At 43.7% G+C, this 144,179-nt stretch overlaps 7 protein-coding genes across 21 annotated transcripts in view; 3 read left to right on the forward strand and 4 right to left on the reverse strand.

Annotated features, from left to right (window-relative positions):
* Nucleotides 1-1,083: 1,083 nt before the first annotated feature.
* On the forward strand, nt 1,084-23,941 carry LOC106603119 (zinc finger protein ubi-d4). Of its 3 annotated transcripts, XM_014196376.2 has the most exons (12): nt 13,335-13,414; nt 14,972-15,132; nt 18,579-18,686; nt 18,827-19,005; nt 19,115-19,207; nt 19,343-19,427; nt 19,686-19,727; nt 21,472-21,609; nt 22,173-22,304; nt 22,524-22,636; nt 22,758-22,839; nt 23,292-23,941. In XM_014196376.2, exons 1-12 carry the CDS (start codon nt 13,383-13,385, stop codon nt 23,372-23,374), a joined length of 1,248 nt encoding a protein of 415 aa, XP_014051851.1. In that variant the 5' UTR covers nt 13,335-13,382; the 3' UTR covers nt 23,375-23,941. The 3 variants fall into 3 exon arrangements, with proteins under 3 accessions (XP_014051853.1, XP_014051851.1, XP_014051854.1); XM_014196378.2 differs by lacking the exons at nt 13,335-13,414; nt 19,686-19,727 and adding an exon at nt 1,084-1,355; XM_014196379.2 differs by lacking the exon at nt 19,686-19,727 and having other exon boundaries at nt 23,292-23,939.
* LOC106603120 (cdc42 effector protein 2) lies at nt 1,109-8,684 on the forward strand. The gene is made up of 2 exons (XM_014196380.2): nt 1,109-1,355; nt 6,010-8,684. Exon 2 carries the CDS (start codon nt 6,348-6,350, stop codon nt 7,116-7,118), a length of 771 nt encoding a protein of 256 aa, XP_014051855.1. The 5' UTR covers nt 1,109-1,355; nt 6,010-6,347; the 3' UTR covers nt 7,119-8,684.
* A 3,869-nt stretch (nt 23,942-27,810) lies between the features above and the next one.
* On the reverse strand, nt 27,811-36,501 carry LOC106603122 (muscarinic acetylcholine receptor M1-like). The gene is made up of 2 exons (XM_014196384.2): nt 36,146-36,501; nt 27,811-30,428 (listed from the first exon to the last, which is right to left on the reverse strand). Exon 2 carries the CDS (start codon nt 30,318-30,320, stop codon nt 28,809-28,811), a length of 1,512 nt encoding a protein of 503 aa, XP_014051859.1. The 5' UTR covers nt 30,321-30,428; nt 36,146-36,501; the 3' UTR covers nt 27,811-28,808.
* Nucleotides 36,502-46,840: 10,339 nt separating this feature from the next.
* On the reverse strand, nt 46,841-73,156 carry LOC106603121 (sodium/potassium/calcium exchanger 3). The gene is made up of 18 exons (XM_014196383.2): nt 72,694-73,156; nt 72,338-72,511; nt 64,468-64,584; nt 52,679-52,755; nt 52,331-52,405; nt 52,030-52,114; nt 51,620-51,723; nt 51,377-51,451; nt 51,207-51,232; nt 50,997-51,050; nt 50,743-50,885; nt 50,210-50,376; nt 49,901-50,135; nt 49,561-49,727; nt 48,801-48,915; nt 48,578-48,690; nt 48,165-48,230; nt 46,841-47,672 (listed from the first exon to the last, which is right to left on the reverse strand). The coding sequence occupies exons 2-18, from the start codon at nt 72,444-72,446 to the stop codon at nt 47,562-47,564; spliced, it is 1,839 nt and encodes a 612-aa protein (XP_014051858.1). The 5' UTR covers nt 72,447-72,511; nt 72,694-73,156; the 3' UTR covers nt 46,841-47,561.
* A 1,076-nt stretch (nt 73,157-74,232) lies between these two features.
* On the reverse strand, nt 74,233-115,730 carry LOC106603123 (signal-induced proliferation-associated 1-like protein 2). Of its 10 annotated transcripts, XM_045716946.1 has the most exons (17): nt 115,339-115,730; nt 111,302-111,406; nt 95,673-97,108; nt 95,432-95,556; nt 95,079-95,267; nt 94,645-94,819; nt 92,729-92,832; nt 91,931-92,088; nt 90,754-91,363; nt 90,373-90,647; nt 88,219-88,599; nt 85,838-85,964; nt 85,566-85,698; nt 84,283-84,381; nt 84,001-84,073; nt 82,569-82,647; nt 74,233-78,577 (listed from the first exon to the last, which is right to left on the reverse strand). In XM_045716946.1, exons 3-17 carry the CDS (start codon nt 96,811-96,813, stop codon nt 78,302-78,304), a joined length of 3,945 nt encoding a protein of 1,314 aa, XP_045572902.1. In that variant the 5' UTR covers nt 96,814-97,108; nt 111,302-111,406; nt 115,339-115,730; the 3' UTR covers nt 74,233-78,301. The 10 variants fall into 10 exon arrangements, with proteins under 10 accessions (XP_045572902.1, XP_014051861.1, XP_014051865.1 ...); XM_014196386.2 differs by lacking the exon at nt 111,302-111,406 and having other exon boundaries at nt 95,673-97,105; XM_014196390.2 differs by lacking the exon at nt 111,302-111,406 and having other exon boundaries at nt 74,233-76,793.
* Nucleotides 115,731-129,992: 14,262 nt separating this feature from the next.
* On the forward strand, nt 129,993-131,840 carry LOC106603028 (insulinoma-associated protein 1a). The gene has a single exon (XM_045716948.1). It carries the CDS (start codon nt 130,174-130,176, stop codon nt 131,404-131,406), a length of 1,233 nt encoding a protein of 410 aa, XP_045572904.1. The 5' UTR covers nt 129,993-130,173; the 3' UTR covers nt 131,407-131,840.
* An 8,730-nt stretch (nt 131,841-140,570) lies between these two features.
* Nucleotides 140,571-144,179, reverse strand: part of kat5b (K(lysine) acetyltransferase 5b) — an 8,860-nt gene continuing 5,251 nt past the window's right edge. For all 4 annotated transcript variants that reach the window (XM_014196394.2, XM_014196393.2, XM_014196392.2 and 1 more), the window contains 7 exons: nt 143,705-143,953; nt 143,472-143,561; nt 143,234-143,374; nt 142,987-143,080; nt 141,971-142,130; nt 141,790-141,871; nt 140,571-141,680 (listed from right to left, as the gene is read on the reverse strand). In XM_014196394.2, coding sequence (XP_014051869.1) covers nt 141,546-141,680; nt 141,790-141,871; nt 141,971-142,130; nt 142,987-143,080; nt 143,234-143,374; nt 143,472-143,561; nt 143,705-143,953 — 951 coding nt within the window. In that variant the 3' untranslated portion in view covers nt 140,571-141,545. The remainder of the gene's footprint in view (nt 141,681-141,789; nt 141,872-141,970; nt 142,131-142,986; nt 143,081-143,233; nt 143,375-143,471; nt 143,562-143,704; nt 143,954-144,179) is intronic.

Raw genomic sequence — 144,179 nt, forward strand, 5'->3', positions numbered from 1 at the left:
CCACAGCCAAGAGGGGTGCCACTAAAATGTTTTGCCCACGAGGTGAGGGGGGGCCCCCCAACCAAATCTCCCTTAGGGACCGGTCCCCAAAAAAGCTAGAAACGGCCCTGGGGACAAATATGTGTTAATTAATAGCTCTCCAAAGCCAACTCCCCTCTGCCAGAAAGGGGTGTGATGTTCCATAGATAATAACAGGGTGTAACCGCAAGTCAGTGTGCACGCTGCTGTGCTTGTACATGTGAACGGTGACGGAATGCTCATATGATGTGTTTGAATTTGCAGCAACAAAGTAGCCATATAATCCACCAGAGAAGTATAAACACTGTCTGGAGTACAGCTCTTTCGGGGATTGTTCTCTAAGAGTTTTCGCTTTTCTAATCATCGGCCGTTTGGTAAGGTGATATGCGCATGGTGTGCCCTGCGCCATCCCTTAACCCAAAGGCCAGCAGATAGCGATATTCAGTCGTTTCCATTTTACCGTCCAAACGCATTGTTTGCAGCTGGCAATACACTCCTTTCCCGTGGACCGGTTCATACCTAAAACATTCTCCATTCAGGCTGCAAAGGCATCAATTTAATCCTTAACTAGATTTAATGGTGAGAAGGCAGAAAAAAACTTGGAAAATATGCATACTTTGTTAATGAAACACCATTTTCAACCACCATGCTAAAGTGGCTAATGCCTAGGAATTCTAGTCCCAGATGTTGGGTATAGTCTTCAGCCAATCAGGTTGCAGCAGTCTTGTTTACCCCTGGCTGCATGCAGGGCACAACACCAGTTAGTAGAATAAGCTGCTGTTGGTGGTGGGAAATAAGGTTTCATACAAAAAAGTACACATTTTCACCGTTTTTTTCCGCCTTTTCGCTGTTAAATTTAGTTAATGAGGAAATCGAGGCATGGTAGCCTGAATGGAGAGTTGTTTATGTACGAACCGGTCCACGGGGGTTAGGAGTGTATTGCTTGCTGCATACAATGTGTTTGGACGGTAAGATGAAACCATCAATACCAGATCAATATCGCCATCTGCCCGCCTTTGGACTAGCTATACCTCAAAATTGTAATACGCGAAATCCAGTGCCGGAGTTTCCGGTATGAGGACGAGAAAGACAAGGGGTGTAGCGCATCTCTCGGATTCTACCATATCTACCACATCGTCGCTGTCGCAGCCTATGGAACACGCGATCAAGTGAAGTGGTTACGTTTTGTGATGCAGGCACCTACGCATCGCCAAGCGGTGGGACTTTTTAGGCTATTTACGCAACCTTGAATAGCCGACCCCCTGCTCTGGGCAGATGATGAGACATATTTGTGGTGAAAGTCAGGGCTGTCATAACGGATATCGGGAAGCTGGGAGGTAAGCGGGTCTTTGGATCTAATCTACCTTCTTGAATGTTGCGCACAGCGCCTATGATAAACCGACATGTATCCAGTAGAAATTATATAAAAGGTAGCCTAAGTTATCATAGAAGGTGAATAGGAGGGGTACTGCGGAAAGATTGTCGGGCGACGGTTATGTCATCTTGCCTGGAAACCAGACGTTGAATTGCATAGATTCTATGTCGGGCAAAAATTTGCGTTTGAATCAGATACATTTCCTCTACATGCCATAATGTTGAATACAATTATATTTCAACATATTTTACCGGTTGTCAATGCGGTTTGTCCTTTTGGCGGTATTAATGTGATACAATATCAACAGGTAAGTATAACTAGGCTACATCAACTTTTCATAGCACTGGTTACATTCCGATTTGTATCACCTACAACATGCGCACAAGATGAAAAATACATGCACGCATACTTGCCTAGCTCGTGTACATGTTTACTTGGTTCTGCCTCAGGTGATATAAATCTAAATGCACTAAGAGTGCTTTTAAAATTGTATGTAATTATACTTTCCTGTGGATATATTGTCTCATATTCCTACCGCCAAGAGGACCAACTGCATGGACAACCGGTAAAATAACTTTTTAAAATATCATTTTATGCAACATTGGTTTGTTGAGGTCATGAGAGGAAACTTTCCTGACTCAAACGCGCATTTAAATTTCTAAGTGGCCTACTTTCTAAGAAACTAAATGGCCTACTTTCAGTTTTACTGACACTGTTGAATCTGACCAAATGGGACTCGTATCTTATTATGAGGATTCCACATTTCTGTTAGCGCATTAGTCATCCCTTTTGGGAGTGTGTTTTGTCATACTGCAGCATATCTCTATTCTAGCTAGATTAGTGGACATTTCTAACAATATAGGCAATTATTAATGTGTTGGGGGGATGAAACATTGAGAATCTCGATCCTGTTCCCTTTGCTCTCTCTTCCTGGGACAGAGGTGGATTTTGGGTAATGTGCTACGATCCTCAAATCAATTAGTGTGTATATGTTTATGCAAATTCTGCTTCTCTATTGTTTACCAAACCTCACACTTTCACACTACTTTCGAGCGCTAGAGGAGTATTCCCTAATTTTTCCTTAATAGGTGAGGATTTTTAAATAATTGTCGGCAGGGTTCTGTTTATATCATGAGAAAGGAATCTAAAAATGTTACGATCCAAAAATCCTTCAGCTCCACTTTTCTTGAAAGGCTCGTGAAAGCAGATGTTTTTCACTAACGCCTTCATCACACCGACCGTGAAATTGCGTTTTGGTACACCAGAAGTACATTCGTTTCCAATGGAACGCTGCGTTTGCCTTGCAGCATTGCGTTCTGTGTGGTCCATACATCGAACGTCTGCGTCAAACTGTATGTGTAGACGGCTTGACAGAAATGGTAGCAGAAGGTGAACGTTGAACTTTTGTTGCACACATATCCAGATGACGCTTTCGGTGGGATCAAGACATAACACCTGACTTCTTTCAAGCATACCACAATTCTCCAGCCCCGCAGCAGTGAAATAATTTTAAACGCAGAATGAAGTTATCATCCCTTCAACTGTTGAGGCCTGTTGTCTTTCACTGGCCTCCCGTGACAGAACAGTTTGAATGCTGACACTGTGAGCATTGTTCCAAAAAGCGCTTGGTTGCAGTTAACAGTATGTGCTGGGTGAACAATGTCCTTCTTCGACCTCTGACTGTGCTCTTTATGTGAACTTGCAATGGCAGCCTGGGCCAAAAACGTTGTGACAGTATGTTCCATGCATTATCTAACCAATGAACAAGCTTTTCAAGGGCTTCACAAGTGCTGTGCAATCTCAGCTGTGGCAGTTAAAAACTGTCTGATAAAGCCTGGTAATTGTATGGATTAAGCTCACCTCTTGTGTGTGGAGGAAACAAGTTGAGACTCAAGAAGCTACACTTTTGGACAATATGAAAGGGGCGTGTCAAAACAGACCCTTCAGATTCCTGTGTTTTATTTTTCCTGTGTATTTTTGAACCAGCTTGAAAGTGATTATTCCGTTTCTGAACCGGAACTGAACTTGAGGAGAATACAATGCATGATAAAATGGCAGGAAACAAAGATTGATGTGTCAACATATTGTATAACACGTGTCAAACTCATTCCACAGAGCGCCGAGTGTCTGGGGGTTTTCCCTCCTCCCTTGTACTTGATTGAATTAAGGTCACTAATTAGTAAGGAACTCCCCTCACCTGGTTGTCTAGGTCTTAATTGAAAAGAGAAACAGGAAGTCACTAGGCACTCCGTAGAACGAGTTTAACACCCATGTTGTACAATGACCCAGCTTCTGACACATACTTTTTACACTGACCCCCCCCAACAAGCAACTCTGGCTGCTTTTTTTTTGGGAGATATCCGAGACATGTCACAAGATTGTCTCCACAACCTTGGCTCCTATCAACTTGATAAGTGGCATCTCTCACAACTCAGATGGCCAGTGTGTGTGAAGTAATGGCTCAGGGAAGCTGTCCCTTAGCTTTGACCATAGCTGTGCCAGTTGCTGTATCTGTGGTTGGGCTTTATAATGGCCAACCTGCCCTCCGGACGGTTGCAGTTCAGCAGAACCGGAGCAAAATGACCTCATTAATATCATGTGACCAGAATCTTTAAACCCAGGGGTCTACCAAGATCTTGGCCCCTTTGTTATGTAGGCAAAGCATTCTTTAAAATATGTTTAACACCAGTTTGGGGAAGGACAGGCCTTGGAAACTGCTTACAATGTGCAAGAGCTCTCTCTCTCTCGGTGAATGTGCTGTGTGTTTGAGTGAATAGGCCTATATGAAAGGGGAAGAGCAAATGTGTTTTTGAGGATGTTAAATGTACATTAAGTTTAAATGCAGTATGTGTAAGTCATAACCTGCTGGGACCAGGGTTAAATACTTTTGACCTGCGATAATGGTGATCTGTTAACTCTGACAAATGGATTTTATGGAGGCAAAGGTTTTTCATTAGTCTGGTAGGCGTATGTATAGCTGTTCCATACGAACACAACAGAGGATCTGAGGTAAGGCTAGAATCTCATTACAATGTTTTGTCCAAACCTTTTTAAGTGATTAGATAGTATCCTACTACATTATTACATTCTCATTGTCCTGATGCTTCTTTTACCCTTCTCATTTTAATGAACTAGATTGATCGTGTGCTTTAGACCGTTGTAAAGTATTCACGTACACAGTCTGGGTCCACAATGGTGCCCCTGAGAGAGAGGCTTCCTCACTATGGCCAAATAGAGCAGAGCTCAGCTCTCTCCCTCTCTTTCTCTCTGTCAGTCATTATCTCCACAGACCAGTCATTCAGTTGGCACTGCTACCCCTTTCTCTCTTTCTCTCTCCCCTCCTCTCTCATTCCTTTCCTCTTCTGTCTCTCTCTCTCTCTCTCTGTCTCTCTCTCTGTCTGTCTCTGTCTCTGTCTCTCTCTCTCTCTCTCTCTCTCTCTGTCTCTCTGTGTGTGTGTTAGTTAACAATGTGTGTCTGTGCTATTGTGAGAGGCATCTGTCACCACCCAGAATGCACTCTGTTCATGCTCAGCAGAGCCCCGATCAAGTTGGTTGGACTAGCTCATCTCGCTCTGCAACCCTGACATCATGTGACATTATATTGTTCCCACTGGTGCCTTTCGTGGCTTCAATTCACTATTACTCTACCATTGTATACTTTGTATACACGTTGAGGTCAGTTATTGTGTTCCGTATGCTAGGCAGAAGGGAGGCGTTGTTTTGTTTTTGTTGCAGAGTAATCTTTGCACAGTAGCTGACAGCAAACGTTAATGGAAATCCTCTGTGAGTGACTGATGCTTAGGCTCCTCGTGTGCACGCGGTGGTGCCACTGTATAGCTGTGTCATAACTAAAACCTAAGAAGCTTGAGTTAATGTCAGCGGCATGCAAGTCATCCCATCTCTCTCATACCCAGGTTCTCCTGCTCTGCTTGGCCTTGGCCCTGTCTATCTCCTGTGCCCCCAGGGCCAAGGCCCTTACTGAGCAGCTGCACTTTAATCTGCCTCCATCAGACACCAGCCTGACACACACACACACACACACACACACCTGCTTCACTAAAGCTCCCTAAATCTGTTTAAACCAGGTTAACCTCTCTCTCGTCCTCTAGACAGGCTACTAAAAATGTCCTCCCTTATTCACACCCTCACACATCTCCCTATCATTCCTCCGCCGTGGATCAGGATGAATTCATTCCAGGATTCATCAAAACTAGAAAAGCCTTTTTCCCACGCTGTGTTGCCAGCAACAATAGACTGAGTCATTATTTTATGTCCTGTCCTAAAATGATACGATGGAAATATGGGTTTATTTTATCTCAACTTATTAAACTCAGTGTGTTTGGTCAGTGTAAATAACGTTTTCAGAGATGCTAATCAAATTAGGCTTAAGGGGTCCCTGGGTTTGTACGTGTCACGGTTGTTTCATGCTAGAGGTTTCCCCTCCTGTATCAACGCTTGAGTGTTTATTTTCCCTATAAATGATGTTTCAGAACATAAGAAGTGAAGTTCTCTCATGGCAGAGGATTATTCCTGCATGTTTATAAAGCATGCATTTTATAACACGGGTTTTGTAATAGTTTTCTATTCTAATGGCTTTCTTCTGCTTCTTTCTGCAGTTGATTAAAACTGTGGACATAATCATTTTACCTCACCAAGAAACCTCCTCCGCAGCCAAAGTGTCAACCCTACATCCTGCTCACTGAAGCTCTATTCCAAGAGAGTGATGTGGACTTTGTTTGGTACTATTCATCATTTAAAACTGACTGCAGAAGTAGCAGTCCTCCCTGATCACTAGACCTGATTTGACCGTTAATAGTTTAGCTCAGCCAGCCAGCCCGATTCCTTCTCCCTGTGTCTGATTCAGAGAGGAGCACTGCCCGGCCTCTTCTCCCCACCACCTCCCCTCACGTTGTTGCAGGAGCTGAGTCTCTGCTGCCCAGGGAGGGCTCCCGACATGTCCACCAAGGCGCCCATCTATCTGAAGCGGCGGAGCAGGAAGGGGAAGAAGGAGAAGCTGCGGGACATCCTTTCATCTGACATGATCAGTCCTCCGCTGGGGGACTTCCGCCACACCATCCATATCGGCAGCGGCGGGGGGGACGACGACCTGTTTGGGGACCTGTCCTTCCTGCAGGGGAAGTTCCACCTTCTCCCTGGGCAGCAGGGCCACAACCTGTCTCAGTGCTCCTCCATGTACGCAGAGCCCTTCCAGTTCAGCCGTACTGCCAGCGACAGCGGACACACACCCTCCTCAGAGAGCTCCCCCCTGCTGAAGAACGCCCTCTCGCTGCCCGTCATCGAAGGGGTGCAGGCCATCACCCTACCAGTCACCTCTGCACCCTCCTCCGCCCGCCCCCATCTGCCTCAGAACGCGCCCCCTCCCCCCAAGCCTCCCCGACTGCACCTGGATGATGAGATCCTGACGCCCCGTCACCCAGGCCTGGACTCGTCTTCTCCTTCAGCACAGGCTCCCAGCAAGACGTTCCAGTTCTGCCCGCCCTCCCCCAGGTTGTCATCAGGCGAGGATGTGTGTATCCAGGACCCTTATCTGGATGATGGGGGCCAGGAGCGCCCCTACCTGTCCCATGCAGGCTCCCTGCTCTCCCTGCACCTGGACCTGGGCCCCTCCATCCTGGACGACGTGCTGCAGATTATGGATAGCCAGCGCCTCAGTGGCCTCAACGGAACCTGTCTGCAGGGAGGGCGGCAGGAGCTCTACACCTGACCATGAGAAGCTCTCGGCCCTCTGTCCTCTTACTGACCTCCTTAGTGTATAAGAGGAGGTTCTGACCTCAACCAAGCCTTGCTGGATTACAGGGCTGGATTTGTACAGTAGTACGCTCATATATAGTGCTTTTTTCTGGAACTTAACTTCAGTTGCTGTTAGTGTTTTAAATTGATGTTGAATATCTTTCTACACTTTTCCATGTGAATTACTTAATTTAGTAAGTACGAAATGAAGTGACAATGAGCCAAAAGCTGACACTGTTAAATCTCCTCTACCCTTCCTCCAAAGAGGATATGAAGAATCCGGTGAAAGAATATACTGCTGGTCAGGAACTGAGGTCAGCATGTATCTGACTGGGATCATATTTGTCAGTGGGAGTGAAATGGTATTGTAAAACCTGAAGGTCACAGTTTGAACTGCACCTGAGCTGTAGACTACTGTCCGTGCTCCTGAGATCACAGTTTGAACTGCACCTGAGCTGTAGACTACTGTCCGTGCTCCTGAGATCACAGTTTGAACTGCACCTGAGCTGTAGACTACTGTCCGTGCTCCTGAGATCACAGTTTGAACTGCACCTGAGCTGTAGACTACTGCCCGTGCTCCTGAGATCACAGTTTGAACTGCACCTGAGCTGTAGACTACTGCCCGTGCTCCTGAGATCACAGTTTGAACTGCACCTGAGCTGTAGACTACTGTCCGTGCTCCTGAGATCACAGTTTGAACTGCACCTGAGCTGTAGACTACTGTCCGTGCTCCTGAGATCACAGTTTGAACTGCAAGTAGCGCAAAATTTCAGTCACTGATTAACATTTGCCCTTGTATTTCAAGATAGAAAAATATAATAACATAATGTTGTGGACCGAGCTAACCATTAACATCCCTTAACGCTCAAAGACAGATTGAATGGCTGTAGCATAGCGTATTCTACTGAATGATTAGCTAAGATCACAGTTTGGTGTCTGTCACACAGATTTATCCAGCTTACAAAACTATTCTGGAACTGACATTCTATTCATGGTTGGATATATATATTATCAAAGACACTCTTATTGAAAGATGAACTGTACTACAGGGAGGGTGTCTGCCGAGTGGCGCAGCGGTCTAAGGCACTGCATCTCAGTGCAAGAGGCATCACTACAGACCCTGGTTCGATTCCAGGTTGTATCACAACCGGCCGTGATTGGGAGTCCCATAAAGGTTACATTCATTTAATTTTTTTATGTCTGCAAGGACAAAGATCCAGAGTGGTAGAGAAGGTCACCTCCCTGAGTCAGATGTGTCATTTTCCAGCTTTTGTTATTTTTGATGCAAGAATATGAAAGCTGTAACTTTGTATCAGGAGAGACAATGAGTGTTAGAGAGCTCAGTTCCACATCTTTTGACTTTTCAGCAGATCTACAGATAGCCGCTTAAACTGGCCCTCATGCTCTGGTAATTGAGATGTTGGACACGTTTGGAGATTATCTCACCGCTGTAGCCCTCCAAGTGCTTGTGTGCTCTGTACCAACACAGAGAAGTTCCGAATCAGACTTTTACCAATGTTATTTGGAATTCTTGTTACAAGATACAGAGAGAGGATTTTAATTTGAGACAGTTTGCTACAGCAGGAAAATAATACTGTAGCAACAGGACATGTGAATGATTATATGGATCATAATTAATGGACATTCTTGTAAGGGTTGATACATTTTTCAAGTCTGAAATTTGTGGAAGTTACAAACTAATACAGTACAGGGTAGAGTTGCCAGATCACCATTTGCTTCATGGGGTATACAGTACCAGTCAAAAGTTTGGACACAACTACTCATTCAAGGGGTTTTCTTTATTTTGACTATTTTATACATTGTAGAATAATAGTGAAGACATCAAAACTATGAAATAACACAGAATCATGTAGAAACCAAAAAATACATGAGATTCTTCTAAGTAACCACCCTTTGTCTTGATGACAGCTTTGCACACTCTTGGCATTCTCTTAACCAGCTTCATGAGGTAGTCACCTGGAATGCATTTCAAAAAACAGGTGTGCCTTGTTAAGTTCATTTGTGGAATTTCTTTCCTTAATGGGTTTGAGCCAATCAGTTGTGGTGTGACAAGGTAGGGGTGGTATACAGAAGATAGCCGTATTTGGTAAAAGACCAAGTCCATATTATGGCAAGAGCAGCTCAAATAAGCAAAGAGAAACGACAGTCCATCATTACTTTGAGACATGAAGGTCAGTCAATCTATAAGATTTCAAGAACGTAGAAAGTTTCTTCAAGTGCAGTTGTAAAAACCATCAAGCGCCATGATGAAACTGGCTCTCATGAGGACCGCCACAGGAAAGGAAGACCCAGAGTTACCTCTGCTGCAGAGGATAAGTTCATTAGAGTTACCAGCCTCAGATTGCAGCCCAAATAAATGCTTCAGAGAGTTCAAGTAACAGACACATCTCAACATCAACTGTTCAGAGGAGACTGCATGAATCAGGACTTCATGGTCGAATTGTTGCAAAGAAACCACTACTAAAGGACACCAATAATAAGAAGAGACTTGCTTGGGTCAAGAAACATGAGCAATGGACATTAGACCGGTGGAAATATGTCCTTTGGTCTGATGAGTCCAAATGTGAGATTTTTGGTTCAACCGTCGTGTCTTTGTGAGACGCAGAGTAGGTGAACGGATGATCTCTGCATGTGTGGTTCCCACCGTGAAGCATGGAGGTGTGGGGGTGCTTTGCTTGTGACACTGTCTGTGATTTATTTAGGCACACTTAACCAGCATGTCTTCCACAGCATTCTGCAGCGATACGCCATCCCATCTGGTTTGCGCTTAGTGGGACTATCATTTGTTTCTCAACAGGACAATGACCCAACACACTTCCAGGCTGTGTAAGGGCTATTTGACCAAGAAGGAGAGTGATGGAGTGCTGCATCAGATGACCTGGCTTCCACAATCACCAACCTCAACCCGTTTGGGATGAGTTGGACTGCAGAGTGAAGAAAAAGCAGCCAAAAGTGCTCAGCATATTTGGGAACTCCTTCAAGTCTGTTGGAAAAGCTTGTGAAGCTAGTTGAGAGAATGCCAAGAGTGTGCAAAGCTGTCGTCAAGGCAAAGGGTGGCTATTTTGAAGAATCTCAAATATATTTTTGGGTTAATCTCAAATATAAAATATATTTTGATTTGTTTTAACACTTGTTTGGTTACTACATGATTACATATGTGTTATTTCATATTTTTTAATTCCTCACTATTATTCTGCAATGTAGAAAATAGTCAAAATAAAGGAAAATCCTTGAATGAGTAGGTGTGTCAACTTTTGATTGGTACTGTATATTATTTTTCAATATTATTTTAATTAGAATGTAGCAGTCAACTGGAAAATGATAACGGGATATTGATTCTTCACAAACCCAATAACATATGCATGATTATTTGCACCCAGAGGTGCACGGATTCACTTGAACATTGTAGAAAATATTTTGGATGTGAGATGATAGATAATTTAATATAGAACATACATTGGTTCTTTGATAACGGTGGACCAATGATGGTTAGGTTTACCTTGAGGATGGACCAATGGCACAACATGTTGGATTTCCCGTTAACACATTATACCAAGATATACCATATTGTAGGAAAACAGACTACGTTTGTGCGTAACGCTTAACAATGTCATTATAGTCTCATATTAGATTACATTTCTTTATACTTTACTTTGACAAACTCACTGAAGTACAATAAACCCTTTCCTGCACAATAAAATGTTAACATTTACAACAAACCTGTTGGCAAGCATTGTAACAGCATAGTTCCATGAATTACAGCTTTTAAACTGCTCTAATGTCTATGTTTACTTTTGTATATCAACTCATCAGGCCATATCTATCAACATATAATGGTCTCATTCCATAAAATCCACCCTGTGCATGCTTTATGTGATTTCTAAATCAGCTGGAAAAGCCCTTGGACTCCATAGCTGACATTTTGGGAAGAGGACTGTATTAGTAGACATATGCTTCAACTCCGAGAGAGAGAGAGAGAGAGAGAGAGGATGTGATAAGATGTACTGCAGCACAGTCTGATCCGTAGCCCAAGCCTGGTCCAGATACTGGAGCTGTCCTGCTGACCGTGGCCAGGCCAGGATGGTGTTACGTAAGACTGTGTCTGTTTACTCTGGAGCTCCTCAGTACAGTACACCAGCCTCTCCTGCATCGTGGAGGACTGTTGTTGGACTAATGTTGACACTAATAACCTTCACTGGCTTTTACAATCTAGTTAAAGTCGTTATGTACAGTATACGACTATGTGAACATACTTTGGTCTTCCTTTTTTTTAAAGCTGTGAAATATGCTATGCCACCTACGATAATTGAACTCAAGTTATTTTGGCATGTTTCACATTGTATCTATCTACTTGTCCTGACCTTCAAGTAGCTGTTGGTTCTTTTAGAAAGGGATTGCAGCATACAGAACCAAACACATATCGGAATCACCAGATATGAGGCTACACGCAGGGAACTATAGGCACCAAACTTATCAAAGTTTTGTAGATGTCTCTTACATCATAACCTTTGCTGATCTTCCATTTTTGCACAATAATTATGTGTTTGATGATGACTTATCATGCTGCTATCAATTGGCGTATTTTACGTGCTGGGACAAATTATTTACTGGCATCACAAAATTGATTACAAGCTGTAAATGAATAAATGCAATAATATGGTTACAAGAAAAACAACGTCCTTGTTTTGTCTTTTCTGTTGTGTGTTTGCCATGGCCCATCCAGTTTTTTAATAGCTCTGGGAACACCACTGAGACGGGCCCTGCAGGAGGAGGATCTCCGAAGGAGACGGGGGTGAAACCGCTGGGGCAGATGAGGAGAGGGAGAGAACAAAGATATTTATTTGTAACCTTTTCTCTCATGGTGTATTTCTGATCAGAGCAAATAGTTGCAGCAAACAAGTTAAAAACAACGTAAATTTGTTTTCATCTTGATATTTTTTTCTGCCCCTTTGAGCTTGAGTCTTCAAGGAACTTCAGAGATGGAAAGATATTGGGCTCCCGAGTGGCGCAGCGGTCTAAGGCACTGCATCTCAGTGCTTGAGGCGTCACTACAGACACCCTGGTTAGATTCCAGGCTGTATCACAACCGGCCGTGATTGGGAGTTCCATAGGGCGGTGCACAGTTGGCCCAGCGTTGTCCAGGTTTGGCCGGTGTAGGCCGTCATTGTAAATAAGAATTTGTTCTTAACTGACTTGCCTACTTAAATAAAGGTTACATTTAAAAAAATTATTATATTCTAGTGCAGGCGTCACATTTTATTTGACCTTCGTTATACTGGAATAGTTTTGAAAATTAAAACCATGAGAGGAGTTGGGTTTGATGCAGTGGCGGAAACAAGACGCTTTTGTGCCATTCTGGGAATGCCTGGAAGTCCCTATATGCACCGATTCAGATCTTCTACACAAGCTCTTGTGTTTCTCTGCAGAGAAAGCGAAACACAGCGATTGGTGCATTAGCAATGACATGCCAGGAGATTTCTAAGGTGACCTCCAGAATATACTTGTTGATTCTTGAACCACACAATCTATTCCTCTCTAAATTAATCATACTCAAAACCTCACGCTACAGTATAAGTGGAATGTGTCCCCACTGGCCTGGATAAATGATGTAACTGCAAAACAAAAACACCAGTGGCATTCGAAGAAGACCCCTGGTAAGTTTCACAATCAAAAAAGTGTTGTTTTTCACCGTCTCCCTCATTGGCTAGGAACAAGAGCTGTGTGTCTAGAAGCATGGTATACACAGATGTGTTGAGGGGATAAGGATGATGGAAAGGCCTGCCGTGTGCCGATGCCAGCCTCTTTCTCCCTGGCCTGAGTTTAGACCTCCGCTGGGGTGGTATAGCAGGATGAGGTTGTCATGAATAGAGGAAAGGGTTTAACATGAAAGATGCAATACAGGGGCACGGACAGGTCTGAAATTGGGTAGCATTCAGTAAGTTTGACAGTTTACATGTCAGAAGAGCTACCTGAAATCTTTGGCCAGAATGATCCTTTCCTTCCACTTGGTTACATCTCCATCTGCTGGACATTTTAGTATATCACTAGAAGTAGTACATTAATCAGTTATAATAGTAACACTGAAGTCTAAATTACATTACACAAGACATGATTTAATCATGTTGTCTGAAATTTCATAGTGCCTAAAACCCATAGCTGGCTATTGTAACACCCCCCCCCGCGCAGGCGCAAACTATCCACGACAAAGCAAACCAAGATGGCGGCTGTTGTTGAGAATGTTGTCAAACTGTAAGTACTGTTCTTTTCCACCTAGTTAAAGTACGCAAATGTGTTTTACGTTTAAATATAATAAAGGTCGGTGGTAACATATACATGTTTCTGCTATGGTAAATTGCCGAACATGTTCGTTAAAGGAACCGAGTAACTCAGTTATCAAACTGAGTAGTTGAGCTTTGCGGACTGTAGGAAATGGCTAGCCTGTGGTGTAATACGCCGATTATCTTGCAAAACGTTTTGTCTGTTGCAACAGAAACCGTTTACTCCAAACGGAAAACGCAAACGAGAGTTTATATTGGACAAATATAGGTAGGTCCCTCCCCGTTTCGTTTTTAAATGGCAAACGTTATCCGTAATGAATAAACCCCAGCTAGTTAGCCATCTGTGTCAGCACAGAGTCAACACTCAGCAGGTCAGCTAGCTAACGTTTTGTCAATAGTTGTGGTTAATGAACACATCGAAAGGAACCAAATCTCATTATTTAACCAAACGTCGGGCACAAGTTAGCAAATGTACATGAAGAAGTGCAGTCATTGTGGTAGCGATCTAATGTTGCTAGCTAACTAGCAAGTCACTGACCCGCTTTACTCTCACCGTGTGTGTTTTCAAACTCCCCTTTTGAATTAGTAGGATTACGGATAGAGAGTTGCGGATATCCCGTTGGCAACTTGGTTGTTACGTTTAGCTTCTTAGAGTGCATAGAGACTGTTGTTGTAGTATGTAAGGTTAGGCCTACTAGTTAGAAATTAGTCCAGGTCTTGTACAATATGTGTTCTGAATTTATCTGCTGACACTGTCTGCAGATGTTGTCCTGGCATGCTTTTATGTGGAATGCATGTTTTGTTGCGCTTTACAACAGGAAGTCCATGTGTCACCACAATGCATTAGTCACTATAAAAGTAATGTCTTTGGGGCAGTGTTAAAGATAACTTTTGCCGAAGGAGTTCGGTGATATGAATCAGATGTGGTTTTCATCAAGACAATACAACCAAGTTATTACAACCAGTTATTACGCTTATTTCCCAAAAGCTTTCGTATCATTTTGCATAAAATAGATTTAAAATGATAGTATTACGAAGCTTTCAGGACACCCCACAGAGCATTTAGGTAAGTAAAAAAATGTGTTTCACTCATGCGGATTCGTGTTGAAAATCTGAACCAGCAGAGGCTGTGCTTCATACCAGGCAGACGCCGTTGCCAAGCCAACAAAAGAGCACCTGCTGACACATTCTCACCAGTTACTAAGTCCAGGGACACAATTACATAGTTTGCTTGCCTGCTGCTCCGAGGTGCCAGCATAAAAGGGACAATAAGGGTTTTAGCTGAGGCTGTGATAAAGGCTTTGAAGTTTTAATTATTTTGAGCCTATTTTACGGCATAGTAGAGAGGTAGCCTAGAATTCAGATAGCATGAGGTGGTAGGACCACATACCACACCTACCCCTATGGTAGAGAAACGAACCAGGTACTGTCAGTGCATGAATGTATACTTCTTATCACAGTATACACAGGCAGTCTGTTTCATAGTGCTAACTTGTCCCTGGCTGCTCCTCTCTGTGTGAGGGTGCAGGCTTGGAGAGCAGTACTACAGAGATGCCATGGAGCAGTGCCATAACTACAACGCCCGGCTATGTGCGGAGAGGAGTGTTCGAATGCCCTTCCTGGACTCTCAGACTGGAGTGGCGCAGAGCAACTGCTACATTTGGATGGAGAAGAGACACAGGGGACCAGGTTAGAAATACAGTACGCATACACACTAACTGTAAGTCGCGTAGGAGTTTTCTTTCAGAACTACTGAGTTCACAGATTCGAGTAGTAGGCTATGTCATTCACCACCTTCTCATGATCTGGAGATGAGAACAAGAGAGAGCACTGTAGTTCAAGCCCTCTGGAGAACTTGGGTTGAGCTATGTAAGCTGAAACATTAAACCAAGTCTTTTAGATATGTCACAGTAAATGCCTTTTGATGGGTCCACATAAGTCTAGAATGTATTTAGTTGTAGGTACACTTCAAATGTTTTATTTTCACATGCTTCGTAAACAACAGTTGTAGACTAACACCGTACCCAAACCGTCCGCGCCATCGTGCGCACATTTATTTTGTCCCCCCACACCAAACGCGATCATGACACGCAGGTTAAAATATCAAAGCAAACTCTGAACCAATAAAATTAATTTGGGGACAGGTCGAAAAGCATTAAACATTTATGTCAATTTAGCTAGCTAGCTTGCAGTTGCTAGCTAATTTGTCCTATTTAGCTAGCTTGCTGTTGCTAGCTAATTTGTCCTGGGATATAAACGTTGAGTTATTTTACCTGAAATGCACAAGGTCCTCTACTCCGACAATTAATCCAAATACAAAACGGTCAACCAAATCGTTTCTAGTCATTTCTCCTCCTTCCAGGCTTTTTCTTCTTTGGACTTTATATGGCGATTGGCATCTAATAGTATTACCACGACCGACCTCAGTTTGTCTTTCATTCACCCATGTGGGTATAACCAGTTACCAAGTTTCTTGGGGTAAGTCTCTATGACCTTGGCACATCTAGCCACCATTCTTCAAGGCAAAACTGCTCCAGCTTCTTCAAGTTGGATGGGTTCCGTTGATGTACAGCAATCTTTAAGTCATACCACAGATTCTCAATTAGATTGAGGTCTGGGTTTTGACTAGGCCATTCCAAGACATTTAAATGTTTCCCTTTAAACCACTCGAGTGTTGCTTTAGCAGTATACTTAGGGTCATTGTCCTGCTGGAAGGTGAACCTCCATCCCAGTCTCAAATCTCTGGAAGACTGAAACAGGTTTCCCTCAAGAATTTCCCTGTATTTAGCACCATCCATCATTCCATCAATTCTGACCAGTTTCCCTTTCCCTGCCGATGAAAAACATCCCCACAGCATGATGCTGCCACCACCATGCTTCACTGTGGGGATGGTGTTCTCGGGGTGATAAGAGGTGCTGGGTTTGCGCCAGACATAACTATTTGTCAATATATCAAACTCAACGTGTAATATCCTGAACTTGACAATACATCAAGTATGTTTCCTTAAAAGTGACTTAAACCACAAACACAGCTTTTACCAGCCAAAGTACCTGAACACAAAGTACACACAATCTCACATACTGACACACATACAGTGCATTCGGAAAGTATTCAGACCCCTTCACTTTTTCCACTTTTTGTTACGTTACAGCCTTATTCTAAAATTGATTAAAAAAATACATTTTCCTCATCAATCTACACTCAATACCCCATAATGACAATGCAAAAGGTTTTTAGACATTTTTGCAAATTTTGTAAAAAAAAACACACAACTGAAATACCTTATTTACATAAGTATTCAGACCCTTTGCTATGAGACTTGAAATTGAGCTCAGGTGCATCCTGTTTCCATTTATCATCCTTGAGATGTTTCTACAACTTGATTGGAGTCCACCTGTGGTAAATTCAATTGATTGGACATGATTTGGAAAGGCGCACACCTGTCTGTATAAGGTCCCACAGTTGACAGTGCATGTCAGAGCAAAAACCAAGCCATGAGGTCGAAGGAATTGTCCATAGAGCTTTGAGACAGGATTTACCTTGATGGCCAAAAAGCTCAATTTTAGTCTCATCTGACCAGAGTACCTTCTTCCATATGTTTGGGGAGTCTCCCACATGTCTTTTGGTGACACCAAACGTGTTTGCTTATTTTTTTTCTTTAAGCAATGGCATTTTTCTGGCCACTCTTCCATAAAGCCCAGCTCTGTGGAGAATACGGCTTAAAGTGGTCCTATGGACAGATACTCCAATCTCCGCTGTGGAGCTTTGCAGCTCCTTCATGGTTATCTTTGGTCTCTTTGTTGCCTGTCTGATTAATGCCCTCCTTGCCTGGTCTGTGAGTTTTGGTGGATGGACCTCTTTTGGCAGGTTTGTTGTGGTGCCATATTCTTTCAATTTTTTAATAATGGATTTAATGGTGCTCTGTGGGATGTTCAAAGTTTCTGATATTTTTTTTTATAACCCAACCCTGATCTGTACTTCTCCACAACTTTGTCCCTGACCTGTTTGGAGAGCTCCTTGGTCTTCATGATGCCGCTTGCTTGGTGTATATATAGGGCACCACCAAGGGATCATGTGACACTTAGATTGCACACAGGTGGACTTTATTTAACTAATTATGTGACTTCTGAAGGTAATTTGTTTGCACCAGATCTTATTTAGGGGCTTCATAGCAAAGGGGGTGAATACATATGTACGCACCACTTTTCCGTTTTTTATCTTTTAAAATTAGTAATTTTAAGTAATTTTTTTTGCTTCACACAAAATAGTCCAAATTGGTATGTCCATTACATGAAATCCAAATAAAAATCAATTTCAATTACAGGTTGTAATGCAACAAAATAGGAAAAACGCCAAGGGGGATGAATACTTTAGCAAGGCACTGTATTTTAACGCTTGGCAGCGCAGACTCTTGTTGGTGCGCGCGAGCAGTGTGGGTGCAATAATTCAATAACTTGTATTTTAAGTTTATTTTGCGACGCGAGCGGTGTGGTCAGCATGTAAGAGTGAAATGCTTACTTACGGCCCTTCCCAACAATGCAGAAAGAAAAATATAGAAAAACAATAACACAAGTAGTAAATACATAATGAGTAACGATAACATGGCTATATACAGTGCATTCGGAAAAGTATTCATACCCCTTGACTTTTTCCACATTTTATTTACGTTACAGCCTTATTCTAAAATGGATTAAATCGTTTTCCACCTCATCAATCTACACACAATACCCCATTAAAAAAAATGTTTTTTAGAAATGTTTGCAAATGTATTAAAAATAAAAACAGATCACATTTATATAAGTATTTAGACCCTTTACTCAGTACTTTGTTGAAGCACCTTTGGCAGCGATTACAGCCTCGAGTCTTCTTGGGTATGACGCTACAAGCTTGGCACACCTGTATTTGGGGAGTTTCTCCCATTCTCTGCAGATCCTCTCAAGCTCTGTCATATGGTGTATTGTCTGTAGATTGACCAAGATTTTTTTATTTAATCCATTTTAGAACACAGCTGTAACGTAACAAAATGTGGGGAAAGTCAAGGGGTCTGAATACTTTCCGAAGGCACTGTATGCATGTGCTGTCACTGTGGGGACATAGGGTGCTCACTAACATGCAACTATCTGTCCTCTCTCAGGCATGGCCCCAGGACAGTTGTACACCTACCCATCCCGCAGGTGGAGGAAGAAAAGACGAGCCCACCCCCCAGAGGATCCCCGGCTCGTCTTCCCTCCTCTAAAGTCAGGTACGTCCTTATCATGACATACTGCGCTGCTTAATAATACTAAAGCTGTGTTGACATGTTTGTGTGCCCCTCTGTGCATCATTTTCCTGTTTGTTCTTTACTCATGTGTAAAGGTTGTTTGTGGTTCTCCCTGTCTGTAGAGCTGGACTTGGGGTTAAAGAAGGATTCCCTGTCCTCTGATGGCAGCAGTCTGGAGGCCCTGCTGAAGGGAGAACCCCTGGACAAACGGGTTCCTCCGGAGCTCCGAGGGCCTGAGGAGGAGTCCAGTCTGACAGACTACACTGGTGGGGCGGTCACCCCTGCAGCACGCATCAGAAAGGTAACGTAGCCTGCTGTGGTTGGATGGACCGTGTGTGATACCTAGCTTGTTTACTACTCCTCCAGTGACACTAGCTACTACAGCTACATGCATTCCTCTGTCAACACAGAGAGTCCTGGAGCCAGATGACTTCCTGGATGACTTGGAGGATGAGGACTATGAGGAGGACACCCCAAAAAGAAGAGGCAAAGGAAAGGGAAAGGTGAGCGAAGCTATTCTAAACCAATAATTGTTAGTGATGTTAAGGGCATGTCATCTGAAATGGTGTCCAGTGCGGCAACATGACTGTACCTATGATATTGGGGATGGTGTGTTATGACGGTGTGTTTGTCCACAGGGTCGTGGAGTAAGCAGTGCCAAGAAGAAGCTGGACGCTGCGGCGGCTGCGCTGGAGGACAAGGACAAGCCCTACTCCTGTGACAGTGAGTCCCAGGGGGGTGCAGCAGAGCCTGGGTGGGGAACAGTGGGAGTACAGATGGGCCTTTGCAGAGGGGGCTACTCTCTAGGAACTCTCATCCTGGGAAGCAGTCAGTCTGTTGTTTTTAGCTCCTGAAATTGTCATCTCTTGCAGCTGAAACTCAGACACTCGGGCGCATTGTTGATGCCTTTCTGATTCTCTCTGTCTGTGACTGTACTTCTGAGTCTTTCTGTCTATGCTCTCTCTCTCTCCTCTCTTTCAGACACTTTCAAACAAAAGCATATTTCAAAACCTTCTGAAAGAGGTATATTTCTCTCGCATTTCTTTTTCCTCTGCCTCCAGTCCAGTCTGCTTAATGCATGTTTGTTTTTCTCTCTCTGTGTGTGTTGGCTAAATGTAGAACACTGAGATTAGTTGAACCCATAGACTAGGCTAAATGTAGAACACTTTGAGATTAGTTGAACCCATAGACCATGCTAAATGTAGAACACTTTGAGATTAGTTGAACCCATAGACCATGCTAAATGTAGAACACTTTGAGATTAGTTGAACCCATAGACCATGCTAAATGTCGCTGCCTCCCCTCATCCACTAAATGGCTCTCATTTAAGGTAAAATTCAATTGACTTGAAGTCAAAGTTAACTTGATATGCTTGAGAGTGGATTGTAAATGTGTAGTGTGGAGATGCCTTCTCTGTGCTTGGTTTCCACCACAGTTTAAGTAGCAGTGTAAATTGGTATTATTTTATCCTAATTTACATTTAGGCTACTCCAACAGTAGTTTGTCTTCAGGACTGTCTTGGCTCTGTATTGCACACTTATTACACACACTACAGCCAATCAACTGTTGGCTATATGTTTGTCATAATCTGGCTTTGTGTCTCTTAATTTAGTATGTCTCATTTGCATTTCTTTAAAAAATAAAGGAGAGCCGCACACTCATTTTGCATTTCTTAACTCAATTACTTTTTTCTTAACTCATCTACGTCCTGTCCTGTCTCGTCCTCCTCACCTGTTTCTTAGAGTGAAGTAGTGCCTCTGCGTTTGTTTTGAACCACCAGCTTGGGGCTGTGTGGGTCCTGGTGTGAGAGTGCCTATGCAATGCCTGTGGGTGGGAGGAATGTTGTTAAGAGCCTTGTCCATTCAGAAGAATACTAACCTGGGTTCTGCACCATGGCCTTTGACTGGCAGGCTGGGAAAGGGACAGGGGGCTGGGAGCTGACCTAGTCAGTAATCTTGCCCCTCTAGAAATCAGATGAAGAAATGAGAGGGTGATTGAGTGAGTGGAGGGATTAAGAGAGCATGGGAGGGCGAGCGAGAGGAAGGGAGGGAGGAAGTGTTTGGTCTGCTGGTACATCTTATGCTAGACCTGAGGCTGGGGCAAAACACTGACATCTTTGTTTCCACGACTCAGACAGTCCCACCACAAATCCATCTATTTATAACCCTGAGTATTAGTCTAGTCTAGACTCCTCATGCCATTACCAAAGCACCAGAGTTCTAGTCTGGCACAGGAAGAGTAATCTTCATTCAAGTTATTAGTACTAATCTAAGCTGTTTGGTCCATTCATTAAAACAGACTCCATCAGGCTAAATTCTAGAAGCTAGATTGAGATCTCTCCAATGGTTTTGTCTGCTGAAAAGATTCATTCCCACGAACGGATCTCGCCTTCTCCGCTCCTGTTGAAATTGAATTGCGCAATTGTCATTCAGGGCCACAGATGGTCCCTCGCCTCCAGCTATTGAGTGCAAATTGAAACGTCTGGAAATGTAATATCACTCTTCCAAGATGAGCCAGTGCAGACTGGAGGGTAGCAGAGTTATGGACGTGCTGAAACTGTTTGACTAAGTGGGAGGATAGGCAAAACAGCAGGCCATTGCAGAGGACAGGAGTGCATGGATATGATTTTTAGCATCAGTAAATGCCACGGCAAGGTCAGATCCGAGCGATTAGGAAACAATGTACTCTGACCTCGTATGAAGGCTACTTAATTGTTTACGTATGTTTTTGTTTTCACACGTGTTGTGTTTGGGGGTTTCTCTGGCAGTCTGTGGGAAGCGTTACAAGAATCGTCCGGGCCTGAGTTACCACTACACCCACTCCCACCTGGCTGAGGAGGAGGGAGAGGACAAGGAGGAGCCTGAGGTCCACACCCCCACTCCGCCCCAGCCTGAGGAGCCTAAGAGTAAGTGACCAGTCATTGGTGGGGTCATTTATAGATCATTGATTGGCCATGTCCAAAATCGGTCTTGCCTACTACTTACTAAAAATAAATACTGTGTATAATCGTACTACATACTATTTAGAACGTACTGTTTAGTACAACATAATGCAGTTAGCAACAAATATCAACATCCTAGGCTTTCCAATCCTGAGAATACATAATCTAATACGCAATTGTGTTGATTCCCGCCATTCGTTCATTTGGGTACAGTGCGTCCCGTTATCTCATTATCAGCTGTAGTCAAACACACGCGAGTCTGGAAAGACGATTCTCTTCCTCAAAAGTGTGGAGCAAATTTTACTAGATGAAAAGCCGAAATTAGTATGAATGACATCCTGGCATTTAAAGCATACAATATTTTCCAAATTTCACATACTATAAAATGTTCGTTTTTCATATAGCGAAAATGCGTTCTATTTAGAACACAAGTATAGATATTCGGACACGGTCAATGACACTGGATCCTTGTTAATCAATAACCTTTAAATGCATACATTGTTTTATTCTGTGTCTCTCCCTCACAGCACCCAAGAAAGGTCCCGATGGTTTGGCGATACCCAATAACTACTGTGACTTCTGCCTGGGAGACTCTGCCCTCAACCAGAAGACGGGCCAGTCAGAGGAGCTGCAGTCCTGCTCAGACTGTGGGCGTTCGGGTAACCACACCACCCCTGGCCTTTACACTGAGAAACAGGGATAACCTCGGCATTTGAGACCATTTTGTATGGGCGTGTGTGAGTGGTAGTCTTTACTTTAGGATCCGTATTGAGTGTGTTCAGAGTCAGACGCGCGATGGCATAATTACAAAGACCAGCAGTAATGACAGTGGCAGACAGGGTTTGTCCTGTGAGACCCATTCTCTGTGTCCAACCCAGGCCACCCATCCTGCCTGCAGTTCACCCCCGTGATGATGGCTGCAGTGAAGACCTACCGCTGGCAGTGCATTGAGTGCAAGTGCTGCAACATCTGTGGCACCTCAGAGAACGACGTGAGTTCACCTGCAGGCGTCATGCTTATTACCGTTGGATAAATGAAGTGCACTGTATATTTAAAATGAAGTGGTGCGCTGTGAACTGCGTTGTATAATGAGCCTGTGGTCTTTCGTCCAGGACCAGCTTCTGTTCTGTGATGACTGTGATAGAGGCTATCACATGTACTGTCTCAGCCCCCCTATGGCTGAACCTCCAGAAGGTAAGAGCAGGATGTGAACAACATGTCTGTTCCACAATGTTGGCTGAAATGGGCTTTTTCACAGCCACTGCCCCATTTGCCTGTCTAATAAGGGAGATTTGAGTCAACAGCTCTTTTGGTAACGAGTGTTGTGGGTTTCCTCTCCGTAGGGAGACAGATTTATCTCAGTAAATTTGGCAGAGCCGAGTGTCCAAGTAGAGCCCTCAGGCAGCGTAGCCAGACAACCATAGCATGGCCAGGTTATTTACTGATGAATCACCTCTTTCAGCTCTTAGCTAGCGTTGAAATGCTTCATCAGTGCAAAGTATTAGATCACAAAATAGCCTCTACCTTGAGACCCACTGACTTCAACTGGGCTAATGACATGAGGTAGGTCCATGGAAGAAAGAGGATATTTATAGGACTAAACGTCTGAGTCATTCACTTCTGTTTCCTTGTGTCCTCTTTAACAGGGAGCTGGAGCTGCCATCTGTGTCTGGACCTATTGAAAGACAAGGCATCAATATACCAGACCCGTAATGTCCCTCCGTCGTGATGGACCCCCATCCTCACATATAACCCTCCCTCCACAGTGAGGTTCTCTCTCCGTGGTCAGTAGAGCAGAGGGGGGTGGGACAGATGACTTGTGAAAAGGGAAGTGTACCTTACCAGCCCCCCCCCCCCGCTGAAACACGCTTAGGTTTGGTTGTTCTATGACTGTTACACAGTTCCAAGCTCAAGTGACCCATGTAGGCTTTTGTTTTCAACTATTTGTCAATCTATCAAACTCAACGTGTAATATCCTGAACTTGACAATACATCAACTATGTTTCCTTAAAAGTGGCTTAAACCACAAACACAGCTTTTACCAGCCAAAGTACCTGAACACAAAGTACACACAATCTCACATACAGACACACATACAGTGCATTCGGAAAGTATTCAGACCCCTTCACCTTTTCCACATTTTGTTACGTTACAGCCTTATTCTAAAATTGATTAAAAAAATACATTTTCCTCATCAATCTACACTCAATACCCCATAATGACAATGCAAAAGGTTTTTAGACATGTTTGCAAATTTTGTAAAAAAAAAACTACTGAAATACCTTATTTACATAAGTATTCAGACCCTTTGCTATGAGACTCGAAATTGAGCTCAGGTGAATCCTGTTTCCATTGATCATCCTTGAGATGTTTTTACAACTTCATTGGAGTCCACCTGTGGTAAATTCAATTGATTGGACATGATTTGGAAAGGCACACAGTTGACAGTGCATGTCAGAGCAAAAACCAAGCCATGAGGTCAAAGGAATTGTCCATAGAGCTTTGTGACAGGATTGTGTCGAGGCACAGATCTGGGGAAGGGTACCACAAAATGTCTGCAGCATTGAAGGTCCCCAAGAACACAGTGGTCTTCATCATTCTTAAATGGAAGAAGTTTGGAACCACCAAGACTCTTATTTTTGCCCGGCAATACTGAGAAATTGGGGGAGAAGGGTCTTGGTCAGGGAGGTGACCAGGAACCCGATGGTCACTCTGACAGAGCGCCTCTGTGGAGATGGGAGAAGCTTCCAGAAGGACAACCATCTCTGCAGCACTCCACCAACAAGGCCTTTATGGTAGAGTGGCCAGACGGAAGCCACTCCTCAGTAAAAGGCACATGACAGCCTGCTTGGAGTTTGCCAAAAGGCACCTAAAGGACTCGGACCATGAGAAACAAAATACTCTGGTCTGATGAAACCAAGATTGAACTCTTTGGTCTGAATGCCAAGCATCACGTTTGGAAGAAACCAGGCAACTCTCATCACCTGGCCAATACCATCCCAACGGTGAAGCATGGTGGTAGGAGCATCATGCTGTGGGGAAGTTTTTCAGCGACAGGGACTCTGAGACTAGTTAGGATCGAGGGAAAGATGAACGGAGCAAAGATCCTTGATGACAAACTGTTCCAGAGCACTCAGGACCTCAGATTGGGGCGACGGTTCACCTTGCAACAGAACAAGTCTCTGAATGTCCTTGAATGGCTCAGCCAGAGCCTGGACTTGAACCCGATCTAACATATCTGGAAAGACCTGTAAATAGCTGTGACTCGAGGCTGTAATCGCTGCCAACAAAGTACTGAGTAAAGGGTCTGAATACTTATGTAAATGTGATATTTCAGTTTTTTATTTTTAATACATTTGCAAACATTTCTAATAACCTGTTTTTGCTTTGTCATTATGGTGTATTTGGTTGTAGATTGGTGGGGGGGGACAATACATTTTAGAATAAGGCTGTAACGTAACAAAATGTGGAATGGTCTGAATAATCCAAAGGCACTGCCCATGCACACAACTGCTCCGAATGATCCTACTTTTATTCTGCAAAATATCTGTTTTGCGTGTAGAGAGAAATAGTTGAAATCAATTAGCATGCCAATGCTTGTTCATAATAAGAAAATGTTTAAGGTTTTGTATATTTATATATTTGTATAGCATATTAAAGGTGTGAAATGATTTAAAAGCTGCAATAATAGGTTGGTTCTGTAATCTTTCTGTAGTGCCCATCTTCAATATTAATGAATAATCCTCCAGTTCCTGATGTGGAGGCAACACAGAGTTGGGAAAGCGTAGAGAGGGCCTTACCATTACTTAGTACCCATCCATCTCTATACCACAGAGAGAGGAACAGGACCTTGGCGTAACACTTTTAAGGAATTGATATTGAGTGTTTGCTGCATTGAAGGAAAGTGAGTCCGTGGTTGCTGGTTGGCGTGATTAAGTGAATTTTTGCGTATTTTACAGTCGTGGCCAAAAGTTTTGAGAATGACACAAATATTAATTTCCACAAAGTTTGCTGCTTCAGTGTCATTAGATATTTTTGTCAAATGTTACTATGGAATACTGAAGTATAATTACAAGCAATTCATAAGTGTCAAAGGCTTTTATTGACATTTACATGAAGTTGATGCAAAGAGTCAATATTTGCAGTGTTGACCCTTCTTTTTCAAGACCTCTGCAATCCGCCCTGGCATGCTGTCAATTAACTTCTGGGCCATATCCTGACTGATGGCAGCCCATTCTTGCATTATCAATGCTTGGAGTATGTCAGAATTTGGGGTTTTTTGTTTGTCCACCCGCCTCTTAAGGCTTGAGCACAAGTTCTCAATGGGATTAAGGTCTGGGGAGTTTCCTGGCCATGGACCCAAAATATTGATGTTTTGTTCCCCGAGCTACTTAGTTATCACTTTTGCCTTATGGCAAGGTGCTCTATCATGCAGGAAAAGGCATTGTTCGTCACCCAACTGTTCCTGGGTGGTTGGGAGAAGTTGCTCTCGGAGGATGTGTTGGTACCATTCTTTATTCATGGCTGTGTTCTTAGGCAAAATTGTGAGTGAGCCCACTCCCTTGGCTGAGAAGCAACCCCACACATGAATGGTCTCAGGATGATTTACTGTTGGCATGACACAGGACTGATGGTAGCGCTCACCTTGTCTTCTCCGGACAAGCTTTTTTTCCGGATTCCCCAAACAATCGGAAAGGGGATTCATCAGAGAAAATGACTTTACCCCAGTCCTAACCCTGTACCTTTTGCAGAATATCAGTCTGTCCCTGATGTTTTTCCTGGAGAGAAGTGGCTTCTTTGCTGCCCTTCTTGACACTAGGCCATCCTCCAAAAGTCTTCGCCTCACTGTGCGTGCAGATGCACTCACACCTGCCTACTGCCATTCTTGAGCAAGCTCTGTACTGGTGGTGCCTCGATCCCGCAGCTGAATCAACTTTAGGAGACGGTCCTGGTGCTTGCTGGACTTCCTTGGGCACCCTGAAGCCTTCTTCACAACAATTGAACCGCTCTCCTTGAAGTTCTTGATCATCCGATAAATGGTTGATTTAGGTGCAATCTTACTGGCAGCAATATCCTTGCCTGTGAAGCCCTTTTTGTGCAAAGTAATAATGACGGCACATGTTTCCTTGCAGGTAACCATGGTTGACAGAGGAAGAACAATGATTCCAAGCACCACCCTCCTTTTGAAGCTTCCAGTCTGTTATTCGAACTCAATCAGTATGACAGAGTGATCTCCAGCCTTGTCCTCGTCAACACTCACACCTGTGTTAATGAGAGAATCACTGACATGATGTCAGCTGGTCCTTTTGTGGCAGGGCTGAAATACAATGGAAATGTTTTTTGGGGATTCAGTTCATTTGCATGGCAAAGAGGGACTTTGCAATTAATTACAATTCATCTGATCACTCTTCATAACATTCTGGAGTATATGCAAATTGCCATCATACAAACTGAGGCAGCAGACTTTGAAAATTTATATTTGTGTCATTCTGAAAACTTTTGGCCACGACTGTATACCTACAGCCAGCATTTTACCAACAATAGTTACATATTCCATTGGTAGGCAACACTGGTCCTAGAGAGCTGCAGTAGTCCTGAACTCGATCCCATGTTATGTGTTGGGAAATAGCTACCGAGCACAGGACTTTGTTTCCCTTCACATACCGGCTCGGAAGTCTCATCCCACCCTGCTCTAACCTGCTCCACTGTGGCCTCACGTGACTGTCATGATCTACACCCCTTCAGTTATAGCCACAGGAGGGCAGTAATGAGCAATACAAGTGCTACTGGGACTGTCAGGGGGATAATGTTATTGGAATGATGGGGAGCCATCAGAGGATCTAGTCAGACAGTGGTGTGTTAACACAAACTGCAGACTGGTGTGTCCACCTGCATTTGCTATACTGTAGCATTTTCCTTAGAGGAAAAATGTATTGACATTGTCATATATAGGTCTACATTTATATAATTCGCAAGATGGGCACAAAGGGATTCTAAGGTGAACCTTAAAGGCACATTTCTGAATCAATTGCATGTCTGAGTTCTTTGTCTCATAGAAAGGGAACACCTGTTTTTTTCCCCCTTGTATTTTCTCTATGCGCTTCTCCATCAAAGCTGGGCACAATGCTCTCCACAGGTCTGGCACACAAATTACACAACTTACAATTAGCTCAAATGTCTTTACCTTAACTAGTGACAGTAAAAAACACAGGATACATTGACAGACATGGTAAAAAGGCAAAACAGTCAAGCAAGTGCATGATAATGTGTGCTAATGGTATGCTCAGATTTGAATTGATCAAAGTGTAAGGAAGTTGTGTAATATAATTTAGCTATACTATCATGTTATATCAATAGCCAACTAACAAATACTAAAGCATTAAACAAGTATTTCTCATGACATTTTTGGGGTGTTTGTTTAGAGGCAGTTTCCAGTTGGAACATTACGGTTTTTGTTTTGCCTTCATATTCAGCAATGATATTGATTCAGTTGATGTAGAACAGTTTTGGGACTTTGAGTTGTGAATGAATAGTTCCTTTATGGTAGAAGGTTTTGTCTTTTTTTTTTCAGGAAAATAAAATATTTGGCACTGACTGTATTTGGTACCGTGTCCTCTTTTCTCTATTGCAGCAGTGTGATTTCAGGATCACTGAAACACTATTGTATCACTGATGGAATCTTTGTGTCTGTTATATTTGTACCTTTTGTGTTGCTGGTGATGATTTAACATTAAGGCATATGGACCAATTCATAACGCTGTTCAAATAAACATGTCATAAACAGAAGCCATTTCCTCATGGCTCTGGACCGAAGTCAAAACGGGCAGACCAACTGCTCCATGGAGAGGAACTAAAGGGGAGGGTGAGGAAGGAAAGTTTGAAGACAGTCATGGGCAAAAACAGACTGCATGATTATCATAGATGTATGCGATGTAATGTTCTTAAGAAAGACTACTTTGAGGCAATGCCCTGCGTAGGTTTTCTGCTATTGACTGTTATGGATGTCAATGCCCATCATACTTAGCATGTCTGTTTCTTTTTAGTTTTTATCTTAACAGTCAAAAAGCAATTCTTCAAAAATCATCCCCCTGTATGGATTGTCTTTTACTAGGGCAGGTCTGACTCTTCTTAAGCTAGAGGGTAGTGTCTAGCTTTGAAAAAATTCAGACAGTACTGCTGGTCTTGTGTGTCCTGAAGGAGGCATGGTTGGCGTTATAAGCCATTCCCCAGTTCCTCTGTCCCGGCCTGCAGAGCAGCAGCGTCTTAAAGGTGACTCTGAAGTGCTCGTTGCAGAGGGCGTAGCAGACTGGGTTGACGGTGCTGTTGATGTAGCAGAGCCAGTAGCCCAGCTGCCACAGCTTCTCGGGCACGCAGTAGGAGACAGACACCAGTACCATGATGTTGTACGGCGTCCAGGTCAGGATGAAAGCCAGCAGGATGGCACACAGGGTCCTGGCTGCCTTCTTCTCCCTGACAATCCTGTTCCTCCTCCTCTTGGCTTTGGGCTGCTTGTGGCGTCTGGAGTCTGATGTGGAGCCCCTTAGGGGGGGCTGCCTGCCCTGTGGACCTGCTGTACTGTCCTCTGCCCTGGATGTCAGGGTTTTGGTGGCCCCTACGGTGTCTCTGCTCTGGGCGTCTCTGAGTGGGATCATGGCTTTAGGGCTTGTCTTAGCGCTTGCCCCCTGCTGCGTCTGCTCTGGTTCTTCCTCTGAGGAGGAGCGGGAGACCGTAGGCTCTTCCTCATCTATGTTACAGGTGCTGTCTCTGCAGCCCTCCCTGTAGGCCCCCTTGGTGGGAGACAATGACAGTGTTGCTATTCTCCTCCCACTGCTCTGTTTAGGCTCCTCTCTCACAGGGAAGCACCCCTGGGACACCTCACTGCTCTGCTCCCTGCCCACAGGCACCTCTCTGGAGCTGCTCACACTGCTCTTGGTGCTGCTGGAGTAGACATCCCTTCGCCCAGACACCTGGGAGGCCCCTCCACTGCTCCCAGACCCCATTAGCCCCTCCAGACCCTGGGCTCGCTTCTCGATCTCCCAGTAGATCTTCCAGTACAGGATTCCCATGATGGTGACAGGAAGGTAGAAAGCAGCGATGGCCGTGCCGAATATGAGAGCAGGCTCGGTCAGGAACGGGATAGAGCATTGACCCGCGTCCCTGCCCACTACATGGGGCCAGAACAGGATGACTGGCCCCCACAGGATGAAGGACACGGCCCAGGCCAGGCTGATGGCTGCGGCTGCCCGACGTGTGGTGCGCTTGGCCCGGTAGGTGAGAGGTCTGGTGATGGAGTAGAAGCGGTCGAAGCTGATGACCAGCAGGTTCATGACGGAGGCGTTGCTGGCCACATAATCCACAGTCAGCCAGACGTCACAGGCCAGGTTGCCCAGGGTCCAGCGTCCCATGATAATATAAACAGCATAGAGGTTCATAGAGACTGCTCCCAGGATCAGGTCCGCCACCGCCAGGCTCAGCAGAAAGTAATTGCTGAAGGTGCGCAACTGCCTGTTGACCCGGAAGGAGATCACCACCAGCAGGTTACCTATGATAGTGACCAGCGAGAGAGGCCCTGTGATGAGTACGATCACCACCACCTCCCATATCTCATGGCCCCCCAGTGGATCTGCTGTCACATTGGTGGTGTCATTGGTCTGTGAGACACAGGAGTGGTTCATCGTCCACAGAGCGATGCAGAGTGAAGCGGTGGAGCAAAAGTCATTCTTCTTCACAACAGGGAATCGCTGATGTTGACATCTGGCATGGAGTTACCATCTCAGGGCCAACTGCAGAACAAGAGAACAGTCATGAGATGGAGCACGTTGCTAACAACCATGACCTTTATACACATATTTTGTCAATAATTTAGAGAATTTGTTTAACTGGTCCATTGATATAATTAGAAAAACGTCATCCCGGTAAATCACATTGTCATATCTCCAGTAAAGGCAGTTCTGAGAAACTCATTAAGTTTACCCACCTTGTTCAGTTTACCCACCATGTTTGATATCCTGCCTTTCTGTTGACTTACAGACTAGGTGACATGCTGTAACTATGATACATTTTTCATAACTTTTGGTGCTTAATGAGTTTACTGCTGAATGCAAACAAGAGGATATACTGAACAAAAATATAAATGCAACAATTTCAAAGATTTTACTAAGTTACAGTTCATATTAGGAAATCAGTCAATTTAAATAAATAAATTAGGCCCTAATCTATGACTGGGAATACAGATATGGGAATACAGATATGCATCTGTTGGTCATAGATTCCTTTAAAAACAAAAAGGTAGAGAAAACCAGTCAGTATCTACTGTGACCACCATTTCCCTCATGCAATGTGACACATCTCCTTCGCATAGAGTTGACCAGGCTGTTGATTGTGGCCTGTGGAATGTTGTCCCACTCCTCTTCAATGGCTGTGTGAAGTTGCTGGATATTGGTGGGAACTGGAATTCTCTGTCGTACACTTCGATCCAGTCTCCCAAACATGATCAATGGGTGACATGTCTGGTGAGTATGCAGATCATGGAAGAGCTGGGACATTTTCAGCTTACAGGAATTGTGTACAGATCCTTGTGACATGGGGCTGTGCATTATCATGCTGAAACATGAGGTGATGACGGCGGATGAATGACACGACAATGGGCCTCAGAATCTCGTTACAGTATCTCTGTGCATTCAAAATAGGCCATGGATAAAATACAATTGTGTTCGTTGTCCGTAGCTTATGCCTGCCCATACCATAACCCCACCGCCACCATGGGGCACTCTGGTCACAACGCTGACATCAGCAAACCGCTTGCCCACATGTGGTCAGCGGTTGTGAGGCGGGTTAGACATACTGCCAAATTCTCGAAAACAACGTTCAAGGTGGCTTATGGTCGAGAAATTAACCTTCAATTCTCTGGTACCAGCTCTGGTGGTCATTCCTGCAGTCAGCATGCCAATTGCATGCCCCCTCAACTTGAGACATCTGTGGCCATTGTGTTGTGTGACAAAACTGCACATTTTAGAGTGGCCTTTTATTGTCCCCAGCACAAGGTGCACCTGTGTAATGACCATGCTGTTTAATCAGCTTCTTGATAGGCCACACCTGTCAGGTGGATGGATTATCTTGGCAAAGAAGAAATGCTCACTAACAGGGATGTGAACTAATTTGTGCACAATATTTGAGAGAAATAAGCTTTTTGTTGATAGAACATTTCTGGGATGTTTTATTTCAGGTCATGAAACATGGGACCAACACTTTACATGTTGTGTTTATATTTTTGTTTATTGTAGATTCAAAGGGAGAGAAATGTGTTGAAATTGAAAATCAGTTTACATCATTTTTGTAAATAGTGCAGGTATGGTGGCAGTTGTCATAGTTTTAACTACTTTGAGTTGCATTGATTGTAGGTAGGGCTACTTCAACTCTCGTAGTAAAATCGATAGTGTGAAATCTCCCAGTAAGCAAAATGACGTTGAAAAGACTTTAGACGTCTTTTCCAGACAACATCATGTGCATTTCAGGTGCTGAATGAAAAGTTAGAAGACGTCTTTTCCGGATGTGAAAAATAGATCTTATACGAAAAATATGTATTTTCCAGACGTTGAACATACAGTACCAGTCGAAAGTTTGGACACACCTACTCATTCAAGGGTTTCTCATTATTTTTTACTATTTTCTGCATTGTAGAATAATAGTGAAGACATCAAAACTATGAAATAACATACATTTACATTTTACATTTACGTCATTTAGCAGACGCTCTTATCTAGAGCGACTTACAAATTGGTGCATTCACCTTACAACCACTTTACAATAGTACATCTATATTTTGGGGGGGGGGGTTAGAAGGATTACTTTATCCTATCCCAGGTATTCCTTAAAGAGGTGGGGTTTCAGGTTTCTCCAGAAGGTGGTGATTGACTCCGCTGTCCTGGCGTCGTGAGGGAGCTTGTTCCACCATTGGGGTACCAGAGCAGCGAACAGTTTTGACTGGGCTGAGCGGGAACTGTGCTTCCGCAGAGGTAGGGGGGCCAGCAGGCCAGAGGTGGATGAACGCAGTGCCCTTGTTTGGGTGTAGGGACTGATCAGAGCCTGAAGGTATGGAGGTGCCGTTCCCCTCACAGCTCCGTAGGTAAGCACCATGGTCTTGTAGCAGATGCGAGCTTCAACTGGAAGCCAGTGGAGTGTGCGGAGGAGCGGGGTGACGTGAGAGAACTTGGGAAGGTTGAACACCAGACGGGCTGCGGTTCTGGATGAGTTGTAGGGGTTTAATGGCACAGGCAGGGAGCCCAGCCAACAGCGAGTTGCAGTAATCCAGATGGGAGATGACAAGTGCCTGGATTAGGACCTGCCCTGCTTCCTGTGTAAGGCAGGGTTGTACTCACTTTTTTTGTAGTAACCAAAAAAGTGTTAAACCTATCAAAATATATTTTATATTTGAGATTCTTCAAAGTAGCGACCCTTTGCCTTGATGATAGCTTTGTACACTCATGGCATTCTCTCAACCAGCTTCACCTGGAATGCTTTTCCAACAGTCTTGAAGGAGTTCCCACATATGCTGAGCACTCGTTGGCTGCTTTTCCTTCACTCTGTGGTCCAACTCATCCCAAACCATCTCGATTCGGTTTAGGTCGGGTGATTGTGGAGGCCAGGTTATCTGATGCAGCACTGCATCACTCTCGTTCTTGGTCAAACAGCCCTTACACAGCCTGGAGGTCTGTTGGGTCATTGTCCTGTTGATAAACAAATGATAGTCCCACTAAGCGCAAACCAGAATGCTGTGGTAGCCATGCTGGTTAAGTGTGCCTTGAATTGTAAATAAATCACAGTCGGTGTCCCCAGCAAAGCACCCCCACACCATCCCACCTCCTCCTCCATGCATCATGGTGGGAACCACATGCAGAGATCATCCGTTCACCTACACTGCGTCTCACAAAGACATGCCGGTTGGACCCAAAAATCGCACATTTGGACTCATCAGACCAATGGACAGATTTCCACTGGTCTAATGTCCATTGCTCGAGGTTCTTGCCCACAGCAAGTCTCTTCTTATTGGTGTCCTTTTGTAGGGGTTTCTTTGCAGCAATTCGACCATGAAAGCCTGATTCATGCAGTCTCCTCTGTACCGTTGAGGAGTCTGTTACTTGAACTCTGTGAAGCATTTATTTGGGCTGCAATTTCTGAGGCTGGTAACTCTAATGAAGTTATCCTCTGCAGCAGAGGTAACTCTGGGTCTTCCTTTCCTGTGGCGGTCCTCATGAGAGCCAGTTTCGTTTTTGATGGTTTTTGGTTTTTGCGACTGCATTTGAAAAACTTTAAACGTTTTTGAAATTTTCCGTATTGACTGACCTTCATGTCTTAAAGTAATGATGGACTGTCATTTCTCTTTGCTTATTTGAGCTGTTCTTGCAATAATATGGACTTGGTCTTTTACCAAATAGGGCTATCTTCTGTATACCATCCCTACCTTGTCACGATACAACTGATTGGCTCAAACGTATTTAGAAGGAAAGAAATTGCTCACATTAACTTTTAACAAGGCACACCTGTTTTAATTGAAATGCATTCCAGGTGACTACCTCATGAAGATGGTTGAGAGAATGGAATGTGTGTGCAAAGCTGTCAAGGCAAAGGGTGGCTACTTTGAAGAATCTAAAATCTAAAATATATTTTGATTTGTTGGCGAAATTTCAACTGCTTCTCAATTAAGAAAGCATTATATCACAATAATAATTTGTCACGCCTCTTAATAGGAAAGAGGAGCCAACAGACATGGTCGCCCTGTTCCTAGTAGACTGCAGAATTTGTTTTTATTTGTAATTTCTTACATTATTTGCTCTTAATTCCTTTTTATTTTGGGGATTTGTGTGTATTGTTAGGTATTACTGCACTGTTGGAGCTAGAAACAAGCATTTCACTGCACCTGCAATAACATCTGTAAAATATATGTACGCGACCAATACCATTTTGATTTTAGATTACAACAAAATATGTATTATTGCTCCCGTCTATCACATTGACTTATGTTAGCTTTTTCAAAAGCTTTAACACTGGCAGTGATGATTTTTTAAGTAGTCCAACATACAGAATAAACCAATAGTCCACAACTACAATAACATTCTGAGTAACTGTTACAGATATTTTTTTCTTGCTATGACTGTGATATGCTGTTGTTTATCTACCTACATTGAATGCAGTGGCTGTAAGTCACTCTGGATAACAGTAGAACACAGAAGAGTGCAGTACAATACGGTAAGGTGTGGTACAGTACAGTAGAGTTTTATTCAGTAGAGTACAGTACATGACAGTACAATAGTTTAATTCAGTGGAGTACAGTCAGTAGAGTACACTACGGCACAGTAGTTTAATTCAGTAGAGTACACTACAGTACAGTAGAGTTTAATTCAGTAGAGTACAGTGCAGTAGAGTACAGTACAGTACAGTAGAGTTTAATTCAATAGAGTACAGTGCAGTAGAGTACACTACGGCACAGTAGAGTTTAATTCAGTAGAGTACAGTCAGTAGAGTACACTACAGTACAGTAGAGTTTAATTCAGTAGAGTACAGTGCAGTAGAGTACACTGCAGCACAGTAGAGTTTAATTCAGTAGAGTACAGTGCAGTAGAGTACACTGCAGCACAGTAGTTTAATTCAGTAGAGTACAGTAGTTTAATTCAGTAGAGTACAGTAGAGTTTAATTCAGTAGAGTACAGTCAGTAGAGTACAGTATGGTACAGTAGAGTTTAATTCAGTAGAGTACAGTGCAGTAGAGTACACTACGGCACAGTAGAGTTTAATTCAGTAGAGTACAGTCAGTAGAGTACACTACGGCACAGTAGAGTTTAATTCAGTAGAGTACAGTAGAGTTTAATTCAGTAGAGTAGTCAGTAGAGTTTAATTCAGTAGAGTAGTCAGTAGAGTACACTACGGCACAGTAGAGTTTAATTCAGTAGAGTACAGTAGAGTTTAATTCAGTAGAGTAGTCAGTAGAGTACAGTATGGTACAGTAAAATGTAATTTATTAGAGTACAGTACATTAGACTACAGTAAAGTACAGTACAGTTTAGTTCCGTAGGGTATAGTACATTAGAGTAAAGTAGAGTACAGTACACTACTCTACTTTTCTTTTCTTTACTGCACTGTGTACTGTATTGTACTGTACTCTACTGTCCTCTATTGTGCTGTACTGTGATATCCAAACTTGGGAAACATAGATGTCTATGATTGGTTCAGATTTGGGCTGGTCCGCACCAAAAATCAACGCCTGTGGAAGTTGAAATCAAGGCCGGTCCGCAAAAAAAAAGACAACAAAAAAAAGAAGTCCAAAAGATGTCGCCTGACGTCAAATACATCGTGGGCTGATGCTCAATTGCATACATTAATCTAACCCTTTATTCAACACACCTTGTAAAGAAACTATTTATGGTCACGATTGCTGCCACAATAATGAATAACATTTACGACACTGCTTGAAACAACTGTTTATAATACATGCTTCAGCACTTACCAACTTGTCTTGGATGCTGTCCATATGCCCACAATAAAACAACAGGTTTCCCCATCCTTAACGGTACATTCTTGTGGCAATGAAAAGTTCATGCGATGGTCCATCCATGTAGCTGAAGTCGTAAAGTTAACGGTAAGAAAAATTGTTACTCATCATTGGCCATCCAATGAGAGAAACTTCGCCGCTTGTGTCTCTTTTGTTCAAACTTATTATAGTGTCCGCTGTTCGTGCGTGTAGTTTAATTTATTATGCACATGAATTATTTATCCTCATATAGCTTGGTCATAAGGTGCGACATGGTGTGTTCTTCGAAGAGAAAAACGCAATAGGAGGACAGAAACAAATGAAACCAGGGCTCCTGCCATAACTGGTGTAAATAATGTGTCAGGCAGACTACTGTACAAACTCAAGCAGCTACCACCTCCCCAATCATTTCCTTCAACTTATTTCCTGTCCTATACTCCAGTAATTGAACACATTTAGATAAACATTTCTCAATGTTTACAGATGGCAATAAGGCGTTAATAAAGCTGAAGGGCAAGGTAATCACCCAGGACATCTTGATTGGGTTCGCACACTGACACACAACATGAGAACAAACAGAGCATTATATTTAGAATATTTAGTATATTTGGGATAAACTGTAGGTCTACATAGTTATGTTCGCCCTCACACACAAGCACACACACTCTCTGCCTGTCCACCTGCCTGAGTATCAGTCATTCAGAATTTCATTCCAAACCACCTATTTCTCCTTGTCTTTTGCAGTGTGGTTTGCAACACCATATTCTTACAGTTGTTATACCGTATTTTGTTGAGAGCTGTGAGTGCTGGCACAGTGGGCACTGATTGACTGTTATATAACTGAGCCACAGCAGGGACTGGCCCTTATGACAGAGATGGAATGACTTTTACAACACTTTCAGCTACTGTTTCGTGCCTGCATGAGATTGTTTGGTCTTGTACTTTGATAACATTGAACAATGAGTTGTATTGTTGTACAGTAGGCCTGTCCTACAATAGATTTACACAATTTATTCTCACCTTTCTCTTCAGACTTAGGAAATCTATGCTTTTCCTATTCAGGCTAACACAATATATACAAAAGTATGTGGACACCCCTTCAAATTAGTGGATTCGGCTATTTCAGCCACGCTCATTGCTGACAGGTGTATAAAATCGAGCACACAGCCATGCACTCTCCATAAATCAAATCAAATCAAATTTATTTTTATATAGCCCTTCGTACATCAGCTGATATCTCAAAGTGCTGTACAGAAACCCAGCCTAAAACCCCAAACAGCAAGCAAAGCATGTGAAAGAAGCACGGTGGCTAGGAAAAACTCCCTAGAAAGGCCAAAAACCTAGGAAGAAACCTAGAGAGGAACCAGGCTATGAGGGGTGGCCAGTCCTCTTCTGGCTGTGCAGGGTGGATATTATAACAGAACATGGTCAAGATGTTAAAATGTTCATAAATGACCAGCATGGTCAAATAATAATAATCATAGTAGTTGTCGAGGGTGCAACAAGCACGTCCGGTGAACAGGTCAGGGTTCCATAGCCGCAGGCAGAACAGTTGAAACTGGAGCAGCAGCACGGCCAGGTGGACTGGGGACAGCAAGGAGTCATCATACCAGGTAGTCCTGAGGCATGGTCCTAGGGCTCAGGTCCTCCGAGAGAAAGACAGAAAGAGAGAAAGAGAGAATTAGAGAGAGCATATTTAAATTCACACAGGACACCGGATAAGACAAGAGAAATACTCCAGATGACAAACACTGGCGGTAGAATGGCCTTACTGAAGAGCCCAGTGACTTTCAATGTGGCACTGTCACAGAATGCCACCTTTCCAACAAGTCAGTTCGTCAAATGTCTGCCCTGCTAGAGCTGCCCCAGTCAACTGTAACTGCTGTTATTGTGAAGTGGAAACATCTAGGAACAACATGCTATTGTGAAGTGGAAACGTCTAGGAGCAACAACGGCTCAGCTGCGAAGTGGTAGGCCACACAAGTTCACAGAATGGGACAGCTTCTGTCCTTGATTGCAACACTCCCTATCGAGTTTCAAACTGCCTCTGGAAGCAACATCAGCACAATAACTGTTTGTCGGAAGCTTCATGAAATTAGTTTCCATGGCCGAGCAGCCGCACAAAATCCTAAGATCACCATGCCAGTCGTCGGCTGGGGTGGTGTAAATCTCGCTGCCATTGGACTCTGGAGCAGTTGAAATGCGTTGTCTGGAGTGATTAATCACCCTTCACCGTCTGGCAGTCCGATGGACAAATCTGGGTTTGGCAGATGCCCCAATGCATAAGGCCAACTGTAAAGTTTGGTGGAGGAGGAATAATGGTCTGGGGCTGTTTTTCATGGTTTGGGCTAGGCTAAATGGAAGCAAGTCCCTGCAGCAATGTTCCAGTATCTAGAGGAAAGCCTTCCCAGAAGAGTGGAGGCTGTTATAGCAGCAAAGGCAGGACCAACTCCACATTAATGCCCATGAGCAGGTGTCAACATACTTTTGGTCATGTAGTGTACCTTATGCTAGTGCATTACGGGCTTTGCAGACGTGGTTCCCTTGCATGCTCTGAATAAATTGAATTCAACCACTGAAAACCCTCCCATTTGCTGGCCAACATAATTTCTCGTGGAGTTTTCATTCAATAGTGTTTTCAGTACATTTATCTAAAGCCATAATTTGGTGTACCTTTAATTAGTAATTTCTCGACAGACTAAAATATATAAAAATAATGTTCTTAATATTAGGGATCAGTGAAAGAAGCCATGTAAATACACATATATTTGTCTCCTTTTCAGCACCAACTGGTGGAATTAAAAAACTTTGATCTTGTATATTATTTAGGGTTAGGAAAGTACAGTGCCTTTAGAAGGTATTCATCCCCTTGATTTTTTCTACATTTTGTTGTGCTACAGCCTGAATTCAAGATAGATCACCCATCTACAGACAATACCCTATAATGACAAAGTGAAAACATGTTTTTAGAAATGTTTGCACATGTATTGAAAATTAAATACAGAAATAGAAACATTTACATAAGTATTCACACCCCTGAGTAAATGCTTTGTAGAATCACCTTTGGCAGCGATTAAATCTGTGAGTCTTTCTGGGTAAGTCTCTAAGTGCTTTCCACACCTGGATTGTGCAACATTTGTCCTTTATTCTTTTCAAAATTCTTCAAGCTCTGTCAAATTGGTTGATGATCATTGCTAGACATCTATTTTCAGGTCATGCCATAGACTTTCAAGTAGATTTATTAAGTAAAAACTGTAACTCGACCACTGAGGAACGTTCACTGTCTTCTTGGTAAGCAACTCCAGCGTAGATTTGGCCTTGTGTTTTAGGTTATTGTCCTGCTGAAAGGTGAATTCCTCTCCCGGTGTCTGGTGAATAGAATCTGGTTTTTCTCTAGGATTTTGCCTGTGCTTAGTTCCATTGCGTTTATTTTTTATCCTTAAAAACTCCCCAGTCCTTAACGATTACAAGCATACCCATAACATGATGCAGCCACCACTATGCTTGGAAATACTGTATGTAGGACAAAAAATTAATTCCTTTGCCACATTTTTTGTAAATACATTTAAACTCAGTTTTTCACAATTCCTGACATTTACTCCTAGTAACAATTCCCTGTCTTAGGTCAGTTAGGATCACCACTTTATTTTAAGAATGTGAAATGTCAGAATAATAGTAGAGAGAATGATTTATTTCAGCTTTTATTTCTTTCATCACATTCCCAGTGGGTCAGAAGTTTACATACACTCAATTAGTATTTGGTAGCATTCCCTTTAAATTGTTTAAATTGGGTCAATCATTTCGGGTAGCCTTCCACAAGATTCCCACAATAAGTTGGGTGAATTTTGGCCCATTCCTCCTGACAGAGCTGGTGTAACTGAGTCAGGTTTGTAGGCCTCCTTGCTCACACACGCTTTTTCAGTTCTGCCCACACATTTTCTATAGGATTGAGGTCAAGATTTGTGATGGCTACTTCAATACCTTGACTTTGTTGTCCTTAAGCCATTTTGCCACAACTTTGGAAGTATGCTTGCGGTCATTGTCCATTTGGAAGCCCCATTTGTGACCAAGCTTTAACTTCCTGACTGATGTCTTGAGATGTTGCTTCAATAGATTCACATAATTTTCCTTCCTCATAATGCCATCTATTTTGTGAAGTGCACCAGGCCCTCCTGCAGCAAAGCACCCCCACAACATGATGCTGCCACCCCCGTGCTTCACGTTTGGGATGGTGTTCTTCGGCTTGCAAGCGTCCCCCTTTTTCCTCCAAACATAATGATGGTCATTATGGCCAAACAGTTCTATTTTTGTTTCATCAGACCAGAGGACATTTCTCCAAAAAGTACGATCTTTGTCCCCATGTGCAGCTGCAAACCGTAGTCTGGCTTTTTATGGCGGTTTTTGGAGAAGTGGCTTCTTCCTTGCTGAGCGGCCTTTCAGGTTATGTCGATATATGACTCGTTTTACTATGGATATAGATACTTTTGTACCTGTTTCCTCCAGCATCTTCACAAGGTCCTTTGCTGTTGTTCTGGGATTGATTTGCACTTTCGCACCAAAGTACGTTCATCTCTAGGAGACAGAACGCGTCTCCTTCCTGAGCGGTGTGACGGCTGTGTGGTCCAATGGTGTTTATACTTGCGTATTATTGTTTGTACAGATGAACGTGGAACCTTCAGGCATTTGGAAATTCATCCCAAGGATGAACCAAACTTGTGGAGTGTAAGGGAGTGCGTAACTGGCGGCAGGGAAGTGAGGCGCAGGAGAGCAAAACTGGGTAATCAACGGAGCAGTTTTATTCATAAAACCACCGGTAACCAGAACCACAAACAAATTGGTAGAAAACCCGTCGCACACCAAAGAAAACGTGCACATGCACTTACAATAAACAATTCCGCACAAAGACATGGGGGGAACATAGGGTTAAATACACAACATGTAATGAGAGAAATTTAGACCAGGTGTGTGAGAAGACAAGACAAAAGAAATGGAAAATGAAAAGTGGATCGATGATGGCTAGAAAACCGGCGACGCCGAGCGCCGCCCGAACAAGGAGAGGAACCGACTTCGGTGGAAGTCGTGACATGGAGGTCTACAATTTTTTTTCTGAGGTCTTGTTTGATTTCCCCATGATGTCAAGCAAAGAGGCACTGAGTTTGAAGGTAGGCCTTGAAATACATCCACAGGTACACCTACAATTGACTCAAATTATGTCAATTAGCCTATCAGAAGCTTCTAAAGCCATGACATAATTTTCTGGAATTTTCCAAGCTGTTTAAAGGCACTGTCAACTTAGTGTATGTAAACTTCTGACCCACTGGAATTGTGATACAGTGAATTATAAGTGAAATAATCTGTCTGTAAACAATTGTTGGAAAATGACTTGTGTCATGCACAAAGTAGATGTCCTAACCGACTTGCCAAAACTATAGTTTGTTAACAAGACATTTGTGGAGTGGTTGAAAAACGAGTTTTAATGACTCCAACCTAAGTGTATGTAAACTTCCGACTTCAACTGTAGCAACTTAACTAAACAATGGAAGGTGCACTATCCATAGCTGGCTAGTTAGCTATAGCTTCTTAACTAAACAATGGAAGGTGCACTATCCATAGCTGGCTAGTTAGCTATAGCTACTTAACTAAACAATGGAAGGTGCACTATCCATAGCTGGCTCGTTAGCTATAGCTACTTAACTAAACAATGGAAGGTGCACTATCCATAGCTGGCTAGTTAGCTATAGCTACTTAACTTAACAATGGAAGGTGCACTATCCATAGCTGGCTAGTTAGCTATAGCTACTTAACTAAACAATGGAAGGTGCACTATCCATAGCTGGCTAGTTAGCTATAGCTACTTAACTAAACAATGGAAGGTGCACTATCCATAGCTGGCTCGTTAGCTATAGCTACTTAACTAAACAATGGAAGGTGCACTATCCATAGCTGGCTCGTTAGCTATAGCTACACTGTAAACTAGCTTGACGTAATAGAAAGTAATATAAACAAGTTGAGAAAAAGTGACAATGCCCTTAAAACAATTCCTTTAGCTATGGGAAAATGATTCCTTAAGGGAAAGACTTAAGATGCTTTATGCGATCGGGTCCGGGTTTAAACTGCTGCAAATAGTCTGCGTTCCATAATGATTCAAATAGGTTACATGTTAAAAATTATTGCACATTTTGCAAAATGTTAGTCAAATATGATACACTAAAGTGACAGTTATTAATGTATGTTAATAGGGTACTAGATGGTAACTGTCCCCCCTTTTTGGGGTATTTTACCCCCTTTAACATGATATCCAATTTCGATCTTGTCTCATCACTGCAACTCCCCAGTGGGCTCGGGAGGGGCGAAGGTCAAGCCATGCATCCTCCGAAACATGACCCACCAAACCTTAACACCCGCCTGCTTAACCCGGAAGCCAGCTGCATCAACTTGTTGGAGGAAACACCGTTCAACTCACGACCGAAGTCAGCCTGCAGGTGCCCGGCCGCCACAAGGATTTGCTAGAGCGCAATGAGCCAAGTAAAGCCCCCTATAGCTTTGGTCTGCACATTTCATATCTGCAAGGCCAGCATTTCATAAACTTCACTGGGGAAAAGGTGATATGTTGATATGCTTCAGTTTGTTGCCATGTGACTGGTTTCACATTTGTCTCCAGGGATTATAAGGTAATATATATATATATATATATATATATATATAAAACACAATCCCCTTATCCAAATGACTTACTCATTTACCTAGCTCTTACATAGCCTCGGGAAGTTGTGGAGCTGAGGGTGATAAATCGAAATTAAAAATAATAAAATATATATATATATACGGTATATAACTAGGCCGTTATTGTTCCGGTATCAGCGGCCAAAAATATTCCTCAGCAGTTCAAGATCAGAATATGCGTAGAGAGAAATGGCGCATAGAGAATTACGTTCCATTTACACATGCTTAACTCGGGTCGGAATTCCCCCTTATTGAAAATGTTTTCCCCTGCATGATTCTATTAAATGCATCTCTGTCGACTGTTGAGTATTTGTAATGTACACAGTCATTTAGGAAATGGCCACAAAAAACTGACAGCAGCAGGCAGGAACACTGTAACATATTGGATGATGCCATATCACACTGGACATGCTGTTAAACTATTGTTATACAAGGGATAACTTCATTAACTCCTTATTTTCAATTTCCTTTGTCTACCCATGGCCTCTCATCTGTAGATCCGAATTAAGATAAAGAAATGGGGGTTTTAGTCCCCGCTATGCTCATCATTAGGACTGTGACGGGAAATTGCAGTGTGTAGGATATGGTAAGCAGAGATGGGTTGTTGTCTGCATGGCTCCCTCTGGACTCTAATCAGAAGGACGTGCTTGCTTTGAGAGGCTCAGATCCCAAGCCTCCTAGTGGATATACACTACAGAAGGCGGACTTCCTCTCTGGGTGGAACGCAACGAAAAGTCCACTGGCCCCCCAAAAAAACGACTCCACCGATGTACACGCACGCATGTAGATCAACGGAGTGGAGCGGCCTTAAAAGCTTCCTGCAGCTCTTCACGGGTTAATGAGTAAACGACAGGTCTGGAGTCAGCAAAGGAGACAGAGACCCATTGACAGACAGAGAGAGAATGGGAGAGGTATAACCGATCGGTGGTTCAACTATGCAATTCTGGACAAGATCAGTGAGTGTCTGTGTAGCTTCTCCTAGAGCCATTTTTTTGTTGCCTCGTAGACAGACTTGGCTCTCATTTCCCTTTCGAGTGTTTTTACATTTCCACTGTGAGACTACAATCCCTTTGATGAGGAAAAAAAACACTGGGACTGTTTCCCCTGTCCTCATCCACCCATCATTTCTCAGAACTTTACAGCTGTACTTACTTTAAGGACTTAAGGAGAGCGACATGGATTGTTATTGCACAAATTGTATTTATTGCATTCAACAACATACAAAAGTTCTCAATGATCAGAGGTCATCTGTAAAGAAACTAATCTCAGTGCTAGAATATCTGGTGGCTCCAACCTAACAGAACAAAACATTGAGGAAGAACACACTTCAAACACAGCTGCTTCATGACAGAACTAAATCAGGTTTCTATTTGGTGCTCTGACCTGCTCTGTTAACAGAGTCAGGATTTATGAGTGGTTGGTTGGTAGTGGGGACTCCTTGGTGGTCTTCCTATCTAAGTAGGTACTTAAAGGCCTACACTGAAAATACGACAGGTAACTACACCTGGGATACTTAGCAGCTCCAGCAACCAGTGTGTACAACACTCAACAGTCTGCCCACTCCTCTTAAACATACAGTACCAGTCAAAAGTTTGGACACACCTACTCATTCAAGGGTTTTTCTTTAGTTTGACTATTTTCTACATTGTATAATTATAGTGAAGACATCAAAACTATGAAATAACACTTATGGAATCATGTAGTAGCCAAAAAAGTGTTAAACAAATCAAAATATATTTTATATTTGAGATTCTCCAAAGTAGCCACTCTGCTTTGATGACAGCTTTGCACACTCTTGGCATTCTCTCAACCAGCTTCACCTGGAATGGCTGCTTTTGGCTGCTTTTCCTTCACTCTGCGGTCCAACTCATCCCAAACCATCTTAATTGGGTTGAGGTCAGGTGATTGTGGAGGCCAGGTCATCTGATGCAGCACTCCATCACTCTCCTTCTTGGTCAAATAGCCCTTACACAGCCTGGAGGTGTGTTGGATCATTGCATGTTGAAAAACGAATTATAGTCCCTCTAAGCGCAAACCAGATCGGATGGCGTATCGCTGCAGAATGCTGTGGTAGCCATGCTTGTTAAGTGTGCCTTGAATCCAAATTAAATCACATGACAGTGTCATCAGCAAAGCACCCCCACACCATCACACCTCCTCTCCATGCGTCACGGTGGGAACCACACATGCGGAGATCATCCGTTCACCTACTGAGTCTCACAAAGACACGGCAGGTGGAACCAAAAATCTCAAGTTTGGACTCATCAGACCAAAGGACAAATTTTCACTGGTCTAATGTCCATTGCTCGTGTTTCTTGGCCCAAGCAAGTCTCTTCTTCTTATTGGTGTCCTTTGGTAGTGGATTCTTTGCAGCAATTCGACCATGAAGCCCCAATTCACAGGTGGCAGCGTAGCCTAGTGGTTAGAGTGTTAGAGTTGTAACCGAAAGGTTGCAAGTTCAAATCCCCGAGCTGACAAGGTACAAATCTGTTGTTCTGCCCCTGAACAAGGCAGTTAACCCACTGTTCCTAGGCTGTCGTTGAAAATAAGAATTTGTTTTTAACTGACATGCCTGGTTAAAAAAATATTCATGCAGTTGCCTCTGAACAGTTGATGTTAAGATGTCTTGAAATTGATTCACCTTCATGTCTTAAAGAAATTATAGACTGTTGTTTCTCTTTGCTTATTTGAGCTGTTCTTAATATGGACTTGGCCTTTTACCAAATAGGGTTATCTTCTGTATACCACCCCTACCTTGTCACATCACAACTGATTGGCTGAAACACATTAAGAAGGAAAGAAATTCCACAAATTAAATTTGAACTTTTAATTGAAATGCATTCCAAGTGATTACCTCATGATGCTGGTTGAGAGAATGCCAAGAGTGCGCAAAGCTGTCATCAAGGCAAAGGGTGGCGACTTTGAAGAATCTCAAATATAAATATATTTTGATTTGTTTACCACTTTTTTGGTTACTACACGATTCCATATGTGTTATTTCATAGTTTCGATGTCTTCGCTGCTATTCTACAATGTAGACAATAGCAAAAATAAAGATGAGTAGGTGTGTCCAAACTTGACTGGTTCTGTGTGAGCCTCTTTTAAAATGCTAAAATGCTTATGAGTGGCTGAGAGCAAACAGCAGAACTAATAGATCTATGACACACAGAGTACTTTCTTCAGTCCTTTCATTTGGCAAAAAGTTTGAGTCATTTGATCTGATCTGAAATCTAAATTATATTTAATAGAAGTTACCATTGTGGTACTGAAAGAAACCATTTTCAAAATAAATAACACGTTTTGAGAATATACTATTTTGAGGAGCAAACCATTGCTTATTGTAATCACAAGCACTTGACAAAGGAAATATGCAAAATCTCAGAAATAATAAATAACGATAGTAAATCAAGGGGTTCAGGTGCTGAAAAAGGATCTAATCTGTGTTAAATAACCTAATAGTGGAATAGAAAGTGACATTCAATATAACCTTATTCTCCTTTCATCAAATCTAGGTGGAGTGTGCTGATCTGACGCATCAGTCTTCTTTAGCATCACTTTACTAAGTGACCAAAAATATACATAGTCTTTCAGTTACAATATATGGTATTCTCACAAATATCATAGGAAGAATGTTATCTAGTTCTTACAAATATCAAAAACATCACAAATCTAGTCTCTGTCTGGCATTCATTTTTTGTAAAACTATGTAAAATATTTAGTAAACATTTAGAAACAGTAAAAAGTATGGTCTTGTTGACTTAATAATTGTTATACAGTAATACTGAAAAACAAAAATGTACAGAAAGATTTTTTACAAATATTGATCATACTTTAACATAGTGAACTATTACAACAGACCCGTACGTATTTAATCAAAGGTTGTGACACTCATAGAAACATGTCGTCAATAGTAATAACACTTCTAAAAAAAACGCTACAAATCATAGATTTCACGTTAGCCTATTATTTACTTAGTTTGTAACAATACTTGTTTAAAAGCAGTGAGGCAACAACAACAAAAAATTATTCATAAATCCTCTTCGGGAGGAACTCGGTCAGTTATAGTCACAATAATCTGCATCTCTTATTAACATTTTCCCCATTACAAGTCTATGCTGTCCATTTGTGCTATTGCTACGTTCTTAGTACCTTACTGACTGGTCTATGCTCCACTGTACCCCAGCACAAAATGTACATACTGAATCCCCACTCAACAAGGTAACATCAGCTAGGGCGTACATTCAAAACAAACACGGGTGTTCCAAACTTAAGGTTAAGAAACAAGAGTACTAGTCTATTGTATTATTTCTCCATGGTGACAGCTGGACATTATGTGTTGCTGTGTATTAAAACACTACACTCCGGATTAAAAAGGGTTGTACCACTGAAAAAGACTACTGTGTGTGTGTGTGTGTGTGTGTGTGTGTGTGTGTGTGTGTGTGTGTGTGTGTGTGTGTGTGTGTGTGTGTGTGTGTGTGTGTGTGTGTGTGTGTGTGTGTGTGTGTGTGTGTGTGTGTGTCTGTGCTACATCACGTTAACTTTTAGCACAATGTAGCTGAGACTGTTGTTTGGTTTTAGGAGAGAGGATCTCTGGGAGACAGAGGACTCCTGGACGCGGCAGCTTAAAGGAAAGCGAGTCAGGGTTGACCTTTGACCCCCAGTGTCAGCCTCACATCTGCCCAAAGAAGATGGAGCAGAGCAGGAAGATGGCATAGAGGAATATCAGCCCCAGGCCCAGCCGGCGGTCCAGCTTCCAGTGGTTCAGATGGACACTCATCACCTGGAGGGAGAGGAGGTGAGAAGGGGCAGAAATGGAGGCGGAGAGAGAACGGGATGGGCAGATGGAGAAGGGGTTCAGTGGAAAGGGAACGAGGGGGTGCAAGAGGTAAAAAGGAATAGCTTTGCTATGACTGGATGGTTGGTGGAACCGCACAATTAAACGTGTCTCGAACCGAAACCGTAGATGGACCCACACCCTTCTCCAGAAAGACTGTACTATACTTGCCCTGCCTTCTGCCACCCTGCTTATGGTCCATAACAAATGTATTGTAAAAAGTTCAATACCAATAAAACTATAATCGCCCTGTGTGTTTGTGGTCCGTAACAAAAGACTTGTAAAAAGTGAAACGACAATAAAATTGTAATATGTATACAGCAAGGCCTGTTATGTGCTTGAATGATGCTCGGAACCAGATGTGTAGCACAACAGTCACTCATGGTGAACTCCATTGTGGCACGACACATGCATGCAGGCACGCACACACACACTTACTGTGAGGAAGACGGAGGCCAGCAGCAGGACAACAGAATACACCAGGCCCTTGTTGTTAATGTAGACCTGTGAGGAAGAAGAGGTTGGGGTGGTCAGATGCTGGGCTTATATTTTATTTCACGTGGCTATTATGTATTAACAGGCATGTGTGAATTGGAAATTGTTTTTTTGTTGTTGTTTTTTTTGCATATCCCAACTCTCCTTGAGATGCCCTCTGAGAGTGGGGTCACGGCCAGGGTCTGCCATTATCCACGGCGACCCTGAGAGCAATTTAGGGTTAAGTGCCTTGCTCAAGGACAAATCGACAGATTTTCAGTTACTGGCCCAACGCTCTAACCTGCTAGGCTGCCTTAATAATATGCTGATGGTTGTTAAAATGTCCATAGGGATAGTTGTAATAAATAAGTGCCCACCGACGATCCGTTGTCCACCACCAGAGTGCGCAGAGCCCAGGGGAAACCCAGCCCCAACAGGATGTCAAAGATATTACTGCCAATGGAGTTAGACACAGCCATGTCCCCCATACCTGAGGAGAGAGGGAGAGTAAAGTCAAACTAAAACAGTCTACACTACACCACCAGGACGTTGAAAGGCTGGTCAGGAGTCAGCAGTCTGAGGAGAGAGGGTGACGGGTACCTTGCCGAGCTACAATGAGGCTGGCCATGCAGTCTGGCACGCTGGTGCCCGCTGCCAGGAAGGTGATACCCATGATGTAGTCTGGGATGTCTAGTGTGTAGCTGACGATGGTGACCTGGTGGGGACACACAGCTAGTTCAGAGACAGAGACACCACACACACACACACACACACACACACACACACACACACACACACACACACACACACACACACACACACACACACACACACACACACACACACACACACACACACACACACACACACACACACACACACCTTCTTAAAGCTGCAACATGTCACTTTTTTGGGCGACCCGACCAAATGCACATAGAAATGTGGGTTATAGATCTGCCAGTTACATTGAACGCAAGTCTAAGAAGCAGTAGATCTGTTCTATGTGCGCTATTTCTAGGCTTCCCGTTCTTAAGATTCATTTTTGTGTCTTTTACTTTCGGTTTTGTACACCAGCTTCAAACATCTGAAAATACAATATTTTTGGTTATGGAAAATACATTTCACAGCGGTTTAGATGGTACAATGATTCTCTACACTATACTTGCTTATTTTGTCCCATAAAAGGAAATTAGGCGAACTATTAGAATTTTAGCAACCAGGAAATGGAGGAGCGATTTCTGCATAGTGCATCTTTAAATGCCATCCTATCACCCCTGGAAGGCAACAGACATTACAGCGTTGTAGAAAGCCTGGCTTTGCAGTTCCGATATGGCTTTATGGCTCTGCTGTTAGTCCTTACCATCCACACCATGAGGTAGGAGAAGATGGCTATCCACAGGGTGGAGGCCAAGAAGGTGACCATGAACCAGCGGTGCCAGCGGGGGAACACACAGTTAGGCACAGTGCAGTACAGCAGCAGGCCCAGGGGCCACGAGATCAGCCACTTGACCCGCGCACAGCAACCATCTGCCACACACACAATAACAAGAATATACCAGAGTTGACATGCAGTGTTTCCCTCGAATGCAATTTCAGCGAAAATTGCCTTTAAAGGTCAAGTGCAGTGCGATGTTTGTACAATGTGTTTTTTTAAATCCCGACCTCAGTCAGGCACATAGCAACAAAAAAAACATCCTCACCTGGCCAGTGCAGAGGCCTGAACGGCCCATCATCATCCTCCTCCTCTTCCTCAGCCTGACAACCCTCCGCCCCTGGCTTCTCCCCTGCGTCCCCTAGCCCTGCCCCCTCAGGGGTCTGTCTCTCCACACTGCCCCCATTCTCCAGACCTCCAGAACCCTTCAGAGGGGTGCCCCCTGCCCCTGCGCTGGTCTCTCCATCCAGCTGGGTGTTGGGACTCCTGATCAACCTCTGTCTCTGTGTGGGAGAAAAGAAATGAGTGCCTCATAGTGGCTAACGTTGCTGATGTTCCTCCAGCCTGAGTCGACTACCTCACTGATGAGCATGCGGCCCGCCATTCTGAGCCTGGTGCGAGGGGAGAAGTGGGGGGTAATCATGATGCGCAGCCCAGCCTCGGAGAAGGACAACTGGTGGGGGTTGAGGATGAGGAGCTCGTCCACCATCATCACCGGAGGAGACTCCTGACCCTGGGGTTGGCCTGCAGGGTGAGCGAGTGATAGAAATAGGGGTAACACTTTACCTAAAGCCGGCATGCAGGTATAATGCATTATGATGCGGTTATAATTAACTGTGAGACTTTTGATGAGCTAAAAAAAATCTAGAACGGTCACAGCTTCTAACACTCAGACCGCCACAGGACACAGACAGACAGACAGACAGACAGACAGACAGACAGACAGACAGACAGACAGACAGACAGACAGACAGACAGACAGACAGACAGACAGACAGACAGACAGACAGACAGACAGACAGACAGACAGACAGACAGACAGACAGACAGACAGACAGACAGACAGACAGACAGACAGACAGTGAGAGCTGTAATGAGCTCCAGACAGACCTTTCCTGAGCAGAACCATGTTGGTGTTGCAGGTGGGTCCGTCCTCTGCCATCTCCTCATCGCGGTGTCCCTCACTACCCAGGCAACACTGACCCGGGCCACCAAAACGACGAGTCACACACCCCAAGAGCTGGGAGTTGAACCTGAAACCACAAAACAGCTTTCACATGAGGAACACAAGCACAATCAGACACTGCTGTACATGCTCTGTGGATTGAGGACTCCTGTGAGAGGGGACTAAGCAGAATACTCACTTCATGATAACAATGTAAACTCCATACATAGTCATTAGAAGCACGGCCTCCCACCTACAGTCAGAGAAATACACTGGTCAACTACCATCTAAAACCACTAAACTGCTATTTGACTCTACTTTTACAATTCTGACAGAAGTAACATTGAGATTGTTGTCACAAAAAGTAAAGGATGTGTAGGTGCATTCAAATAACTGTGATAAAACTCACCAGACAACTTTCGCATCAAAGATAACCTACGAAGAGAAAGTTAACGCGTTAAACTAGTCATAGCGGCTTGCAGTTTATTCAGCACTGTAACCGTAGAGCACAAGTAAGCGACTGGATTTAAAAGCATTTGATTGTATGGTCTTCATTTCCCCTCCTCTTGTCTGCCTCACCAGGATGAGAGCCAGCACAGAGAAGATGTAGTAGGTGGAGTCCCTGAACAGAGACCACCACGTCAGAACCACCGTCTGCAGAGGGGAGAGAAGAGAGAGACTACTAATAGACAACCAACACATAGCTACCTCCTCATATGCACTCAGCCAGTGCGTGTGTAGGAAAATATGTTTCCATGTGTTCATGAGGTCTTCAGCCACACTGTTGAGGCCATAAAGGTGTGTAGTGTCAGAGGTCTGTACCTGGCCCGCAAAGATGCCACACACACCAATGATGACCAGGATGTTGAAGACCGCTGATCCCACGATGGTGCCGACCCCCACGTCTCCTTTAGTGATGAACACACCTGCGCGAGGCAGAGAGGCGGGGGAGGAGTTGTAGTGATGAAGAGGATGAAACCTATGGCTATGCCAATTGCGTTCCTATACATTTGATGTAGACTTAAAGACCATTCATATTGACTCTGCTGACATCTGATGGATATTTGTGGCATTACATGATACGCAAACATGGTCATTGGGATGGATTGCAAGATCCATCGCAAGATGGTGAAAGACATGCGTCACATGTATAGCGTTCACTGACCCAATTTATTGGCCACTGCTAACACTACTGTTAAGAGAAGGGAAATACAGAGGGATTAAGAACTGACCAATGAGAGAGGTGAAGAGCTCTGGGGCTGAGCTTCCTGCAGCCATGAAGGTTGCCCCAGCCACATCCTCACTGAGCTGCAGGTTCTGAGAGGGCCAGAGCAAAGAGGGAACCTTCTCACACAATCACAATGCATGATCAAGAAGCACTACATCTTTGTAGAAATACGTGATACAGGAACAGGAAACAGCGTTTATATTTGAAACGACTCAACTAAAAATAGTAATAGAGTGTTAAAAAGCAGCATACGGCGCCTCCGTCTTCCTGTATTTAAAGTGAATTGGTGCTGCTGGTTCTCTCACCTCTGATATTTTCTCCAGGGAAGGAACAAAGTAGTCATCACAGACAATAGCAAGAGCGTAGAACATGTAGATCGCCTAAGAGGTACAGTGAGAGACGACAATAGAGACAGTCCGTAAAGGATTTGATAAGGAGGTGTTTAAGTAATTCAGATGTCATTCAGGCAGGCGTACATTAATGCGAGAGTGTGATTAGCAGATCAATTCTGTTATGAAGTCTAATCGCATCTGAACAGATGGTATTGCACGAAGAATGCGGCTGCAAAACTGCGGAATCGGGGTATCGCGGCTGTTTTTGTGAGGTGTGTTAAACAGGTGTGTTTTCTGCGGGGTGTGTTGCAGGACACTCACACACAGCACATGTAACAGCACTGCTCCTCTTTTCAGCTCCTCCTTGGTGAAGATATCTTCTGGAAACTCATGGATGGCTGAGGGAGAGAGAACAGTAAAACATCACAGTTCGACACAGATCATACCTCTGTCTACAGAGAGAGAGAGAGTGAGAGATGGAGGTGGAAAAGGATATTCAACAACAGCAGAGAGGGAAGGAAGTCGGAGTCTTGCACTAATGCTGCCCAAGATCAGAACTAGAAAAGTAAAGCACAAACATCAAACTGCCACAATGGTTTGGACACAAGCAGTCTATCACTGGGCAACAAACAGACGCCATATTCCTCACACTGGGAGGAATACCATTTCTTTCCTGTCTCCATCTCATCATCCTCTGTATATTAAAGGACAGATGCAAAACACAGAAATGGCATAGTAGGCCTTCTGAAAGAATATATATATATATATATATATATATATATATATATATATATATATAAAGGAGGCACCTTGAGAGTTTTTCAGATTTTTTCCCCCGATTTGACTCCCATAAATCTCACTTCTCCACCTGACACACCACAGCTTAATAACTATGATCTCCTATTGAACTGCTTCCTCCAAGCAGCCACACACCTGTACAGGCTAGCAGATTCTGGCCCCCTGGGCCGGGTAGAGAGAGAGGAGCAGAGGAGCACTGAGGAGGAGGTGTGTGGAACAGCTGCTTCCTGCTCCTCTGGTCCTCAGGTGTGAATGAGAGTGTTAATGAGAGCCCGGCTTCCCCTCGTTTCCCCCGGCGTGATGAGAAGAGGAGAGGAGGCTGCAGCCTGGAGAGCACAAGGCAGCGCTGCTAAATCAGTACTCAGACGCAGGGGAAAATGAACTTTAACGACTGGGGAGTTCAACCCTATTAATAGCGCTCTTGCTCTGAGGCAGCGCTGGGTAGCCTGCACAGTCAGTCCCACAATGCAGACTGTCTGACGCCGCACAACACATGCTGCACGACTTATTCCACACCACACACGCTTTCTATAATGCACATGTTACACGTCACGTGGTGGATGACACACGCTCCCAAACACAGGCTTCATGACACATTCTACACAACACAGTACGCACACTACATGCCATGTACTGCGCTGTAAGTCTACGGCAGCATTCTGAACCGTCTCCCTGTGGATGAAGAGAGCACGGCTCCCATGTGATCAAGGATATTCGATTTTGACCCTTGAATCTGTAGTGTGGACCGGAGAGGACAGGGGGCCATATGGTCTACTCTAGATGGCTGGAAGTTGACAGTATGCTTGGCCATGCCCTTCTATACTGTGTAATCAACATCCTGAATCTGAGACTTAGAGGGTGAGGGTCTCTGGTCGTCTAATATTCCCGCCTCCCAGAGAACTGTGGAGAAAGGAGCTTATTTTCTTTTCTGGCCAGCTGTTGCAGGACCTGTTCACTAAACCATCTCGGTTTAGCACGTAAACTTTCTGTCAGATTATCATAAGGAAGAGTGAGGCAGAATCTCACTAAAGAAGGTGGGTAGACATCTGCATCCTATCAGTGTCAGGACATCTGTGCTCTAGATGTGGTAGTTCTATTATTTCCTGTTTTCGTTATCCTATAGCTGTGCTTTGGAAAGCAGGCCAGATCCGGAACCTGCCCCAGGTCCCCGAGACATTTAGCCCCAATACAAAATGCCCCAGTTTCTATGTACAGTGCCTTCAGAAAGAATTCACATCCCTTGACTTTTCCACATTTTGTTGTGTTACAGCCTGAATTTAAAATGGATTAAATTTAGATTTTGTGTCACTGGCCTACACACACTCCCCCATAATGTCAAAGTGGAATTATGTTTTTAGAAATGTTTATAAATTAATAAAAACTGAAAATCTGAAATGTCTTGAGTCAATAAGTATTCAACCCCGTTGTTATGGCAAGCCTAAATAAGTTCAGGAGTAAAATGTTGCTTACAAGTCACATAATAAGTTGCATGGACTCACTCTGTGTGCAATAATAGTGTTAAACATGATTTTTAAATGACTACTTCATCTCTGTACCACACACATACATATAATTGTAAGGTCCCGCAGTCGAGCAGTGACTTTCAAGCACATATTCAACCACAAAGACCAGGGAGGTTTTCCAATGCCTTGCAAAGAAGGGCACCTATTGGTAGATGGGTACAAAAACATAACAGACATTGAATATCCCTTTGAGCATGGTGAAGTTATTAATTACACTTTGGATGGTGTATCAATACACCCAGTCACTACAAAGATACAGGCGTCCTTCCTAACTTAGCTGCCGGAGAGGAAGGAAAACACCCAGGGATTTCACCAAGAGGCCAATGGTGACTTTAAAACAGTTACAGAGTTTAATGGCTGTGATAGGAGAAAAACATTGTCGTTTTTCCAAAACATGCATCCTGTTTGGAACAAAGCACTAAAGTAAAACTGCAAAAAAATGTGGCAAAGAAATTCACTTTATGTCCTGAATACAAAGCGTTGTTTGGGACAAATCCAACAAAACACATCACTGAGTACCACTCTTCATATTTTCAAGCATGGTTGTGGCTGCATCATGTTACTGGTATGCTTGTCATCGGCAAGGACTAGGGAGGCTTTTTTTCTTTTTTAGAAAGAAGCACAGGCAAAAACCTGGTTCAGGGCTGCTTTCCACCAGACAATGGGAGACAAAAATCTACGGAAAATAATTTAAAAAAGAATAGTGTGCAAATATTCTACAATCCAGGTGTGCGAAGCTCTTAGAGACTTACCCAGAAAGACTAGCAGTTGTAACCACTACCATAGGTGATTGTAACATGTATTGACTCAGGGGTGTGAATACTTTGAAAAGAGATATTTTTGTGTTTCATTTTCAATAAACTTGCAAACATTTCTAAAAACATGTTTTCACTTTGTCACTATGGGGTATTGAGTGTAGGTGTAGGTGTGTGAGAAAAAATATATACTTAATCCATGTTGAATTCAGGCCTTAACACAACCAAATGTGGAATAAGTCAAGGGGTATGAATACTTTCTGAAGGCACTGTAAATGCAGTCCTGAACACATGGCTCAGATGAACCTATTGACAAGTTGCTTCGGTGAAAGCAGTTGCCACGGAAACCCTCTCCCTGGGGGCAGCGGTTTGTTGACAGGCGGCAGTGGGAAGCCAATGACGGCTGCGTGAATGGTGAGAAAGGGGGAGGGGAATGTGTGTTTCCCATGGTCTTGGCTTATGAAATATGAAAAAAGAGAAATGACAAGCAGCTCTGGAGCGAAAGTTCTAAAAATATTTATCTTTCCTTGCCAAAGCTCAGGAGAGGTTCTTTGAGAGAAAGCCCGAGAGAGAGCATACAAGAGGGTGTTGGCCGGGAATTTTCTTTGTGAGGATGCCCTTCCTCTGTTCCCATATAACAGGCTTTTGTCACTGCATGCAGCATGGGTCTGCTGATAGACTAGACCAGCTGTAAGCTGATTTACATATCGGAGGTTGGCTTCCAATTCTGGACAGGACACGGGACAGCTCTCATGAAGTTGACAGCATTCTGATCCCAGATTCAGTGTGTGCCCTTAGCAGTGACAGTGAGTGTTCACGTCAGCCTCAGCCTGCCTGGGGACTGAGTGACTCCATCCACTCTAGCCTTGGGGGAGGCTACAGCAGCATTCATGTGTTGCTCCTCTGGCATCACAGGCTGCCCCAGCCAGCCAGGCACATCTCCCTGCTCTAATTCCATCTATTGCCTGGTCTCCTATAGATCTCTCTCAGATACAGTAGATCTCCTTTTATATTCACACTGTCTGAGGCTTGATCTAATTTCATTTCACCGCTGATCCCATTAAGAATCTGGAGAAGGGGTCAAAATGAACATGTGATGTAATCACTCTGTGTGTGTGTGTGCGTGTACACCAATGAGTGTAACCGATGTGAAATGGCTAGTTAGTTAGCGGTGGTGCGCGCTAATAGCGATTCAAATCGGGTGACGTCACTCGCACTGCGACCTTAAGTAGTTGTTCCCGTTGCGCTGCAAGGGCCGCGGCTTTCGTGGCGCGATGGGTAATGATGCTTCGTGGGGTGTCAGTTGTTGATGTGCGCAAAGGGTCCCTGGTTCGAGCCCAGGTTGGGGCGAGGAGAGGGACGGAAGCTATACTGTTGCATGAGCATGCTTGAGTGTGTGTTGAATGCCATATCAGTCCTGATTAAAAGTGAAACCCCTACTAAATGAAACCACTAAAGCTGTGAACAGCTGAGATATCCATTTGAGTCACTCTGCTGCAGGGGACTCAAATGGACTGCAATTGTGACCAAATGGCTGGCAGAGTGAAGGGGAGAAAGATATGTTATTGATTCTGCAGGGTATCTTGGAGTCAAGCTAAGGTATTGAGAGAAACACAGAAAACGACAGCACACGTCAACAGAAACAGCACCACTACATAGAATAAACCACTGAAACAACCTTGCATTTTTTTTATGAAGAATCCAAACATTTTGTTTCATCCATCCTCCATATTTTTCATTCTTTGATTTTATGAGATAGTCAGTCATCTCTTAGAAAGGCAGATAAGAGCAACCCAAAGGTGGCAATACAGGTTCGAAACGGGTGTGGCAAAATGTGTACGTGCCTTTTCTGGGGCCTGTAGTTTTACCTGATCTCATTACCTGGTCAGGTAAAACTCTGAGTCCAACATCAACTTTTTTTCTCACTTGCCTGACCAGACTCAGCTGGCCAAAAATCGACTGGCCTGAACGAAAATTCTACTGGTCCGGACATGGTGTAGTTTTTAAATGCATTGGGGTTATGCAGGGACTATAGGTTGGCAGGCTTTCTCTCTATATGCAGTTATTAATAAGTTATATTTGGTTATTATGATATTTATTACAAAGCTTTTTAATATAAATTAGCAAAGTAAGTCATTACTCTATTCTTTAGAAATTGCATTGTATTAATAGCTTTAATGTTTGTTTCTAAATAGGAAGCTGCCCATAATGGCTACATAACGGCTTCAAAAGAGATATCAACATGGCTACTGCAGGCTAGCCAAGGAATGCTAAAGCAGGGCTTGACATTACTGCTTGTTCTCTTGTCCTGGACAAGTAAAAAAAAACAGAAATCACAAAACAGAAAATCACACAAAAATCACAATTACTCTGATCAGAATTGGATCAGAGAGGCCAACATTGGAATAATATTCAAATCTATATTAATGTACATACAAAGCCTACAGGACAAAGAATCAAGCCTTTAGAGCTTCATGTTGATTATCATACATTATATTTGTCAAACATGACTGGCGTTTAGCCCATATTTATGAAATTAAAAGTCTCATTAAAGTTTGGCAGCATTTTATGGCGCGTCTATCATGTCAGCATCGGTCTGGACATGAGGCTGTAGCCAATATGCATGTCATCTATAATGTAGGATAATCAACATTAACCTCTAAAGGATTGATTCTGTCAACATACTCAAAGCACAAATGGCCACAAGACCGGAGAGCAAAGGAGTGTCTGTTGCGCACCGCATTTTGAAACGAATTGTTTAACCCAATGAGTACCACCGTATCACCGGCGTGTTTTGGAATTCTAACCCCTTTCAAACATTATGTGTTTGAGTTACAGACTTCTTGTCCCATTGGATTTGTCTATTAGTCTGTGTGATCAGTGAGGGCTGAGCTAGAGTGGTCCCGGTCGTTTATACAAAAACATCAGAATAGTTTCAGCTACAAACTATTAAATGCTATCTATGAAAAGCTGAGACTCTCACGAACACACATGACACTCACAAGCGACACAAGAGTTGTTAGCAGTCTGATGTGGATTCTTCTACATAGAATACCATTTGAAATCCCAGGACATAGAGTCAATAATACTGTAATAAGCTCACATAGTTGCTGTCACGAACTCCACACAGTTGTCACTGACTAGTTGGATATTCATTTCCCAGTGAGCAAACAATTAATGTACAGGATTCATATAAATTCATTTTTATCAGGTTTTTGCGTTGGCGGAATGTAACTGTTTATGTCAAATTGTTTTGTGTTCTACTTTTAGCCCTGGTTGTCCTGGAAATAAAATGGTAAAAATGTTTTATTGGGGCTAAATATAAAGGGACATGCAGATCAAGTCAGATAAATGAAAAGTAGATTTTTTGCTGGGATCTCGGGACTGATAGTTAAAACCTGGACGTTTTATGTCATTTTATGAAAGGGAAAGAAAAGGGAAAGAGGATACCTAGTCAGTTGTACAACTGAATGCCTTCAACTGAAATGTGACTTCGGCATTTAACCCAACCCCTCTGGGGGGGGGGGCGCTGCCATAACCGACATCCACGTCTTCGGCGCCCGGGGAACAGTGGGTTAACTTGCCTTGTTTCAAAGTAGCCTAGCCAAAATATGACCATATAAATGTTGAGGGAATGGGACATCCTTCATTTCGAGCCCTGGAGGGAATTATTTTATAAAGATATACAAAGTAGTTTGTTGTCATTTATTGTAATGTTGTAATATTTTATAGGCTACCAAGGGTGGTCAACCATCCTCCAGGAGAGTGTTGTATTTTGAAACAGACTTGAATATGCAAAGAGTGTAGCCTTCATTTTTGTCTGATTCTCTATGGTAAAAGAGATAATAATATATCTTATGTTGTAAAGTGGTTCCTTACAATGATGTCAAAATTATTACAGACCATTTTTTCGTGGGCGACAAGTAGAAATAAAAGTGAATGTCAAGCCCTGTAAAGTGTATTTTTGTAGCTTTCTTTTTGCAGACTATTAACATTAGCCAGCATATTGCTAGTATGTTCACTATTGAACGTTTACTTTTGTTAATTACTATCCCTAAAATAAATAAGCTCTGCGCTTCTTTTTGCTCCGGACAGCTCGCGTGTACCGTGTGAACGTAGCTTGGTGGCGCTTGAATAAACAGCCAATCATATTGCTCAAAAACAAACAGCGCATCTTTTCTGCGTCTAGTCTTCAATGGTTTTCAATGGTAGACTGCAACAGAGCAGATACATGTCTAACTGGAACGCAAAAATACTGTCCCGGTTCTGAATAGACAAAGCCAATCCAGCCATACAAATCCCACCAACACTCAATAACCATCCTTCATCCAACAAAACAGTGGCTGTAATAATTTGAGAAATCCTCAGAAGACCTACAGTGGGAGTGCAATCGATAAACTTCACTCTCTCCCAGGAGATTACTCCACCTCTTCAGACAGTCATATGGTACCATCCATCATCTTAAAGAGTCAGTCTCAATGTCATGTTGGTGGGCTGGGAAACACAGGACGCTACTGAAGTAAAACAATTAGGCACCACTAATATCCTATCTGAAATCAAATCAATCAAATATAATGTTATTCCTCACATGCTTTGTAAACAACATGTGTAAAATAACTTTGACATGCTTACTTACGGGGCTTTCCCAAAAATGCAGAAAGAAAAGAGAGAAATAATTGAAAAGTAATAACACGTTATAATAAAAGTAAGCAAGGGAGGAATCTGAGGGTCCGTGCCATATATTTTCAGCCTCCTGAGGGGGAAGAGGCGTTGTTGTGCCCTCTTGACCTGTTGGTGTGTATGGACCATGATAGATCCTTAGTCATGTGGACACCGAGGAACTTTAAGCTCTCGACCCGCTCCACTACAGCCCCGTCGATGTGAATGGGGGCGTGCTTGGCCCTTCGTTTCCTGTAGATAGCGATCAGCTCCATTATCTTGCTGACGTTGAGGGAGAGGTTGTTGTCCTGGCACCACACTGCCAGGTCTCTGACCTCCTCCCTATAGGCTGTGTCATCGTCATCAGTGATCAGGCCTACCACCGCAGTGTCATCAGCAAACTTAATGATGGAGTTGTGCACGGCTAAGCAATTATGGGTGAACAGGGAGTACAGGAGGGGACAAAGCACACACCCCTGAGGGGGCCCCCGTGTTGAGGGTCAGTGTTGCAAATGTGTTGTTGCCTAACCTCACCACCAGGGGGTGGCCCATCAGGAAGTCCAGGATCCAGTTGCAAAGGGAAGGGAAGTGTTCAGTCCCAGGGTCCTTATCTTAGTGATGGGCTTGGAGGGCACTATGGTGTTGAACACTGAGATGTAGTCAATGAACAGCATTCTCACATAGGTTTTCCTCTTGTCCAGGTGGGAGAGGGCAGTGTGGAGTGCAATAGAGATTGCGTTATCTGTGGACTGCATCATCTGTTAGGGCGTTAAGGCAAATCCGAGTGGGTCCAGGGTGTCTAGGATGATGGTGTTGATGTGTGCCATGACCATGGCTTCTGGTTAGGATATGTACGTATGGTCACTGTGGAGACATCATTGTTAATGAAGCTGGTGACTGATGTGGTAAACTCCTCAACGTCATCAGATGAAAACCGGAACATATTCCAGTCTGTGTTAATGAAACAGTCCAGTAGCTTAGCATCCGCTTCATCGGACCACTTCCGTATTAAGCGTGTCACTGGTACTTCCTGTTTGAGTTTTTGCTTGTAAGCAGGAATCGGGAGGATAGTTTTGGTGAGATCTGCCAAATGGAGGGTGAGGGAGAGCTTTCTATGCATTTCTGTGGGTAAAGGTGATCTAGAGTTTTGTCTCCTCTAGCTGCACATGTGACATGCTGGTAGAAAGTAGGTAAGACGCATTTCAGTTTTTCTGCATTTAAATCACTGGCCACTAGGAGCGTCGCCTCTGGATCAGCATTTCCTATTTGCTTATGGCCTTATACAGGTCGTTTTGTACGGTCTTAGTGCCAACATTGGTTTGTGGTGGTAAATAGACAGCCACAAAAAATTGATGACAATTATCTTGGTAAATAGTATAGTCAACAGCTTATCATGAGATAATTTAACTCAGGCGAGCAGAACCTCGAGACTTCCTTCATAGTAGAGATCGCTCACCAGCTGTTCTTAACATTGAGACACACATCTCCCTCCTTGAGTTTTCTGATGCTGCCGTTCATCCTGCCGATGCATAGAAAAAACAGCTAGACGTATATTATCCATGTCCTTGTTCAGCCATGACATAGGATATTACAGTTCTTCAGGTTCCGTTGATAGGATAGTCTCGAACGGAGCTCGTCCAGTTTGTTCTCCAGTGATTTTCACGTTCGACCAACAGAACGGAGGGCAGAGGTGGATTATTTATTTGCGAACATAGTTTTGTCAGGGTGCTCGCCGTCGGCGTCTTTTCCTTTTCCGTGGCTCTGGGATCAGGGCCTGGCCCGGGGTGAGCAGTATGTCCTGCACCGCCGACTCGCTGAAGTAGAAATCTTCATCTAAAGGGAGGTTAGTGATCGCTGTTCTGATGTACAGAAGCTTTTTTTGGTCAAAGGAAGAGATGGCTGAAACATTATGAACAAAACAAATTATGATCAGCTCAGAAAAAGCTATCAAAATAACAGAATTGGTCAGGAACACACAAAACAGCAGATATCCATTGCAGCGCCATTCTATATAAATTTAGACGGTATACGTGAGCCATATACTGAAAACTTGTTTTATGTTCAAACACACAAAGAGCTGTCTGTGAGTGTGAGTCTGACCTCCATACTTAACCTCTGATCTTTAAATTACCATCAGGAACCAATGTGAACTCAGAGAGGACAAGGGTTCTAGAGAGACGGGAGGGAGTGATGGAAAGTTAAGAATATTTCCCCCAATTCCCAAAGACTTCAGACAAAAAGAAAACTACTCCCATGTTTAATGGTTACATTAATAGCCATTTGCTTTATTTGACAGCCATAATAAATGACTCCCCTGACAATACTCAGATTCTCTTTCTGCCAGATTCTCTTTTTCAGTCAACCACTAAAATATATCTGTGGAAAAATCATCCTCAAACGTCTGCCTCTGTTGTTTGCCAAAACCAACAAACGTATGCATAAAAGAAACATATGAGCGATCGTTATTGACACTTATAAAAATGCATTCGCTTATCTTCTCCTACTGGTTTATTTTTAGCTCGTTGTGGTTGTTAATTCTGTCTCGGCACTTTGAATGCTTGAAAGACAGAATTTTCTGGGTTTCAACATTTAGCATTCAGTTGCTTAGCAACGCTGGCCTCAAAGGGTTGACGACTGAAGGCAGACGTTGCCGTCTCCGTCTTGTTAAGCAGGGGGGATGGAGAGCTAGACCTCCCTTACGCTATCCCAAAGATAATATTCATTGAGTTAAGAGCTGGCCGTTTGATCCCACTATGGATTATGTAATTATTACCAGTTACAGTAAGCAGGGGCTGACATGCAGATAACGAGGGGTAGCCTGCCCTGAGCCTGTATTATAAAGGAGTAGCCTAGTGCAGCCCATCTGATCAGTTTCTCATACTTGCCCACACCCTTACAAAAAAAATTGTAGTTTTGAAACTGTAGTAAAAGTGCAGTAACTGCAGTTGACTGTGGTATACTGCACAGTAACTGCAATTACAATGAAATTACTGTAGTGAAAAACACTGTTATTTTGGACACAGTATTTGCAGCATAATGCGGTTATACTGCACTCTAAATGCAGTTATACTGCAGCGTACTGGGGTTATACTGCAGTGTACTGCAGTTATATTGCACTCTGACTGCAATCTTTTTTCTTAAGGGCAGATCCATCAGCCTCTTGTTTTACAACCTGTATTTACTTTATACAGGGGTGCAACTTTCATGTCCCCCCCCACATTCTGAAATTGCATTTTTTGTCCCCCACAGTTTTATCATTGGAATGTGATACAAACAAGGCAACGGTGTGCTTTAGGACCAGGCGGAAGACTCCGGGCGGTCGGGTAGGAGTGTTTATCCGACAAAAAAAAGTATAATAATAATAATTATGTCCCGCCCACTTCTAAAACCAAAGCTGCGTCCCTGACTTTATCACCCCATCTATATGGGAGATGTGTCGTTGTCAAAGATACCGAGGTCTGTTTGTAACAGAAAGACAACACATCTGGTGCTTGATATACTGGTGTAGTTAATGGCTCTCCTCTGCCAAGCGTAAAAATATAATGATTGTGGCAGCCTGGCAGGCGTCCTCAGGGAGATAGTGGTATCCAATGCAGTTCATTATTTTTCATGCTGCAGATTGAAGTCAAAGCACTGTGTGTTGCTCAGTCCTGTTGTCTTGCTGCAGAGCTCTCCTCCCTAGCTGTCTTCTCCCCCCCATGTCCTCCACTGTGTTTACTAACTGTTTATCTATTGCCTTGATTCTTCCATTGCACAAGTCTGGCATGGTGCTCTAACCCCTCCAGACAGAACCTTTCCTCTGGCCCGGCAGCCAAGTTTGAGACACAGTTTACAGAGCAGAGATTCCTGACAACCACTGCACTGCAGTCTCGGCCCATATGACCTTTTCAGTTAACCCGCAGGGGAGAAGGAGAGCCAGGGTTCACCAGCACACGCACAGACTCAACTGTCTACCCCAAACACACATAAACATAAACACACACTCAGTCACATCTACACAGCTAAGACACACTTGGAGCCCCCTCAAGTGTCCCACAAAGTTTGGAAAATAAATCTTCAGTCAAGAGACAGTTTGTGCATCACGTGTGTCTTCAGGACATATAGGGCTCCTATGGAATCTTATTTAGAATTTAACGCATAGTGGAACACTATTAAGTTGCTCTGTATAAGAGCATCTGCTAAATGACTCAAATGTAATGTAAAATGAGTACAGAGAGACTATCGAGTTTGAAGGTGGTCCGCATCAGTTGTAATTCTCTGAGGAGATCTAAAGCTGTGTGCCAGAGGACATGGTTGGGGACATAAACAGGGAGAGCAGTTAGCGTCAGTGGCAAGGTGGAAGTGAGAAAGATTTGGGGCTGGGAGGCTGACTCACCTGGTCTAGAAAGGTCCAGGGTCTGGTTGTCTTCTGTCCACTCTTCCTGCATCAGCCTGCGTCTGGAACGGACTGGAACCTCATCCTCTCCAGAATGAGACCCGGATGACTCCGGCTCTGTTGAAATATAAGACATTTGGCTTGTCATTTGAGTATTGCATTGCACCGAGGCTCCTCAAAACACTGGTCCAAAGACACTATTGGACACAACATTCAAAGGCTTGTGTTCTAACGCAGATCTGACAGAAGATGAAGAGAAATTTGGACACCTCATTATGGAGGCTGGAGAAAGAAACCGGAGCGGGTCAGCAGAGGAGATCATGTAATCTTTTATGAGCGAACTCTCATAAACCATTCATCTCTGTAATCTCTTCACGGTGTAAATCCCTGTTCTATATCCCTCTGCTGATAGCCAATCTCTTTATTTGGGCTTCAGCTTTGCACCACTATATAAGGAAGGACAGCATCAACAAGGAGGACCTCCACTGCTACACTGCTTGATCTATTTAATTTAACCTTTATGTGGACACCTGCTCGTCAAACATCTCATTCCAAAATCATGGGCATTAAAATGGAGTTGGTCCCCCCTTTGCTGCTATAACAGCCTCCAATCTTCTGGGAAGGCTTTTCACTAGATGTTGGAACATTGCTGTGGGGACTTGCTTCCATTCAGCCACAAGAGCTAGAGAGGTTGGCCATTGATGTTGGGCGATTAGGCCTGGCTCGCAGTTGGTATTCCAATTCATCCAAAAGGTGTTCGATGGGGTTGAGGTCAGGGTTCTGTGCAGGCAAGTCAAGTTCTGTATGGACCTCGCTTTGTGCACGGTAGCATTGTCATGCTGAAACAAGGAAGGGCCTTCCCTAACCTTTTGCTACAAAATTGGAATCATCTAGAATGTCATTGTATGCTGTAGCCTTAAGATTTCCCTTCACTGGAACTAAGGGACCTAGCCCAAACCATGAAAATCAGCCCCAGACCATTATTCCTCCTCCACCAAACTTTACAGTTGGCACTATTTATTCGGGCAGGTAACGTTCTCCTGGCATCCGCCGAACACAGATTCATCCGTCGGACTGCCAGATGGCGAAGTGTGATTCATCACTCCAGAGAAGGCGTTTCCACTGCTCCAGGGTCCAATTGCAGCGAGCTTTACACCACTCCAGCCGACGCTTGGCATTGTGCATGGTGATCTTAGGATTCTGTGCGGCTGCTCGGCCATGGAAACCCATGTCATGAAGCTCCCAACAAACAGTTCTTGTGCCGACGTTGCTTCCAGAGGCAGTTTGGAACAAAGTAGTGAGTGTCGCGCGCTATGTGCTTCAGCATTCGGAGTTCCCGTTCTGTGAGCTGGTGTTACCTACCACTTCACGGCTGAGCTGTTGTTGCTCCTAGAAGTTTCCACTTCACAATAACAGCACTACAGTTGACCGGGGAAGCTCTAGCAGGGCAGATATATGACAAACTGACTTGTTGGAAAGGTGGCATCCTAAACTCAGCAAAAAAAGAAACGTCCTCTCAATGTCACCTGTTTTTATTTTCAGCAAACTTAACATGTGTAAATATTTGTATGAACATAACAAGATTCAACAACTGAGACACAAACTGGACAAGTTCCACAGACATGTGACTAACAGAAATTTAATAATGTGTCCCTGAACAAGGGGGGGGGTCAAAATCAAAAGTAACAGTCAGTATCTGGTTTGGCCACCAGCTGCATTAAGTACTGCAGTGCATCTCCTCCTCATGGACTGCACCAGATTTGCCAGTTCTTGCTGTGAGATGTTACCCCACTCTTCCACCAAGGCACCTGCAAGTTCCCGGACATTTCTGGGGGGAATGGCCCTAGCCCTCACCCTCCGATCCAACAGATCCCAGACGTGCTCAATGGGATTGAGATCCGGGCTCTTCGCTGCCCATGGCAGAACACTGACATTCCTGTCTTGCAGGAAATCACGCACAGAACGAGCAGTATGGCTGGTGGCATTGTCATGCTGGAGGGTCATGTCAGGATGAGCCTGCAGGAAAGGTAACACATGAGGGAGGAGAATGTCTTCCCAGTAAAGCACAGCGTTGAGATTGCCTGCAATGACAACAAGCTCAGTCCGATGATGCTGTGACACACAGCCCCAGACCATGACGGACCCTCCACCTCCAAATCGATCCCGCTCCAGAGTACAGGCCTCAGTGTAATGCACATTCCTTCGACGATAAACACGAATCCGACCATCACCCCTGGTGAGACAAAACCACGACTCGTGACCTTAATTGCCTACCGTCTGTAAGCTGTTAGTGTCTTAACGACCGTTCCACAGGTGCATGTTCATTAATTGTTTATGGTTCATTGAACAAGCATGGGAAACAGTGTTTAAACTCTTTACAATGAAGATCTGTGAAGTTATCTGGATTTCTACGAATTATCTTTGAAAGACAGGGTCCTGAAAAAGGGGCGTTTCTTTTTTTGCTGAGTTTTGAAAGTCACTGAGCTGTTCAGGAACAGGCCATTCTACTGCCAATGTTTGTCTATGGAGCTGTGTGCTAGATTTTATACACCTGTCAGCAATGGCTATGGCTGAAATAGCCGAATCCACTCATTTGAAGGGATGTCCACATACTTAAAAAAAAAAATATAGTGTATATCTTAATGATTGTCTCCTATGGAAACACATAAGAGGTAGCCACTACCAACCACTGAGATCTATCTGTCCAGAGCAGAGCAGAGCCAGCCAATGGGCGCCATTACCCTCGGTTGTTATGAGACTGCTTGTTCTCTCTCTGTGTCCAGTCTGTTTCATGATCACTGTCCGCTTTGTTTTACATTACAGTCCAATCAGCGTGTTTCACAAGTGTTTTGCTCTAGGCCTGAGCATGGGGGTGTGGCAGCTTTCATGTGGAGGCGTCAAGAGGAGCCTGGGTAATGTGAAATTCTAAAATGGGCCCGTCACAGATGGCGCCGCTGCCGCCATCATTATTACACTCTCACAGCACAACCACACATCACAGAACACAGGGCTTTAACCCAGACCCAGACTGAGACCACAAAACACAGGGTTTTAACCCAGACTGAGATCACACATCACAGAACACAGGGCTTTAACCCAGACTGAGACCACAGAACACAGGGTTTTAACCCAGACTGAGACCACACATCACAGAACACAGGGCTTTAACCCAGACTGAGACCACAGAACACAGGGCTTTAACCCAGACTGAGACCACACATCACAGAACACAGGGCTTTAACCCAGACTGAGACCACAGAACACAGGGCTTTAACCCAGACTGAGATCACACATCACAGAACACAGGGCTTTAACCCAGACTGAGACCACAGAACACAGGATTTTAACCCAGACTGAGACCACACATCACAGAACACAGGGCTTTAACCCAGACTGAGACCACAGAACACAGGGCTTTAACCCAGACTGAGACCACACATCACAGAACACAGGGCTTTAACCCAGACTGAGACCACACATCACAGAACACAGGGCTTTAACCCAGACTGAGACCACACATAACAGAACACAGGGCTTTAACCCAGACTGAGACCACACATCACAGAACACAGGGCTTTAACCCAGACTGAGACCACACATCACAGAACACAGGGCTTTAACCCAGACTGAGACCACACATCACAGAACACAGGGCTTTAACCCAGACTGAGACCACACATCACAGAACACAGGGCTTTAACCCAGACTGAGACCACACATCACAGAACACAGGGCTTTAACCCAGACTGAGACCACACATCACAGAACACAGGGCTTTAACCCAGACTGAGACCACACATAACAGAACACAGGGCTTTAACCCAGACTGAGACCACACATCACAGAACACAGGGCTTTAACCCAGACTGAGACCACACATAACAGAACACAGGGCTTTAACCCAGACTGAGACCACACATCACAGAACACAGGGCTTTAACCCAGACTGAGACCACACTCTGATCTAAGTCGAGTCTCTTTGAGACACTATTTCACGTCAGGTCATGTCCTTTTGAGGAGGGAAGAATCAAAGATGTGGGGTTCAGATATGGGTACATCCTTCCCTCACTCCTTGGGATGAGCTGTCTGCTGCATTGTAGGCATTGGTGCTATGGTCCGCCTCGAACTAGACTGGAATCAGCAATACATTAAACAGCCTTCAAAAACAACTGGGAAGGGAATACCTAGTCTGTTCCACAACTGAATGCATTCAACCAAAATGTGTCTTCTGCATTTAACCCAACCCCTCTAAATCAGAGAGGTGCAGGGGGCTGCCTTAACATCCACAGCACCCAGTCGTTGATGGGGCAGATTGTTCCACCTTGACGGCTCAGGGATTTGAACAAGCAACCTTTCAGTTACTGGCCCAAAGCTCTTAATTGCTAGGCTACCTGCCACCCTATAGTGACTAGGATTTGTTTTATTTTACCAAGTAAGTTGAATGAAAACACATTGTTATTTACAGCAACGAGCTGGGGAATAGTTACAGGGGAGAGGAGGGGGAATGAATGAGCCAATTGGAAGCTTGGGATGATTATGTGGCCACGGTGGTACGAGGGCCAGATTGGTATGAGGGCCAGATTGGTATGAGGGCCAGATTGGTATGAGGGCCAGATTGGTATGAGGGCCAGATTGGTATGTGGGCCAGATTGGTATGAGGGCCAGATTGGTATGAGGGCCATGGTGGTATGAGGGCCAGATTGGTATGAGGGCCATGGTGGTATGAGGGCCAGATTGGTATGAGGGCCAGATTGGTATGTGGGCCATGGTGGTATGTGGGCCAGATTGGTATGAGGGCCAGATTGGTATGAGGGCCATGGTGGTATGTGGGCCAGATTGGTATGAGGGCCAGATTGGTATGAGGGCCATGGTGGTATGAGGGCCAGATTGGTATGAGGGCCATGGTGGTATGAGGGCCAGATTGGTATGAGGGCCAGATTGGTATGTGGGCCATGGTGGTATGTGGGCCAGATTGGTATGAGGGCCAGATTGGTATGAGGGCCAGATTGGTATGAGGGCCATGGTGGTATGTGGGCCAGATTGGTATGAGGGCCAGATTGGTATGAGGGCCATGGTGGTATGAGGGCCAGATTGGTATGAAGGCCATGGTGGTATGAGGGCCATGGTGGTATGAGGGCCAGATTTGTATGAGGGCCATGGTGGTATGAGGGCCAGATTGGTATGAGGGCCAGGACACGGGGTTAACACCCCTACTCTTACTGTAATGGGATCTTCAGTGACCACAGAGAATCAGGACACCCATTTGTTATCCTATCTGAAAGACAGCACCCTTCACAAGGCAATATCCCCAATCACTGCCCTGGAGCATTTGAATCTTTTCCAATGCCCTACCACTAGAATGATACTGTATGATGAATATGCAAAATTAATGCATTTATTGAGTAATACAAATATGTTGCCTTTAGAAAGATACATTAAGTAATTACTCATTTTATTTCCCAAGATTAGACCTATTAATGAAGCTATGGGGTAAATAACATGATCTCAGTTATAAGATAGTGAAGGTATAAATAGTGGGGAAAACTGAAGAATACTTAAACAGATATGACAGCTATTAAAGCAGAATACTAACAGTATCAGAACGTTGGTGTCATTTTTTATTTAACTAGGCAAGCCAGTTAAGAACAAATTCTTATTTACAATGACGGCCTACCAAAAGGCAAAAGGCCTCCTGCGGGGACGGGGGCTGGGAGTAAAAATAAAAATAAAAATATAGGACAAAACACACATCACGACAAGAGAGACACCACAACACTACATAAAGAGAGACCTAAGATGACAACATAGCATGGCAGCAACACATGACAACACAGCATGGTAGCAACACAACATGGTAGCAGCACAAAACATGGTACAAACATTATTGGGTACAAACAACAGCACAAAAGGCAAGAAGGTAGAGACAACAATACATCAAACAAAGAAGCCACAACTGCCAGTAAGAGTGTCCATGATTGAGTCTTTGAATGAAGAGATTGAGATGAAACTGTCCAGTTTGAGTGTTTGTTGCAGCTCGTTCCAGTCGCTAGCTGCAGCGAACTGAAAACAGGAGTGACCCAGGGATGTGTGTGCTTTGGGGACCTTCAACAGAATGTGACTGTCAGAACGGGTGTTGTATGTGGAGGATGAGGGCTGCAGTAGATATCTCAGATAGGGGGGAGTGAGGCCTAAGAGGGTTTTATAAATAAGCATCAACCAGTGAGTCTTGCGACGGGTATACAGAGATGACCAGTTTACAGAAAAGTATAGAGTGCAGTCATGTGTCCTATAAGGAGCATTGGTGGCAAGTCTGATGGCCGAATGGTAAAGAACATCTAGCCGCTCGAGAGCACCCTTACCTGCCGATCTATAAATGATGTCTCCGTAATCTATCATGGGTAGGATGGTCATCTGAATCATGGTTAGTTTGGCAGCTGGGGTGAAAGAGGAGTTGTTACAATAGAGGAAACCAAGTCTAGATTTAACTTCAGCCTGCAGCTTTGATATGTGCTGAGAGTAGGACAGTGCACTGTCTAGCCATACTCCCAAGTACTTGTATGAGGTGACTACCTCAAGCTCTAAACCTTCAGAGGTAGTAATCACACCTGTGGGGAGAGGGGCATTCTTCTTACCAAACCACATGACCTTTGTTTTGGAGGTGTTCAGAACAAGTTTAAGGGCAGAGCAAGCTTGTTGGAGACTAAGAATGCTTTGTTGTAGAGCGTTTAACACAAAATCCAGGGAGGGGACAGCTGAGGATAAGACTGTATCATCTGCATATAATTGGATGGGAGAGCTTCGTACTGCTTGAGCTATGTTGTCGATGTAAATTGAGAAGAGCGTGGAGCGTGGGACATAGCTTGAAAAATCATTACTTTAACTCATACTCTCTCAACCTCAAAATCACGAGACTGGCCCACACAATCTCACGCACGTACACACGCATGCACACACACCTCATGATTGAACGCTTCAGCCTGATCATCTGTTGCTTCCTAGCTGAATATGTGAATCCATCCTCCAAGAGGAAACCGTAGACCCAGCTCTGTAGAGAATAAGACCCCTATTGGGTGAATGTTGACCTTATGATGTTCATACAAAGGATATGAATAACTGCATCCCAATGTCCTCTTTTGTTCATACACGCATTCTTTCCCACACAGTTTACATGCATATCCCTGTTCTCACTGCAGTGCAATTTCAATCATCTGTCTTCAGTGTTACTTAATGCAGTGCTTGGTGGAGACGTATTCTCTGAGTACACTCGGGTGATTATCTGGGGTTCTGTGCAGGTTATTGGCTGAGAGTATGCCAGGTTGGAGCAGGGAAAGGGAAAGGGGGATACCTAGTCAGTTGTACAACTGAATGCATTCAACTGAAATGCGTCTTCCGCAATTAACCCAACCCCTCTGGATCAGAGAGGTGATGCTGAAAGTATGCTCCCAATGTGAAGCAGGTGTCACACTCAAGGTGCATAATATTGGGGGAGGGGACAGGGGAGGGGATCCTCCAATCTGTTGGTTACAAATCTCTCTCTTTCATCCCATACAGCCTTTTATCAATATGGTTACATAATGATCTCCTCCAATAAATTAGGTAATCAGGCATATTTAGTGAGGGCAGTATTTAATTGAGTATTTAATGAATGAAGAATGTGACACAGAATGAGCTGACTGACAGATGCCTTTCCCCCCTTAGGAAAGCATATTATAATTAAATCTATGATATGAAAATGTGCTAAAATGTTCATAATTCTAAAACGATTAGTTTAAAATATGTGATACTAAAAACACCCCAAACACACAAGGAACATTAATAAATTGACATTCTGCAAAATTGCCCCCATCATTAATCCTTGTGAACAACTCACCTATCACGTGCGCGAACTGTGAGAGCCAAATGACCGCGAGAAGCCCAACTCCACAGCAGCAGAACCGCTGGAACGGCCGCGGTCTCCCAGTCTGTCCTGCCGTCTTCATTCCGAAGTCGGTCCCTCACCGGTCAAAACATATCTGTTTGCGATCAGCTCGGTTTCCACTTTCCCCTACAACAACTTGAATGTCAAGTTCGCTGATTGTGTAAACCCGTACTAAATCCTCGCAGACTGTGCTCAATTCGGATTACAATATTGTATTATGCCAAGGCGCACCGTGACATCCATGCCTTGAGATCACACAAGATTACAAATGAGGAGTGGGTGGGTGTAGAAGTAACGACAGCACTTACAGCATTCAGATCGGTAGATAGATTGAAAGGTCGGTGACAGCAGATGCAGGTTTAAACCAAAGAGTTGAGGCGGTGGCAAACGACTGGCTCTGAAGTCGTGTCCGTCGTCGTGTTGTGCGCTCCGTTAAAAGTGGGAACCACTAGGCGGCGACATGCAATACATAGAGCAACAAAACAACAGAAAACAGTGCTCAGACGATTTTCAAAGATAGTCTATTTCCTCAAGCAACCAGAGTGACAATTTCACATCTGAACATAGTGGAAGAAATTCTTCATCACCTCTGGATTTATAATAGACACTCGTAGGCCTACTAATGTACTACTGTAGTCAAACAACAAAAGTGATGTGGTTGGCGAAGTGTAAAATTGGACGGGTTAAACAATTTCACAGACATTATATCTGAACAGGAGAGAGGCCGTTTCTTCCCCCTCTCAACACCCACACAGAGACGGACACCAGTGCATGCTGTCTATGTTTACAGAACATCGATGAGTACAACCTGCATCAAGTCCTTGAGCTACGGTATGTCTGGCACACGTTTTGCTCTGGCCCCTAGTGAAGATTCTGCCCGCTGCTCCAACCCCAAATAAAGACATAAGCCACGGTATTGTTGTCATCAGCCCTTCTCCAGGTGTCAGGCCAGGGAAGATAAAGAGCTTCACCGCGACTTGTGTTTAGGAAAGCTTTCCAGAGGACACAGTTCAGGGAAGTGTTTGTGTTATGTTGTCTTGACTTGTTATGGACCATGTGGAACGAGACTTGAAACATGTATTTGCCTTTTTGTATACTGTATGCACTCAGGAAGACATTTAACATAGTCCAACACAGGGCTCAGTGTTCTGTAGTGTTTACTGTGTGTGTATGTGCATGCATATGCAGGAGGAGAGTGTGCATGCGCTATATAGTAAATTCCAGAGGACTTCCATTAAATAAACACTTCCCTTTCTTTATTTAGTCATGTTGTCATTACACACTTTGTGACTTGTGTTTCACATGCAGTAAAACTGCTCAGACCGATGGTAATGCTCTCCATGCCTAGTCTGTACAGTCACCTATAGAACATCCTATATCTACTTCTGAATGGATCAGTTACATGAATGATGGTGATCACATGCAAATGTAATGTAGGCTATTCAACGGTGAACGGTCCAGTTACCGGGTGACTGCAGTCGGGGTTGTGTTTTATTTGAATAACCCGACGGAGTGAAACGAATAATGCAGAGGTTGTAACAGACACTGCAGCGGGTGTCAGGACTGATCTGGAGTCATCATGTTGTTGTCACATTATTATCAACAGGTGGTTGATACAACAGAGGTTGTAACAGACACTGCAGCGGGTGTCAGGACTGATCTGGAGTCATCATGTTGTTGTCACATTATTATCAACAGGTGGCTTTTTATTCGTCTGAATCGCATCAAAAGAACAATCCTCAGTTGGAGATTCAATAAAGGGATATGAGCTTCCCAACACTGCCATTTCTCAGGCCCCACAAAGAAAGAGACATTGACAAGCATAGCATTGACACACCGACCACTTCTAAAGGTACAGAGGATTCTTTATTGCCATGAGCCCTCCAGTTCACAGTACATGAACAACATTTAGTCAATTTACTTTTCTCATGAATGAAATAACAGGTTCGAAGGTGGCATCATACTGAAAGCATGTTTTGTTACAGTACATTCCCTCGGTGTTCCCCTGCCTGGTTATGGTAACGTCAGCTCTTTAACTGGCTGAGCAGAGTGCATAATGCATGTTACCGTTGTGACATGAGCAATGTGTGGCCAGGCCTCCCATAAACCTACACTGGGGATGTGATGTTATGAGGTTCCACTGGTAATAATGTACTGTATTCTATCATCCTTACTGTATGGCCACATGAATACATCCCCTTCCACAACAGCAGCAAAGAGATGACAAGGTGGAAGTAGGGCACACACTGTACTGACAGCATTGGTTTCCTGTAAGGATGATGCAATGACATATAAGGCAAACAAATAAGAGGATAAAATAAAAACATCTGGTCATTGGTTTCCTCTCCTACAGCATGGATGGGAGGAGGCAACAACCACAATGTCTCTACCAGGGATCATTCTCACAGGTTTACTATTGGCTGGGTGGAGATCGTTTGCCAGCTGATGTAGCCTAGACCTGGTGAGTGAAAGGACTACTGCATTGATACCATCTGCAAGGTGTTGTTAGGGGTCACTCAGGCATACAAGGTGTTGTTAGGGGTCACTCAGGCATACAAGGTGTTGTTAGGGGTCACTCAGGCATACAAGGTGTTGTTAGGGGTCACTCAGGCATACAAGGTGTTGTTAGGGGTCACTCAGGCATACAAGGTGTTGTTAGGGGCTACTCAGTCATATACAAGGTGTTGTTAGGGGTCACTCAGGCATACAAGGTGTTGTTAGGGGTCACTCAGGCATACAAGGTGTTGTTAGGGGTCACTCAGGCATACAAGGTGTTGTTAGGGGTCACTCAGGCATACAAGGTGTTGTTAGGGGTCACTCAGGCATACAAGGTGTTGTTAGGGGTCACTTAGGGATACAAGGTGTTGTTAGGAGTCACTCAGGCATACAAGGTGTTGTTAGGGTCACTCAGGCATACAAGGTGTTGTTAGGGGTCACTCAGGGATACTTTTTGTGATACATAAATGGGGGTTCAAAGTGCACTGGATGGTTCAAGTCCAAATGATTGTGGAAAGTTATGTTTTTATGCATTGAATGATAGTGATTCACTAAAGTTGGAGATACTGGTCTTAAACCAGCGCTATACGGATCATTTCCTTTAACCTAACAAAAGCAAACACAAACTTCATATCGTCTTCATATAACCCATAACCTTGGGTCCCTAAACCCATCATTTTTGATTTAATGGCCACAGATCCTCAGTGGGAGGATTGACGAGCGGACCCTGGAGAGACCCCATACCAACCAACGCTACATCTACCACTGTCATGTGGCAGACACACCTGTCTATCCTGCAGGATACAGGACAACCTGACACTGTCTGCAAACAATGACCATGAAGAACTGAAATGAAGACACCAAGCTGAGTTACCGTACATTACAATTTCAGGTAGGCACAATGTCTGAGAGAGAAGCCTTCACATGAACCAGTCTGACCATGTTGTCTGTCCTGTCCTCTCTGGAGAGTCCCAGAGTCACTCTTTAAGGCGTACCTAGTGGCATTAGAGACCTTATTGAACGTGAACGTAGGAGCTCTGAATGAATAGCTCAATACTAGAATGATAACGATAACCGTTACCATTTCCCCAAGAAATACTACAACATTGCAGAAATATTTAACCTCTTGTCTTCTTGTATTTGAATGTATATATAAAAACAGATTCTTCCTTAAAACCAACCCCTATCATACCATTTTAACTTTATAGCACATCTAACTGCTGCCTCCCTCCCCTTGTATTGACACATCTAACAGGGAATTCCACATTTGCAAGATTAATAAGTTATTCCATTTTTTTTTGTTTACATACATACACACACAGAGAGGGGAGCTGGGAAGTTACCTGGTGCATTATCATGCTTCATCAACCTCCTACAATCTACAGAACTATACAGAAGAACACAGTAAAACATCAGATATTCTTACACTTCTCCACTCTGCTAATCATTTCCAACAACAAGGCATCACCATTTTAAACAGCATAGCTCCAAACAGCCTGTTTGGGCACATTTACACTAGTCTCCATATTAAACCATCCTGCAATTGAGGGCATACACAACCAAATGTACTAAGTAGCACTGAGCAGTTCAGCTGTACATGTTGTCTTCACATATAGATAAAGTTTAGATTTATAATTTAATTTGAATATATCATTATCTGCTGGTACCGGGTAATCACAGTGACTCTAAAATAAAATTACAAGAGGAAGTAAAATAGTATATACAACAAACAAGAGCTTTGAGTGACAATTGTTGGGCATCCCTTACAGAGCTGTACAACACAGCTGGGTCCAGTGGTTTGAGTTGGGTGTAGAAGAGCTGCCTTGGCATCTTTTGGCAGAACAGTCTTGGAGGAGGAATAATCCCGTTCTCCTCTGATCTCACATTGTTATTGGCGTCATCAGCAGTGGACCTGAAGGTGAGGTGGGGTGAGGTGAAGTGGTGAGATCAAATCCACTTAAATGTTTCAAGCAAGGCATGAACCTGGGCAGGAGGTTAAATATGTGCCCTGTCCCATGCCGATATAGGTGATGCTAAAAGTGCAAGAACAACGCAGAAACACACATACAGTAGGTACACAGACAAAAACATTAGGGTGAAATGGGGGAATCCCTCACCCACAGGCAACCACTCCATTCTGAATTCATTTCATATACACTGAATTGTCATTGTGGCCATCAAACACAAAAGATATTGGAACACAGAAGGCTGTGTTCACTAAAGGAATCCTGTCCAGTTCACATTAAATCCCGACAATATTTTTGTCTAAAAGGAGAGCTGCCTTATGGCAATGCATGGTTCAGTCCAGCAGGGGGTGCACTTTCTACAGCATAGCTTCTACAGCCAGTCTTTCAGGGATAATGAGGATCTCTCCCATTGTTTCATCCTCAGCAGAGGTATTATCCACTTGAATATCTGTTTCAACTCAATCAGAATTCATTCGGTGAGTCAATTCCCTTATAAATTAAATTGTGTCTCATTCACTGGAAGCAGATGTGGAATACTCAAGTCCACAACCCTTGAAATTAAGCTGAGGAGGTATGGAGAGGAGAGAATGGTGTCTCTACACAATGAATTAACCATTCCGTGAGAATGTTGGCAGAGCGAGGCAGGGTCATTATGCATCATTCCATCTTTTCCAGCAGGCTACCTGCAGGCATGCAATTGTCATTTTCCCTTTTTCCTGTGTAATATGTAGCTCCAAGGCCCTCCACTCTAAGGGTGCCCAGCTGAACTGTTCTCGGTCCGAGACGCTGCATATCATTGCGTGGGTTGAGCAGAGAGGGGAGGGAGGCTACTGTTTACATACGTACATCATGAGACATACACACGCTTTGGGTCAATTGAAATAAAGAGCCACCAAACATGCTGCACACGTGCCACTTCATCTAAATCAACTGGGTTGTTTTAAGCAATTGCTATTCTGCCCAACTTGTCAAGTATGTGAAGCAAGATAAAAGAACCATAGTGACGGCACACACACACACACACACACACACACACACACACACACACACACACACACACACACACACACACACACACACACACACACGGTACAAAACACACTCTTGGGTAAAGCACAACCATTAGTCAATCTATTGAGAGGACTATCAGATGGTGAGAAATGTCTCAGAGTTGTTTTTTGAGTTGGTTCTGCCCTCATGGGCTTGCCCAGAGGTAAAATGTCATCCTACAGAATGCGGAGTATTATGCATGTGTCTATATACGTGGTGTAGAGCAGGTTGATGTACTGTGCTGGTGTGTTTTATACAATATTGAATGCGCCGTGTGTTTGTGATCTGTGTGCGATCGTCTGTGTGTGTGGCTGTGTGTGTTTGTTTGTGTGCGATTATCTGTGTGTGTGTGTTTGTGTGTGATCTGTTTGTGTGTGTGTACACAGTGTGTACTGTGGTGGAGCTAACAGGGCTTGTTGACATTGCACAGCAGTTCGGTGACTTTGATGAGGCGGGACACGGTGCTCTGGGATTCCTCCTGCAGCCGCTGGTTATTCTGCCTGAGGCTCTGCACCTCGGCCTGCAGCACCGCCTTGTCCTCCTTCTCCTGCCAGGGAGCGGCACACAACAACACCCGTCTGTCAGACCACCATGGCTGGGATGGATGGAGGGGTGAGAGGGGGCTGGGTATGGGTGGAGGTGGAGGTGGGTGAGGGGTGGCTGCATTGAGTGGACAAGACTGCAGGCACACACAGACAGAGGGGTTCACAAACATACAAGCCTTATAGTGGTGGAGGCAGTGCAAGACTGGGTACTGGAGAAGCACACACACATAACAGATGCTTGCACACACACACACGCAAATACAAACCAATTACCTTCCATAAAAGCACTCCATGGGGAGAGGTGGAGTATGGAGGAAATGTTCAGACGGATTTACTATGGCAACCAGTTGTTCGAGACCATACAACCAATTAATAAATCAATCTCTTATTAAAGACCCAGTGCAGCCAACAACTAGACTTTCCTGTGTTTTATATATATTTCCACACTATGAGGTTAGAATAATAATGTGAAATTGTGAACGTTATGATAATGCCATTTTAGTGTAAGAGCTGTTTGAAAAGACTGTCTGAAATGTCAGCCTGTTTTGGTGGTATGGAGTTTTGTCCTGCCTGGTGACATCACAGTTAATAGACCAATAAGAAAGAGAGTTCCAAATCTCTCTGCCAATAACAGCTAGTTTTTAGTTCTCCCCACTCCCAGACCACGCCCAGACAGTCATAGCAAAATTCTTGCTTGAGGAATTGCTCTTTGCCAAGAAGCTATTTTTATTTCTATTTGACCATTATTTTTTATTTTATTATTTTACCCCTTTTTCTCCCCAATTTCATGGTATCCAATTGGTAGTTACAGTCCTGTCCCATCGCTGCAGCTCCCGTACGGTCTCGAGAGAGGCGAAGGTCGAGAGCCGTGGGTCCTCCAAAACACAACCCAGCCAAGCTGCACTGCTTCTTGACACAATGCCCGCTTAGCCCAGAAGCCAGCCACACCAATGTGTCGGAGGAAGCACCGTACACCTGGCGACCGTGTCAGTGTGCATTGCGTCCGGCCCACCACAGGAGTCGCTAGTGCGCGATGGGACAGGAACATCCCTGCTGGCCAAACCCTACTCTAATCCAGACAACGCTGGGCCAATTGTGCACCGCCCCATGGGTCTCCCAGTTGTGGCTGGCTGCGACAGAGCCTGGACTCAAACCAGGTTCTCTAGTGGCACAACTAGCACTGCGATGCAGTACCTTAGACCACTGCGCCACTCGGGAGGCCCCTTTTTGACCCTTTTAATTGAAAACAATCGCAGTAAGGTACATAATTGTTGCCCAGAAAGGATTTGATATTGAGACAAAAACAGCTACATTGGACCTTTAAACAAGAGCAGAGGAATTGCCATAACATTTTTAATGTAGCTGATTATTATACAAGTGAGATTTCTCTAAAGTATTCCAAACTTTAAAATGACTTGCATTCCTAATCAGCAGGGGTCACCCTAATCCATTACTACTTGGAACTGAGTTTGAAATCAGCTATTGCAACCTTCAGAGCAGTGATTTGCCATAGTAAATGCTTCCTGTTTGCTATGTCACACACGGTAGCAACAGAGACAGGAAACAGAGACTCAGGGTAGACAAACAGACAGGGGCTACTACCACTACAACCAGTTTTGCCAACTGTATTCCATTCACACTACCTTTAACTGACTTTTTGTAACCCTCCAAAAGTGATGTGCATTGCCACATCTTCTGTTCACTTGCAGAACAAAGTCATTGATCAATAAAGAAAGGTTGCTTCATTGCAGAAAGTTGGCAACACTGAATGCAGAGTAATGCCAGGTCCCTTTACGGAAAAAACACATCAATTTCACGTGAAGTGTTACAAAATCTCATGTTCTCATGTGACCACGCGCTCTTATGTGAAGTTAATGTGAAAACGCGACAACATGTAAAGCGACATGTGATAACATGAAACTACACATGTGAAAATGTGATCACATGTGAAATGTGCCAATCATGTGATTTTGTGAAATCATGTGGTTTTTCTGTAAGGGATACGCTGCAGTGGATAAGGGGTTTGAGCAATGGTATGAAATGTAAGCTCATTGTAACTTAATCTTCGATAAGTACAGCGTGCCATGAGTGAGCGAGCTATACTTAGCTTGGCCAATTAGCTTGGTGATTGGATTTATTCAAACTCAATCTCAAAAAAGAAATAAAAAATGGAATGAATGCAATGTAATATTGCCTCCACACACCATTGCCTTGTGTAATGGTGTTGATGTATTTGATTGTCTATACAGAGAGTGGGTTCGATCCTGACTGACTCCAGTGCTGCCTGTCTGTCTGCTGTGTTGTGAGTCGTGGGACTCACAGCACATTGACAATAACAATGAATGATAGTTGAAACCAGTTAGGTATTATCATCAATCTGGGTCAATAGGAATTCTCTTTCGTAGCAGCAGTACTGTATGGCCTTGCTGGTTCAACTCCCTAGTGGGCCATAGTGCAACTGTGCCCGAAAGCAAATCAATTAACCTGAAATAACCAGGACTCAGCTTTATAATTGGAAAATAAACTGATGAGATGTAACTCACACAGAAAGTAAAGGAACACATTCTCATCGCCACATCAGATGATTGCTCAAACTGTACTAGCTCAGCTGTAAACCCTCCCCTTCTTGGCAGTCACGGACAGAAACCAAAGACTAACCAAAAGTAGTCTATGTGACACAGCACACTTCTGAATGGAACCCGACCAGCTCCTCCCACAGTCTTCGGTGAGTCCTATTTCTACTGGCCATACTATGGGACTGGGACAGCCCAGAACCAACCATGCTCACTCACTCTCCCAGGGCAGAGGGTGAACAACAGAGCGAAGTGGAAAGGGGTCATCTGATGTGGCAGTTCCCTGTTAGGTCGTCCTCCTTGGTTCATTGTCCCTGACTGTCAATGTCTCTGTGTTGTTTAAATTGATGATAATACTGTGTTAATGGTGAGTTTTCCGAGGAAGCGTAGGGCGTTACAGACAAAAACAGAGGGTAAGACTTTGGCTATGTTGGTGTTATAGCCACAGGGTTTGTGACCAGAAAGTCTGCAGAGTTTGATTCTTTTGAGTTTGATTCTTTTGTGTGCTTTATGTCTCACATGTTTCAAGAACCAAGTTGAGCGAATAGCATTTGCACTAAAAATCCTTGGAATGTGATTCACTTAGTCGGATGCCAGCTTTAAACTCTGGCAGTGTGGCGTCTCTTGGATATATGAGTGGTGAAAAGGACTTGGTTGGAGGGGATATAGCACATTGCATACCATAGGGTTTCATTTGACCTTCGAGATTAAACACTCTCGTCACTGTAACACAGGAATCATGTTTCACCCAATTGAGAATGTGTTTAAGGACGCTCGGGAGGCTTCCAAACTCTCTCTCTCTCTCCCCCCTTCTTTCGCTCTTTCTCTCTCCCTTTCTCCAATGTGCTTCTTCCTTTTCCCCTCCACATGCTCTACGTTGTGTAATCAAGTTAACATTACAAGAGTAACTAGTCATTCAGCAGTTGCGAGGACTTCACAAGACATCCCCAAGTCCCCATGTTTCCCAGAGAAGAGCCGGTAAATGGGGTGAGGGAAATGGTGCTAAGAGATCCAGAGGCTGCACACAGGGATGACTGACAGCCTGTCAGACTTTCAGGGTTGTGAGGAGGAACTTCACTTCCAATTTTTCACATCCATGAAGGACCCCAGAGGTGGATTTAGGTTATTGGGTTAATGAACTCGGGGCCTGTTTTTTAGTAGTTCTATTTCCAATTGTTATTGTTCTGTTGTCTTAACACAACAACAGAGGAAAGATCTCATGCTTTACTTGCCTCTACTGCCATTTGGTCGCTTAGTGTTGAGAGAGTGAGCATGGTTGCCCAAAGTCACTCCAGCCAATCTTCTCATCTCCTCTGTTCACCCTGCCCAATGACAAGACAGGTTTCTTTTGCTTGTCCCGCCTGCTGCCCGCCCTACCTCTACATTCCCTCTGTGTGTTTGTGTGTTTGCAGTAGGAGTCAGGGGGTTGGGGGAGGCGGGGGGCGGAGGGAGGGGGAGTGTGTGTGTCTGGGGGAGGGGGTCACTGTGTGGGCAGGATGCTGTGAGGGGAGTCTGGGGAGGGGCTGTGGTTGGCCATCTGAATGGGGAGTACCTTTTGCAGGTCGTCCTGCAGCCTCTTCAGCATGTCCTCCAGCTGGGAAACCTTCTCCTCCAGGTGGCCCGGGGAGTCACTATAGGAACATGGGAGAGAGACACACACTCAGCATAATGCACAGACAGGTAACTGCCAAAATACAGGAAACACCAACAGAAAGTGTCTTAATAGGGCATTGGGCTACCCTGAACTGCCAGAACAGCTTCAATGTGCCTTGGAATAGATTCTAAAGTGTCTGGAAATCTATTGGAGGGATGTGACACCATTCTTCCACAAGAAATTCCCCTAATTTGGTGTTTTGTTGATGGCGGTGGATAACGCTGTCTCAAGATCCACTACAGAATCTCCCATTAGTGTTCAATTGGGTTGAGATCTGGTGACTGAGACACACACACTTTAAACCCCACATGCTCCTGTGAGACCCCTCTTTTAAAGTCACTGAGATCTCTTCTTCTAGCCATGGTAGCCAAAATAATGGGCAACTGTTCATTTGTATACATGACCCTAAGCATGATGGGATGTTCATTGCTTAATTAACTCAATAACAACCCCTGTGTGGAAGAACCTGCTTTCAAAATACTTTGTATCCCTCATTTACTCAAGTGTTTCCATTATTTTGATTTTGGCAGTTACCTGTAGTTAGGTAGTGTCTGTATGTGTTACCAGTAGGGACCCTTTCTTTTGGTTTGGTGTGTGTATGAGAAGACAGTGAGTAAATATATGTATGTATGTGAGCAAGAGAGACATGGGGTCAGAATGGGAGAGACAATAAGGAGGGAATGGGCTGCCAGAGAAACACCACCACACTGAATCAAGGAGGGAGGCTGATGCACTGACTAAATCAGAAGAAAATGCATGACAGAACAGAGAACGAGTGTTAGTCAGTTCTTCAAGAAAGAGAAAAAAGCGTGAGAGTCGATGAGGAGAGAGATAAGGACAGGCAACATGCCAATGAGCCAGTATCATGATGAGCAACAGAGGCTGAACTATGAGAACTGTTCAACAGTCCATCTCTGAATCAGAAACTCCCACAGCCATAGATCCACACAATGAGTCAGACACCATTTGGAGTTCACATACAGAGAGAAATATGCAGCGGTCTACAGTGACCCACTCTTAGTAGTGTGTGTGTGTGTGTGTTTTGTGTGTGTGTGTGTGTGTGTGTGTGTGTGTGTGTGTGTGTGTGTGTGTGTGTGTGTGTGCGCGTTTGTGTGTTTGTGTGTGTGTGTTTGTGTGTGTGTGTGTGTGTGTGTGTGTGTGTGTGTGTGTGTGTGTGTGTGTGTGTGTGTGTGTGTGTGTGTGTGTGTGTGCGTCCTTGTGTGTGCGTGTGCGCGTTTGTGTGTGTGTGTGTGTGTGTGTGTGTGTGTGTGTGTGTGTGTGTGTGTGTGTGTGTGTGTGTGTGTGTGTGTAGCTGGAGAATCAAACCCACCTGTCCTTCATGTCCTTTAGCTTGCCATCTGTCAGGGAGTCTGCTCCTTGGGTCCCATCTCCTGCTTTACGATCTGAAACATGACACATCACTCAACCGTGTTAGTCACTGAGCTCAACCACACAGTCATATAGACCGAATAGAATATGTGCAGTGTTTTATTTTCAACACTGCCACGATTGCCATTTCCCGTGATAATGTGTAAAATATAACAGATGTAGATGTATTTAGTAAAAAAAAGAAGAAATAATCTGTTGTAATCCCATGCAGATGTTTTCTTACCTTCCTGCGACAAGGCCTCTAGGATGCTGCGACAGGCGGTGGCTAGATCAGCTATAGACTGCCACTCCTCCTCGGAGGAATCCGTGTTCTCAGACAGGACTGAGAGAGAAAACAGGGTTTCAATGTGCTTTCATCACAAAAGCATATCTCTGAGGGGAGCAGCAGACCATGAGTGTATGTAGGACAATACAGTATGACAACACAATAGAATTGTGGGATTTATGAGCAGGCAAATTCTCTGGTTTAACAATGACAAAGAGCCACCACCAGGGGGTGGTATCATGATGCTTTGCCGCCTCGGTGGCGCTGGCCGACTAGCTGCAGCGCGAGAGGGAGAAGTGGGTTCTTTCCATCTCTGTGTGTGACTGGCTTCTGGAGTGTGGGGAGGGAAACGGAGACAATCTCCTCCGGAAAAAAACAAAGTATTTGCTGAGAGGATGAGTGTGTGTGCTCTTATAGAAATATGAGTTGCATAGCCTCACGGCAGAGAGAGAGAGAGAGAGAGAGCAGATGGTCCAAAACGGATCCCTGATTTGAGGCAGCCTAAAGCCCACCCCTCCCACCCTCCATCTGTCCCTCCTTTAGACTGGAGCTGGTAGGGGGTGGTAAAGGGGCGGGGGGCATATTGAGTTAGGGGGATAGGGGGCAGCCAAGATGAAAGAAGAGGGACAAAGGGGATGGAAGGCAGGGCTAAAGGAGGATAATGAGGAGAGGGGTTTAGGGGAGAAAGGGTCTGGAGGCTAAAAAACGGATTTGAGGCTCAATTAAAGCGGAGAGCATTTTTGAACAGTTGTAATTGTTCAATTTCAGCACCATTCCGCCTGGCCTTATCAGCTGGTACAGGGTCTGCACAGAGGACTTTTGTTTCAGACAGCTGCCTGTCCGTCCGATCAGCCTCCTAGCCGTGCCTTCACACTCCTCCTCTTATCATAGCTACTCATCTCTCACTCTTTACAGCTTCTTTCTTTTGTTTGACTGCTCTCCCTCTCAAGCTGTCGGTCGCTGTGGCAGAGGAACAACGGTCTGTTTGTCATCGATTATGAGTGTATCAAGATCATTGAGGAGATCCCTCTTCGCTATCGTCCATGCATGCCGTTTTATACAGGAGAAATACATAGGAAGTGGGATTCATAACACATCCCCAACCTCATCGAGAAAGAGGAAGTCTATCTAGGAGAAGTTGATATTTGAGGATGTGCTGATGGAATAGAGGTGTGCGAGGACATTTGAGAGAAATGGGATTGTTATGGAGGATAGAGTGAGCGGTGTGGTGGAATACCCACTCTTGGTGATGGAGTTGTGTAGGCTCAGAGCTCGGGAGTTTCTCTCTGTTCTGTCCAGACACGACAACCGGGTGGAGGACAGGGAGGGGTCACTCGCTAACGTCCTCTCCTCACCCAACTCAGCCCCTACAAACTAGAGAGAGAGAGAGAGAGATGGAGATGGAGAGAGAGTGAAAGAAAGAGACAGAGAGAAGAGGGTTAGAGGTTTATCGAATAGGGAACCTTCATCAGATCACTCACCAGATTGTTTGTCCATGTGTGTGTCTCTGTACCTGTTGCTCATCCAGGGGCACCTTGGATTTAACAGCCAGGATGAGGTCCGGCGTGGCATCTCTCAGCTCCCCTGGGTTCTCATAGATGTGACGTTCCATCTTCACACCCACGTTGTCATACACATGCCTGTCACAGAGAGACACGGGGAGATTGAGACATAAATTATAAATCCGCTGTTTATACTAATGACTTTCCAATCCAATCTGGAGGGCAAACTAGTTCATCTAGTCATCTTCAGGATAGCTCAGATTTGGGCTAAGATTTGAGTTTAGCAGTCTGCTTCTGCTTACTGTGAAACCATAAATACACACACACAAAATACTACCTCGTAAAACCATTACGTCTTAACGCAGGATGACTAGGACGCAGGGCTTAACATTAACTTTTTTTGCAACTTATCCTTGTGACAAGTAGAACAGATTTTTTACTTGTCCAAAAGCTGAAGTCACTTGTCCCCCCCCTCAAAAAAAAGGTCTGTAACACCATTTTTACATAATTGTATGATGCAAGGAACCCCTTTACAAAATAAAATGCATTCCTATCTTTTTTACGATAGAGAATCAGACAAAAATGAAGGCTACACTCTTTGCATATTCAAGTCTGTCTCAAATTACAACACTCTCCTGGAGGATGGTTGACCACCCTTGGTAGCCTATAAAATATTACAACATTACAATTACAAGCAAATACTTTTTTATGTGTTTATCAAATAAATTCCCTCCACGGCTCTAAATTGATGTCGTCCCATTGTCCCTGAGACGATAAGCAATATGTTGAAAGTTCAAAACTCTGGGACAGTTCTGGGGCGAGAGACCCCAAATTTATACAGCCAAAACAAATGTGTATAAATATTTCTAAAACATTTTAAAAAGCAATGAGGCTGATGCAACAGACCAGACCATTAAGCTCAACATTTCGATAAAGTTTCAATTTTATTTCTTCCTATTATAAGCTCAATGGCTCAATGGCTGTAGGCTACGTGCGAATGTTCCAAAATTTAAAACACCTTTCTCAAAAGCGCACCACAAAGCACACCACATGCACACGTGGTTCTATGTGACAGAGATGAAAATATCTGTTCGAAAGTAAGAGGGGAGATCTAAAGATGCATCAACTAGCATGAGTTACTAATATGACTAGGATAATGCCTTTGGCTGCCTGACAATAAAATAATGTGGATTTGAAAACCAATAGAACATGACAAAAATGCTGGTTTCAATGTCATATTAAGTGTTTATAAAATAATTCCCTCAAAATGTCTATGTTCCTATTTTGGCTAGGCTACTACTTTGAAACAAGGTAAGACATGCTTCATAAAATGACATAAAACTTCCAGGTTTAAAACAATTACGTTTATGGTTAAAAAGTTTCAAAATGATGACCTCTCCGCTCAGATTCAAGGTGGGTGATGTGCTGTGCGCAACAGGCACTGTCCTTTACTCTCCGGACCGTTTGATCTGAACAAACCGTGCCTCAAGTACAGAATCAAGCCCTTAAAGGTTAATGTTAATTATCCTTCATTATATTTGTCAAACATGACTGGTGTTTAGCCTATATTTATGGAATTAAAAGGCTCATTAAAGTTTGGGTACATTTTCTAAGGCCTCCCTCATGTCATTATCGGTTTGGACATGAGGCTGTAGCCAATATGCATATAACCTACACTTTGACCTGTAGGCTTTGTTATTTATGTACATTAAAAATTTGGTCTCTCTGATCGAAGTAATTGTTTGATATTGTGATTTTTATGTATTTTTTTTACTAGTCCATTCGGACAACTTATATCTACACTGAGTGTATAAAACATTAGGAACACCTTCCTAATATTGAGTTGCACGCCCTTTTGCTCTCAGAACAGCCTCAAATCGTCGGGGAATGGACTACAAGGTGTAGAAAGCGTTCCACAGGGATGCTGCCGGCCCATGTTGACTCCAATGCTTCCCACAGTTGTCAAGTTGGCTGTGTTGCAGTGTTGCAGTTCTTGACACACTCAAACCGGTGTGCCTGGCACCTACTACCATACCCCGTTCAAAGGAACTTAAATCTTTTGTCTTGCCCACTCACCCTCTGAATGGCACACATACACAATCCATGTCTCAATTGTCTCAAGGCTTAAAAATCCTTCTTTAACCTGTCTCCCCTTCATCTACACTGATTGAAGTGGATTTAACAGTTGACATCAATAAGGGATCACTGCTTTCACCTGGTCAGTCTATGTCATGGGAAGATTGGTGTTCCTAATGTTTTGTACACTCAGTCCAACATTTCTTTTTATGAGAGGACACGCGTTAATGTCGAGCCCCCGGATGTCAGAAAATCCTCTGAGTAAAGCAGAGATAACCTGAGGCTTATGATGAGACTGAGGGTGGAGGTCACGTACCCGCCACATATGTCCCGGGAGTACTCTAAGGAGTAGCTGCGTGTTAGCTGGGAGTGGCTGATCGCCTCCATGGTCTGGTTGGGTGGGTGGTCATGCAGGGAGGTGGCCCGTAAAATAGGCAGGCTGGGTGTGGAGAAAAGGGAGCCCTGGTCCCCCTTGTCCTCCTCACCCTGTCCCATCTCTGACGGTCTGTCCTCAGCCTCTCCTCCCTCAGCTGGTCCCTCCATAGTCTCCGCCTCCTTTCCCTCTCCCTGTTCACGCTCCTCTTCCTCCATCTCCTCCTCCTCCCTCTCGTCCAGTACCCAGGCCTCTCCAGACTGGCCCTCCCCAGGCTTACGCTCTGCATCCTGGATGGCTTTCTGGTACAACTCTGAGAAACTCCTGGAGCCATCAGAGACAGAATATACACCGACAGCATGTTATTACTGAGGAAATATTCATACTTCCCTTTTTAAGCATTCCGTTTGTTCAGGAATGATACAATCCAGTAAGCAAAATTACATTGAAAAGACGTCTTTGCCAGACGTTGAAGTTAGGTTCATTTTAGGTGCTGAATGAAAGGTGAAAATACATATTTTCCGGACATTGAAAATACGTATTTTCTGGACGTTGAAAATACAACTTTTCGCAGACGTTGAAATCAGGTTCATTTTCAGTTCTGAATGAACGTAGAAAACGCGTAATTTACAGACGTTGAAAATATGTATGGCCAAATTTCAACTGCACATACATTCTAAAGGAAGTAAGCGTTATATCACAAGAATATACTTTTTTCCTCTTTCTGTCACATGCACTCAGGTTAGCTTTTTCAAAAACTTTACAACTGGCAAAGATGATGTTTAATGTAGTCCAACCTACTGTATATAATAAACCAACAGACCACTTCAACTACAATATCATTCTCAGTAACGGTTACAGAAATGTCTTTTTCTTGTTATGACTGTGATATGTTGTTGGTTATATACCTTAGTAGAAAGCACTAACTGTAAGTCATTCTGGATAAGAGCGTCTGCATTGCTGTAGAGCAAAGTAGAGTAGAGTAGAGTAGAGTAGAGTAGAGTAGAGTAGTGTAGAGTAGTGTAGAGTAGAGTAGAGTAGAGTAGTGTAGAGTAGAGTAGAGTAGAGTAGAGTAGAGTAGAGTAGAGTAGAGTAGAGTAGAGTACGGCATGATATGGTACAGGACAGTAGAGTTTAAGTCAGTAGAGTATAGCACAGTAAAGTTTAATTCAGTAGAGTACAGTTAAGTAAAGTCCCGTTTAGCTCAGTAGAGTACATAAGAGTAAAGTAGGGTACAATAACAGTACATTATACTGTACTATACTCTACTGTGCTATACTGTAGTCTGTGGATGTTGAAATCCACACCAAAAAAAGTCAAACATTTTAAAAAACACGTCTGCGTCGGTTCGTGCTTAGTGGGAGTGTTCTAGAGCAGTACCTCCGAGCCAGCCGGATGAGGAGGATAAAAAAAGAAATACTTATGAAGAAACATGGAATCTCTTTGAAATCCAAGAAGTGTCATTCCCTATCACAAGATGTGACAACATTGTAACAGCCGCCACACTTTTTGGGGCTGATGTTGAACATGACTGTCAAAGCAGCATCCACTATCTCTCTAGATATTTCCACTAGCCGGTTTGACAGGTATGTGGTAAGCAAAGTTGTGAGGCTAATATCCTGTTAAGTGTTCCCTTTCCTCTATCTGAGCAGTTCCTCCTTCACCAGGCTGCAGTAACACTGGAACACTGGCGATCTGGCTGACATTAAAAAGATGTTGAGGGTTCAGCTAACGGCCACTACCTGGGCCACTATCATTAGAGGCCATTAGAGCCATTGATTGGTGGTTAGCCAGTTGGTGGGATACTGAGTACAGCACGCCATAAACAACAGAGTGAGCTGTAACCCTGGCATGGTGCCTCCCTGGCCTACTAAATGAATATGTTCCCCTCAGCCCTCCCTCCTCCTCCTCCTTTAACCCCTCATCCCCTCATCAACATTACTCTTCACCTACCACACTACTAAAACTCTTTACAACCCTGACCCCCATCCCTCTCTCCATATCTGCCTCTCCCCTAATCCTTGCCATGTTACCCTCCCCTCCCCACTGTCCTCTATCCCCATCCATCTCTCACTCCCCCTCACCCCCCTCTCTGACCTGCGGGGCTTGCCGTTCTCGTCTGGAGGGATGACGGTGATGTGGATCTTGTGGGCAGTGCGGAGCAGTCTGGCCCTCTCCTCCGGCCCCAGGTGCACCAGGGCGTGACCACACAGCCGCACCACCCGCGCCCCCAGCTGCAGACCCCCACTCTCCGCATAGCCGAACCGCTGCAGGTCCGTCACAAAGCCCTCCTCGCTCATCAGGAAGCCTGGCTGGCCCACCCCGTCACGCAGCGGGGTCACCTCCCGCGCCTCACAGCCCCGCGTCACCAGCTGAAGACAACAACAGGACACAGTGAGTTGAATACAGTTATTGGAAGAGAAACCATGATGCGATAACACAATATGAGCAGTGGTGTTTGAAAGCCTTCCCACTCACCTCTAGTCTCTGCACCATCTCCCGTATCTCCTCTGCCTGGCTGTCCATCACACTGATTGACACTGCCTCCCCCCTCTCATAGAAGATATCCAGGCAAGGCCCGCCTATGGCCCTGCTGTCTGTCACCGCCTTCCAGCCAATCACGTCGCGGCAGCAGCAGTTGAACACCACCCTCCGTGTGTATCTCTCGATCAGCACCACTGATTCAGCTGAAACCCCCAGTAGACAGGGCAGCTTTTGTCCTCCTGTCTCCTCCTCATTCCCACTGGTGGCCCTCACAGCCCAGACTAGCGCTCCAGCACTGTGCAGCTCTGCCCCCTTGGCCCCCTTCAGTTTGTCTTTGCGTTTGCCCCCCAGGGACAGCAGGGGGAACTTGGTGGAGGAGTCGATTGGCGTGGTGGTCACATAGTTCTCTGCCAGGTCCTTCAGGTACTCCTGTCGTGTCCGGGTGGCCATGGAGCGGAACTTCTCCGCCTTCTCTGCAGCGTTCTCAGCGTTCACCGCCTTGGCCAGCAGGAAGTCTCTGAAGGCAGCAGAACGGGGGAATCGAGCACCCTTAGGGAACAGAGGCCCGAATAACGGGATGTCTTTGGAGCGTGTTACCGCCACCCTGGGGGAGAGAGAGGGTAAAAAAATCATAAATCCAACCCCATAATCATAGTCTTGCAGCACAGTCCTAGTTTTGATACCCTTGTAAATACAATGTGACAACAGTAAACATGTTGTTACACCTGTCATTTCTGATTGATAATGCTGAAAGCAGATAAACATACAGAGAGAGTTGTGGAGCAGCCAGGGACAGCGGTACAGCAGGACACAAACAGAGACAGTTGTGGAGCAGCCAGGGACAGCGGTACAGCAGGACACAAACAGAGACAGTTGTGGAGCAGCCAGGGACAGCGGTACAGCAGGACACATACAGAGACAGTTGTGGAGCAGCCAGGGACAGCGGTACAGCAGGACACAAACAGAGACAGTTGTGGAGCAGCCAGGGACAGCGGTACAGCAGGACACAAACAGAGACAGTTGTGGAGCAGCCAGGGACAGCGGTACAGCAGGACACAAACAGAGACAGTTGTGGAGCAGCCAGGGACAGCGGTACAGCAGGACACAAACAGAGACAGTTGTGGAGCAGCCAGGGACAGCGGTACAGCAGGAGAGAAGGCTCTTATCTCACCTGTAGTAGGTGTGGTCAGAACAGGACTTTTCCACCTGGATGATGATGAAGACATGTTGGAAATGGGAGCGAATGGCCTTAGGAGTGAATGGCAAAGCCCCTGGCTCCTGGAACACTATGGTCACTATGTCATTCCCAATGTGCCTCTTCCTCAGCAACTACAGTACCAGAGAGAGGGGGGGGGTTAGAGGTAGTCAAGAGAGCTGTTAATACATTTTGGTTATTTGATCCACTAATGATCATGTGCAGTTCAGTGTTACTTATTTGTATGTTGTCGTGTTTCCAAATCACTCCACCAGAAGAGCTGACAGATGTGAGCGGCTCTCCAGCCTGACTGCCAGCCAAACAGACAGAGTGGCAGTAGCTCAGTATCTATAGTGTATGGGCAGACACAGCATGCTTTTAGAGTGGGAGTTGGACATAGAGACGCAGAGGAACAAGTCATTTGCCTGCCGTGCTTGTTGTGCGACATTCCTCGAGCGGGGAAGCCTTCATTTGAATATGGGGAAATGTGTAGGTTTTAAAACCAAAGAATAATGTTACCATAAACACAGAATCAAGGAGATTATTTTTCATACATTTTCGCGAGGAATGCTGCTTATTCTCTTCAATATTTGCCAAAAAAATACCTAACTATGCCTAAGAATCTCCGTTTCTGATCATTTTTGATGAAAAAGGACTTCCTAAACAACCATGTTATCACATTATCATTACAATGCCTTCAAGTTGTCTGACTGGGTTTCCTTAGCGTCCTGTAAAGCAGTGTGTAGTGTGTATGTGTTGTGTGTTGTTTGTTACCTGTTGTGTGTTGTTGGCCGTGTAGGGCAGCATGGTGGACACATGGAACATGACCTCATAGTCCTGGTAGCGCGTGTAGAGGGACAGGATCCCCGTAGAGTCCGCTGTATGCACACACAGGCACGCACGCGCACAGAAAGGTTTACACACGTCGCTATCAGCCTCGTAGCTAACAGAGCTAACAGAGAGACAGTCTCCAGATAGTGTAAACACAGACTAAAAAAACTGTCAGTCTGACTTTAGGTGCTGAGATTACACAGTGATAGACAGTATTAAGATAGAGGACACACACAGTGACTATACAGCTTCTCCCAATACTGCTACAATTACACAGTGTTAGATAGTGTTCATCTTATGTGTTTCCTAACCCCTGATGCCCTGTGACTCAATATATACAATGAACAAAAAATGTAATGCAACAATTTCAACGATTTTACTGAGTTACAGTTCACATAAGGAAATCAGTCAATTAAAATAAATAAATTAGGTCCTAATCTATGGAATTCACGACTGGGAATACAGATATGCCACTGTTGGTCACAGATACCTTAAAAAAAGTAGGGACATGAATCAGAAAACCAGTCAGTATCTGGTGTGTCCACCATTTGCGTGACACATCTCCTTCACATAGAGTTGATCAGGTTGTTGATTGTGGCCTGTGGAATGTTGTCCCACTCCTCTTCAATGGCTGAGCGAAATTTCTGGATATTGGTGGGAACTGGAACATGCTGTCGTACATGTCGATCCAGAGAATTCCAAACATGATCAATGGGTGACATGTCTGGTGAGTATGCAGGCCATGGAAGAACTGGGACATTTTCAGCTTCCAGGAATTGTGACAGATCCTTGTGACTTAGAGCTGTGCATTAGCATGCTGAAACATGAGGTGATGGCAGCTGATGAATGGAAAGATAATGGGCCTCAAGATCTCATCACGGTATCTCTGTGCATTCAAATTGCTATTGATGAAATGCAATTGTGTTCGTTGTCCGTAGCTTATGCCTGCCCATACCATAACCCCACCACCACCATGAAGCACTCTGTTCACAACGTTGACATCAGCAAACCGTTTGCCCACACAACGCCATACACGCTACGCTGTCTGCCATCTGCCCGGAACAGTTGAAACCAGGATTCACCTGTAAATAGCACACTTCTCCAGCGTGCCAGTGGCCATCGAAGGTGAGCATTTACCCACTGAAGTCGGTTAAGAAGCCGAAATGCAGCCAGGTCAAGACCCTGGGGAGGACGACAAGCATGCAGATGAGCTTCCCTGAGACAGTTTCTGGTAGTTTGTGCAAAAATTCTTTGCTTGTGCAAACCCACAGTTTCATCGGGTGTCCAGGTGGCTGGTCTCAGACCATCCCGCAGGTGAAAAAGCCAGATGTGGAAGTCCTAGGCTGGCGTGGTTACACGTGGTCTGCGGTTGTGAGGCCGGTTGGACATACTGCCAAATTCTCTAAAACAACGTTGAAGGCGGCTTATGGTAGAGAAATTAACATTACATTCTCTGGCAACAACTCTGGTGGACATTTCTGCAGCCAGCATGCCAATTGCACGCTCCCTCAAAACTTGAGACATCTGTGGCATTGTGTTGTGTGACAAAACTGCACATTTTAGAGTTGCCTTATATTGTCCCCAGCACAAGGTGCACCTGGGTAATGATCATGCTGTTTAATCAGCTTCTTGATATGCCACACCGTCAGGTGGATGGATTATCTTGGCAAAGGAGAAATGCTCACTAACAGGGATGTAAACAAATTTGTACACAACATTTGAGAGAAATAAGCTTTTTGTGTGTATGAACAATTTGGGGGATATTGGGACCAACACTTTACATGTTGCATTTATATTTTTGTTCAGTAGATATCCTGCCCGTAGATAACGTGTAGATAGTATGTATGTGCAGTGCTCACTCTTGGTGTCCAGCTGAGCGCGGTACTTCTCCCAGCCTTTCAGCTTCACTCGCTCCCCCAGCAGGTCCAGGAACTCCTCGAAAGCCGGCCCGGAGCTCTCGTTGTTGTACATGTCCTCCTCAGAGCTCTGGCCGGCACGGCAGTACATCACCCCCACCTTCCTCTGGAAGTTCAGCTGGAGAGAGAGAGAGATTTTCATCAACTATTGTGTTTTTGCTAATAACCATGGCAGCCCAGAACTTTTAGAATAGATGCACTGTACCTCTCTGAATGCCTGTTCAAGTTCAAGTGATAGTATCTGAATGGACAGATCAGACACATTTCTCTGTAGAGGTTTACGTGAACCATCTAAAAGAGTATCCTGATGGATCTGACATCTTACTGGCCATGCGCAGGACACTGAGAGGGGTCAACCCAGGGTGGGTCCTACTCACCCCCTGTTCGTCCAGCTTGAGCAGGGTGTCTCGAACCTTGGGCGAGGTGGAGGCCAGACGCAAGCAGTGGAGGTTGAGCTCAGGGATGATGAACTCCAGGAGCCTCTTGGGAGACAGGCCACGCGGGGTGGTGTGGCGGGCCGCTGATGGCACGGACTCCTCCAGGATGGAGCCTCGCAGAGTCTTCAGCTGGGAGGCAGGGAGAGTCCCGAGGGGTGTGAGTAGATGGACAAATGTGTGCAATAATAGTAAGTATGGGTATATGTGAATGGGGGTATGTATTCAGAAAAGGATCTAGAAGTCTGTCAATACTGTGTACTCATATTGACCTTGAATTTGTAGTGTAGACTGACCTCAGTGGTTCTGAAGATGATTCTGTAGTTATACTGAGCTCCACTGGACCCCTCCTTCTCCTCTCTACGGAAGCTGATGGCCACTGGACCCAGGCGGTCATCTATACCAAAGAAGTTCTGATGATCTGAGGAGTGGAAAGAAATATCCCTGGAACACCGTTGTTGACGAACACAAACAGCCTCAATCATTTATTGAGGTAAAGCAAACATGATCTTTCACACACACCGATGCAGCACTCACCTTTCATGTAGAAGTATTTGCGGTAGTAGTGGGCTCCCAGGTCTGCGTGTTCTATGAAGTAGTTGCTCTTGCCCTGCTGTTGGACGTGGCTCTCTCTGGGTTCCTCCAGTACTGAGACAGCATCATTGGGGTTCCTCAGGCTCAGCCACAGACCCCCTCTGGCCTGCGTATTCCCCAGGCCCGCCCGCTCCTCACCCCCCATCTCGTTACGGAAGTGGGGGCAGCTGAGCAGCAGCTCGTTGTCGTTCCCATCTCCCTCGTCCAGCAGACACTGGTCAGGGTCCTCCACAGCCCCACCAACACTACCCCCACCCTGCGAGGGGGAGGAGGGTGTGGCCTGGGTGAGGGGGCGCATCGTTGAGGCGGCCGACGCCCCTGAGGTGATGTTCTTTTTGCGGCCGATGCTGTCTCGATTGCTGGCTGCTTCCAAGAGGTCAAACAGAATGCTCTGAACATCATAGTGGGCAAAGTTCCTGACCCAGGCTCCGCCTCCCAGGTTGTCATAAGGACCTGGTTGGGGGATCTGTGGGGGTGAAGGCTTGGCCTTCTTGCTCAGCCCCTCAGGCTTGGGGGGCTTGGCTGGTTTTGGGGTTTCTCCTGTGGGGGCGGAAAGAGCCCTGAAGAAGCCGTCTGGTTCTGGGGGTGTTGCATGCAGACCCAGCAGCAGGAAGGGGTCTTTGAAGCGGAGGGCGTTGGGGCTCAGAGCTCCCTGGTCGTCTGCACTGAGCTCCTGTGTTCCTGACAGACCTGTCTGTCTCTCCAGTGAGGAGAGGCTGCCATACTCCCTGTGCAGCACCACCCCTGAGTCCCCCTGAGCCCCGGCACCTGCCTTCTCCCCCACCGCCCGTGTGGCCTTCCCTCCCACCTTACCAGAAGAGTCCAGGTCACCCAGCGTCACGTCACTGTTGCTTCTCTGCATGATGTGTCCTCGGCCCACTGACCTCAGGTTCAGACTCACACGGTTCGGGGTAGTAAGGCTCTCCCCATCTGCCCCCTCCCCGTCCCTCCTCGGGGGCCACTCCCCTGCCAGCACCCGCGCCCGTACCCCACCGTCCCGCTTAGAGTCAAAGTTGACCGTTGCCAGAGGGGGTCGCGGCCTTTGCCGGCAGAACTTGCGGAGGAAGAGGTCGTCAGACTGCATGGTGCCTCAGACTCTGACTCCAATCCTCCAACTATCTCTCCTCACTTTCCCAAACCGGATGAGTAAAGGTACTACACGTGTTCCTCATCCACATTCAATAACAAAATGCAGAGGACTATTAGCTGACAGTTATGTCCCACAGTCAGATACAGTTATATGTTTTAAGTCTGGAAAGCGTACACCCATTCCAAGTTATTTTAGGACGTTCTCCAGCTCTGCAGATGACTACGATTCTGGTGTGCCCCAGTTTTGGTTTGGTCCCGTTTTGGTTTGGTCCAGTTTTGGTTTGGTCCTGCTGGTAGAATGTACAGAGGAGAGGAGAGTTAACCATGAGAAGAGCCCAGCGCTTTATCCCCTGTCATCCATTCTCTTTGGATGACAGAGAGGCACTGGTCACCTGTGCACAGAGACAAAGCGACGGTCATTGACCTCAGACACCCATCTCCCACCCATACTGCTATTATCCTTCCTGACACCTCAGATTTCATTCAATCACTGAGGTTTTGTTCAATGGTTGCAAATCAAACTATACACCAGTGTTTTTTAAGCCACTGTGTCAAAACATTATCCTGAAATTCGAATGCATTTCTTTTCAACAATGACGCATAGAAATCGAAATAGGCAAACAAGCAGCTCTGACGTGTGTTGTTTTGTTCTGTATTGTTTTACCTCTCAATACTTGCATTATGATTTTTTTCCTTTGCAAAAATAGCTGCCAAGCAGTCTTATGTGGCCCACCACATCCCCTCTACGGACAGTCACAATAGAACACTGCAGGAAGGGGGAGGTGGCCTTCCTGTCCTAAAACAAGTTAAGAATAAAGTAGTAATAAACATAACAATACTGGCCAGCCTGCCAACAGAATAAGACTCCCTCTATCTATCTCCTACAGTGTCTATTTTGAACACAGTAGCCTGCTGTGTGTCTAAGACAATATTCCCCTCTGAGACATTAAAGTTCATCCTCTCCTATCATATACAATCCCCAGAGAAAGCAGAAACATTAAACGCCACCGGACTTGTAAATCCACACAACCCCACACATTATCTGACATCCCAACTGTAACACAGCCTTGCTTGTTCATTTTATTTTATGGTCACATTTGCTCATAAATTGTCATATCCCAGCAACTCTCTCTCTCTCTCTCGCGCTCTCTCTCTCAATCAATGCAAGTCAATGGTACCTATATTAGCATTTTCAAAATCATGTCCAAATCATCTATAAGCAACTCCTTTGAGTTACACAATCAATGTTGAGATACTTTAGGATGATTTGGACCAGAAGGGCAAAAATAAAAAGAGTGTCTGTACATCAAAACCTCAATTTAGTGAGGATATTAATAGTGAGATGTCCAATGTAATTTTGTTCCAATATTTGATTTATTTAATTAAAATATGACACTTTAGCTAGACTTTAGCTTGTAAGAGTCAATTAAATAAAAATGCCAAAATTAAACGTATAAAGTGGATTTTAACATACTAATCTTCAGGGGCCATTTAGTCCCATAGAGGGAGGCTTTTTTTATTGAATAACATAACAAAATAATTGTTTGCCTAAGGATAGCCTGTACGTAAATATATGTAAAAAAAATCTGTCTCGAAATGAATCAAGGTACCCTACAGTAAATGATAGAGTAAGACTTCCGTCAATAAGTGACAGGCCAGTCATTATCTACACTTATTCTAAACATCCTAATTCTTTCTCATTACAGACAATTTGTTTCAGGTTAACTCACAGGCGAAAATAGTTTGTTATCAAATGAATTTCCTCGGTTCCTGGCATCCCCTTTCTTTGTTCCCTTCTCTCTGGTCAAATTGACGTCAATCATACGATATCGGAAACCAGTTGGTCTTTAATACAAATATTAGATTCTTCTACATTCTAAAGGCTGCTTCCTGTCTCGCTATTTCTCATGCATCTCCTGTCTCGAGATGATTTGCAGCCTCGAGAGCAGGTGCAGCGACGCAGCTCACACTCATGTCTCCCGGTGCGTGTTAGCACAGAATGCTGCAGAGATGTTGAGGTGACTGGTGAGTGAGGGAGTAATCTCTCTCTCTCTCTCTCTCTCGCTCTCTCTGCCTCTGCACAACTGAATGTAAATAGTTACTCCAGATATTGACTGAATATTGGAGAATTGCAATTCACCTTCTGTCCCCATCAAGGAACAATCCCCTTGTGCCTGGTTGCAAAGATACAATATTTTAGACCATGATGACATGTAAACATGATAACATGTTTGGACATGCTTTCTGACATTCCTCTAGCTATGTACTGCCCTTAACCACAACAACTCACTCTGATATATTTTCTGGATAATATCAATTTCTTCAGTTCTTTGAAAATTTTATTTTTTTACTGAAGCAAATCAGGTTAAGAGACGTGTTCGATGACAGAGCAGCAGCTTCCATCTCCCTGCTGGTACCAAGCCCAGCCACTTACTTTCCATCCAAGGTCTCAGAATCTCACAGCATAGTGTCCGGACTTGTGGGAGTCAAGATGAAACAATGTGTACTCTGAAGGTGATAGCTGGGTATGCAAAATAGTTTAGGATAGAATTCTTTGAAATATGCGCGTTACTGTATTTTTCTGAAGTTAGAAAAAGGACTACAGAATTTGTGTGTTCTTTGAGCACACACTGAGCATATATGGAGTGGCTGTACATCCACTGTATAGCCGTGCGTTCCCCCTGGGGCCACTCGATAGTTCCCTGGTGCTTTTAGTGAACCAATGACAGATTGTAAGCACACAATCAACAATATCAAAAGCTGCATGCATCCACAACAAGTGGCAATTCATTTAATTCATCTATTTTAACAACACAATAACACATGCTAAATATTTGATCAATCCAGTCTCTGTTTTCAGTCTCATGCATTATAAATTGATTGCTTGAAATCCAGTGGTTTAGTTCATCAAAACCATATAAATTCCTGCAGAGGAACCTGCCCTGCTGTCAAATCATTCTACTCCCATGTTCTGTGGGTTGACAAAGAGCAGGGCCTAACCTAGCCTTTTGGGGGCCCTAGGCGGGACATACGGTATACTAAAGTAAGGAGTCAGACTGATAAAGGGAAGCTTTAACTAGTACAGTACTGTACGTGATGTTCTCTAACTGCCCAGTGAGACTTCGGGTTCAACTACGCAATAGGGGTCTACGGTGACCACAGCTTCCTCCTCATGTCACTTCTGTGCATAGCTGCAGAGGTTCACTTCTCCATCCTCCACAGACTACTATCCAACATGTCTGGTGGTTTCTGTGTCTAACAGGGTAACGTATGACTCTGTTGACTGTATCAAAATTATAGCGAGAATGGTCCCCCCCACCCTAAAGGCCATGTGAACTAACCTAGTTCTTCGGTCACATCTGTCACTTCCTATATTTTTTGTTAGATCTGCATTTGGGCTTTCGTTCAAACAAAAGGTAGAGCACAGGATGTAAGTTTTGCAACTTTATAGAAAATTGGTTAATGTTTTTCATTTCAAACACCTAAAGGGACATAAAAAAAATAAAAAATCAACTTCATATTCATCATTTCCAGCACCACCCCAACAACACTTATCTTCCTCTATATCTTTTATTACAAAACCTAGAAACGTGCACATTTCACAAATGTTGATGTCGGGGTAGTGCTGGAGATGATGAATTTGAAGTTGAAAAATGGTCAAATGTCCCTTTAAGAGATCAATACCCATACTTCACTATATTGTACGCATACAGTTTATATTACAGTAAATCACAATAACCAACAAATTACAGTAGTTTTCCTCTTCTATCAAAAGATTAACCAAAGAGGGATTACCCAAAACATGCAGCCAATGGATTAAATGGCTCTCCAGGACTTTCTGAAGATTGGGAGCGTTCATCATGACAGTTCAGCGGGCCCACTTCACAGTCCACACATCCTCTCATGAAACCAGAGAGCAGAGCAGTCTCAGTGCCTCAGATGCCAAACCAGGCATGCACTGCCTCACTACATCATTAAGCTAGGACACTGGTGTTTGATGCAGTGTCTAACCATGCTGATAAAACACTGCTAGCAGTGAGTGGCTGCTAATGATCTCCGATCTCTGCCTCTATCCCGAGTATCTTGGCTCTCTGTGTGACCTGTGTTGAACCAGTCTTTCTAACAGGACTGTGCTGTCAGCCCCTTGGTACTTTAGCAGACTTCCTTTACAGGTACTACGGTATGCCAGTGTCAGACATGGGTTTCAATACTATTTCAGGTATTTCAATTACTTTCAAAGACATTTGGAAGTAAGAAATTAAGATATCTTTCAAGTAGTTACTTGAAACACCCAAATATACTGACTCAAATACACTCCCATTAATTTAACCCAGGTATTTAAAATGGTATTTGAAATAATTTATTTGAACACAGGTCTGTGTTGGGCTCATGTTTTCTAATGTCTTTCACAAGCTCTGCTCTGACCTCAGTGCTTGGGAGGCATGAGTGTTCAGCGCAGTGGGGTCTCCATCCTGTTTGGTGTACATGCTAGACCCAGGACAAGGCTCCAGGGTGTGTGCTGTCCGGATGTTACTATGAAAAGGGAGTCATAGGGCTGCCATGGTGACCATACGCCCACTTTAGGGAAGCCATGTTTCCTGGACACTTTTCTTTTTGCACCATCTCTGACCCCTCCTCCCTTTCGAGACTGCGTCCTGTACAGCAGGAAGTGATGTAATATGCATCCTGACCTTATTAACCCTCAGAGGAAGGGTGTCATCATCATATCTCTCCCTCCAATCATGGCTAACTGGACTGTTGTATCAGAGAGAGAGACCAGGCAGCCTTCAGCCTACCAACCATAAGTCTCTGTTCAACTCCTGACCTACATCTCACATGAAGATTACATCTGATGCGTTTTTAAGCTCCTTCTCATCAGCAAATTGTTTTGAGGGTGAAAAACAGCAACAACAAAAGCATTTGTGAATAAATGATATATTATATTTGGTGTAGCCTACAGTAGGGTACATGCTTGAAATGTATTTCCTTCAGGCCCAGCTCTGGGAAAAAAAGATCACCATAGGCAGCCATTCGATGTGATCAATGACCAGGATTGGTATCCGCCCCATGGCCATATCAGACCTATCAGGTGACAAACTGGTTCCTTATGGAAGGTTTCAGTAGGCGTCTAGGTTTACAGATCCTTGATGGGCTCACAGATTCTATTGTATGTTACTATCTCTGTTGAAGATAGAAACTGGTTCCTTATGGAAGGTTTCAGTAGGCGTCTAGGTTTACAGATCCTTGATGGGCTCACAGATTCTATTGTATGTTACTATCTCTGTTGAAGATAGAAACTGGTTCCTTATGGAAGGTTTCAGTAGGCGTCTAGGTTTACAGATCCTTGATGGGCTCACAGATTCTATTGTATGTTACTATCTCTGTTGAAGATAGAAACTGGTTCCTTATGGAAGGTTTCAGTAGGCGTCTAGGTTTACAGATCCTTGATGGGCTCACAGATTCTATTGTATGTTACTATCTCTGTTGAAGATAGAAACTGGTTCCTTATGGAAGGTTTCAGTAGGCGTCTAGGTTTACAGATCCTTGATGGGCTCACAGATTCTATTGTATGTTACTATCTCTGTTGAAGATAGAAACTGGTTCCTTATGGAAGGTTTCAGTAGGCGTCTAGGTTTACAGATCCTTGATAGGCTCACAGATTCTATTGTATGTTACTATCTCTGTTGAAGATAGAAACTGGTTCCTTTGTTATTAAACAGCTATATGCCGTTACTGACGCTGCAATCTGCCGTTGAAAATATCTGACTCCCCTGATCTGTTTCTGTTTTTGGCTCATGGTTCTCCACGCACATGTGGGATTAAAATGATCTCTTGAAATTGGGAGCAGGACAGATTACTATGATAACTCAAACCAAAGGCCATCAAGAGTATGTATTTCTGTACTTCTGGAATGATTTCAAAAACCCTCATTAGAACTGCAGAGAAGTGCGATACGATAACAAGGATTCCAAACATACGTGTCACTAGACCTCAAAGCAACATCGTGTGTTATACAATTTTCCTCATTGCATACTAGTATTCTATGCTGAATCACAGTACTGCCACCAACTCTGCAACCTCTGTCCTCCATATCACAGTACTGCCACCAGCTCTGCAACATCTGTCCTCCATATCACAGTACTGCCACCAGCTCTGCAACATCTGTCCTCCAAATCACAGTACTGCCACCAGCTCTGCAACATCTGTCCTCCATATCACAGTACTGCCACCAGCTCTGCAACCTCTGTCCTCCATATCACAGTACTGCCACCAGCTCTGCAACATCTGTCCTCCATATCACAGTACTGCCACCAGCTCTGCAACATCTGTCCTCCATATCACAGTACTGCCACCAGCTCTGCAACATCTGTCCTCCATATCACAGTACTGCCACCAGCTCTGCAACATCTGTCCTCCATATCACAGTACTGCCACCAGCTCTGCAACATCTGTCCTCCATATCACAGTACTGCCACCAGCTCTGCAACCTCTGTCCTCCATATCACAGTACTGCCACCAGCTCTGCAACCTCTGTCCTCCATATCACAGTACTGCCACCAGCTCTGCAACATCTGTCCTCCATATCACAGTACTGCCACCAGCTCTGCAACCTCTGTCCTCCAAATCACAGTACTGCCACCAGCTCTGCAACCTCTGTCCTCCATATCACAGTACTGCCACCAGCTCTGCAACCTCTGTCCTCCATATCACAGTACTGCCACCAGCTCTGCAACCTCTGTCCTCCAAATCACAGTACTGCCACCAGCTCTGCAACCTCTGTCCTCCAAATCACAGTACTGCCACCAGCTACGCAACCTCTGACCACCAAATCACAGTACTGCCACCAGCTCTGCAACCTCTGTCCTCCAAATCACAGTACTGCCACCAGCTACGCAACCTCTGTCCTCCATATCACAGTGATTGGTGCTTACGATACGTTAGGGCCTAAATCGACTATTGGGGATGATTGATTTAGGAAAATTGAGCTAATTAACTGTGTGTTCACACTGTGCCCAGCAGCCAATCCCAGGGCCTGTTATTGATCCCAGCTCTGCCTGATACATTTGGATTCACACTGCATAACTACCATTTCATTGGAAACACAAAACGGGTTTCAAAGACTAAAAACAGCCAGTGGGTGTGTTATTGCACACAAAATTGGTTTCAGGAAATAAAGTAATCCCAATGCTGCTACTCCCTCACACTTCCTCCAATCACCCTTCATCCTTCCCCTCTGCTTCTGCCCGCTGAGTAGGGTCTGGGCCAGGTCCAGAGACTGCTAAGTGATTGGTTCTGGCACACTCCTTTTGTCCCATATTTTATCTCGGTTTTTATTTATTTCATAGAGTTAGCAGATGTCTGTCTGAGTTGTTGGTCTCCAAAGACACATAGTTCCTCTACTCAATAGATTGACTTAGAGTAGAGGTTAGCTGTCAAGGTGGCAGTGGGGAAGGAGGGAAGTGGAAAGGTTCTTAGGAACCACCCTGTACAGGATCACATGATCGCGTCTCAGAGGTCAGATGTTGATCTGAGGAGTGGCAATTGACAGATGATAGCATGATGGTAATGAGGAGAACAGGTCTCCCTGACTGCTTCTGGCACGTCTCCAGGCTGAGTCACAGCAGTCAGTGGGAGTGCAAACACACGACCCTCACTGCCTTCCACACATGCTCCTTATCGCTTCCCAACCTTCTACCTTCCTACCCTCGTGAGTTTAAAGTATATGTCACTGGACACACAAAGGAAGTTTCAAAAAAATGATTGTCACCTCTCATTTCCAATGTCATTTTGCTAAGCCTTTAATGTCACCTTGCAGAGTGTGTTTGGCTGCTGTCTGCCTGTGTGTCCTCCAGTGGGGGACCTTGTGACATAGTGTACTGGGCATCTGTTTCTGCTGTTGGTCTGTGGAGGTCAAGCCCACCTTTAGGCTGTGCTGATGTTAGCATCTGCTGAAGACAACTAAAAACAGATTCCTATTTGAGAGGAGGCTGTCCTCCCGCAAATCTGTCCTTCAGAAATGGAACATATGTCTGTCGTGCTATCAATTATTAATGAGGGGGAAAAGAGGGGGCTAGAGTTAGACAGTGTTGAATAATTCATGAGGCAGCCCCCCCAAGCCCACTCTCTGACCATGGGACTTGGGCCATCCAAAACATCAGCCATACCCTTATTTTTGTTATCTCATAGAACTGTACATGGAATTGTGTACTGCCATATCGTGTGTGTGTGTGTGACTTCTATAAATATGTGTGTGAGAAAGCTCCAATTTAGTCATCTCACAGTTGAAGTCATCTGAAGTTTTAGATTCGATACTGTAAAACAGTCTCAGTTCTTATGAGTCCCTTCCTCTTTGGAAATCTCTGATATCATAGAAGTGTGTGTGTGTGTGTGTGTGTGTGTGTGTGTGTGTGTGTGTGTGTGTGTGTGTGTGTCTGGAAACAAAAGTATTTGCCAGTTTTACTGTTATTCTGATCATTGATAAAACATATTGCATCTGTGTTTTACCATGCTTATTGAAACATATAAATGTACAATATGTCATGAACTAAGCATGTTTAAATCTGATGTTACCTCCTATTTCAGTGAAAGAAAGGCAGAAAGAGGAAGTTGGTTCAGAAACCCTGACTTCCTCTTTTACTGAAACTACCAACTAAAAGAGTTATGATCAGGGGCGTAGGAGCGACTCTGACATGGGGACACATTTAGCTAAACATAAGTTTACACCTCACACACATGGTTATGGGCTTAAAAAGGGGCACGCTCCAGGATATAAATAAAAAATTTAATAAAAAGGTTTTAAATGCTAATTTTTGGTCACTTTTGTGAAAAGGATACAGACAAATCGTAGCCCTTTCCTGCAGTAAAATGACCTAGTGGCCTCATCATTTAAAAAAAAAAAAATGAAAATCTGGTGTATCTATGTCAAACAGTTTTGTTGTATATAACGTTTAATATTGGGATGCAAACACAAAATGTAATACATTTCAACTCTATATCTGACATGGTACAAGTGTCTTCTTTATAAGCCCATGACCATGTGTGTGAGGTGTATACTTTTGTTTCAAAGTAGATTTCAAAGTTACTTTACCCGGTGCAGTGAGTAATGATGGTGCTGCTGCACAGTGCCGTTTCTATCACTCACACACTGCCACACTGCTTGTAACAATCAAGAGTGAGAATGAAGCAGTCAGTGGGGGTGGGGAAAGTGACTCACGTTCCAGCAGCGGAGGCCATTTAAAAATAAAAATCCCTCAATGAATGTGGTGATTCTCTAGCGTGTTATACCTGCTTCTAACATTGGGGGGCGGGGGAGACATGTCCCCTCTGTCCCCCCCGGCTCCTACGCCCTTGGGGATGATACATCTTTGTCTCTCTCGCTCTATGCCATCTTACATTAGTACATCCATCAATCATCACTGTGATAAAGCATTTGAACATTTTCACTATGGTATTGGTAATTCGCATGCTCAAAGGACTTGTTTGTGTGGGTATATGGGAGTGCATGGCATGCGTGCAAGAGTTGGTCGGAGTGAATGTGTCTGTGTCGTTCTTTGTGTGCCTTTGCTGACTCTATGAAAGAGTGTAAACGCCACAGTGGCAGGAAGAACAGCTGTCCCTCTGCAACTGCACTGTGTGATTCTGCCCGTGACTTTCTATCTCTGTGCGTGTGTGTGTGTGTGTGGGGGGGGGGGTGCACTTGTGTGTGCAGGCGTGTGTGGGGGTGTATGTGTGTGACAAAAATGAGAGGGGAACTGACCCTCACTTCATCACTGCTGCTATTATGTGAAGCTGAACTGCACACTGTTCTTCCTCTCCTATCTGTGCAGCTGGCTCTGAGGCCGAGAGACTGTCCACCAATAGCATTTCTAGCAGTCTGAACTGTCACCCCTACCCTGTCCTCTCAGAGAGGAAGAGACACTGGCCTCCCTCACTTCCTCACTATCCCCGCTATTGTGCTTCGAAATTAAGCCTAGTCCTCCTGAAACGGCTGCACCGCCTACACTTGTTCTCTCTCTCTCTCTCTCTCTCTCTCTCTCACTCTCTCTCTCTCACACACACACACACACACACACACACACACACACACACACCTACCCAGCTAAGCTCTGCATATGACCCCAAATTCTTTCATTATAAATCTCCACTCTAACCACCCCTATGAGACCTAATGTTGATTGGTTACATTTAACTTGTGTTTTGTCCCTAAAACAACACCAGCTGCACCACGGTCTGTCCTCTTGTAACCAATGTTCTATATGACGTTGTATTTGTGTGGAATAGAGTTCCATGTAGTCATGGCTCTATGTAGTACTGTGAGCCTCCCATACTCTGTTCTTGACTTGGGGACTGTGAAGAGACCTCTGGTGGTATGTCTTGTGGGGTATGCATGGGTGTCTGAGCTGTGTGCTAGTAGTTTAAACAGACAACTGGGTGCATTCAACATGTCAACACCTCTTACAAAAACAAGTAGTGATGAAGTCAATCTCTCTTCCACTTTGAGCCATGAGAGATTGACATGCATGTCATTATTGTTAGCTCTCCGTGTACTTTTAAAGGTTAGCCGTGCTGCCCTGTTCTTAGCCAACTGCAATTTTCTCAAGTCCCTCTTTGTGGCATCTGCCCACACTACTGAACAGGAGTCAAGGTGTGACAAAACTAGGGCCTGCACGACCTGCCTTGTTGATAGTGTAGGCAGAGCAGCGCTTTATTATGGACAGACTTCTCCCCATCTTAGCTACTGTAGTATCAACATGTTTGACCACGACAGTTTACAAACCAGGGATACTCCAAGCAGTTTAGTCACCTCAACTTGCTCAATTTCCAGATTATTTATTACGAAATGTAGTTGAGGTTTAGGGTTTAGTGAATGATTTGTTCCAAATACAATGCTTTTAGTTTTGGAAATATTTAGGACTAACTTATTCCCTGCCACCCATTCTGAAACTGACTGCAGCTCTTTGTTAAGTGTTGCAGTGGTTTCACTTGGTGTAGTAGCTGACGTGTATAGTGTTGAGTCATCCTCATACATAGACACACAGGCTTTACTCAAAGCCAGTGGCACGTCGTTAGTAAAGATTGAGAAAAGCAAGGGGCCTAAACAGCTACCCTGGTGACTGACTGAAAGGACAGTGGTTACGGTTGCCTGTCTTCCACCTCATAGGTAGATACCTGGCATCAGACAAGCCATCCTGCTGCTCTCTCTAGCGTCAATATCAACTTAGGGCTCTGTCTCCCCTATGTACTCTTTACATTGCCCTGGAACTACATGCCAATATGTTAACTGTGCCTGATGACACAAGCTAATTTTGCTCCTTTCCATGTGCAGGCTACATCTGTTTGTGTGTGTCATGCTTCATAGTTCAACCATCAGAGTGTCACCAAACCATTAATGCCTCTTTAAGGGAGTGGAGGGTGAGAAAGAGACCCAAGCACATTGATTTAGTTGAAATCAATGGCAAACGCTTTTGTAAGGTATGATAAAGTAAACAGACACAGAAGCTACTGTCTGGTTGTATTTGGAATAATATTGGGAGTGGAACTGGAGATGAGTATCAGTGTAGTAACTAAGTGATGATAAGTAATGATAATGACTAACTAAAGGATAGTATCAGTGTAGTAACTAAGTGATGATAAGTAATGATAATGACTAACTAAAGGAGAGTATCAGTGTAGTAACTAAGTAATGATAATGACTAAAGGAGAGTATCGGTGTAGTAACTAAGTGATGATAAGTAATGATAATGACTAAAGGAGAGTATCAGTGTAGTAACTAAGTGATGATAAGTAATGATAATGACTAAAGGAGAGTATCAGTGTAGTAACTAAGTGATGATAAGTAATGATAATGACTAAAGGAGAGTATCAGTGTAGTAACTAAGTGATGATAAGTAATGATAATGACTAAAGGAGAGTATCAGTGTAGTAACTAAGTGATGATAAGTAATGTTAATGACTAACTAAAGGAGAGTATCAGTGTAGTAACTAAGTGATGATAAGTAATGATAATGACTAAAGGAGAGTATCAGTGTAGTAACTAAGTGATGATAAGTAATGATAATGACTAAAGGAGAGTATCAGTGTAGTAACTAAGTGATGATAAGTAATGATAATGACTAAAGGAGAGTATCAGTGTAGTAACTAAGTGATGATAAGTAATGATAATGACTAAAGGATAGTATCAGTGTAGTAACTAAGTGATGATAAGTAATGATAATGACTAAAGGATAGTATCAGTGTAGTAACTAAGTGATGATAAGTCATGATAATGACTACATGATAGCATCAGTGTAGTAACTAAGTGATGATAAGTAATGATAATGACTAAAGGAGAGTATCAGTGTAGTAACTAAGTGATGATAAAGTGGGGGAAAAGGTATTTGATCCCCTGCTGATTTTGTACGTTTGCCCACTTACAAAGAAATGATCAGTCTATAATTTTAATAGTAGGTTTATTTGAACAGTGAGAGACAGAATAACAACAACAAAAATCCAGAGAAACGCATGTCAAAAATGTTATAAAATGATTTTCATTTTAATGAGGGAAATAAGTATTTGACCCCTCTGCAAAACAAGACTTAGTACTTGGTGGCAAAACCCTTGTTGGCAATCACAGAGGTCAGACGTTTCTTGTAGTTGGCCACCAGGTTTGCACACATCTCAGGAGGGATTTTGTCCCACTCCTCTTTGCAGATCTTCTCCAAGTCATTAAGGTTTCGAGGCTGACGTTTGGCAACTCGAACCTTCAGCTCCCTCCACAGATTTTCTATGGGATTAAGGTCTGGAGACTGGCTAGGCCACTCCAGGACCTTAATGTGCTTCTTCTTGAGCCACTCCTTTGTTGCCTTGGCCGTGTGTTTTGGGTCATTGTCATGCTGAAATACCCATCCACGACCCATTTTCAATGCTCTGGCTGAGGGAAGGAGGTTCTCACCCAAGATTTGACGGTACATGGCCCCGTCCATCGTGCCTTTGATGCGGTGAAGTTGTCCTGTCCCCTTAGCAGAAAAACACCCCCAAAGCATAATGTTTCCACCTCCATTTTTGACGGTGGAGATGGTGTTATTGGGGTCATAGGCAGCATTCCTCCTCCTCCAAACACGGCGAGTTGAGTTGATGTCAAAGACCTCCATTTTGGTCTCATCTGACCACAACACTTTCACCAGTTGTAAAAAAATGCAAAATGTAAAAAAAAAAACGTCTTCTGAGTCATTCAGATGTTCATTGGCAGACTTCGGACGGGCCTGTATATGTGCTTTCTTGAGCAGGGGGACCTTACGGGCGCTGCAGGATTTCAGTCCTTCACGGCATAGTGAGTTACCAATTGTTTTCTTAGTGACTATGGTCCCAGCTGCCTTGAGATCATTGACAAGATCCTCCCGTGTAGTTCTGGGCTGATTCCTCACTGTTCTCATGATCATTGCAACTCCACGAGGTGAGATCTTGCATGGAGCTCCAGGCCGAGGGATATTGACAGTTCTTTTGTGTTTCTTCCATTTGCGAATAATCGCACCAAATGTTGTCACCTTCTCACCAAGCTGCTTGGCGATGGTCTTGTAGCCCATTCCAGCCTTGTGTAGGTCTACAATCTTGTCCCTGACATCCTTGGAGAGCTCTTTGGTCTTGGCCATGGTGGAGAGTTTGGAATCTGATTGATTGATGGCTTCTGTGGACAGGTGTCTTTTTTCCAGGTAACAAGCTGAGGTTAGGAGCACTCCCTTTAAGAGTGTGCTCCTAATCTCAGCTCGTTACCTGTATAAAAGACACCTGGGAGCCAGAAATCTTTCTGATTGAGAGGGGGTCAAATACTTATTTCCCTCATTAAAATGCAAAGCAATTTATAACATTTTTGACATGCGTTTTTCTGGATATTTTTGTTGTTATTCTGTCTTTCACTGTTCAAATAAACCTACCATTAAAATTATAGACTGATCCTTTCTTTATCAGTGGGCAAACGTACAAAATCAGCAGGGGATCAAATACTTTTTTCCCCCACTGTAAGTAATGATAATGACTAAAGGAGAGTATCGGAGCTTGCTAGGGCACTATGCTCAGTGTTTCTGACCTAGCTATGAGGCCCCCCACCTCAGTCTGTGAGGTCACATCCTGTCTGTGTGTTTCCTGTGCGGTGGCTGTCTGTGCCGAGCCTCAGGGGCACACACAAGGGCAGGACAGACAGGCGTGCAACAGATCTGCCAGTGCCACAGCTAACCCTTCTCATTGGTAACTCTTGTTTCTTTCTCTCTCTCTCTCTCTCTTTACTGCCAATGCCATTAACATGCAAACCCAGCCAGTTTCACAATGACTCTTTCCCTCTTCTTGACTGTAACATGACGTCCAGAAAAACTATGAAGTGCTTTTTCCACATGGCTAGAGCAGTAATGATTTTCACTATATTGTATGTATCTACCCATTGATGTGATATTGTGGTAATGTTCCTGAGGTGTTGTCCCCTGACAGATTCTCCGTGCAGGGTTGTTTTCTACCTTTTTGATCTGTCTTTGCTCAGGATGGGGAAGCAGTGATGTCGTGGGAGTGTATTGAGTTAGATCTCTTTTCAGCACCACTGAATGTCACTGAGGGCATTTCTCCTATAATGGGAATCGGAACAAAGAGGACAGTAGGCGTTTGTGTGTGCTTTTTAGTGTATGTATGATATAACTGGTTGATTAATAATACTGACGACAGTAAACTCCACACACACTGCCTACAGTATTTCTGACTAGTGGGTTATTTACAGTATGCACATCTGTATCAAGGGATCAACATGTGACATGACCGACTACCACTGGTGTGAATTCATTCAAATTTACAGAAGTTATGCTTTCATTCAACTTATGCCATCTCAAAGTAATCTTTATCATCATCCTAATTATAAATAAAACGCAAACATTTGTGGGGCTGGAAAGAACACGTTTCGACTTGCATTAAGACTTAATTTAGAGAAGTTAAACAACAAACCAATATGGGTTGAAACATGTTAATTTAGAGAAGTTAAACAACAAGCCAATACAGGTTGAAACATGTTCCTTCCAGTTGCACAAACACAGTACTTGATTTACTTCTCACCATCTCTCTTTCTAATCCTCCTCTCTGCCTCGCTCTCCTTTCCTTCATTCCCTCCCTCCCATCACTTTCTCCTTTTTCTCTCCTCTCCTCTCCTGTCCTGCTCATTGTGCAGTCAGGTCCTGTGCAGCAGAGCAGAGCTATAGGCCGGCTAGAGCCCAGGGACATAAATCTGAGGGTGACTCCACTCCAGAGAGGGCTGAGCTCCCATTAAGAGCATGGCCACAGAGGACAGGTGACAAAAGAGAGCACAAGCCGATTAGAGGATCCACCCAGTGGCTTACACTGCCATCCACCATCCTACCATCCTATGCTCTGCTCATAGGGGGTGGCACTGCTGGGCCACCAGCCTACCTCAGTCACACAGACATACTGCTCACTAGGAGAGATAGAGACTGGGCCTAGTCACCCAAAATGGCTCCAAATGAGGGAGATGGTGTGGTGCTGACTCATGTTTTAGAGGAGAGGATAATCTGCCCGTTAACATTGATCCATGTTGATTGGACATATTGATTATTTCTCCTAAGACACCACTGAAATCTATTTACTATAGTCTTAGTCATTCTTGCTCAGATTTGTCATTTGTCCTTGCATAAAAGATGAGAGTAGAAATAGGTCAGTTTGTCACGGCACGGTGGGAGCACCATGGTGACTTTCCTCTCTCGTGGAGCACAGTAGGCCTCAACGTAGATTGAATAGCATTTTGACAAAACTCAGGTTGTTGTCAGACAGGCGCCTGTCTATGTTGTGCTATGTGAAGACGGTTGGTTGACTGTTGAGAGGCTATACGCTGCAGCGGTCCAATGGAGAGGAGTTGCTTTTGGCATTGAAATACAATTTGGTATGCAAAGAGTGCAGTGGTGTGATCTGGAGTTGAAATCCTGGGTGACACACAGCTTTAGTACCTCTGAGACAAGCAGGGTCTGTTAGCCCCGGGGCTCTGCTAGCATCCTGCGGCACAAACGTGTACTACCGCTGCTCTCGCTATTATTTCCATCATCATCATATAAGTCATTTTGGCCTTCAATGTTTTAAGGATCTCCACTTATTAAACTGGCAAAGGACAAACATGTAACAGTTCATTTACATTTCATCTAGACATTTAAGACGTCAAGTGGTTCTGTACGTACACCCTTGATTCATCAGATGCCTCTTACTATGGAACACAATGTTGTTTAATAGATCTGTCCTCTGTGGTCAGGGGCTGGTGTAGGAATGGACAGTGATGTAGCAGTTTGATTGTGCAGGAAATACAAGTGGGCCTGATCGATCACAGAGAGTAGCTGTTCAGCCTCTCCTTTCCTCCCACTCAGCTGAAGAATTTGTGCCACAGGTCCCTGCTGACTGACAGAAAGCCTCTCATATTTAAAAAGAGTCCCAGACACCCACAGGTTTTTATAGCTCCCTACTGTGACAATACGAGTCCTAGCTAGATGAACAAATATAGACACGTACATGCTCTGACGCCAACGGCTAGTTCCCATCATTTGGGTCAAAACAGCATATTTAAAGCGCCACATTTTTAACATGTTCTAAGAAAAAGTGTTATTTTTGAGAGCGCCCGAGTCCTTCACTACTTTAACTAGAACAGGCATACTTCTGTCACAGATACACACAGACACACATCTGAATGTTCTATACCTACAATAATACAACTATCTCCCTACTGTCCACAAACGATAAAAGTCTGAGGGCAAAGCTTTTTCCTGTTATGTTGTCAAAATAATAGAGAATATACCTTTTTTTCTCGTAGTTTGAGTACATGGGAGTCTATTTAGGCCTAAAATACTGGCGGGTATATCCATGAACCTACATTTGACTGACAAGTAAATAACTGTTGGGTTCAGATTGCTGCATTAAATAGTTGAATGTCTGTTAAGAGTGGACATTTTATCTGGCCTAACCTTCTCAAAGAACACTCAAAATAACAATAAATTTGATCCCAAGTTGAATGCCCTTTTGTAATCCTATTTTGTAATTACTTTGTTATTATTCTGATATTATTACATGATCAATTATTTTGAATATTTTAAAAGCATTTAATGAGAATTTAAGCACTGTGGTAGGGTCCGTTTCCCTCGATAAAACTGGCATCTGTCCCCATCATTTGGCAGTGTGACCTCAAAGCGTCACCAGACTCTTGTACCCATGTGCTATGTGTGTAATGACAGTGGTTGTGTGTCATGGTGGCACCAACAAATCTGCTGTAATCATCTGGCTTCAGTTACCCCCTATCACATATACAGTACATTCATTCTCAGAGAGCTTGATTTCAGAAGATTGATCTTCATACATACATACATACACACATATCCATGGGCACATCTGGCCAACCATCTAGGTTAACAGTCTAGGACCGATAACGTCACACCCTCTGCCAATCTGGCCAGGAACGCACAAAGACCATGACCAAGACCCTGTCATCAAATTTAGACAAGCACACGGCCTACCACACTCTTCAGGAAAGAGAGCAAGGACTTCACCATGCCAAGTCCCGATGCATTCATCATCATAAGGAATACCATTGTCCATTAATGACGACCACAGTGAACACCACATAGGAGGATTCATGTGGCGCAAAATAAATGAAATGGACAGTCCTTTATGTGCACTAGCTTATGTAAGCTGTCCCTCATCCCTCTCCCCTTCATCTTTCTCTTCTACACCAGCCCTCTCAATCCCTTGCATCCCCAACCCCCAAAAAGCACAACCCCCCTCACTGCCAAAATGAGAAAAAAAGGATATCCCGCATCCCTCCTTTTCTTTGCCACCTTGAAAACAACACCCTGATCCCAGCTCTGGTTCTCCATTCCATCATTGTCTGTGCACATTACATGCAGTACCCTCTCAGTCCTCTTTATCATCCCCCACACAAAAACAGGCAGGGGCTGCAGACCTAAGTCTGTAATAAAAAGTACATATATATGTATATCCTATTTCTCTTACCTTTTTGTTTCTGTGTCACTATAGTTCCTGTCTATTCACCTCTTTCATTCTCCCTGTCTTTGGCGTGCTCTCTGTCTCCTCCTCCCTCCCTCCATTCCTCCACCTGGCCCACATCTCTGGGTCCTGCAGCCCCGAGCGCCCTACAGCAAGGTCTGCAGTGACTTCATGTCAATGTCATAACACCGTTTTTAAACGAGCCCAGAACACCAGAGGGGTGGGGGGGGGGTGGTGGGGAGACGAGCGTGAAGATAGCAGAATTTCGCTCAGACATAATTTTCTACCCCTGACAAAGCGTCCGTTCATTGTGTTGACACATCCTTTGCTCTCTCACTTCTGTACGGCAGAATGATCTGAATCTCTGGTGAAATCGACAGGAAACAAGAGCATATGCATGCTCACATAGAGGGTGTCCTGACCAAATCAATCACACTCACTATCACCAGACATAGGATATAGGGAATTAGGAATGTGTGCATTCTGAAGGCTCTGAGTAAAGAAAGACAGGGCTTACCTCCACATCTCAGCTCCGCTCCACCCTGCCTGGTATCATCCTGTTCCTTTCTGTAGCCTCCCTCCCCCCTCTCCCCATGACAGCATTTTTCTGCTATCTATCCCCACGCTGAGGCTTTTTCTCCTCCTCCCTCTTCGATTTCCCTTGTCTGCTCCCTTCTTCCCCTCTCCAAAAATAAAACTCCTCTCTGGTCAGTGTGCTTAGGAGCTCAGCTCTTCCATTCCGTTGTTCAGTCAAAAGAGGCAGGTTGATTTGTTCTGTCTCCCTCCCTCACGCTGATTCTATTTCATTCACATCACACTGAAGCCAAACCCCTCCTTCTCCTCCCCTCACACACGGCACATCCCCAATCTCTCTCCTCCCCCTCCTCTCTCTCTCTCTTTCTCTCTCTGTCAAAGAGAGGCTGAGGCAGCAATAGACAGCAAACTAGGCAGGATGTGCTCTCTTTCTCTCCCTCTCTCTCTCTCTAATCCGTATTCAAGACTAATGGTTGGATGATCAGGGTGACTAGATTAAGCGACCAATGAGTGCATCTAGCCTGTCAGCCACAATGTGCCATTCGACGTGTTTGGTTGGAGGAAAGGTTGGGGGGCAAAGGAGCATGTGTAGTGTTCTCCCTAAACATGGACCAATGGGTGGGGGCCACACTAAACAATTAAATGGTTCCCCAACAAGGAGGGTACATTGTTTACTAGATTCTCACCATTCAGAGGGCTCGCGAGTGGCGCAGCGGTCTAAGGCACTGCATCTCAGTCCAAGAGGTGTCACTGGTTTGAATCCAGGCTGTATCAGATCCGGCCGTGATTGGGAGTCCCGTAGGGAGCGCACAATTGGCCCAACATTGTCCGGATTTGGCCGGCATTGTAAATAAGAATTTGTTTTTAACTGACTTGCCTAGTTAAATAAAGGTTACATTTTAAAAATAGGGCCATCATCACTGTTCACCTCCCCAACCCATCCCTTCCCCGCCCAGTAGGTTCTCTGCCACCTGACCTTCCAAAATGGTTTCCAATGTGTTTGATGCCATTCAATTTGCTCCGTTCCAGGCATTATTATGAGCCGTTCTGCATTTCCATAGACATTACCTTGGCTCCCTAAGTGCAGCCATGGCGTGGTGTGATTATGACACCCTACAAAAGCACAGGTGTCAGTCACAGACTGAACACCGGAGATGTTTATGAGAAAGAGGGGAATTATGCTGCTCTTTGTGAGCCTTTTACTGTGGCAAATTAAAACATTATCATTAAGGATTATGATCCTTTCAATTTGTCTTTGTTGTGCCAGCACAGTAATATTTATCTATTTTTTCAGATGGTTTTCAGATGGATTTTGTCACTAGGGGGTACAGAGAGTCACAAACTACAGTATTTTGGACCTCAATCTAGAACAAGACTGGGCACCTAATCCCAGGTTCTCCACCTCTCATCACGCTCAAATGCATCCTTATGTTGAAAGCACAGTACAACACCATGGAAGTGTATGCTGCATAGCAAAACAAATAGTTGTATATTGTAGGCATTGGTACATGATTTCTATACTCAGTTATGTGCTTCTTTACACTCTGGCGCCTGAGACTGCCTGATTTGAATAGTAGCCTTACCAGTCCAGCTTTAAACAACCCTTTAGCTAATGTGGCACTGGAGCTGGGGCCGACTCCATCCACTAATTACTGTATGAAGTCGTCGTCGTCGTCGTCGTCCCCCCCCCACCTGACCATATGGCCCTGATAGGTCACCAGCTCTGGTCAAGCCCACAGAAGAGCTGGGCGTGGGGGTGGGGCTAGGAGGACGTGTTGGGGGTAGTGAGTCTAAAACCGATTAAAACAAGGAAACAATGATAATAGTTTTGGATACACAAGACAGTAGATTTATGTGATAGCAGTTTAGGTCCTGGGGTATAGCCTAAGACTAGAATGACATTGCTGATACATCAAATGACACCCGATGTTAATATTTTTCATCATTCATTATTATTTTTCATTTGAAATATGTTCAAACTACCATTTTTACACATGGCAATGCAAACTTCATGAGTCAAAATGTAAATCAGATTTTTCCTCAGTAACTCCTATATTGTACATAATGTAGATTAAATATATATTTCAAATAACTGTTACCATACATACGTCCAATCAGTTAAACAGGAAATAGTTTGTAAATAGGGATTGTGGATCAGACAGATTTTTTTCTAGTTCCTATTATTCCTTGGTATGAGTGGTTTTCATTGTCAAAGACCAGCCTAGCACTTATTTATTCTAAGCACTACTTCTCCTTCCTATTTTGTAAGAGAATCATGAACTGCCTGAGAAGCTGAATGCTTCACTTTATATCTCTATTATAAAAAAATGATTGAATGGAATTCTAACTGCTGTCACATTATCCAACCTAAAAGCATGGCGCTAGATAGAACCTACTGCATCTATCAGCTTTACCAAGTCCAGCTGCCTGGCCAGTGGGGTGGGTATAATGTGTGGAACGTTCCAACATGAATCTGTTCCAAAAACGATGTAAAGTACAAGGTTGCCAACAAACAACGCATTCAAAGTAGCATGATCAATTCACCTAGCTAACTAGCTGCCGAATAGGCATCAACTCAACACGTAGCTTATTCTTAATGTTTTTCCATAGGCTACCAGAGACATTTTTCGGGCATAAACGTGGTGAGTGAAAACGTAATGAAATAGCCCACTCCCTACCCGGTATCTTATTCGGCCGCTATCCAACTTTGTATGCGTTGTTTGTTGGCAACCTTGTTATTTACGACGTTTTTGGAACAGGTTCCTGTTGGAACGTTCCACACATTATACCCACAATGGTCAGTGTGTTTTGTGAACAAGAAAAGGTAGATGGGTTGCTTTAGCATTGATAGAGGCCTAACATAATTACACTCCACCGAATGCTGAATACAAATGATCTTATAGGCCCACACAAAGTCAGCTCTGGAACTGAACTAAACGGCATAGGTTGTTGTTACCCATTTCATGTGAATACATGTTAACACAAGGTTCCCACGTCCTTTGCGCTGTCATATATCACGTTATGTGTACTGGTGAATTGTCAATACTAGCTCACAGCAATAGTCAGTAATACAGCGACATCTAGTGGTAAACTGCACCGTAGACAACCTTGTGTGCGATTGTGGCCAGGTCCCAGAGTTTGCATCTGTAGAGCCCTATAAAATCCGCGATATGGAGAACACGGACAGAATCCAGACATCGAAACGGAATTCAACAATATTGAAAATGTATTGAACTTAGTATGGAATCAACTAAATGTATTGAAAATTAATTAGTTTGTACACGTTTATCATAAAACATTAAAGGAATGAATTGGTGATTCGTATTTCCTGCAACTTGCTGAAGAGACAGTGTTTGTGCACTGCGAGCGTCTACCACTTTGTGCAGGCATTAGCGATGATGCTAATGAAAAGTGGAAAGTCTTTCCCCTAAACCTTGTCAATTCAACGTTAACTACAAAGTAGCCTTTGCTTACCTGGCAGAATGATCTCATGATTATTTGAATCAATCTAGTGAGTATTTGTTTTGCACACACACACTCACACTCACAAACTCTACTATCAAGCATGTGCGGAACAAAAACACCGCTAAACAGCCTCTTGCTAGGTGCCACTTGAATTAAGGTAACTACACACAAACATAAAACATTCCCAGACCTCAAAAGTGGCCTCCTGATGGGGTTTAATCATTGTTGTGGACTTACAACATCCAATTTAGCTGTTTTTTCTATTTTTTTAAAGGCTCAACCCTAACCCTCAACCATAACCTCAGTCCTTACCCTAGCTTCATGTCCACATCCTGGTTCCATCCTAACCCTAGCAATAACCCTAATCCTAACTCTAGCAATAACCATAAACCTAACTCTAGCAATAACCCTAATCCTAACCCTAGCAATAACCCTAAACCTAACTCTAGCAATAACCCTAATCCTAACTCAGCTTCATGTCCACATCCCGGTTCCACCCTAACCCTTAACCCTAAGACTAGCTTCATGTCCAAATCTCGGTGAGTAAAACCAATACTTGTTACAGTGCACTTATAAGAATAATTACACAGTAATAACAACACCGTGGGCTCTATTTTCAGATGGCAATTTCGCTATGTAAAAACTGGCGCACTGCTATTTTCCATCCCTTACACCAGGTTCAGCAATGGACCTGTCTAATATCAGCTCGCTTCCGCTGAGGGGGAAGGGGAGGGTGGCAATATTTGATGTGTGTCCATATAAACAAGCACAAAAGTGATCATTTCATGCAGCGCTAAAGGGAAGTTTTAGGAACCACCAAAAGCAGATCTTAACTGTAACGCAGTTGATAATGACATGGATTTCGAGAGCGGAAGCGCAGCCTATCCAGCTGTGTGCTCATGGAATGAGAGTTGTGCCTTTTGGAATGGTTTCCCCCCATTTCATTTGATTTAAAAAACCAAGCCTAGCCTTAATCAAGGCTAGTTTAGCAGCTTTGCACAGTGCGTATTTTCATCCTGGCCATGCATTAGCAAAGTAGCCTATGAATAAAGAGTTTTTTTTATGGTCTACTGAGAGTGGCTTGAAATATTTTGGAGGTTTTTGCCCTCGTGCTTTTTCATGATTCACAATTCACATACCTGCATATTTCATTTTGCTTGTTCAAGTAGCCTATACATCCCCGTTGTCAAAGAGCGCCCCTCGTCCGATTACCAAATACGTGCCTCACCCATAGGCAATAATACAATTGACAGAAGCCATGTATTTTGTATAGACGTGTGAATGTTATGCATAGAGAGATTTACTCCTAGGTGTGTGCACAGTGCCGTGGAACTAGAGATGGGATTTTTGATATCATGCTTTTTACCCCATCCGATTTATAAATATTGCAAGCCTCCCCTCTTCTGAATGAACCTCTAAAACTCTTAGCTATTTGATATTGAATTTTAGGACCCCTTTAGGTATAAAAAAATATGGGCATCGAATTACAACACATTTGTAAATGCTAAAAAAAAGACAGTCAAAAAATGTATCATTAGGAATAAGGTTTTGACTGTTTATCATATATCTATGAGATATAAGAAAGCTCAGGAAATATTTTTGTTTTTTGTACACATTTTTAACCCATTATTTCTGTTAGTCTGAAACTACCTCCATACTTCCATTTGTTTGTATGGGTTACCTTCAGATGACTCCCATTCAGTGGCAGTTCTAGACCATTTCAACTGGGGGGGGCCAAGCTGGGGCCAGTTGTACTGTTAGAGGGGGCAGTTACATTAGACACCCCCCCCCCCGAACCACGAACCACCCCTGCTCTCATTGCAGATGCGGAAGGCCGACATAAGCGGATGAGATGGATTGAGATGCAGCCCATACAAAACACCTGATATCTCTAGCTTAAACTGACGGATTTTTATGGGGATTTTTTTATTATGTTATTTAGATTGAAGCACGGATGCGTCAATAGACTTTTAAGGATTAATGAAGGCAGTTTTTTTGTCTTGCCCAATGCATTCACCAAATAGCAGCCTATCACCAAATAGCAGCCTATCAATAAAGGGTTTGGCTCATGAGACTGATTTGAAATAAATATTAATCACCAAAGCTTGATTAAAAGAGTTTGGGAGCAGCAAAACAGTGTGCTCCCATTGTTATTTTGGATGTGCGTAAAAGCATCCATAGTCTACATTAATATTATATGCCCACAGCGAGAAAGTATGGTGCCTGTAACTGTATTTAGACATAGCCTATTTAAAACAACTTTTTGTTTAGTTTTAATTCAAATTTTATTCAAATTATTCATTCTCTTTTTAATTAATTTAATCTTGCTTATTGACAACTTCTGGCTTCTCCATGGCTCAGACATGACAGACATAATGCAATTTAAAGAAGCCCTAGTCCCTATATCAGTGTGAATGCTTTGTTTAACAATATATTTCTATATTGAAGCCATGCAATTAGGCTTCTTACAATGTGGACTGCAAACACGTTCCAAGATATTTAGCAAAGATAGGATATGCCTACATACATCTCGTTATTTTGTTTCTGTAGGCTATTTAACAAACTAGTCCATAATGGACTAACATTTGATTTGGAGTTACATTTACATTTTAATCATTTAGCAGACACTCTTATCCAGAGCAACTTACAGTAGTGAATGCATACATTTCATTTCATGCATTTTATTATTATTATTATCTTTTTTTGTACTGGCCCCCCATGGGAATCGAACCCATAACCCTGGCATTGCACACACCATGCTGGCGTTGCAAACACCATGCTCTACCAACTGAGCCACAGGGAACAGAGTTGACCATATATTTAGCCATGCATGGAGCATGTTCTGATTGGCCAGTGAGGGGTCAAGCCTCGACACACCTACAACTTGTTTACTCCTCAATACCCAGCCCTTTCGCGCCACTGCCAGCTACTGCACCAATAATTCCATTTGTGAAAATAGCAAAAATATTTCTGACACATCCCCAACCTCTACAGCCAGCGCTAAGATTGACCATTACATAAGTTTTGTTAAAATAGATCCCTTATATTTTTATATGTGACCATTGGAGGTAATAGTCTAAACTACCAAAATTCTAGTGAAGTATTTCCTATAAAATATAGGCTATGAAAAACACTGACAGTAAGTAGCCTAATAGTGGCACCGTTAAAGCTAGTCTGTGGTTGGTACATCCATTTTTGGACTTTTAAATGAATGAAATATAGCCATTGATTATGTAATAATATAAATGCCTCATTAGCTTAGGTCAACTGTCTTACCCCATTACAACCAAAAATATAAGATTGTTTTACTCCACTGTTTGTAAACAATGTACCCTAATTGTACACAAAAACTGTAAAGCTTAGAAAATAATGTGGGTTGGGAAAAATAAAAATTGCTCGCCCTACAGATGTCTATATCGGTCCACTAATACAGTACTTTTGTGAGAAACTAAAAACATTTTTTTATTTTATTATTCATATTTTTTTGTAATTCAGATTTTTCAGGGGGTGCTGCTCCACCCTCAGCACCCCTACTTTCCGCGGCTATTTCTATATTGGTTTAAAAGAATCGGGAAAGTCAATTTGTGAAGTTCCATTTTGAGACCTTTCTGAATTCTCTAGGCCTATTAGCCATCGTTAGCTCTATTCCCAGAAGGTTCTGTGGAAGGAAGGTGTCCTAGAAAGGCCAGAAAGATGTACAAAGACTCCAGGCACCTCAGCCATGGACTGTTCTTTCTGCAAGCGGGACCGGAGCATCAGGTCTACGACTAACAGGCACCAAGACAGCTTATATCCCGAAGAAATAAGACCTATCTGCACTGACGGCATACTCACAGGTATCCACCCACCCATTCACACATACAGACACTCTTGCACACACACACTCACACTCACATGCTGACGTCCACACACACACACACACACACACACACACACACACACACACACACACACACCTCACCATATCTGCTGCTAATATTTATTATTATTGTTATTATTATTATACTTTATCCTGCTGCTAACAGTCACCTTTTTTTTTTACCTCTGCTTACATGTATATAGCCTATTTACCTCACTACTCCAGTATCCCTGCACATTGAAACTATGGTACTGACCTTGCATGTACAGTATAGAAATGTTTTTTTAAACTTTATATCATTTCCTCTTACCTTGATATTCAATAGATTTCTGGGCTGCCAGTAAGCATTTCTCTGTACTGTTTTACACTTGTATTCTGTGCAGGTGTCAATAAACTTTCATTTGATTTTCTATTAAACAAACAAATATAATGTGTAAGATTTGTTTTTGTTGTTTGTTTGTTTTACATCATTCTGAGGTGATCTTGTTTTATGGGATGTAATAATGTCCCATATTTGCTTCGTTTAAAAGGCAGGCATATATTATACAGTGCCTTTTTGAAAGAAATCAGACCCCTTGACTTTTTCCACATTTTGTTACGTTACAGCCTCATTCTAAAATTGATTAAATTGTTTTTCCCCCCTCATTAATCTACACACAATACCCCATAATGATGAAGCAAAAACAGGTTTTTAGACATGTTTGTAAATTTATATTTTTTTTAAACTGAAATATTACATTTACATAAGTATTCAGACCCTTTACTCAGTACTTTGTTGAAGCACCTTTGGCAACGATTACAGCTTCGAGTCTTCTTGGGTATGACACAAAATGCTTGGCACACCTATATTTAGGGAGTTTCTCCCATTATTTTCTATAGATCCTATCAAGCTCTGTCAGGTTGCATGGGGAGCATTACTGCACAGCTATTTTCAGGTCTCTCCAGAGATGTTCAATCGGGTTCAAGTCCGGGCTCTGGCTGGGCCACTCAAGGACATTCAGAGACCTGTCCTGAAGTCACTCCTGTGTCTTGGCTGTGTGCTTAGGGTCGTTGTCCTGTTGGAAGGTGAACCTTGGTCCTAGTCTGATGTCCTGAGCGCTCTGGAATAGGTTTTCATCAAGGATCTTCTCTGGTCTCATTAGACCAGAGAATCTTGTTTCTTATGTCTGAGAGTCTTTAGGTGCTTTTTGGCAAACATGTGCCTTTTAAAGAAGAGTTGCTTCCGTCTGGCCACTACCATAAAGGCCTGTTTGGCGGAGTGCTGCAGAGATAGTTGTCACCTCCCTGACCAAGGCCCTTCTCCCCCAATTGCTCAGTTTAGCCAGGTGGCCAGCTCTAGGAAGAGTCTTGATGGTTCCAAACTTCTTCCATTTAAGAATGATGGAGGCCACTGTGTTCTTGGGGACCTTCAATGCTGCAGAAATGTTTTGGTACCCTTCCCCAGATCTGTGCCTCGACACTATCGTGTCTCAGAGCTCTACGGATAATTCCTTCGACCTCATGGCTTGGTTTTTGCTCTGACATGCACTGTCAACTGTGGGACCTTATATAGACAGGTGTGTGCCTTTCCAAATCATGTCCAATCAATTGAATTTACCACAGGTGGACTACAATCAAGTTGTAGAAACATCTCAATGATGATCAATGGAAACAGGATGCACCTGAGCTCAATTTCGAGTCTCATATCAAAGGGTCTGAATACTTATGTAAATAAGGTATTTCTGTTTAATTTTTAAAAATAAATGTACAAACATTTCTAGAAACCTGTTTTCACTTTGTCATTATGGGGTATTGTGTGTAGATTGATGAGGAAAAATATGAATTTAATCCATTTTAGAATAAGGCCCTGAAAGTTGGGCGAGGTGAGCTGAAGGCCTATTAGCTAGCTATATGATTTTAAGACATGAAAATGACATGAAATTCAAATAGGCCTACATGTATTTTGTAATAAATGTACACAAAAACATGTCAAAGACATAAGGCCTTATATTTTGAAGGAATTCAAATGAAGAATTTCACAACAATGCTCTACAACAAAGCTTTCTTAGTGTCCAACGAGCTTTCTCTGCCCTTAACATGATTCTGAATACCTCCTAAACAAAGGTCATGTGGTTTGCTAAGAAGAATGCCCCGCTCCCCACTGGTGTGATTACTACCTCTGAGGGTAGTAAATCTAGACTTGGTTTCCTCTATCTTAATCGTTCCTCTTTCACCCCAGCTGCCAAACTAACCCTGATTCAGATGACCATCCTATCCATGCTAGATTTTGGAGACGTAATTTATATATCGGCAGGTAAGGGTGCTCTCGGCTAGATGTTCTTTACCATTCGGCCGTCAGACTTGCCACCAATGCTCCTTGTAGGACACATCACTGCACTCTATACTTTTCTGTAAACTGGTCATCTCTGTATACCCGTCGCAAGACCCACTGGTTGATGCTTATTTATAAAACCCTCTTAGGTCTCACTCCCCCCCATCTGAAATATATACTGCAGCCCTCATCCTCCACATACAACACCCGTTCTGCCAGTCACATTCTGTTGAAGGTCCCCAAAGCACACACATCCCTGGGTCGCTCCTCTTTTCAGTTCGCTGCAGCTAGCGACTGGAACGAGCAGCAACAAACACTCAAACTGGACAGTTTTATCTCAATCTCTTCAATCAAAGACTCAATCATGGACACTCTTACTGCCAGTTGTGGCTGCTTTGTGTGATGTATTGTTGTCTCTACCTTCTTGCCTTTTGTGCTGTTGTCTGTGCCTAACAATGTTTGTACCCTATTTTGTGCTGCTACCATGTTGTCCTGCTGCCATGTTGTGTTGCTACCATGTTGTTGTCATGTTGTGTTGCTACCATGCTGTGTTGTCATGTGTTGCTGCCATGCTATGTTGTCATCTTAGGTCTCTCTTTATGTAGTGTTGTGTTGTCTCTCTTGTCGTGATGTGTGTTTTGTCCTATATTTTAATTTATTTTTACTCCCAGCTCCCATCCCTGCAGGAGGCCTTTTGCCTTTTGGTAGGCCGTCATTGTAAATAAGAATTTGTTCTTAACTGACCTGCCTGGTTAAATTAAAAAATATTATAGATGTGACATACTCCTCCTAATTTATGCAATTTGTGGCTTTAGAGTAGGGTGAGCATTGGTTAATGGAACACCTGGCAAATTGGGACACTTAAGCTTTGTAATTGATATCTTTAAATGTGGGCAATAACATAACGCCTGTGTGTTAGTGAGGAAGTATGTGATGATAAAAAATATGGGTATGGCGGCATCGTTGTGGGCGTGGCATCCCGTGTAATGACAAGTGTCTCAAGGCATAATGGTAAGTAAATTGGGTTCTGAGGTAAATAATGTTAAGGTTATAAAAAAAACTCAGAAAGGATTTTCAGTGTCTCGGGATGTAATTGTAAATCAAAATGACTGTAAATGGTTTTCTTACTACTCTCACTTTTTAGAATAGTGATATTGTGACAGTGTGCCAGTATGCCAATCTCCTACAGTCAAACTGGGACACTCCTCTAGGCCATTTTAATGCAGAACAAATATTTCCGGGGATTATGAAATACATGTTTTCTTAACAGAAATCAAATTTCTAAATACGATCAAATGTTCAATTTCATTTTCCTCAAAATCTGCAAATCAGCTAGCTTGCTAAAAAAAACATGAAACATCCTAGCAAGCTATATTCATATCTAGAAAGGTATATGGTGACAAAAAAAGTTTCTTTTGCTGTATTTGACTCTGGTGACAATAAAACAGTCATTGAAATGTTTGATAGGTAAGGTCTTTCTGGTTTCGTTCTACAAAATGTCCATTAGAGTGTGATGTTGAGAATGTTGAGCTGATAGGCCTAGATGAAGTTCATTTAATTTGATGAATAGGCTATACAATTACATATAGGCTGCATCATATAATTATAATCAAGTATGATGATGATAATGATGATAATAATGATAATAATAATAAATGATCCTTCTTAATGTTCCACAAAAATACATAATGTTTTAATACATTTCATTTGTATGAATAACATTTTGAAATTACGCATATACTCTTTAATGTATTATTCTTTACAAGAAAGATTTGTGTCCCACTTTGCCAATCAAGGTGTCGCAATTTGCCAGTGTTGACTTAAAACATTTGGGCTCAGGACAGTTTGTGTTTCAAGAGTCATCTGTGTTTAATATTATAATTTTCCATGTATAGTGTAGTAGAGTTCATAAAGCTATTTAGAATGGTATCATGTTGGGGGTTAAGACAATGTAATGCTTCTGAGTAAGGTGTTCCGGAAAACGAATTTTCAGAAAGTGTCCCACTTTACCAATACTCACCCTATACACCCGGCTTTACCCAATTTAATCTGACTGTGAATGGCTGAAAAGGGATTGGAGAACCATGGTGCTGTAGCTAAATGTTTGTTTATTCTATTGTTATTGGGGACTGGGAGGCTGTGTATTCATGTCCTCGGCAAATACTGTACAGCTGTATGTAAATAAGACAGCACGAACTGCACATGGCCGAGGAACGAGCGATACGGGCCAATCGCTGGCGTTCCTGCATCCTTCCCCGTAGCAACAAGATTACACATTCCGAATTCCTCCTGCATAGGCTACGCACTGAACAAAGGTAGTCCTATACGGTGACGTGCCTCTCTTGTATGCTACTGTAGGCCAGGATAGGATACTATTCGAAATACGTTTCCATGCAATTGCTAAGATTATTATATCGAATCATCAGTGACGTGCGTGAGCATGACGCTAGTTGGCATTTATTGGGACGACTCATGTAGGCAGCTCTGCATTGTGGTCACTAGCTGGCACAGTCACAAAGGCATAGAATCGGATTATTTCACCTAACCCTAACCTTAACCACACTGCTAACCGTAGTGCCTAACCCTAACCTTAAATTAAGACTAAAAAGTACATTTTTGTTTTAATGAATTTTGACGGAATAGCCAATTTTGACTTGCAGCTGGCCCATCAAGTGGAAATCGCTCAGATCTGCCCCCAGGGCAAGATTCATGACAATAAACGTCAACCTGCTATGACGATATCATTATTACAGGTCTAGTCAGAAGCCTAATATGGAGCAAGTTTTGCCCACGATTAACATTCCAGAGGTGGTTAGTCATTATATTCATAACTTTTGTTTCTCAAAAGGTGCTGCTCTCATCTCTTTGAGATTAGCATGAATGTTCAAACAAGTTTCTATATTATTATAATAACCCTTACCTACTGGGGCTGAATTCACATGTCTAATGTAGCTTAAAATATGGCTCATAAACACATCTTGAGGGGCCATGCAGCGCATTGCTTTTTTGATTAGGCTACATGTTCAAAACAACATTGTGGATCATTGTCTAGTTGTAACAGAATGATCTCATTTAAATAAACGGGATTAGTTTGAACAGGTTGACGAGTCTATAGGCTATATTGTGCGTGGCCATGGCGCCTTTTTAAGACGTGTTATTCTTCATATGCCTCAGTGGAGATAGGTATTCCGTTAGTTTAAAAGCGCCACATTTGTGATTCCGTTTAATTATGCCGCTGCTGAATTGTGCGTCTGAGCCGCCAGTAATGGGGTAAGTCAGGCAGGTCACGTCAAAGAATAGGACCGAAATCAATTCTCCAGCTTTATGCAAATAGGGTGTCACAGAGGTCAGGGCGGGCGCGTGGCTTGTGCCTCCAAAGGCACACGCTTCAAACTTCCAATTCCAACAAAGACGGAAAGTAAAAGAATTGGGAATGTCCCCCTTCCACCCCCAACACATATACAAATACACGCCCCTCGCCCCTCCATACCGCAATCCTTCTCGCGCTCTAACTTTTTTTTGTCTCCTATCCAGAAAGGACGAAAAAAAAATCCAATAACAATCAACGCTCCCCGGAGACAACAGACCGGTTGGGCGACACTGCACAACGGCTGGGGGATGTGTGTGTTCGTGCGTGCATGCGTGCGTGCGTGCGTTTGTGGGTGTGCGCCTTGAGCATATTCCAAATTAGTTTGCTGCGGAGGACAAGATAATGTCTGTTTCTGCATGGGACATGCTTGTTTTTCACAACAATATTATCTGATGTCTATTTTAAATCATTGATGACAAGTTATAGGGTAAAGAAAAGTAGACCTATAAGAAAACAGGTAAAAATGTATTATTTTGCCTGAGTTGACAGGCCTAATATCTCTATCAAAACAGGAAATGGGGATGTTGCAATAACATATCCTATTGCCTTTTATTTCAAGAATTTATAGAATTGCGACAATATGCATACACAAAATGTTGGTGTTAAGCCCAAAAGAGGCTACAAAACATTAATTAATGCAACTGACTTCTTAGATTGATGTGCATTGTTTAAGAGCCAACATTACCTCTCCATAGTTTCCAGGAAGATGTTTGGTCTGTGACCGTTACCGTTGATTGATTTCAACCGTTTTGTTGGCCTTTACAATATAACCCTGATGCAGATAGCCCTGCTGCTATTCCAAATGTATCACTAATAATATTTAGTTTTAGAAGGGTGGGGGTTGGGTGAGTCTGTATATGTGATGTGTTTTTGCGCCAGATTGTGTGCATGTGATGGAAATTGTTAATTTCGCTGACAGTGACACGACAGACTGTTTCTATTGTTGAGTCGAGACGTTTGATAGTGGGAGTATTGGTTCTGGGCAGTTTGCCACAACGATGAAGCAGAGTTGATGACGCCTATTAAAATAATTAGGATCCCCTTCACACCAGGGACTGAACAAATCATATGTTATTTTGTGTGTGCTTTTTCTTCTCATAATGTTGAATCACACATTTTTTTTTAATGAAATTAACATGTTCAAAGAGTTGAATGCCCCTGGACGCCTAAGTGTAGTCTATAAGAGGCTAAGGTGCGTTTGAGCAGAGCATTGAACACTGATCTGCATAGATTCACTGGTGCTGTGCCTCATCTGCTCTGAGTCTTTGCCCCCAAACTGACACAAACCTGACTCCCGCAGGCACTTTTCCCCTCCTTTTGATTCGTGCGTTTCGATGAATGGACGGACGGCTGTGGCACGTGTGTGTTGAATAGAGTCTCAGAGGACATGGGAAGATAAAGGCTGGATAAGTGTGGTATGGCTCTGTGTAATCTACATAATGGCTAGGAACCGTCAAGGACGGGGCAAGTGGTCGGGGTGGGTGTGGGGCGGGGGAAGACAGGGGCCTAGGCAATGGGGGAGGCTGACATCTGCCGCTGTGCTCCTCAGAGACTCCCGGTGGATCATGTTGCCGGGCCTTTCTATTGACGGCTGGACTGCTGCCATCTGCGTCCTAACTGACGCACAATGACAGCTTGGGGCCTTTATAAAGACCGAGACAAACGACAGAGGGCCAGTGTGGACAAGTACCGCAGAGAGAACAGGACGCATTACGATTACGCACGCCTCTTTACAATCCCTGGCCTCGACTTTAACAGTGAAAACGTATTGAGGTTGAAGATAACGCGTCGTGTGTGCTTCCTGACAGTCACCATGCCAAAGGGTTTCCTTATAAAACGTTCTAAAAAGGCTGGTCCTGTTTCATACAGGATGCGCGAGGAGGACTTGGCGCTGGTCGCCAACGGTTCGCCGCTAGTCGAGAATGCCCCAGTTCATGCACAGCCCTCGGTGTGCCACAACTTTATCAGAGTTCCGAGCCGGGTTATTTTCGGTGGTATGTCAGAGTCTCACTGCGCGCCCTCGCTGAGCCCGACCCGACCGGACAGCGAGGGATATCAATACCCACCAGCGGACGCCGCTCATCAAATGCTCAGCTCTCTTTCTCCTGCTCCAGCAGATACCTTTCCCGAGGCAAATTTGGGAAGCTTCGCCATTGATGGCTCCCCAGTGTCGCCGTCTCTTCCGGAGATGACCACCAGACTGGACACCATGTGCGGGAATGCTAAATATGCAGCAGTGAAGCGACCTGCCTTCTCCAACGCCAGATCTCCCCATACTAATTCCAAAAAGCGCAAGTCCTCAAGCTCCCCAAACCAAGAGAAGAATGAGGTAACCACATCTCCCGTCCTCGGGTTGCGCATTACGGAGGAGGCAGAGGATGAGGTGAAGCAGCGCTCCAACACCAGTAGTCCGCTTGGAGAGTTCATCTGTCAGCTTTGCAAGGAGCGGTACGCGGACCCTCTAACTTTGGCCTTCCACAAGTGCTCTCGCATCGTCCGAGTCGAATATCGCTGCGACGAGTGTGACAAAGTTTTTAGTTGTCCCGCTAACCTGGCCTCCCACCGACGTTGGCACAAGCCAAAGGGTTTCCAAGTGGAGAGAGTCTCGTCGCAAAGAGAGGAGAGCCGGCCTCATACACCAACAGCCAGATTTACGCTCCCACCCTCCACGCCACCCTCAGACTCGGGCTCTGATGAAGAAATGATGTTCAGCTGCCCACAGTGCTCAAAGAAATTCAGAAAACAAGCGTACCTGAGGAAACACCTGGCCTTGCACAACAGGAAAGCAGCTAGTCATCCCCAGAATCAGACTCCGTCCTCTCCTTTGGCCATAGTCACAGACCAACCGCTCGAGTCCGGCCGGGAATCACCCCAGCCCTCCGCCAAATACGCAGGGACCGAGCGCATCACAAAGGTGACAGGAGAGGTGTTTCCGTGTCGATTTTGTGGGGATAATTTCTTCTCCTCCCCTGGCCTCACCAGACACATCAACAAGTATCACCCAACGGAGCACAGACAGGTGATCGTTTTGTCCCAAACTATTTAATGGCCTCAGGCTTTTGCTTCGGCATCAATGACTTCATTCCGTTTGGACAGAGTTATTGTAAACATTTGTTTCACCTCGCGAAGGGACAAACCTCTTTGTTGTGAAATCAGAAATGTTCCTCCTGAATAGTATAGTTTTGTGTAAATGTCTTCTTTTTTTTTATTTTTTTTTTACAAAAGTATATTTATCTATAATCGATTATTTATTTGATATTTATTGATTTGTTTATTTAATAATGTATTTGTTTATTTATTTATCTGCCCAGATTTGTATTAATCATGTTGCTTTTGACTGGGTTGATGTGAGCAATGACATTAAAACCAATTAAGCATTGCCTCAAATGACCTCTGTCCAAATTAATGTCATACTTTCCTTGAAACACAATACTATCATGCCAACTTCTTCCTGAAATAATAAAGTATAAATCTACTCTGCAATTGTGTATTTATTATATAAAATATCTTATTGTGTTTACTTTTTGTTAGGCTACATCCATTTCTGCAACATCTACTTTCCATACATGGCAACACCAAATCCCCAAATATGCCCTTTATTTAGAGTTGATGGATCAGGTCTACTTGTGATGTGATAGATAGACCATTGAAAAACATGGTCAATGCCATGTCCCCATTTGATATAGAATGGGCCCAACCGACAATCAATTTCCAACTTTATACATCGACCTTGACAGTGGTCATTAGGTTCAAGTTCAGGGGAAGCGGGGCAAGGTGCAATATGATAACGGTTAGTCTTTAGTTCAGCCTAGTCTTATAGACTAGAAACAACATAGTAAACGTAATCCTGGACACAAAAAATGTATATGATACTGTATCATACTAAATGGAGTGTCTCGTCATTACGAACAGAATAATACGAAATGCTCTGAGACCAGGTTGCAGCGTTTTACAGACAGAAGGGGCATTCTTATGGTAAAATTTTTTGGGCTATATATACGAAAATACACACGTTTTCATAAAACGTAGTGATTAGCCTATTATCCATTTGAAAATGTAGCCATATTACCATTTAAAAATATGTTGGAAATCTGGCACATGAGTAGGCCCTACTTTTTTAACGCTATTCCAAAATAAATGTAAATGGTTGAAACTGAAATGGCTTCTAATAAAAAGCCAGGGAAGAGTCCTTCATTCATTTTAGCCGCAAGAGATCCTCTCATATCAACTGAAAACAATTGTTGTTAAGCTACACTGGTATCATCCCGCACCCTTGTGGTACAAAATATTATTGCTGCTGCTTGCTTTTACGCCCCAGAAAAGGGAACTCCCCTCTCCTTGAGTAGCCTGGATACCAGTCTTTTTAGCTAACATTCCACTCCTTGCCACTCGCCAAAGGCAAAGACTACTCCTTGGGCAGAGTGGAGTAGAATTGAATGCATGGAATAGAAGGAATGGTCAAAGAAGTGTTGAGAATAAATAAATCCTTATGAAGCACTGATGTATTCCAGTGGCTTTCTGTACCATACCTCCATGCTGAAGGTTTCATCTTTTCCAGAGACAATTGGGTAAATGCTTAGCTACTTGTTTGTATTCATGAATATTTGACAGATGCCTTAATTACAAGTAAGTGTTTGTAATGAAACTGGTAAATGTTGTGAAGATAAAGTAGTAACGGCATGAAGTAATGTTCCCCTGGGAAAAGTCAAGTTCCTCTAAGTCTAACAATACAATATATAATTGTGCCGCCATCAGAAAGTGCTCAAGGTTCCCCACTATGACCCTTTTGGTGGCCATGGCATCAGTAGCATTAGAGGTTGTTACAATAAGAGATTACAGGTTTGATCATGTTTTCATGATACTCTGGTACTCTTCTCTGCGTGTGTGTGTGTGTGTGTGTGTTTAGCCTGGAGTGCAAGATGGAATGTCAACCATCACTAACATACAGGCAGTGACTGGAAAGGTCAAGACTCCCCATAACCCTGTGAGCACTCACTTAGCCAACATACTCACCTACAACATTTTACTTTTACATGGAAGAATGACTTCAGAATCCAGTACTTACAATCCACACCGTCATAAAACCTCTCACCCTGTTATGTTTGCATGTCTACTGCACGACCATCATCACTCATGATCTGTTATGCAGGCTCAACAAGCCAGTTCCTGCTTTCCAGGCAATCTATTTAATGGAATGTGTGCCGAAAGCTTGAAAATGCTTGTCTGGGGTCGACTCTACTTCAAAAACCCCTGATATGACCTGGTTGGTAGCTGTTTGCATTGGGGGCAGTCGCTAAACCCTCTCCAATGTTTTACAACAACAAGAGTGTCCCACTGTTTCACCTACTTTCTATTTTTCTCCTCTGCCCATCTTTCTCTCTCTTCCTCCGACTTTTTCATCATTATCATGAGCCTTGTTGACTTACTGCTGCCACTTATTGAGTCTGAGTAGGGAGCTCCAGTGTAGGCCAGGCATCCACAGTCTTCTGTATCCTCAAGATTTTCAAAGGGGTTTAGACCATCTGAGCATTCCGGGTATTGCATACCATCCGGTAGGATGCTGAGTGTCTTCCAGCTTTAACTCATTACTCAGACCGACCACCCCTGTTTGATTTCTCATCATAGCACTTCAATGGATGTAAATAACCTATAGTACATAACCTACAGTTGAAGTTGAAAGTTTACATACACCTTAGCCAAATACATTTAAACTCAGTTTTTCACAATTCCTGACATTTAATCCTAGTAAAAATTCCGTCTTAGGTCAGTTAGAATCACCACTTTATTTTAAGAATGTAAAATGTCAGAATAATAGTAGAGATACATATTTATTTCAGCTTTTACTTATTTCATCACATTCCCAGTGGGTCAGAAGTTTACATACACTCAATTAGTATTTGGTAGCATTGCCTTTAAACTGTTTAACTTGGGTCAAATGTTTTGGGTAGCCTTCCACAAGCTTCCCACAATAAGTCGGGTGAATTTTGGCCCATTCCTCCTGACAGAGCTGGTGTAACTGAGTCAGGTTTGTAGGCCTCCTTGCTCCCACACGCTTTTTCAGTTCTGCCCATACATTTTCGATAGGATTGAGGTCAGGGCTTTGTAATGGCCACTCCAATACCTTGACTTTGTTGTCCTTAAGCCATTTTGCCACAACTTTGGAAGTATTCTTGGGGTCATTGTCCATTTGGAAGACCCATTTGTGACCAAGCTTTAACTTCCTGACTGATGTCGAGATGTTGCTTCAATATATCCAGATAATTTTCATTCCTCATGATGCCATCTATTTTGTGAAATGCACCAGTCCTTCCTGCAGCAAAGCACCCCCAAAACATGATGTTGCCACCCCCGTGCTTCACGGTTGGGATGGTGTTCTTTGGCTTGCAAGCCTCCCCCTTTTTCCTCCAAACATAACAATGGTCATAATGGCCAAACAGTTCTATTTTTGTTTCATCAGACCAGAGGACATTTCTCCAAAAAGTACGATCTTTGTCCCCATGTGCAGTTGCAAACCGTAGTCTGGCTTTTTATGGCGGATTTGGAGCAGTGGCTTCTTCCTTGCTGAGCGGCCTTTCAGGTTATGTCAATATAGGACTCGTTTTACTGTGGATATAGATACTTTTGTACCTGTTTCCTCCAGCATCTTCACAAGGTCCTTTGCTGTTGTTCTGGGATTGATTTGCACTTTTCGCACCAAAGTACATTCATCTCTAGGAGACAGAACGCGTCTCCTTCCTGAGCGGTATGACGGCTGCGTGATCCCATGATGTCTATACTTGCATACTATTGTTTGTACAGATGAACGTGGTACCTTCAGGCGTTTGGAAATTGCTCCCAAGGATGAACCAGACTTGTGGAGGTCTACAATTTTTTTCTGAGGTCTTGCATGATTTCTTTTGATTTTCCCATGATTTCAAGCAAAGCGGCACTGAGTTTGAAGGTAGGCCTTGAAATACATCCACAGGTACACCTCCAATTGACTCAAATGATGTCAATTAGCCTATCAGAAGCTTCTAAAGCCATGACATCATTTTCTGGAATTTTCCAAGCAGTTTAAAGGAACAGTCAACTTGGTGTATGTAAACTTCTGACCCACTGGAATTGTGATACAATGAATTATAAGTAAAATAATCTGTCTGTAAACAATTGTTGGAAAAATTTGTTGTGTCATGCACAAAGTAGATGTCCTAACCGACTTGCCAAAACTATAGTTTGTTAACAAGAAATTTGTGGTGGTTGTAAAACAAGTTTTAATGACTCCAACCTAAGTGTATGTAAACTTCCGACTTCAACTGTATATGAATACATCCCTATCTATACTGAACAAAAATATAAATGCAACATGTAATGCTCTGGTCCCATGTTTCATGAGCTGAAAAAAATATCCCAGAAATGTTCCATACTCACAAACAGCTTATTTCTCTCAATTTGTTCACATCCCTGTTAGTGAGCATTTTATCCTTTGCGATGGCGATCATGAGGGGTTCCTGAGTGGCGCATTGGTCTAAGGCACTGCAGTGCTAGAGTTGTCACTACAGAAGTGGGTTCGATCCCGCGCTGTATCACAACCGGCTGTGATCGGGAGTCCAATAGGGCGCCGCACAATTGGCCCAGCATTGTCCGGGTTAGGGGAGGGTTCTTAACTGACTTACCTAGTTTAATAAATGTTAAATAAAAAATAAAAGTCAAGATAATCCATCCACCTGACATGTGGCCTATCAAGATGCTGATTAAACAGCATGATCATTCCACAGGTGCAACTTGTGCTGGAGACAAAAGGACACTAAAATGTGCTGTTTTGTCACACAACACAATGCCACAGATATCTCAAGTTTTGAAGGAGCGTGCAATTGGCATGCTGACTGCAGGAATGTCCACCAGAGCTGTTGTCAGAGAATTGAATGTTAATTTCTCTACCACAAGCTGCTTCCAACGTTATTTTAGAGAATTTGTCCCTTTCGTGGGGGAAAAACTCATTCAGATTGGCTGGGCCTGGCTCCCCAGTGGGTGGGCCTGGCTCTCAAGTTGTTTGGCCTGTTTGGCTGCATCCCTGCCCATTCATGTGAAATCCATAGATTAGGGCCAAATGAATTCATTTCAATTGACTGATTTCCTTATATGAACTGTAATTCAGCAAAATATTTGAAGTTTTACAGTGTACAAGAATTCAGACCCCTTGACTTCTTCCACATTTTGTTACATTACAGCCTTATTTTAAAATGTATTAAATCGTTTTTTCCCTCATCAATCTACACACAATACCCCATAATGACATCACAATACCCCATAATGACAAAGTAAAAACAGGTTTTTAGAAATGTTTCTCCCATTCTTCTCTGCCGATCCTCTCAAGCTCTGTCAGGTTGGATGGGGAGCGTCGCTGCACAGCTATTTTCAGATCTCTCCAGAGATGTTCGATCGGGTTCAAGTCCGGGCTCCGGCTGGGCCACTCCTGCATTGTCTTAGCTGTGTGTTTAGGGTCGTCGTCTTGTTGGAAGGTGAACCTCCGCCCCATTCTGGGGTCCTGAGAGCTCTGGAGTAGGTTTTCATCAAGGATCTCTCTGTACTTTGCTCCATTCATCTTTCCCTCGATCCTGACTAGTCTCCCAGTCCCCGCCACTGAAAAACATCCCCGCAGCATGATGCTGCCATCACCATGCTTCACCATAGGGATGGTGCCAGGTTTCCTCCACACATGACACTTGGCATTCAGGCCCAATAGTTCGTTATTGGTCTCATGGTCTGAGAGTCCTTTAGGTGCCTTTTGGCAAACTCCAAGTGGGCTGTCACGTTCCTTTTACTGAGGAGTGGCTTCCGTCTGGCCACTTTAACATAAAGGCCTGATTAGTGGCCTCCCATCTCCACAAAGGAACTCTGGAGCACTGTCAGAGTGATCATCGGGTTCTTGGTCACCTCCCTGACCAAGGCCCTTCTCCCGATTGCTCAGTTTGGCCGGGCGGCCAGCTCTAGGAAGAGTCTTGGTGGTTCCAAACGTCTTCCATTTAAGAATGATGGAAGCCACTGTGTTCTTGGGGACCTTCAATGCTTCAGACATTTTTTGGTACCCTTCCCCAGATCTGTGCCTCGTCACAATCCTGTCTCGAAGCTCTACAGATAATTCCTTCGACGTCATGGCTTGGTTCTTGCTCTGAAATGCACTATCAACTGTGGGACCTTACATAGACAGGTGTGTGCCTTTCTAAATCATGTTAATTTACCACAGATGGACTCCAATCAAGTTGTAGAAACATCAAGGATGACCAATCGAAACAGGATGCACCGGAGTTCAATTTCAAGTCTCATAGCAAATGGTCTGAATACTTGTGTAAATAAAGTATTTCTGTTTTTATTTTGAATACATTTGCAAAAATTTCTAAAAACCTGTTTTCGCTCTGTCATTATGGGGTAATGTGTGTAGATTGACAGATGAATTTAATCAATTTTAGAATAAGGCTGTAACATAACAAAATGTGCAAAAAGTCAAGGGGTCTGAATACTTTCCGAACGTAACTTTGTGTTCTGTATATCTTTCATCACGGTTCAGTAACATGTCATCCTTTCCTTGACATCTTTCTCCAAAATCTCCAGTCCATCATGTCCACCTGCCTCCAGTCCATGGGGGCTATCATCCTCATGTTCACATTCCTCTTCATGTTTTCTGTCATTTTCCGAGAGATGTTCAACGAGCCCGGCCCGGAGAGTTTCGCACCCTGTTCCAGCTGCTCACGCTCACGGATGACTGGGTTTTCATCTCCTCTACCCGCTGAGACCACGGTGAGAGAACACTACTGTTTGTGTGAAGCATGGTCTAGAAGTTGGCCATTATCAGTCATCATCACCATGTAACTAACTGAGGTCATGATGTACATTCCTTTTTTGAAAGGTCCACCCACATTATAATCTTTCTTGTTCTGTACATTGTGGTGGAATACTTCACTTTCCTCAAGTGAGTAAGCTTATAAATGTTGCAACAAAGACACTACAGTATGTTTGTTGTACATTGTGATTTTCCCTGCATAGTCTATTCATTGCTGTCCTTGTCGACAACTTCCAACTGACAATCAAGAAACGTTAAAAGATCCAAAAGCTATTCAGAACATGACAAACAATAAGGCAAGACAGATACTGGAGTAGATTTTGCTGAACATTACATTCTTTCTCTATTCTTTTCTACTTTAGGGGACATAAACTCAGCAAAAAAGGAAACGTCCTTATTTCAGTACCCTGTCTTTCAAAGATAATTCATAAAATCCAAATAACTTCACAGATCTTCATTGTAAAGGGTTTAAACACTGTTTCCCATGCTTGTCCAATAAACAATTAATGAACATGCACCTGTGGAACGGTCGTTAAGACACTAACAGCTTACAGACGGTAGGCAATTAAGGTCACAGTTAAGAAAACTTAGGACACTAAAGAGGCCTTTCTACTGACTCTGAAAAACACCAAAAGAAAGATGCCCACGGTCCCTGCTCATCTGCGTGAACGTGCCTTAGGCATGCTGCAAGGAGGCTTGAGAACTGCAGATGTGGCCAGGGCAAGAAATTGCAATGTCCGTACTGTGAGACGCCTAAGACAGTGCTACAGGGAGACAGGATGGACAGCTGATCGTCCTCGCAGTGGCAGACCACGTGTAACAACACCTGCACAGGATCGGTACATCCGAACATCACACCTGTGGGACAGATACAGGATGGCAACAACTGCCCGAGTTACACCAGGAACGCACAATCCCTCCATCAGTACTCAGACTGTCCGCAATAGGCTGAGAAGGGCTGGACTGAGTGCTTGTAGGCCTGTTGTAAGGCAGGTCCTCACCAGACATTACCGGCAACAATGTCGCCTATGGGCACAAACTCACCGTCGCTGGACCAGACAGGACTGGTAAAAAGTGTTCTTCACTGACGAGTTGTGGTTTTGTCTCACCAGGGGTGATGGTCGGATTCACGTTTATCGTCAAAGGAATGAGCATTACACCAAGGCCTGTACTCTGGAGCGGGATCGATTTGGAAGTGGAGGGTCCGTCATGGTCTGGGGCTGTGTGTCACAGCATCATCGGACTGAGCTTGTTGTCATTGCAGGCAATGTCAACGCTGTGCGTTACAGGGAAGACATCCTCCTCCCTCATGTGGTACCCTTCCTGCAGGCTCATCCTGACATGACCCTCCAGCATGACAATGCCACCAGTCATACTGCTTGTTCTGTGCGTGATTTCCTGCAAGACAGGAATGTCAGTGTTCTGCCATGGGCAGCAAAGAGCCCGGATCTCAATCCCATTGAGAACGTCTGGGACCTGTTGGATCAGAGGGTGAGGGTTAGAGCCATTCCCCCCAGAAATGTCTGGGAACTTGCAGGTGCCTTGGTGGAAGAGTGGGGTAACATCTCACAGCAAGAACTGGCAAATCTGGTGCAGTCCATGAGGAGGAGATGCACTGCAGTACTTAATGCAGCTGGTGGCCACACCAGATACTATTACTTTTGACCCCTCCTTTGTTCAGGGACACATTTTTCAATTTCTGTTAGTCACACGTCTGTGGAAGTTGTTCTGTTTATGTCTCAGTTGTTGAATCTTATGTTCATACAAATATTTACACACGTTAAGTTTGCCGAAAATTAACATAGTTGACTTTGAGAGGACGCTTCTTTTTTTTGCTGAGTTTATGAGGACGAGATGCAGTCAATGAAGAAGTTAGGTTGGTCCTACAATTTCAAAAGGCTCCCACTTAGCACATGGGTGAGGCTAAATGCAACCAATAGGCAGAAGACAGAACTGTCTCCTCTTCACGTTACCTGCCTATAGAGCTCCAGTAAACCACAGACGAGAGGAGTTCTATGAAATTGAGTTCCTCAAAATTGACAATAAGTATGGGAAGAGGTAAGAGACTAAGCATTCTTCTTTCTTTGTACACAAAGACAACTTCTGGAGCAGAGCACACTAGATACATTTATATGGAAGTAAAATGTATGTGTCTGCTGCCTAAGATGCCCGGGAATGTCTAAACAGCCCAGGAATAGGTCTTCTGATTCAGTTCCTAAACTACATTCTTTTGACCTCCTTTTCAGTCAAATGAGGACATTCAGGGGAACGACCACAAATAAGGAAAATAACATGGGTGAAACTTAAAGAAAACAACCATATTTCTCCCTGTGAGTGATGACAACTCAGTCAGATTTTATCAGTTGATAACTCATTAAAGACATGAAACATAGTAAAAGTGTCCTGGTTTATTAGATGTGTAAAGCCATCTCTCTTTAAGGCTCTTATATCAAATCTCATCCGTTGGTTAGATTTATAGTCTTTTTCAATACATCTAATACAACAATTTGAATCACCCATTCCTTAACTCTAAACCACTTACAAAGAGAAGACGACTCCATGTAGAATTTACACTTAAATATGAAGGGAAATAGAATAGCTGTCTAACCATTGAACACAATAACAAAGTATGAATCACTTGTTACAAATGAATACACACAAATGTACAGTAAATAGTCTCTTTAAATTAAATGACACGCTATTGTGCCAAACGTGTTAGTTTACATTCCATTTGTTATTAAAGGACAGACAACTGTAGAGGTATCCAAATATACATTCTTGTAAGAGTTCAACATGGCTTATCTTCTGTACTGAGCATCCCCGCACATCTCATTTAACATACAGAAATGCATCACACCTTTAAAAAAAATCCTTTATAAAACAGTATATACAATTACTACTGGTCGCAAGCAGTTAGATCTGTAATTCTCATAGTGCGTCGGATCAATGAGACTGTGTATATGTGCACTCATTATTCAAGATCACATCCAAAACAATAACATAGTATTATGTGCTTATGTAGGTGAAAATAACTAATTACTGACTAGTCCAAGAGGGTTGAAATCTGACTAAGACAAATGCCAGGAAGGCAAAGAAACAGATGGTAGGAGTCATCTATCCAACATTAGTTGATGACCATTCGTACTATTGAGACTAAGCAAATGGATCTACTGTTGCTAATGACAGAGAGAATCTGCTGAGGCCAATAGGAGGTTGGACATGAATCAGAAAAATGATGCTGAATATAAACAGTTCTTGTTCATTTTTAAATCTTTGATCCTCTGAGACCTGTGTGGTGCTCTTCACCCAGAGTGCTTCAGGAAAGTATGCGGTAAAAGAGAAAGAGACCAGGAGAACCAGATAGGGTCCTACCACTTGCCCCTCTTGCTCCAGTCCTTGGGGGTGAAGTGAAGGCATTTGGAGTCGATGCGCAGGTGACGCTTCTGCATTGCCCTCTCATGCCCCTCCACTATGTCCTCCGAAAGAGTCAGGATATACTGGCCCTGAGAAGCCACAGGGAGAGAAGAGGTTCAAATATGCTGATCAAGATTGCCCTTTCATTTAAAAAAAGTGAAGTGCTGAAGTGTTGTCCCCTGCACTAGTATCCGTCACCTTATAGTAGTTAATTAGGTTAAGGTACTGAAGTGTAGATATGACATCCTCTTTCTTCACGCTGGTGATCTCGCTGATGTCACTGGAAATACACAAGACGCATGATATTAGGTTACAGAAATAACAGCAGCTTGAGCTATAAAAGGGAACAAGCTGGTAGAACAACAGGACAGAGGCGTACTTGATGGTGATCTGCGGCCGCTCCCCATTGTCAGGCTTGAGGTCCATGAGGATCTCCAGGATGGTCTGGGACCAGTAGGAGCGGTAGGAGAGCAGCCCCAGGTCAGACAGAGGCTTCTCTGGTGTGCCCGTCTTTCCCTCTACCTTAGACAGCTCATAACCTGATGACCAAAAGACAACTTCAGTTATGGCATACTGAATGGCCACATTTCAACACACTCCCACATATCATTTTAACACACACACACACACACACACACACACACAGTGTACACTGGTTGTACAGATTTTTTTTATTTATTTCACCTTTATTTAACCAGGTAGGCCAGTTAAGAACAAGTTCTCATTTACAACTGCAACCTGGCCAAGATAAAGCAAAGCAGTGCGACAAAAACAACACAGAGTTACACATAAACGCACAGTCAATAACACAAAATAAAATAAAAATAGAAAAATCTATGTACAGTGTGTGCAGATGTAGAAGACTAAGGAGGTAGGTAATAAATAGGCCATAGAGGCAAAAATAATAACAATTTAGCATTAATACTGGAGTGATAGATGTGCAGATGATGATGTGCAAGTAGAGATCCTGGGGTGCAAAAGAGCAAGAAGGTGTAATAATATGGGGATGAGGTAGTTGGGTGTGCTATTTACAGATTGGCTGTGTACAGGTACAGTGATCGGTAAGCTGCTCTGACAGCTGATGCTTAAAGTTAGAGAGGGAGATATAAGACTCCAGCTTCAGAGATTTTTGCAATTCGTTCCAGTCATTGACAGCAGAGAACTGGAAGGAAAGGCGGCCAAAGGAAGTTTTGGCTTTGGGGATGACCAGTGCAATATACCTGCTGGAGCGCGTGCTACGGGTGGGTGTTGCTATGGTGACCAGTGAGCTGAGATAAGGCGGCGTTTTACCTAGCAAAGACTTATAGATGACCTGGAGCCAGTGGGTTTGAACACCCTAGACCCAATATTAAAATCCATGTTTTAAAGTCAGTAACTTCTTACTGGTTCACTTACTGAACTCGATGAGTAATTTGCCGTAGCCTCTCCGCTGGTAGGGAGGTAAGGTGAGGATACAGGCCACATTGTAATCTTCCGTCGACTCTTTCTCCTGCGCACAGAAAAAAATTGTAAGTCGGCTGCATTTTCAACATGTCTAAGGGGTTGGTTTTAATGACGACAAGTATTACACAGTATTATTGTTGATCATCATGAGCAACAGGTTTAACTGTAAGCACCAGGTGATAAGAAGCATTTCATGTACCTTGGAGAAGTAGCCCACTATGTGGAAGCCCTTGGAGTCGTACTCTGTCATGACGTAGAAGAGGAAGGGGTCTGTGTCATAGTACAGCGTCTTGTGGTCCAGGAAACACTTGGCCAGTAAACACAGGTTCTGAGAGTATGTCTGGCAAACATGGAAGAAACAACAGTTGTTAAGCGAGAAACTCATTACATTGACGAGGTATGACCAGGCAGCAGGGAGGATCATGGGCATTACTCACTTTGTTTTTTCTGCCATCTATTTCAAAAAAGGAGATGGTGCCCTTGCGGTAGATCTCATTGCCAGGTGGATGCCGAAGATTACACTTGGTCTGGATGAGAGAGGAGAATAATATGTGATGACATGTTCTGCAGCTCAAACGCAATACTACGACTGCACAGCAACCCTCTCCCCTCTGGCTCTTGTATTGGTGTTACATACATTTCATTGAGATATTCCAATCTAGTATCTCACCAGATGCCTCTGCAGACACTTGAGGCTCTTGAGGTACTTCAAGCAGAACTCACAGAGGTAGAGAATAGGCAATGTGGTCAGTTCTTGTGGGTAGGGCGAGAAGTACCAGGGCTTCAGCCTGTGGCGGCCCAGTTCAATGCAGTCAATGTTCTTCATACGCGTGACAATGTCGTCATGGCTACGGTCCGACACCAGACTGCCAGTCATGCGAGGGGTGGAGGGGATGCCATCAGAGCTGTCCTGCGAGTCCTGATGCAAAATGGTAGGAAGAGAGCAGCAGAAAGGAAGAGAACGATATTATTCCATTATCTGATACATCGCTTAGAATCCTGTCAAAATAAAAGCCAACTAATAAAGATGAAATAACTGATTAAAAATAGGGAGCATTCCTTACATAGCTCTCACATGAAATACCAAAGGTCTGATTGAAGGCCATAAGCTTTAAAATAATTCCATAAACAAAGAGACACAGGCA

This window comes from Salmo salar, chromosome ssa04 (assembly GCF_905237065.1).
Source record: "Salmo salar chromosome ssa04, Ssal_v3.1, whole genome shotgun sequence".
NCBI classification, from domain to species: domain Eukaryota; kingdom Metazoa; phylum Chordata; class Actinopteri; order Salmoniformes; family Salmonidae; genus Salmo; species Salmo salar.

Excerpts from the sequence above, each read along its gene's own strand:
- LOC106603120 (XM_014196380.2), top strand. The coding sequence starts at position 6,348 with ATGTCCACCAAGGCGCCCATCTATCTGAAGCGGCGGAGCAGGAAGGGG.
- LOC106603119 (XM_014196376.2), top strand. The coding sequence starts at position 13,383 with ATGGCGGCTGTTGTTGAGAATGTTGTCAAACT. Across the intron at positions 19,006-19,114 it reads CTGCAGCACGCATCAGAAAG|AGAGTCCTGGAGCCAGATGA; the intron begins GTAACGTAGCCT and ends CTGTCAACACAG. Across the intron at positions 22,305-22,523 it reads CTCAGACTGTGGGCGTTCGG|GCCACCCATCCTGCCTGCAG; the intron begins GTAACCACACCA and ends TGTCCAACCCAG.
- LOC106603122 (XM_014196384.2), bottom strand. The coding sequence starts at position 30,320 with ATGAACCACTCCTGTGTCTCACAGACCAATGACACCACCAATGTGACA.
- LOC106603121 (XM_014196383.2), bottom strand. The coding sequence starts at position 72,446 with ATGAAGACGGCAGGACAGACTGGGAGACCGCGGCCGTTCCAGCGGTTC. Across the intron at positions 64,585-72,337 it reads ACAGTTCGCGCACGTGATAG|AGCCGGAGTCATCCGGGTCT; the intron begins GTGAGTTGTTCA and ends ATATTTCAACAG. Across the intron at positions 51,051-51,206 it reads TTTGATGCGAAAGTTGTCTG|GTGGGAGGCCGTGCTTCTAA; the intron begins GTGAGTTTTATC and ends CTCTGACTGTAG.
- LOC106603123 (XM_014196386.2), bottom strand. The coding sequence starts at position 96,813 with ATGCAGTCTGACGACCTCTTCCTCCGCAAGTTCTGCCGGCAAAGGCCG. Across the intron at positions 94,820-95,078 it reads TCAAGCTGGACGAACAGGGG|CTGAACTTCCAGAGGAAGGT; the intron begins GTGAGTAGGACC and ends CTCTCTCTCCAG. Across the intron at positions 92,833-94,644 it reads CGCTCAGCTGGACACCAAGA|CGGACTCTACGGGGATCCTG; the intron begins GTGAGCACTGCA and ends GTGTGCATACAG.
- LOC106603028 (XM_045716948.1), top strand. The coding sequence starts at position 130,174 with ATGCCAAAGGGTTTCCTTATAAAACGTTCTAAAAAGGCTGGTCCTGTT.